This window comes from Lycium barbarum, chromosome 1 (genome assembly GCF_019175385.1).
Source record: "Lycium barbarum isolate Lr01 chromosome 1, ASM1917538v2, whole genome shotgun sequence".
Classification (NCBI taxonomy): domain Eukaryota; kingdom Viridiplantae; phylum Streptophyta; class Magnoliopsida; order Solanales; family Solanaceae; genus Lycium; species Lycium barbarum.
In genome coordinates this window covers 159,479,448-159,601,904 of record NC_083337.1, presented here as the reverse complement: position 1 = coordinate 159,601,904, position 122,457 = coordinate 159,479,448, and the positions used below count along the sequence as shown (strand labels likewise).

The 122,457-nt window shown below is 35.8% G+C and overlaps 12 protein-coding genes and 1 long non-coding RNA gene across 18 annotated transcripts; 6 read left to right on the top strand and 7 right to left on the bottom strand.

Annotated features, from left to right (window-relative positions):
- Positions 1-5,855: 5,855 nt before the first annotated feature.
- On the bottom strand, positions 5,856-10,988 carry LOC132601339 (E3 ubiquitin-protein ligase SIS3-like). Of its 2 annotated transcripts, XR_009567554.1 has the most exons (11): positions 10,738-10,988; positions 10,605-10,643; positions 10,368-10,434; positions 10,196-10,269; positions 9,561-9,699; positions 9,388-9,480; positions 9,070-9,135; positions 7,844-7,963; positions 7,601-7,714; positions 6,159-6,783; positions 5,856-6,066 (listed from the first exon to the last, which is right to left on the bottom strand). XR_009567554.1 is itself a non-coding variant. In XM_060314437.1 (10 exons), the coding sequence occupies exons 1-10, from the start codon at positions 10,758-10,760 to the stop codon at positions 6,400-6,402; spliced, it is 1,119 nt and encodes a 372-aa protein (XP_060170420.1). In that variant the 5' UTR covers positions 10,761-10,988; the 3' UTR covers positions 6,084-6,399. The 2 variants fall into 2 exon arrangements, 1 of the variants encoding a protein (XP_060170420.1); XM_060314437.1 differs by lacking the exon at positions 5,856-6,066 and having other exon boundaries at positions 6,084-6,783.
- A 5,618-nt stretch (positions 10,989-16,606) lies between these two features.
- On the top strand, positions 16,607-20,964 carry LOC132601323 (serine/threonine-protein kinase STY13-like). Its single transcript, XM_060314425.1, has 6 exons — positions 16,607-17,173; positions 17,958-18,079; positions 19,089-19,285; positions 19,384-19,558; positions 20,141-20,275; positions 20,403-20,964. The coding sequence occupies exons 1-6, from the start codon at positions 16,846-16,848 to the stop codon at positions 20,607-20,609; spliced, it is 1,164 nt and encodes a 387-aa protein (XP_060170408.1). The 5' UTR covers positions 16,607-16,845; the 3' UTR covers positions 20,610-20,964.
- A 318-nt stretch (positions 20,965-21,282) lies between these two features.
- LOC132601332 (bidirectional sugar transporter SWEET5-like) lies at positions 21,283-23,783 on the bottom strand. Its single transcript, XM_060314433.1, has 6 exons — positions 23,533-23,783; positions 23,383-23,419; positions 22,403-22,619; positions 22,132-22,293; positions 21,912-22,031; positions 21,283-21,655 (listed from the first exon to the last, which is right to left on the bottom strand). Exons 1-6 carry the CDS (start codon positions 23,573-23,575, stop codon positions 21,515-21,517), a joined length of 720 nt encoding a protein of 239 aa, XP_060170416.1. The 5' UTR covers positions 23,576-23,783; the 3' UTR covers positions 21,283-21,514.
- Positions 23,784-25,033: 1,250 nt separating this feature from the next.
- Positions 25,034-33,875, bottom strand: LOC132601315 (protein DELETION OF SUV3 SUPPRESSOR 1(I)-like). Its single transcript, XM_060314418.1, has 4 exons — positions 33,715-33,875; positions 33,418-33,520; positions 25,467-25,675; positions 25,034-25,191 (listed from the first exon to the last, which is right to left on the bottom strand). The coding sequence occupies exons 2-3, from the start codon at positions 33,509-33,511 to the stop codon at positions 25,545-25,547; spliced, it is 225 nt and encodes a 74-aa protein (XP_060170401.1). The 5' UTR covers positions 33,512-33,520; positions 33,715-33,875; the 3' UTR covers positions 25,034-25,191; positions 25,467-25,544.
- Positions 33,876-45,347: 11,472 nt separating this feature from the next.
- LOC132617044 (PKS-NRPS hybrid synthetase cheA-like) lies at positions 45,348-47,939 on the bottom strand. The gene is made up of 3 exons (XM_060331915.1): positions 46,940-47,939; positions 45,456-45,509; positions 45,348-45,367 (listed from the first exon to the last, which is right to left on the bottom strand). Exons 1-3 carry the CDS (start codon positions 47,937-47,939, stop codon positions 45,348-45,350), a joined length of 1,074 nt encoding a protein of 357 aa, XP_060187898.1.
- A 4,935-nt stretch (positions 47,940-52,874) lies between these two features.
- On the bottom strand, positions 52,875-57,546 carry LOC132601309 (uncharacterized). Its single transcript, XM_060314412.1, has 4 exons — positions 56,947-57,546; positions 55,834-55,914; positions 53,603-53,742; positions 52,875-53,505 (listed from the first exon to the last, which is right to left on the bottom strand). Exons 1-4 carry the CDS (start codon positions 57,259-57,261, stop codon positions 53,259-53,261), a joined length of 783 nt encoding a protein of 260 aa, XP_060170395.1. The 5' UTR covers positions 57,262-57,546; the 3' UTR covers positions 52,875-53,258.
- A 722-nt stretch (positions 57,547-58,268) lies between these two features.
- Positions 58,269-60,962, top strand: LOC132625845 (uncharacterized). The gene is made up of 3 exons (XR_009577007.1): positions 58,269-58,638; positions 59,330-59,380; positions 60,583-60,962. It is a non-coding gene; the product is annotated as an uncharacterized LOC132625845 (long non-coding RNA).
- A 3,386-nt stretch (positions 60,963-64,348) lies between these two features.
- Positions 64,349-65,703, top strand: LOC132601298 (uncharacterized). Its single transcript, XM_060314402.1, has 2 exons — positions 64,349-64,859; positions 65,346-65,703. Exons 1-2 carry the CDS (start codon positions 64,515-64,517, stop codon positions 65,436-65,438), a joined length of 438 nt encoding a protein of 145 aa, XP_060170385.1. The 5' UTR covers positions 64,349-64,514; the 3' UTR covers positions 65,439-65,703.
- Positions 65,704-67,244: 1,541 nt separating this feature from the next.
- On the bottom strand, positions 67,245-76,014 carry LOC132601285 (uncharacterized). 3 transcript variants are annotated; one of them, XM_060314392.1, is made up of 5 exons: positions 75,763-76,014; positions 74,748-75,233; positions 73,293-73,664; positions 68,573-73,013; positions 67,245-67,832 (listed from the first exon to the last, which is right to left on the bottom strand). In XM_060314392.1, exons 2-4 carry the CDS (start codon positions 74,901-74,903, stop codon positions 68,607-68,609), a joined length of 4,935 nt encoding a protein of 1,644 aa, XP_060170375.1. In that variant the 5' UTR covers positions 74,904-75,233; positions 75,763-76,014; the 3' UTR covers positions 67,245-67,832; positions 68,573-68,606. The 3 variants fall into 3 exon arrangements, with proteins under 3 accessions (XP_060170375.1, XP_060170370.1, XP_060170378.1); XM_060314387.1 differs by lacking the exon at positions 75,763-76,014 and adding an exon at positions 75,376-75,662; XM_060314395.1 differs by lacking the exons at positions 67,245-67,832; positions 75,763-76,014 and adding an exon at positions 75,376-75,663 and having other exon boundaries at positions 68,276-73,013.
- Positions 76,015-79,701: 3,687 nt separating this feature from the next.
- On the bottom strand, positions 79,702-84,047 carry LOC132601279 (uncharacterized). Its single transcript, XM_060314379.1, has 4 exons — positions 83,877-84,047; positions 83,280-83,443; positions 82,500-82,657; positions 79,702-80,065 (listed from the first exon to the last, which is right to left on the bottom strand). Exons 2-4 carry the CDS (start codon positions 83,425-83,427, stop codon positions 79,958-79,960), a joined length of 414 nt encoding a protein of 137 aa, XP_060170362.1. The 5' UTR covers positions 83,428-83,443; positions 83,877-84,047; the 3' UTR covers positions 79,702-79,957.
- Positions 84,048-85,975: 1,928 nt separating this feature from the next.
- LOC132601272 (uncharacterized) lies at positions 85,976-87,686 on the top strand. Its single transcript, XM_060314373.1, has 2 exons — positions 85,976-86,107; positions 86,250-87,686. Exons 1-2 carry the CDS (start codon positions 86,104-86,106, stop codon positions 87,398-87,400), a joined length of 1,155 nt encoding a protein of 384 aa, XP_060170356.1. The 5' UTR covers positions 85,976-86,103; the 3' UTR covers positions 87,401-87,686.
- Positions 87,687-102,063: 14,377 nt separating this feature from the next.
- LOC132601262 (nucleobase-ascorbate transporter 6-like) lies at positions 102,064-115,941 on the top strand. 2 transcript variants are annotated; one of them, XM_060314364.1, is made up of 15 exons: positions 102,064-102,221; positions 102,326-102,457; positions 104,134-104,231; positions 104,313-104,486; positions 105,519-105,619; positions 105,864-105,939; positions 106,021-106,080; positions 106,177-106,361; positions 113,569-113,665; positions 114,088-114,174; positions 114,657-114,715; positions 114,807-114,898; positions 114,988-115,065; positions 115,172-115,332; positions 115,432-115,941. In XM_060314364.1, the coding sequence occupies exons 2-15, from the start codon at positions 102,343-102,345 to the stop codon at positions 115,648-115,650; spliced, it is 1,602 nt and encodes a 533-aa protein (XP_060170347.1). In that variant the 5' UTR covers positions 102,064-102,221; positions 102,326-102,342; the 3' UTR covers positions 115,651-115,941. The 2 variants fall into 2 exon arrangements, with proteins under 2 accessions (XP_060170347.1, XP_060170351.1); XM_060314368.1 differs by lacking the exon at positions 114,088-114,174.
- A 4,333-nt stretch (positions 115,942-120,274) lies between these two features.
- LOC132625834 (uncharacterized) lies at positions 120,275-121,775 on the top strand. 2 transcript variants are annotated; one of them, XM_060340429.1, is made up of 3 exons: positions 120,275-120,653; positions 121,173-121,297; positions 121,437-121,775. In XM_060340429.1, the coding sequence occupies exons 1-3, from the start codon at positions 120,389-120,391 to the stop codon at positions 121,515-121,517; spliced, it is 471 nt and encodes a 156-aa protein (XP_060196412.1). In that variant the 5' UTR covers positions 120,275-120,388; the 3' UTR covers positions 121,518-121,775. The 2 variants fall into 2 exon arrangements, with proteins under 2 accessions (XP_060196412.1, XP_060196402.1); XM_060340419.1 differs by having other exon boundaries at positions 121,428-121,775.
- The last annotated feature ends 682 nt before the right edge of the window (positions 121,776-122,457 follow it).

Sequence of the window (122,457 nt, the reverse complement as noted above, 5' to 3'; positions counted from 1 at the left end):
GTAAGTATTTACTAACTAGTCAGGATTAAGTAATAATAATTTTTTGACAAAAGAATGTTTTTTAGTATTTATTAGTATGGTGTAAATATCAGATACTACGTATAAAATTTTGCCTAATTATCTTAAATTAACTATGTTGATGTTAAAGTCCATCAATTAGATTAATAGACCATGACAATGTAGGAAGAACTAAGCATAGCTTAAATTATGTGTTTAATGAAATGAAGAAGATGGTTAATGAGACCTTTTTGGGTGATTCCAAGGAAGAAAGTTCTAGTTCAACTTAGATTGCCTCTTGAATGTAATTTTAAGTGCCTAACTAAACGGATGGAGTGTTTCAGAAAAGGTGAATCGGAAAAAATGTCAATATAGGTCAACAAATTACAAAAGTGAAAGACTTCTGGAGGGAATTTAGCTAAAGTTACTACGAGGAAAGTGTAACTATAATTTGCAACTTCGTAGAATGTTGAAACTTGAAAGTAATACGTGCGTTTTTGTTAAAGAGAAGCACAGATACGTTAATATAATCCTTTGAAGGTATATTTAAAATGTTACTCTTGTGCAAAGTAGATATGACTTAAAAGTGAATCTATGACTGGATCCAAAAAGAAGACTGTCAAAATGAAAAGAAAAAAAAAAGTGTGGCGGGTAAATCCATACATCCCCAAACCTGCCCTCACCGACCCATGTTATTTTTGAGTGAAAAAAAAAAAAAAAACGTATTTCTCTCGCTTTTTGCTTTCTATGAATGTAAATAAAACAATACACTTATTCTTTGAGCCTAACATTTCATTTCATAAATGAAAAGACACAAATATTAAGGTGAGTAGGCAGGGTCCAAAGTTTGCCTCTAAAAGGACAGATGCGTCGTCTATTCACAAGTGGTTCTTGAGATTTGACTTGCAATTGCAAATTTAAGTAGACTATTGAAGTCACTTCATCACACATCATACTGAGTGGCTCATAATTATACTACTAGACGACCTATGCCGTGTTACGCACGGACGTATGTAGTTATATTTAAATAGTTATTATATATATATATATATATATATATATATATATATAGTATATATGATATTTAAAACACGATTAATATAATATTGTATTTTGCTTCGTATCTAAAATTTTATTATATTAATGTTTGCTACGAATACAAAATCGGCAAATTTATTAATATTTTTAAAGAAGAAATTAAATTCTATCTTATTTTAAAATATAAATATTTTAAGTATATTTATTTTAGTGAATATAACAAATAAATCACATGGCGGAATAGCAAATACAACAGTTTAATATCTAGATTAGATCTCAGGCTAATATAAAAAAGAAAGAAAACTGTATGGTTTGACTACTTAACTTTTTGAAGAAAAGCGATTTCATTTGCTCCGACTAATGGATTGATACGCACGTGACAATGAATCCATCTTTATTGACTTAATGAGATATTTTAGAAATTACATGAATATTGTTTGATTTTTTAATATAGAGCGCACTTTTTTTTGGACATTTTAATTTGTACTATTTTTATGCATATATATTAGTCGGAGCAAATGGGGCCCACAATTTTTTTTTTTGCACTTTTTTTTTTGACATTGTTTGTTTTTTTTATATGGGATTCACTTTTATATATATATATATATATATATATATTGCTTGATTTTGTCAATATGGGATACTATGTTCAAAACACGATTAATATAACATTGTAGTTTGTGCTCCGTATTTAAAAATTTATTATATTAGTGTTTGTTATTAATACGCCCGTGCCAATGAATCCATCATTATTGACTTAATGAGATACTTTGAAAATTACATGAATATTGTTTGATTTTTTAATATGGGGTGCACTTTTTTTTTACATTATTAATTTGCACTATTTTTTTAATATTAGTTGTTGTTTAATATATATGGGGCCCACAATTTTTTTTAATTAAATTAGAACGGATATATATATATATATATATATATTAGAATTATGGGGCCCACATTTTTTTTTTGGACATTATTAGTTTGTATTATTTTTATTCATATAATATATATACATATACTATGTTCAAAACACGATTAATATAACATTGTAATTTGTGCTCCGTATCTAAAACTTTATTATATTAGTGTTTTCTACAAATACAAAGCCAGCACTTTTTTTTAACATTATATTTTTTTTAATATGGGGTTCACTTTTTTTTTTTTTATATTGCTTGATACATTATTAGTTTGCACTATTTTTATGCATAATATATATATATATATATACTATGTTCAAAACACGATTGATATAACATTGTAATTTGTGCTCCGTATCTAAAACTTTATTATATTAGTGTTTGCTACGAATACAAAGTCTGCATTTTTATTTTTATTTTACATTGTTTGTTTTTTTAATATGAGATTCACTTCTTTTTTATATATATATATATATATTGCTTGATTTTGTCAATATGGGATACTATGTTCAAAACACGATTAATATAACATTGTAGTTTGTGCTCCGTATTTAAAACTTTATTATATTAGTGTTTGTTACGAATACACACGTGACAATGAATCCATCATTATTGACTTAATGAGATACTTTAGAAATTACATGAATATTGTTTGATTTTTTAATATGGGGTGCACTTTTTTTTTTGACATTATTAATTTGGACTATTTTTATGCATATATATATATATATATATATATATATATATATTAGAATTATGGGGCCCACAATTTTTTTTTGCACTTTTTTTTTTGACATTGCTTGGTTTTTTTATATGGGATTCACTTTTTTTATATATATATATATATATTGCTTGATTTTGTCAATATGGGATACTATGTTCAAAACACGATTAATATAACATTGTAGTTTGTGTTCCATATTTAAAACTTTATTATATTAGTGTTTACTGAATTCATCATTATTAACTTAATAAGATACTTTGAAAATTACATGAATATTGTTTGATTTTTTAATATGGGGTGCACGTTTTTTTTTTGACATTATTAATTTGCACTATTTTTTTTAATATTAATTGTTGTTTAATATATATGGAGCCCATATTTTTTTTAATTAAATTGGAACACATATATTATTACTATATAGAAGGGCCCACAATTTTATATATATATATATATATATATATATTTAATATGGGGTGCACTTTTTTTAATATGGGATTCACTTTTTTTTTTTAATACATATTGCTTGATTTTGTTAATATGAGATACTATGTTCAAAACACGATTAATATAACATTGTAGTTTGTGCTCCGTATTTAAAACTTTATTATATTAATTTTTGCTACGAATACGCACGTGGCAATGAATCCATCATTATTAACTTAATGAGATACTTTAGAAATTACATGAATATTGTTTGATTTTTTATTATGGGGTGCACTTTTTTTTTTGGGACATTATTAATTTACATTATTTTTTTTAATATTAGTTGTTGTTTAATATATATGGGGCCCATAATTTTTTTTAATTAAATTGGAACGGATATATTACTACTATATAGAAGGGCCCATAATTTTTTTTTATATTAGTTGTTGTTTAATATATATGGGGCCCATTTTTTTTTTACAATTTTTTTAAATTTTTTATGGGCCTGTTTAATATGGGGCCCAATTTTTTATTTTTTTTTAATGCCCACAACGGACGACGAATTTAATGCCCACAACGGACGACGAAAAAGCACCTCAACTGGTGCTTCTATATAGTAGTAAAATGGAAACCAAGGCTTTACTGGGACCATATTAAACCCGTCAACCGGTTCGGTTAAACTGGTTAAAACCGATAACCGGAACGGTAAAATCGGAATCGGTTAACCGGTTTCGGGTAACCGTTTAATTATTACCGGTTCGGTTTCGATTTTTTTGAAATCGGAACCGGTTAAACCAGTAAAACCGGAACCGGACCGGTTAAACCGGTGAAATAAAAAAAAAATTATAGCCGTTGGCGTTGGGCCTTTGTCCGTTAATGGACCGTTGGCAACGATCCATTTGCAAAAATGGTCGTTGCCAAACGGTCATAAAATTAATTTTTGGCCCCCCAACCCCCAATTTTTTTTTTAACACTTTAACTCATCCCCCACCCCTATATAAACCCTTCTTTATTTTCATTTTAATTCACACCAATTCACTCTTCTTCTCTTTCTCTCAGATCTCAATCTCTCAATTATAGTTACTTTGCAATAATTAGCCACGAAGTCTTATTATAGTTTCAACTTTCAATTATTAATTTTGCAATTATAATATTGTTGGTGGAGTTTGTGATTTTGCAACAATCCGAAGTAGCTTTGATGGATTTACAATTCTAGCCGTCTTCACTTTGTTGGAAATTAATCCAGCAATGCGTTAGTTTTGTCGCGTTGTATGCGAGAGAGATAGGGGGCTAGCCTTTCCGTCTTCTCTTCTCCTTTTCTGTAGTAGTATTATTTTGGTATCGCGTAGATCATTATTCTTATGTGTGTGTTACTATGTGTTGCGCCATTTATTTTCTCTTGCATTTCTACATGGAGGGTCTATCGGTAACAGCCTCTCTAACCCGTAAAGATAAAAGTAAGGTTTAAGTACATACTACAGTCCCTAGATCGTACTTGTGGGATCACACTGATAATGTTGTTGTTATGTAAAACATATTATGACGTAATATAATGCAGTTGTGGAAAAAAAAAAGATTTTTAAATACTATTCCCTAGTTAGAGCCTGTTTGGATAGGCTTATGCCTATAAGCTGCAAACAATTTATAAGCTAAAATAAATAAATTGGGGTAGTCTAACTTATTTTTTTTGGCTTATAAGCTGCTTTAGATAAGCTAAGTCAAATGAGCCTAATTATTTTTTTGAGCTTATTTTAAGCACAAAATAATTTTAAGCTGGCCAGCCAAACACTCAAAAAAGCTGAAAACAGCTTATAAGCAACTTATAAGTCAATCCAAACGGGGTGTCCAAAAGAAAATTAAAAATACTGATTTTCCACCCACAAAGCTCAATTTTTTGAATAAATATTATCTAAACGCCAACTTAAGGAAACCCTAGATTTTGATTGACCTTCATAGTACAGCAGCAAAATTTGACATAGAGCCACACGAGGGAAACCCTAAGTATATTGATACATATATTGATATATGTATAAGTATATTCTTACTATATTTTAGGTATATATATATATATATATATATGTATACGTATATACGAATTTATAAACTTAGAAAAAAATTAAGCTATAAATAACATAAGTTATAATATATAAGTTATAAGAATATATAGTCTACTTAAACATATATATATATATATATATATATATATATATATATATATATATATATATATATATATATATATATATAAGTTATATAACCTAAGTATATTGATAGATATACGTATATTCTTACTATATTTTAGGTATATATAGTATAACACTATAACTTAAGCATATATGATATAACTTAATATATATATGTATACACGTATATTCTGTATTGCTAACTTGCTATTAGCCTGTTAGTCAGTATATATTTAAACTTTACTTATAAACTTGTATCACATATGTAAATATACCTACAATATACTAATAAATACTATAATATATATATATATATATATATATAATACAAAAAACAAAAAAAAAGGTTTTGGAGACTTTGAACCGGACCGGTTCCGGTTTGAGGTTTCAAACCGATAAACCGGAACCGGTTAAACGGTTCCGGTTTTTTAACCGGAAACTGGCCGGTTCCCTAACCGGTTACCGGTCCGGTTCCGGTTAAACCGGTTGACAGGTTTAGACCATACGCCCAAAAGCATGTGGCAATTCACTTGTAGTCCATGGCCTTATCGATAGCAAGAGAAATAACTCTACTCGTTTTAAAAATAGACAACAAATATTCTTATAGCATAGCTGTTACACTTGATTATCAACACGCAGAGAGCTGTTTTTCGTATGACACATAAAGTAGTACTTAGTAACAACTAACAAGTAGCAACCAGACTTCGACGTATTGGATTCTGAACGGCAGATTGTGTTACTTTTTACTGATGGAAACTCAGTTTTGAAGGTTCATTTCACAGCGTTCCTGAAAGACACAGAATAAGCAGCATGCACGATTATCTAAATGAATTGATCGATAAAATTCGTGGTAAACAAACATATATGACATTTACTCACTTAAGAGAGTTCCAAAGATTAATGCCAAAGTTAAACTAACCCACACCAGAACAAGCTGGCCATGAAGATAAATCATTGACACCACATTTCCTTCCATCAGATGCATATTAGCTTTTTAATCTATGAATTTCGATTGCAATGAAAAACCACTATACGAACACTAATCAACAATGGCCAGAAAGTTCTCAGGAATCACCAAGTTAGACATCTCAACCGGTAAGGAACCTCGGCCGATATATTGTTATTGCTCCCTTGGGGGCTGTTCCACCACAACTTGCACAGGCTCCACATTTCCATGACTATGAGGTGCCAATACTTGGTTGCTGCTATTAGCTGTTCCTGAAGCTAGATCTATCTCACTGCCCAGGCCAGCATCCTGTGTGCGCACTGGGCGGAGCAAACCTTGCAATCTCAGCAGGTAGCTCTGACTGGAGGGTTGGGATCTCACATACCGAGCTGCTGTCAGGACATTGGCTGTTGAACCCTCTGCTCGGATATTGGATAAAGCACTGAGATCAAGATTTGGAAAAACAGAAGAACGGCATCTAGGGCATTTCACATTTAACCGAAGCCACTCATCAATGCATTCAACGTGGAAGTTGTGAGCACAAGGCAGACCACGAACCTGCATATGATCTTGTAGTAAGAAAAAGCAATACTTGTGCCTTAAATTGAGCACGGATGTAAGATGCGTATGCATCTGATACCATGATGTTCTAGTGTTGACTTTTTTAGGGAAACTACCATCTCTCTGACACAAGAAGAAGGGGAAAAGAGGAACTAGGGATTGCATGTTGAAAGGTGAAAGAAGTGTGTCTTCGCGTCTGCTTAATTTAAATCAGCATGCATTCAACATCTGCAATATCTCCAGATCCCTTACTCAAGTATAATCAACTGCAGGCCGAGTTATATGATAATCAATTCTGTTTTCGATAAAGACCCCACTTGTGGGACTACACGGGGTATGTTGTTGTTGTTTTCGATAAAGAACTATCAATTTTGCTAAGCTACAGAAATCTAAAAACCAGTGAATAGACAAGGCACAACCTTCATCAGTTGAGCTTTTGCTTTTTCTCAGAGTGAGATGGGGATGGGGATGTGGACAATACCTAAAAATAAATACTTCCCCAGTCCACACTAATTGAGCAGGCACTAGGTTATTTTCAAATAGTCCCACACAATGCAATCTAATTTACTCCGTAAGGCTATTACAACAACATACCCAGCGTAAAATTAGTGGGCTAGATCATTGGTTAGGTGTTCAAATTTGATTTTGCTGGAAATGTTACATCATACTATGGATTTGAACACCCTTGAGAATGTGATAAAAATTTCGGTAAAAGTGATATGCTATAGGGCATGATGAAAGAAAAAGGTGAACCATAAATTATATTTTTTAAAGGGAAGTAATGAAGTAGTATTTACGCAAAAAAGGCAATTACCTCGTTTCCCATGCGAAACTCTTCCAAACAGATAGGGCACTCACTACAGTCAGTAGGAACAGCCTTCAGCCTGAACTTTGGTAGTTCCTGAATGAGAGCTTCCACTGCTTCTGTCTGTGTGCCAAATAGAGAAATACCACCAGTTTAAGATGATACAAAAGGTTTTCAGCTGACCAAGTTTAGCACGGAGATTTATGATGATAGCTGACCCCAGCTATTGACAGTAAACTGTTTACTTGTTACCTGAGCTTGGGTTAAGTAAAGTCCTGGGTGATATGAAGTAGCATCAGGTCCCATCGCTCTCATCTCCTGTCCTGCTGCTGCAAAAGTCCAATCTGGTACTCTGATCATGTCAACCAACACCTGTATTGAGGCAAAGGTTAAGCATGTCACTGGAAAAAAGTATCTAATTACTATATAATTCTATGAGAAGCAAAATCAGACATCTATTACCGATGTCAAACTATGCGTTAAGAAAAATTAACCTTGCACCCAACTCAACTCCAAAAGCTAGTTCATGAGGTGAAGATTGTCCAAAACGAATAAAGTGACTACAGTCCATATCCTCGACCAATGTGGGACTCTAACACCCCCTATGCATCTATGACTGGACGTCTAGAGCGTGGATACATAACATAGACACCCAACATTAAGGATGGGTCAGGGAGTGATACCATATTAAGAAAAATGGGCCTTGAACTTAACTCAACTCTAAAAACTAGCTCATAAGGTGAAGATTGTCTAAGACCATATAAGACGTTACAGCCTATACCCTCAACTAGTGTGGGACTCTAAACACAACAAAAGCTCAAACTCTAGTATGTATCTTTCTGAGATACATACTAGTATCAATAGACCAACAATTCTTCAATCCCAAACTAGTTGAGTCAGCTATATGAATCCATCGACTAAGCAGCTCTTTTTGAGATAATAACTAGTTTAAAGCTTCAATTTGAGCTCCAGGAAGCACCAAGCAAGATCCAAATTAACATCCAGGTCACCATCCAAAATCAATTCATAGACACGTCGCCAGAGCCTAAAGAAATTTGATATCGTTGGACATTGAAGCGCATTAATCCCCATGAGATATTAGAAAAATGTATACCACTTTAATTTCCTTTTTCATTTCAATTATAGTACTTCTATGCAAGTGGGCTGGTGGAAGGGGGTTTAGGAAACTTCGACGCCCAAAATTCCGAATCAAAAGGGAGCACCTTCACACAAGTCCAAAAGCAAGGCTATCAACGTAGGTTACAATCATTATTTTTTCACATTTACGCCTATAGTGGAATTTGAGACCTTCAAACTTCAAAGGCAAAATTAATTTAACATGGAGAGATAGCACGGGTTAAGCAAATAATAATAATAGTAGTAGTAGTAGCAGTACTAATAATAATAATGTTATAAACAACTATTGGTACATGCACGTCAAATACTAGCTTTAATACAATATAGATTCTAAAGCATACCCCAAATTCTGAAGTAGGAATTCCCTGTTGAGCACGTAATGAATGGGCTTGTCTTCTAGTTAACCACTGCAAAGAGAAATTTGAAACTTAATAGATGTAGTATTGATATTACTTCAAATGCATGTGTCATTTGTTAGACTATGTACTTCTATTTGTACGGACGACAAGATTACCCCAAGAAATAATAAGAAGTTTGTGTTTAAGGTTACTATCCTTCTTATAGTTCGTCTCAATCATTTCTTGGAAGAGAGGTGGCCAACACTGCTGTCGAAATAGAACCAGGCAATCAGTTACTAGTTTTTTGTTTGGGAAACTAACCTTCCCAATTGATATGCAAGCTATGCCAACGAGTCCACAGTAGCTGAAGAGCAACCAAATAAGGAAACCCCACTTTTGACCTTCTTCTGGCAACTGAAAGAATTCAACATCATATCAAATCTAAGGTTTCAGACTGGAACATCTAAAGTCAATGAGATCTAACGTGAACTTACACAGTTTCTCGCACTAGTGAACCATAAAGTCCCAATAATCGTCCAAGCCCAAAGAAAGGGATACAGAAACAGGGCAAGAATTGAAAGAACAACTATTCTTCCACGAAAGCGAGTATATCTCTGCTGCCAACCTAAATCCCTAAAATTTAATAACACCTAAACTTCAGTCCTTGTCATCTGAAACAACGATTCATATCAGGCGACGAAATGACCATAAGATCCAAATGTTGATCAAAATAATTTAACGGAATCCCACTAACTAATTGACTCCGTGCATCACTCTTAGCTTTTGATTAAAAGGTGACAGAGTTGAACATCAAACGTGATTCTAAAGGGTATTCACAATCAAAGTAACAACTCTGGATATACTCATACTACATGCACATAAGAGGAGATTGCCAACCACCTAGGTAAGACTGATATCAGAATTAAAGGCCTTTAGGTTAGGGAAAAGCTCCTAACATTAGCTAGGAACAAATGATAACTTGTATTTGAGTCCTGGTTCGAGTCTCCGGCGACGCCAATCAACATTTCTTTTATCAGTTTGAAAAAAAAAAAAAAAAAAAAAAAGGAGAAGACAAGTATTGACTTTTTCTAAGAAAATTTATACTATAGTCCCTGAAGGAAGGCCTTACAATCCCATTCCAGCAGCAAGTCCATTGTCAACAAACATTAGTAACCGAAAAAGAAACACCGTTGTATAGTCAACCTGGATCAAGAAAAGGGAAAGCAATTAATTCTTCCCAAAAATACTACACCAAAGTATCAGTAAACAAAGCTTCAGATTGTTATTAAATAAATACCTACCACAATCCAAATGTGCAAGGGGTATATACAAAGATGGTACCGCTTCCAATTTATCGCCACAATGATTCTAATAAACAAACAGTTAAAGAAAAAGAAAAAAAGACTCCAGAATAAAACAATTCAAGACAAGTAACACCAAAGATACAAGCCAATTAAACTACAGATAAGAACCCAATTCAGCATCCACGGTAATTCCAACTTCAAGAATCGAACTCAGTATGAATATTGAAAGGATACATACTAGTTGCTAACATTGACAGGAAGAACCCGTCATACCTGCAATACACGAAATTCAACACTCAATAAAGTTTCATATATCTTGAAAAAATATGAATCTAGAGTGAAAGGGTGAAAGATTTTAAGAACTGACCATTTAAAATCTGCGCCTTTCATTTCACAACGCAAATATTTGAAATCGGAGCAACCAAATTGAGAAAATTTGCGAATATTTTACACGCCGATTCTGTTACACTCCCAACATCGATGAGTACGTGTCGTGTACGCAGCTATTGAAAGGAGAATTCTGTACAGATTTGAAGGCTGTCTGTCGGGGAAAAGGGAAAGTAAGAAGAGAATTGTGAATAGACTGGAGAAGACTGTCTGATGTCAACCAAATTATGCACTTGTTGACACTTTAAGAAAAAGATATTATTATCTACTTTAAAGTTTAAAATGTTTTATTTTAATAAGATTTATTGTTTCAAAAATCTAAATTCATGTTAGGTTGGAAATATGTTAATTAGTTGCAACTAAGAGATAAAATTATACTATGTATTATTCTAATTAATTAATTATACCGACATATCTCGTTTGTGTACTATGTATTATTCTAATTAATTAATTATACCGACATGTCTCGTTTGTGTTTGTTTAGACGTAAACTGCAATTTTTTATTTATTTTATGGTATGCAGTGAGGAAATCCTTCTTTGGAGTTTCTTTTGTCCAAAAGAAATTACTTTTATTATTAAGAAAGTTTAGTACATGACTTGACTCGCCTATGATATTATATAATGCCATCTAAATAATCATTTTCATAGAATAAGTAAGGTAAAAATGGATACATACTAGATCCTTAAGCTTTCAAAAAATTCTAAATTGCTTTCATTATTCATGAATTTCTTATCAAGCCTTCAATTCTAGACTTTCTCCTTGAGAACTGACTATCTGCAATCATCAATAATGTTATTTGGAATAATGATACGTTAGTAATCTCTATACAATTTTTAGGGGAAAAAATTATAATGAAGACACTTTGTCTCTCTTAGTGGGCCTTTTATTCGACCTAATTAATTCATAACTATCATATTTCTCTGGCTAATTTTCTCCTGAACTTCTTCTCCAAGGGAGTAAGGGACTTTCATGAATCACTTCTTCCATCCCAGTCACCAAACTTGAGAACTGAGCCAGTTTGTTGTTATCACCTTGTTGGGCTAATACGTGGGCTGGGCTGTCCGTTAAAAATAATTTCTTAGATATATTCGGCCCAAAAACACTTTCTTCTATTTTTTGCAAGTAAAAGATATGTCTGATGTCTTCTCAAAACTAATCCAAACACCCACTTAACCTTCTTGCCACCATCATCAAATCTGATTTAATTGGATAATTCTACCTCTCTTTGCCACCATGAAAAGAAGAATATTTATATGTTATCTTATTTTTTGTTGTTCTATTGTGAAAATTATGATAAGCAAATGTGTTTATGTCACGACCAAGCCCATGACACACATTGTATGTTTTGGCACAACAATTCTCAATGGATTCGCCCTTTGGGTTATGCCATCATCGAGCCTCAAATCATGCATACCATATAAATTTGTGTTATGTCGTATAAATCTATTCATTTTTTCTTTCTCATTCTGATGTGAGATTCGCCTAAGGTATGTTGGAAATCCTATGAAAAATACTTGATTTCGAACCTTGTCGGATTGTACTTGATCACGCACTTTGCAGGAAATTCTTGAAAGCTTGAGGCATGTCATTTAAGACACTGTCCTTAAGAATATTTCACCCGGTATAGGTGTATCCCCAGGATTCAACAAATTCTTCTAGTACAAAACTAAGAGCTAGAATTTAATAAAGATTTCACAAAAAAGAAAACTCAACACAACATAATATAGAAGAAAAAAATATTTCTTTATATATGAAACCATAAGTAAAAGAGTACTTGTATATATATAGTACAAGAACTCAAAAAAGGCTACAGCCAAATAATGCCCCAAACTGATTAAAAAAATTACTAGCCATAAAGAGTCATCAAGTGACCAAATTAAATATAATAATACCGTTACGTCTAATTCATATAACATGAATTATGCCATTAAGGCTAATAATATAGACCAAAATAGAATTAAGTCTTTTGTATTAAAGTCCATAGGAACGTTACAAATAGTCCTTTTATTTTTGAGATATTAAATAGTAAATATTATTTTTCTAACAAGGTATGTGCCTTTTTATTAGACGCTTGCTTGTGCTTCTCTTCAACCTCTCTTCGTCGGCCTCCGGGGCGGAGCCAAGTGTAACCGAGGGGGTTCGTCCCTCGGCAGAAAATTACAGCGCAGAAAATTACAGTGTCTATTGAAGGTTAACATTATTTTTTTTTTATATATATGGTAGATATTGAACCCCCTTGGCTTCTTCGTATGTTTACTTCTTCATATTTTTGAACCACCTTCCTGAAAATCCTGGCTCTGCCACTGATCGGTCCACCCTCCGTCATGATCATCACAATTTAGAATCTCTTCTCGTTGTTTTTAATCTATTTGCAAATCTTTTTTCAAGCTAGACCCGACTTTTAAAATGATATGATCACATCCGCACTTGTGTGAAACACATCTAAGACCCGTTTGGCCATGAGAATTATTCATTTTTTTCTAAAATATTTTTTCATTTTTTTCACTTTATATTGTTTGGCCATAAAAATTTCAAATGCAACAGAACTTGTTTTTCACTTTTTCCATTTTCTATTTTAGACCTTTACTTTTGTTTTTCTGTTTTCAATTCTTACCTTAAAAGTTTTTATGTTGCTCAATTTTTACCCTAAAAGTTTATATAACTTTTTTCACTGGTCAGAGGCAACTTATGTTGCTCAGTTGCTGTCCACTCCAACAAACATTGAACATCATGTGCTAAAAAACCTTTAAAAGAAAAGAAGTAGGTGAGAATTTTGCAACAAAAACCATATTTAGAGATGCTATATTTTTGTGTACATCGATAGGCTCCGCAGTTGCAGTCTTTTGATGGAAAGAAACTATCAGTCTTGAGCACTCCATTAGCTGATCTCGAGTATAATTGCTATGTTTCCCGCACTAGTTATGTTTATTAATTACATCGAATGGTTTTTGCTAATTTTTCTTGAGCACTCCATTAGCTGATCTCGAGTATAATTGCTATGTTTACCGCACTAGTTATGTTTATTAATTACATCGAATTGTTTTTGCTAATTTTTAGAAATTTGGGGTACAAATCATATTTCATGTTTTTTAGAAAAAGTACTGTTTAACAACCAAATAGTATTATTTGGAAAATTATGGCCAAATACAACTCGAACTTCAAAAATTCTTGTTTTTGGTTTCTACGGCCAAACGCCTACTGAAATTTGGCAGCACATTAATTGATTAAAGAGTTATGAACTATACTACTTACCAGATATGGATAGAACAAAGAGGAACAAGAAAGTCAGTCACGTTAGATGACCAATAACAGATCTTGTGCTTGTGAATTGTAAAAGTCAAAAGAAGCAGGCTTCACATGCAGATCTAATTTCCAACCCTTTTGTACATCTTATTTTAGTAGTTTATATAAATTGTTGACATCAATTGTCCTGTAGACGCACAGTGAAAAGCAGGGACTGAAAAGGATGTTAATCGGCTAGCAAAAGCTATATTCCAAAAAAAAAATAAAAAAAAATAGTGTGATTTTGAACGTTTTGAATGTCGGTGCTACCTCTAGATCTAATCATGGAAGGCGTAATTGAAATACTCACTTGAAATTAAATCACATTAGTTAAAGAACCAAAAAAAAAAAAAAAAAAAAAAAGGAAAGAACAAGATAATGTGCGGATGCACTTTTGATTGGTACCTGCCCTCCCAACGTTAATGAATGAATCGTGAAAGTGTTAGTCAAATGGTTTACTATGTTATCTTATACAGTAGTACAACAAAACTTTTTCTATAACATCGTTGTTTGTTCTGATATTTTTTCTGCTCCTATAGTGAAATATTGTTATGGAAAGTATATCATATGACATAACATGAAAGATCAATTCCACTGGAAAAATAGTTGATATAGTGAAGTGTTCTCATATAGTGACGATGTTATCGAGATGTCTGACTGTAGCTCGTATTCATTTGTCTAAAAAAATTGAACCCATCTCCTTATAGAAATAGCAAACTACAGGCGAAAAATGGAAAGAACACTTACCTTTCTTAATTAAGAATTCTGACATGAACAGCTAGTTTACTGGTAATGAATATTGCAAAAAACAACGTTACAAATTCTCTTGATTGGAAACAATAAGTTCAATTAATGCCAAAGAATAGAGGTTGTTGAAGAAGAGAAATCCAAAAATGAACAGTTGAAAGGAAATACTCATCGATGTTATCTCTGTATCTGTTGGCTACATCACATGATGGCTCAATTATTTGAAAGCTTTGCTATCTCGTGCTTATTACACTTTTTAGCTCTCTCACCGGGGGCGGAGGTAGCCCTTCGGAGCGTGGGTTCGGCCGAATCTAATAATTTTTATCCGAATCATATATTTGTATTAAAACTTTTGTCAAATGTGTACAAATTATTAATGTAGAATTCAGTAACTTTAAAGAATTAGAACCCGAACCCACAAACTTCGAATCCTGACTCCGCCTCTGCCTCTGCCTCTCACCGTCAACACAAATATTGAAAAAAGGGGCAAAGAAAAATATCAATTTATTATCCATCACAACAACTGTATGTAATGTATACACCTTCTAGGGTGCAGTCTGTAGTGAGATGGTTGGAATCTCTTCATTCTTAATTAGAGTTCTCGAGCTCAATTTTTTAGAACATGGAACCTTTTATGAGCGAGCGTGTTTCTCCATTAAATTGGTTTATCTCTCGCAAATTCAACTTAATCAAAAAATTGAATTTCGAATACATACTAATAATAATAATAAAAAAATTACATCACACAATACAAAAATATAATGATAGAAAGCATCAATTTTCTTCACGATGAAAATTGGATTCGGGTCACCCATATTGCATCAACCCGGATCAATGTCCAAATAATTAAGTGTATATATATGTATAAGGTTTCTGTTAGAAGAAAGGCTCCAACGTTCTCCTCCCAAAAAGAACTCAACAAAAAACAACTTTCTTCTTCTCTGATTGATGTTTAAACAGCTGTTGAAACAGTGTTTTTTTCACATGCAAAAAACAAATCACTTGTTTGTTACTCGTAAGTCATGATTAAGGCATAGTCAAAGACAAATTTATCAATAATATAATATGTCCCATAAAACTTGCCCACTTAACACCTAACATATGTGAATAAACTTTAATGTAAACAATGGTTAGTCAAATGTTAAGAAACCTCCTCTTGAAGTTAAAAAGGACAACAAAGGTCAACCCTGAATTTTCATTGTAACATTTTAAATAAAAACACTCTCTTTGTTTCATTTTATGTGTCTTAATTTGTCTTAATACAATATTTTAAGAAAGTTATGAATCTTGCAATTTTAAACTTACCATATCCGATACTCATTAGATTTAAAAAGTTACCTAATATAAAGAGTAACATTCTTTGTAAAATACACTAAAGAAAAATAAGATACATAAATTGAAATTGAAAAATAAATTCTTATTTTGTAAATAAATATATGTGCTATTATCATTAGGATTTATTCGCAAGGTTTGAATTATCAAATTTGTCAATTATTTAATCTAAAACATGAAAGGCTTGTGATTTTGTTAAAATCAAAAAGGAGTAAAACAAAAAAAAACTTTTCTACAACATCAATAAATTTTGGACTTGTTGTATTATGTTAATTTGCCTTATTTTCTAGGTTTGTTATCTTACTTATTATAAAGGATTACATACAATTACTTTTTAAGTAATCCGATAACATAATTTTTTTTTAAAATTTTATAATATCAGTAAAAATTAAAGTTAAAATTATGCATCTGCCTATATGAGTTGGATTTTTTCCAAGAATAAATAAATTTGGAGAAATAAAAGAAGAGGAAGAGTGGTGGCCTGGTGGGTCAAAGAGCACACATTGTCTTGAGGCAATTCCATGTGCCCACATGCCATTGCTCTTCTCATGATACTCTTCCTCTTCTCTTCCATACACACATATTACACCACAAACACTAAATTCCCACCACTTTCCTTCCACCATATACCCACAAATCCCTTTTTTCAGTTCTTTCAGTTCTTCTTCTGTAAAACAGATAAAAATCCAATCTTTACAACTTTAGAACACAGATTTTGAGACAAAATGGAGAAGGGCAGTGATGGGTTTGTGAGAGCAGATCAAATAGATTTGAAGAGCTTAGATGAACAACTGGAAAGGCACCTTATAAGAGCAAGAACTATGGACAAGAACAAGAAGAAACCAATGGATGATTCTTGCATTAACTACAACACTTCTAGTATTACAGTAGCCAACCACCCCACAAACAACCTATCTCTATTTAGCTCTTCTATTCCAAGACAAAGATATGAATGGGAAATTGACCCTTCAAAGCTCATCATCAAAACTGTTCTTGCTCGCGGCACTTTTGGTACTGTCCATCGTGGCATTTATGATGGCCAAGATATTGCTGGTCAGTTCTTGATTTACAAAAAAAAAATTCTAAGTTACATGTTAATCTTTTAAACTACATAATTTCATGTATTTAACCTTAACATAACAGAATGGTAAAAAATGGTTCTTGCAAAAAGCAAAAGATTTTAAATTTAGGCAAAAAGATATGATTTTTTGGCTAGTTTTTTTGCTTGTGTGGTGGAATTTTGTGATGGGCTTCAATTTTAATCTTGTGGGGTTCAATTTTAATCCTATGGGGTTCATCTGGACTGCTGGCATAATGATTTTTCTTTTTTCTTCTTTTACTTTTTCTTTTCCAGGGGTTATTCTTGTTGTTATATATATATATTTTTTTTAACTTTTTCTTTATTGGTGTTTGGGGGAGGAGGGGTTTAGCAGAAAACTGGTTAGTCATTTGGAGCTTTTTGTTATGCAATCCGTGAATAGTGGCACGGGTTTGGGTTGAATTTAGTTTAGCAAGTTGCAGATGACGGCATTAACTTGGCTGTATCTTGCATTTTTGTTGCTGTATTTCTGAACTTTCATGTGATCCATTCTGTTATTTAAGTATTAAAGTAATCCAAATATTAATGCATGACATCTACAATTCTGGATCTCATTGTAGTGTTAATGTTAATTATTTTTCTCTTTCTTTTTTAATTTTGTGGTGCTAGTTTTGTTGTCATTGGCACTGCTACATGGAATTAACATTGTCCAGACTAAATTTAGAAAGTTTGGCACCATTTATTTTGAGAAAAAAAAAAGCTTTCAGTTAACATGTGAATTATTTTGTGATTACTCAGTTAAACTGCTGGACTGGGGGGAAGAGGGCCACAGGACAGAAGCTGAAATAGCATCATTAAGGGCAGCTTTTACTCAAGAAGTTTCAGTGTGGCATAAGCTTGACCATCCTAATGTTACAAAGGTGACGTTAAACCTCTTCAACTAGTAATCTGTAGAATGGGTTTAGAGCTTGTTGGATATTACTGCTTGAAACTTTATAGATATATGCCTGGAGTATATGTATAATTTTGTGTATCGTCTCATCTTAACGCTTAAAACTGTTAAATAGGAGACATATTTATTTATGTACTTGACTCTTCAATGCCCTTCATGTGTGCATTTTGATTTCTTTTTTTTTTTCATGTGTGCATTTTGATTTCTTTTTTGGTCTAAGCACTTGTCCAATTGTATAAAACATCTTCGCGTTGATAAAGTAACAGTTGAATGAAAAGATGCAATTGCCACCCCAAAGGAGTGAATGTTCGACCAAATAACTTTAGGAAACGATAACACACTATTACGATAACAACATTGTAAGTTTGAATGGAAGATTATATTTTATCCTTAACAGTCACCTTACAATGTTGTCCCTATGTTTCAATTCTGTCATTCCTTCTTAAATCCGTTATAAATTTTGAGTTCTTATTCAAGTTGAGACCTCCGAAATTTGCTGCATTTGAGCTGTCACATTACACTGGAAGTGTAGAGTTCATAATTCTTATAACATCATTGCTTACGCTAAACGGCTCTTATGCTAGTCCTGGTATACCTGACATAATTCATTCATTAATGTAGCAGAAACGTTTATAGTAAAGGAAAAGCTTGCTCCTTCAGGGACACTAAGAGTGAACCTTTCTCATGCCTTTATTGGTACATAAATAACTCCAACTTGAAGTTAACGTTTGTTCTATTTTAATGGATACTATATATCTTCATTCAATATGTTCTGATGATTGGATGCATACTTTTATTTCCAGCATGATTAAACCATGAGAAATATAGAACTTTATTTGTCCAGGTTCTCATCTCATTTTGCAAGAGCAGAATATCTACAAGAGACCACATATTTACTTTTTGTTGCTTAGATGTAATCACAGCTTATTAATAACTGTTTATCTTACATAATAAATAATCTCTCTCATGTAATACAGTTCATCGGGGCGACCATGGGGGCTTCTGGGCTAAATATACAAACAGAAAATGGTCATATTGGCATGCCTAGTAATATATGTTGTGTTGTTGTGGAATATCTTCCGGGTGGTGCCTTAAAATCTTATCTTATCAAGAACAGAAGAAAGAAGCTAGCATTCAAAGTTGTCGTGCAGATGGCACTTGATTTGGCCAGAGGGTAAGTTGTCCCATGTTTCTTTTCTACCTTTCTGACGTGCAGGTCTCTATTGAGGATCTGTCATATATCTGACCAGGTCAATTAATTCAACTTTGTAGATTAAGTTACCTTCATACTCAGAAGATTGTGCATAGAGATGTCAAGACGGAGAATATGCTATTGGACCGGACACGTACTGTCAAAATTGCGGACTTTGGGGTTGCACGAGTTGAGGCCTCTAATCCTAATGATATGACGGGGGAGACAGGAACCCTTGGCTATATGGCTCCTGAGGTACATATTTGAACTGGAGTAGGATTACTTTTCACAGATAGCTTTCACTTACATCTGCCTGTTTGCTTTCTGTTCATTAGATGTTACTCTAATCACTTCTAGCACATACCGATCTACTTGCTTCAGCATTTCTTTTTGTTTTTGCATAATCTTCCTTTGCCACTTCCTGAAGAGGAATGGTAAAGTTTAGGGGGTATAGCCCCCAAAATCAAGTAAATTAATGGAAATATGCTACTACCTTTGTTTATTTATGTGACACTTTTTCCTTTTTAGTCAGTCCCAGAAAGAATGAAACACTTTTCTATATTCATTAACAATTTGAATTTAATCTTCCTATTTTACCCTTAATGAGATGAATTATAGCCACACAAGTATGTATGACCTATTTTAGACCACAAGTTTCAAAATTCCTCCTTTGATTCTTGAACTTCGTGCCCAGTCAAACACCTCCACATAAATTGGGACAGAGGGAGTCTAAAATTTAAGTAGGCTGGGAAGGCAAGATGCAAGAATGAGGATGTATTGCTGTATAAATCAAGTTTTGTTAATATGTATGCTTAAACGAGTATGCTTAAACGACAGGTTCTCAATGGCAACCCATACAACAGAAAATGCGACGTGTACAGTTTTGGCATATGTTTGTGGGAGATATACTGCTGTGACATGCCGTACCCTGATCTCAGTTTTTCAGAAGTGACTTCAGCCGTGGTGCGCCAGGTAAAGAGTCTTAGTATAGCACTTCATGGATTTCCAAAAGAAACACGAGTAGTGATGAAAACGTTTCATGTTTCTTTTTTTGTTTCGAGTTTCCTTTGTTTATTATGGTTTGTGCTCTGTCACACAGAATCTGAGGCCAGAAATACCAAGATGTTGCCCAAGTTCCCTTGCTAATGTGATGAAAAGATGTTGGGACGCTAATCCTGATAAGCGGCCTGAAATGGATGAGGTCGTATCCATGATAGAGGCTATTGACACATCCAAAGGCGGGGGAATGATCCCCGTTGATCAACAACAGAGTTGTTTCTGTTTCCGGAAGAAACGTGGACCTTGAACGCTCAGAATCCCTGCAGATATACATATAAAGAAGTAGGTTAATTCTATCTCAACTACCAAATATTTCAGAGTATTCCGAACTTATACAGTGCCAAATGCTCCTGGCGGTCGTGGATATTGGCTGGCAAATTGTGCTGCATTTCTCAATTAGATGGTGTAAAGCTTATACCTTTCTTTTTATTTTCTTCATTTCCCTTGTAGTTTGTTTGGTTTTACTTCTTTTACATATAATCTTCCCCGATATTTGACATCGGTGGTGTTGGATATCAAATGAACTTCCACCTTCTTCTATGTAAGATTTACATTACATAAGGATAATGGTCGAAACAAATGAGGGAATTAATTTTCTTATTTATTTGTCCAAAGGACAGGCGTGAAGCCGCATTGATGTGTGCCCCTTATTGAGTTACTTTTTTCTTGGATAATGGTGGTATTCGAACTAACTCATGCTGAATATTTCATCTGGTATTTTTTTACCTTCCACCACTACGGCACAAGTATCGAATAACCGTGTCTACAGAAAGATTAACGGATGGGTATAGATCACCTAGCATTTATTGTTCATATGGAATTTGAACCCTGATCTTTCACGCTTTTCGACTTCTTTGGAGTGATTGAATAAAATTACTTGCACAAAATAAAATACTATGGGAAAGTTAAAACCGAAGGAATAATGATAATCAAGTATCTCATACATATATTTTTTGTATATGAGCAAAATGATTGTTTATTTTGATAAATCATTTCCTGTACAATGGAATGAAGTGAAAAGGGTAGACTTTTGTTTTCTGTACTATTGAAATGGTAAACTTTTTTTTTTTTCCTTTCTATTTCTCTCTTTATCACACCGTATATATACACTTAGAAAATTAGTGTGGGAGTTTTTCCTCTGCCCTTCGTTTATCAGACATCTGACTTGGAGGATTTGGAATTGCTGAGTTCAACTTCTTTTTGATCATCTTCGTTCCAATTGGTAGTTTTGTAAAATGTTCCATAGAGGACCAGCTGCACTAATCCAGATAATGATCCCAGTCCATTGGGTATCTATTTTTCAAATCACATAGAAAAAAAAAAAGACATGTTAGCATCGTGATTTTAGTACCTAAAAATGCAGAAACGGAGCCAAAATTTGAAGTTTATGGTTTCTGAACTGTACCGAACCTGTAGTTCGTCTAAGTTACTGGCTTCAAAATTAAATATTTATATATATATATATATTTTTTGAAGAATTTTTCGTAAGTAATACTCTACCTTCGCCCCGTAAATATGTTAGTATTATTAAGTATAATTAATTACATACCAGGATGTAGGGATCAAATTTGAGGAGTGCATAGGCTGACCAAACAATGCCATTAGCAAAGTTTGCTAGTGACAAGTAAAATGGCATGTATTTCACACTCTTGGTGGTGATCACTTTCTTCTGCTCAACACATACATACATATGGTAATTATATTAGTATGGTTACTTAAATTTCTGTATATATTTATTCAATTTGTTGAAATTAAGTGATGCCACTTACCATGACTGTTAGTGGTGAGGTGTACATGATGACATTGAAGACTATAGCAACAATTCCTATAAGCATGGATCTATCCTTGGTGCCATGGAGGAACGTTAGTGTAACAAAGATGAGGAGCGCCATGAAGATTGCTTCAATTATCAAAGCAATTATGATCTTTCGCTGGCAAAAATCAATAACACAAGTATACGTGTTAATTCAATACAAATAAGAGTTTAACTTATATATACTGACAATCATAAATGAATTTTAGAAAGAGTATGATACGTACGCGCTTAGCCCAATCGGAGTAGATGAAGAAGATGGCGACGTAGAACAACTCAATACAGAGACCAAATCCATTAATGGTGATGACAAGAAGGCTGTCAGGGTGAACAAAGGGCATACCATAAAATACCCACACTGCACAATTGAGTATAGTTGCTACATACGGGTCGGAATTGAATTCCATCACAGACTTTGCTTTCACAATTTTCACAAATGTTGGCCTGCAAAACAATACCAATATTATTATTGCAAATCTAGGAGGGTTGGATGATGATCACGTATTTCAGAATGCTACACTTGTCCCTTAATAATCGATTGTGTAAGGATTTTCAAAGCGATTTATACTTGGTCATGACTTAGATACTCCCATTAATTCATTTAAGTTTTGAGTTGAATGCTCAAATTCTGTCATGTAATATGAGAGACAAATTTTGGTGAGCTTAATGTTCACAACCGCTTTCTTTCTTCTTGTTTTATCACTCTTGGTTTCTCTTTCAACTTAGCCTATGGAGCTGTTCTGTTTCCCTCCCCGCATCATTTCAAGCTGGAGGGAGGCAAAATCAGCCCATAAATACATGACCCGCTTGTTTGATCCATTGAGAAATCTTGTCAAAATATTTTTAAAAAGATAATTTTTTAATTTGATATGCTATATATAGTCAAATAATAAAAGAAAGAAATAGTTTTGTTAGGTACTTAAAATATTATAAAAGAACAAGCGAAGAAATCAAAACTTTGTAAGAATTTGGCGGGTTGGATTATGACCCGCTTTTTAGGCCATTTTAGCTCAACCCAAAAACTTTTGACGGGTTATTGACCATCCATTTATTAACTCAGCGCATTTTGACCCGCTCAAATTTCGTCCAAACAGCCCATTTGACACTTCTATTTCAAGCTATCGAGCAGACTAATATTGCTCGAAGCTCATTCATTAGCATGTTGAATATAATTAATGATGAAGCAAATAGAGATTAGAGGACTTACGCTGGGGACAGGAAGAGGAAGAAAGAAATGACATTACCTGCATCGTTTAGTAATACGCATAATTGTCAAATTAAAGGAAAAATGAATATGCCTGTTGAACACATATATATAAGTGAATGAAATTAATAAGGTAATAAATTAGGGATGTACCAATAATTCCTACAACTGTCCTAATTGTGTTTGGATCCGCCATCTTTCTGTTTTTTATATATATGCTAGAAAACGAAATTAATTAAATGCTAGAGATGGCGAATTTTGGGATGGAAAAGCAAAGCACTGATGATCATATACGTGTATTATATATGATGTATACTATTATTGAAAATTGAAAATTGCAATTTGCATTGATGGAGGCTGTCTTTTGTTATTGTTTAGACAGCCATCCACTAAACAGCAACAATATTTCAATATGTTTGAGTTAATTGTCCTTTTATAGGCCTTTCTTGAGAGGTAAAATGGGTAATTATCCTTAAAGGCTGATCCTTACTTGCCGGTTTCCCTCCCAATTAAGTGATATGCCTCTTTTTGCGGGTATCTTCATCCAAACTTAATTTACAGCTATGATGACAATTTCTTTGTTCCTATTTTTTGTTTATCGGGGCCTTGGAGTGCGGTTATACTATGGATATCACATGCAACACATTTACGTGGATGACAATTTGTTTGTTGAATTTTTTGTGTCGTTGTTATGGTTAATATTTATTTTTCACGGGTTCCATCCTACCAGATTTTTGCTTCAACTCATATCTTTCCGTTTGGAAATTAAAAGATTGGCAAATGTTAATTTCTAGAGTTAGATTGATAAATATCCGATTAATTTTGGATATATTAATATATTCATAGATTCTTTTTAGTAAATATAAGAATTTTAAAGGGGAGACCATGAGTAGGATACCGCAGAAAGTAGTATTTTTTGTACCCCAAGGACAAAGATAACTGATTTAACATGCCAGAATTAGCTCCTTAAATTTTTCATGTGAAAGTAACATCATGTTATTCATATCGCTTAAAGGTGATGAAAGAACCTCTCAATTCATGCAAACCCTACTACTAAGGGAACTTGTAGGATGCAGAGATCTTTTTACACTTAATTAGATGTTACGGTTCGAGCTTTGAAGTGTGTGGTGTTGCAACTGGTTTTTTTTTAATGTATAATTCCTTTGATCATCATCCCCAGCTATTACTGGATGAAGTGTACAAATAATCACTTTTTGGACCCTTATGTAAGTTATCGCCGAAAATTATGTAAAATCTAGTCATTTTAGAATCAACATACATAACTGAAGTTGGAAAAATTCTACGTTTGAAATTACAAATTTTATCTATATTTTGGTGTATTACTTGTACAAACAAACTTCAAATATTTATGTATAAATTTCAAACATGTGTGCTGAACATTTATGCCTTAACTTCAGAAATTGTCTGAATTTTAGCATATTACTTGTGCAACAAACTTCAGACATAGGCAACTAAAGTTGGAAAAAATCGTTTTTGTAAGTAATTTTATCTAAGTTTTCGTATATTACTAGTACAAGCAAACTTCAAATCTATGTGTCTAAATTTCAATCACATACGACTGAACATTTATGCCCTAACTTCAAAAAGTTTATCTGAATTTCAAAACATATGACTGAACATTTATGCCTGGACATTTACGTCTAAACATTTCGCATATCTCAGCTTCTTTGTGCTCAAACAATATTAATAGAGATCTGCATTACAGACCAGTTAAGCATCCAAATTTATCAATAAATACGCTTAAGGGTGAATACTAAGGTTCATTGCATTTGGTGAAACAAAGAGTACTAGGAGCCTGTTTGGATGGGCTTATGCCTATAAGCTGAAAACAGCTTATAAGTCAAAAAAAATAAGTTGGGGTAGCCCAACTTATTTTTTTTGGCTTATAAGTTGTTTTCAGCTTATAAGCTGCTTTAGATAAGCTAAATTAAATGGACCCAATTATTTTTTTAGCTTATTTTAAGCACAAAATGACTTTAAGCTGGCCAGTCAAACACTCAAAAAAGCTAAAAACAGCTTATAAACAACTTATAGGCAACTTATAAGCCAATCCAAACGGGCTCTAGATAATGGGAAACATCTGAACCGAACAGAAAATCTGTGGTCCAATCTTCAGTAAGAGAAACAACCCTGTGCAGATTTGATTATTTCTTCTCCGTGTTGCTTTCCAATTCCCTTTTGAGTTGTAAAGAGAAGTCATCATTGACATCATCATCATCCCAATCATCTTCCCATTGCTGAGTAACTTCTTTCCCTTCCTCTTTCGCCTCCCACTCTGATATAGACGTCAACACCAGATGTTAACGAAGAGGCAAAGTGGCAAACTAACAGAAAATCAAAGGCAAAGTGGTCACATAGTCTCAACTAAATAAGCAGATTTAGTTGGAAAAAAAAGCAGATTTTTTTTGTTTTTTAGGGGAACAAAACTAAGATGATTTATCGCTGCTCCCAAATTGAGAGGAATGATGCAAAAACTCAAACCAATGTCGCAGACGGTTGGACCTAAGTGCGAGAATCAGACACAATCAGACATAATTGGTAGTTTCTATGAAGTCCTTGGGAGTTGTAACTTGGTAAGTTACAGGAATACCTATCTAGTGCTTGCATGAGTGAATTTTTTTTTTTTTACTTTAATAACCGAGAAATCCCCCGAGGACTTTTGTGCACGGTCAAAACTCGATGGATAATGGGACCAATCTTCTACCCTTTTTTCACTTAGTTGCAGGTGCTGGATTCGAACCCATGATGTTCGCCTAACTCACATATCCCACACTGCGCTCTTACCACTAGACCGAAGCCCTGAGGACTAGTGCTTGATGGGGAGATAAATCAGTTAAGCCATGCATAAGGATGAGTGAAGTGTTAATTGGCGAAATGGCCAATCTCAAGAGTTTGGCCTTCCTTTGCATCTTGAACTGAGAGGTTTAGAAATAAACTTGCTATCTCCGAAAGACATTTGAAAAGTAAACAAGAATAGACCGCTGTTAATTGTGCACCACTCATCTCCTTACTAAATAAACTAGGTCAATACACACAATTACTCATCATCCCCCCACCCCCATGCCCCTTCATGTTGACGTAAGACCTCAGGGTTTAAATGGAACACTTCAATCTTTTAACCTATAAGGGTATATTAGACATATGCAATATCCTAAATAGATAACAATGTCAAGAGAAATAAGAAAAACAAATTAAGTTTCCTATTAATTTCCTATTAAGCTGTGAGGCAGCTTGAATCAACTAAACCATGAAACTCAACCAGCAGCAAATATAACTTTGGAAGCAAACAACAAGGAATAAACTACCTATTCACCATTATATCTTCCTTCATTATCAGAACTTCAGCTGAGCTAGGACATCAAAAGACTACTAGTATCATACAAAACAAATTTAAAAATCGTCTTCAAAACCATCACAGCCCTCACTCCAGCATGACTCCAGCTCTCTCTCTCTCCTCCATAGCCTCCATCTACAGCTTTTTCTCTCTCCTCCATAGCCTCCATCTACAGCTTTTTCTAGTTCTTTTGCTTTCTCTCTCCTCCAAATCTTTTCAGATCTACCCTCTGTCGACATCGGCGACCTCTGACAGTGCCGGATAAATTTTCCGGCGACCAGTCAGTGCCGAAAAAAAAATAAAAAAAATCCGGCGACCTGAGTTGCTGCCGGCAGAATCACTAGTGACATCTGACAGTGCCGGCGACCACATCAATCAACATAAAACTCCTTCAGTGGTCATTTCAGTCTCTTCAGTGACTTTCATTAGAAACATGCAGGGCTCACACCTTTTTTTCATCAGTGGGGATAAATCCTTTGAACTCAGGAATACGGGGGATAAATATTATAACTGGTTTTCATTAATAGAAAGGGGCAAGAGATATACAAGCAAGATCAATATGGATATTCAGAACCTGAGATGGGTGTGCGAAGCGCTTATTCAAGCATCAAAAGGCACTGGTCGACTATATAGAAGGGGTAGAAAACAACAACACAATCTTTTCAGAGTTTACCAAAACTTCAATGTTTATGGTAGATTTGTTCGCATAGAGGTTTGGCATGGTTCATCTAAAGCAGCAGTGATAATCCCTGAGATCAGCCTCAACAGTGGATGGTCAGATATTGCGAAGAAAATCCTTCGATTTCTGAAAGAATTCAGCGAAGCAGAGCCACTGCTTCCTCCTCCCCCATTGACAAAATCTTATCGTGCAGCTGCTAGCATTGACAGATGGCCATAAGTCAAGGAACCAACAAAGGAGAATTGAATGGAAAACATCCTCTGCACAGAAGCTTGGTTGGCACCTTCAATGATCCATTTCATCACAGTCCCAATCCCGAAACTATTCAGAAATGGTTCATTAGTAGATGGAGAGTTACTGCTGGCATCAAAGTCATACCTTTAGACCACAATCAGTTCCTCTTTGAGCTTCCTTCCAGGCAAGAGGCAATAAGGGTAAAGGCAGGGAATTGGTTCTGGAACGGAAGACATCTTTCTTTATCTTGGTGGTCGCATGACATTTTCTCATTGCAATCTGGTAACTGCTCGGAAACATATGGTTGAAAGTTTTTGGAATCCCCCTAAATGCTTGGTCAATGGATACTTTTGAACATATAGGGGCTCGTTGCGGGGGTTATATCGGTGTTGATGAAGATACGAAGAACAGAACCCACCTGATCTGGGCTCGCATTTGCGTCAAAAAATCAGCTATGAAGTTTCCGGCAAGTTTGAATTTTGAATTTGATGATAGGATCTTCGAATTGCCAATAATTAAGGAAATCCGGTCTTTTTCTTTACATGCTGGTCCTTCAACTGGTTTTCCCGAGGTTGGTAATAAGATGGGATCAAATTCTCTCTCAGCTCCATGTTAATACCATTAATGATTCACGTGACACACGTGTGGAAGAACCTGTGGAGAAAAGAAGGAATTTGAAGGATTTAAACACAAATGGGCCGGCCTTATTCCCTTATAATAGTCAGGGTAGTAAGAAACACTACAAAGGGAGAACTTCATTAGCTTTGAACAACGGTTACTACACTAAAGGCCCACTTACAAGCAAACACTTCAAGCAACACAAAAAGAAGCAAGTGTGGAGATCATCTGTACCAAAGCTGGACCCATGCTGCTTCAGAGCTTCATCTTCCTTGAATGCTTCATTCTCTTTTGATCCTTTTGAACTAGAAATTCAAGCTTCTAGTCTCAGGGATTTAGAACTCATGGAGGGGACACTATCCGAGCCTGAAGCAGATGATGAAGCGGTTCACGCAGGACACTCGATGGACCCACATATACCCAAACCGATATTCTCAGCACTGTCAGTTTCAAATGAATCTGACTCTGGTATCTCATCTCAGTCCTACAACAGTTTTCTTCCTTTGCCTTGGCATGATCCACAAATTCAAACTGTTGATATCCCTGATGTGGTGGAAACCTCAAAATGGACGAAGTTGACAATGATGAAGGCTTGCAAAGTGTTGGGGGTAAATGTTGCTGGGTTTGAACACGAACTTCTGGGAATTATTCTGAGAATGGAGGAAAAAAGGAAAGTGCAGATTCTTGAGCAAAAAAATAAAACAGGAGAATTAAAGAAAGGGAAAAGCAAAGCAGTTACTGAACTTAAAAGATTGGATTGGGGTCTCCAGGACGGGAGTGGGAAGAAAGAGAGGGGCAGGTCTCACAAGGCTCATTCCAGATGAGAGTTAAAACACTCAGCTGGAATGTGCAGGGTCTCAACAATAAAGACAAGAGAAGCACTTTGAAATCTCTTATTCACAAGTGGGGAGTTGATATTATTTGCCTGCAGGAAACCAAAATAGAGACATGGAATCCATCTCTAATCAGGCAAATTTGGGGAAACAGATGGATCTCTTGGGCAGAAGTCAAAGCAATTGGTACCAAAGGAGGGATATTAATAATGTGGGACAAAAGAGCTTGGAAATGTGTTGATTTTGAAGCAGGAGCCTTTTCTTTATCATGTAGATTCGAAAGTCTTACTGAGGATTTCAAATGGGTTTTTACTAGTGTTTATGGCCCTCGTACCAATCCAGAAAGGGAGGATCTTTGGCTCGAGTTAGCATCTATCAGGGGATTGTGGTCTGACCTATGGGTCATAGGAGGGGATTTCAATGTGTGCAGATTTGTGGGGGAAAGATTGAACTGCGTTAGAAGATCAAGGGCGATGCTGGGCTTCTCCAACACTATTCTAGACCTGGATTTGATTGACCCTCCACTTCAGGGAGCACAATTTACCTGGTCAACAGGGGAGGAGTCTCTCCAAGCCTCTAGAATTGACAGGTTCCTTATCTCAATAGAATGGAGTGAGATGTTCAATACTATCAAACAGTACCCCTTGCCTAGAGTTTTTTCTGATCATAAACCAATTATCCTGGAAAGTGGAGATTGGGAGACCACACCTTCTTATTTCAAATTTGAAAACATGTGGCTTCAAGCTGAGGGTTTCATGGACATGATAGAAGGATGGTGGATTTCTTACACTGTATTAGGCACCCCAGACTTTGTGCTAATGCAGAAACTAAGAAATCTCAAGAAAGACATTACTAAATGGAATAGGGAGGTCTATGGAACAATCGAGACTCAAAGGAACAAGGCACTCAAAGAACTTTGGAAGCTGGACCAGTTAGCTGAGCTCATAGCTCTCTCTACAGAAGAGAAAGGTCAGACATTGAATCTCAAACTTGAACTTCAGCAAATAGCAACCGCTGAAGAGATCTCATGGAGACAAAAAATCAAGATGTTTATGGTTGAAAGAGAGGGATAAGAATACAAATTTTTTCCAAAGAATGGCCAACTCTCATAGAAAGGGCAATACCATTGACAGACTCAAAATAGGGAATGAAGTAATTGAAGACAAAGGAAGGATCAAGGATGGTATTCTGGAGTACTATCAACAAATTTACAAAGAAACTGAATCTTGGAGACCCTCATCTGTCTTTGAAGGTCCGTCAAGTCTCAACACAGTGGATAAAGAGGACCTTGAACTTCCTTTCACCGAAATGGAGATTTTAGAAGCTCTCATGACTTGTGCCCCTGACAAAGCTCCAGGCCCTGATGGTTTCACTATGGCTTTCTTTCAAAAATCATGGAACTTCATCAAAGCAGACCTGCTAGCAGCTTTTAATTTCTTTCATCAGAACTGCCAAATGGTGAGATCATGCAATGCCTCTTTCATTGCTCTTATCCCAAAGAAGAAAGGGGCCGCAGAGCTTAGAGATTATAGGCCTATAAGTCTTATAGGCAGTGTCTACAAATTGCTGGCCAAAATTTTAGCTAAGAGGCTCGGAAAAGTGGTGGATTCCTTAGTTTCTGGACAGCAGAGTGCTTTTCTGAAGAATAGACAGATCACTGATGCATCTATGATTGCCAATGAAGTGCTAGACTGGAAAATTAAAAGTGGTGAGACTGGGATCCTATGCAAATTAGATATTGAGAAAGCTTTTGATCAGCTTAACTGGGCTTATTTAGTCAACATTTTGAAGCAAATGGGTTTCGGGGAAAGGTGGATAAGGTGGATTTATTTCTGTATTTCGACAGTGAAGTTTTCAATTCTGGTGAACAGAAGTCCAGTTGGGTTTTTCTCTTCTCAAAAGGGACTCGGGCAGGGGGATCCATTGTCCCCTTTCCTCTTTATCATTGTGATGGAAGGATTATCTCAGCTGTTAGCAAAGGCCAAAGAACTTCAGTGGATTCAAGGGTTCTAAGTGGGCAGAAATCCTTCCACCTCAGTCTCAGTCTCAGTCTCTCATCTACTCTATGCAGATGACACCCTTATATTTTGTGGAGTTGATTGTCAGCAGGTCTCTAATCTCAACACCACCCTCATGATCTTTGAGGCCATCTCTGGACTTCATATCAACATGCTTAAGAGCACTATATATCCAGTGAATGAAGTGACCAACCTAGAAGCTCTTGCTGATATTCTTAGCTGCAAAACAGGCTCCTTTCCCACCACCTATTTGGGACTTCCTTTGGGTGCTAAATTCAAATCATCTGGGATATGGAGTGGGGTCATTGAAAGAATGGAGAAAAGACTAGCCACTTGGAAGATGCAATATCTCTCATTGGGTGGCAGGCTCACCCTCATCAAAAGTGTCCTAGACAGCATTCCCACTTACTTTATGTCACTCTTCCCTATGCCAAGCTCAGTTCTAAAGCAAATTGACAGGCTTAGAAGGAAATTCCTATGGGAAGGTAACAGTGTTACTCATAAATTCTCTTTGGTCAAATGGCAATCAGTTATTCAACCCAAAGGCCAAGGGGGGCTGGGGATTAGAAATCTTAAGTTTCATAACAACAGCCTACTCATGAAGTGGCTTTGGAGATATGGTCAAAATGAGGCAGGGTACTGGAAGGAAATCATCAAAGCTAAATATGGTATTCAAGACCACTGGACTGCAAAGAAAAGCAATGAACCACATGGTGTTGGAGTATGGAAACACATCAGTAGTCTCCAAGAGGAATTCTTCCAGGCTGTCTCATTCAAGGCTAGAAATGGGCTCAAGATCAGATTTTGGCAGGACAAATGGCTTGGGGACACTTTAGTAAAAGATTTATTTCCCTCACTATTTCTGATAGCTTCTAACAAAGAAGCAACATTAGCTCAATATAGAGTTAACAACTGTTGGACACCAATTTTAAGGAGAAACTTACAGGATTGGAAAGTTGATGATTTTCTTTCTCTATTAGAAAGTTTGGGACAAAGTACTTTGGTGGCAGATTTTCAGGACAGAATACTTTGGGGCAATTCTAAGGAAAAGATTTTCACTGTGAAGGAATGTTACAACAACTGGTGCTCTCAAAATAGCCTTTTAGAGGTTTGGCCTTGGAAGCTTGTATGGAGAACCAGACAGCCTCTCAGAGTTACTTGCTTCACTTGGACTGCACTGAAGGAAGCATGCCTAACACAAGACAATCTTAGAAGGAGAGGTGTAATAGTTGTTAACATGTGTACCATGTGCAAGCAGACCAATGAAAGTGTCAACCATCTATTTTTGCACTGCCCTGCAGCAGCTAGCCTCTGGTTTTTCTTCTACTCTATGCTTGGTCTACAATGGGTAATGCCCTTCAACATCAAAGATGCATATGCTAGCTGGATACTCTGGAGAGTTGACAAATCCATTAAAAGAATTTGGAGAATGATCCCAGCAGTAATTTTTTGGACCCTATGGAAGGAGAGAAACAACAGATGCTTTGAAGGAATCTCAACTCCTATTTGCTCTCTAAAGTCTAGGTGTTTAGTTAGTCTTTTTAGTTGGCATTTTTTTGCCCCTGTAAACAATGTGGGTAACTTTCTAGATTTTATCAGCTCCTTTTCTCTAGTTCAGTAGAGATAGGATATCTTTAGATTGTTCTATAGGTTTTGCCAAGCTTGCCAGCTTTTCCCATATGTAACCTTGCATCTTCTTGATGTTTTACTAATGAATTTTATTACTTTACCAAAAAAAAAAAAAAATCGTCTTCAAAAGTGGCACAGTACAACAGGTACATTGTTTATTTATTTCTTCAAGCAAAAATCTCCTTTTTTCTTTTATAAAATAACGTTCTTCTAGCTAGAATCTCTTACATGTCATAAAATCAACGCATTGCAACCAGAGGCACAACTCAACATTCATTCAAAAAACACCTTATTTGAACAGGACTTCATTACAGAAAAACAGAGATTCCACAGTTATCAACCGAATATCAGCGATCCCAGAACTAGTTGGAGTCAACCATATGAATCCTCTTTATCCAGTCAGCTCTACTCAAAATTCAAAGAATTGATCATAATTTGACTGTATTAAAATTGGATGTCAACTCACTAAAACCCATCCTTCATTATATGCGCTTGGCAACAACTATACTTTGCATAACTCACACAGACAGAGTTTTCCATTATGTGATTCTCAAATAAGATGCGAAATTAGATAAAAATAATGATGCTAAACCTCAAATTCAGAAACACATATAATCAGCAAGAAAAAAAAATGAAAACCCTAATAATAACGAGTGTTAAGTGATAAATGACCTTGATCAATTCCAAACTCTTCAAATTCGTCATCATCCTCAAACAGATCCATTTTCACGTCTTCAGTTGCAGGCTTTGGTTGTTCCGTTGCCATTATGATTTACTACCAAAAACGACAAAATTTACACTAGAAACATCAACCAATAACTTTGAGAAAGAAAAAAAAATAAAAGATTAACAAAAGTATAGGACAGTACAGATGCTAAACCCTAGCTGCTGTTAATGGAAAATAGGAATTCATATACTTAACGTGGAAATTGTAAATTGAAAAGACCAAAAAGAAAAAATCAAACTTACAGTATGCTGTGAAAATGGACGATTAATAATTTTGTTACTGTCGCTAATTTTCTGATGAGTTGTTGATACTTGTTTCTTTTTTTTTTTTTTTTTGGGCCGTGGAAGGAGACTATATAAATCCGCGAGGTTTTCTTGGGAATGTGGCAATCTCGTAACTTTTTTTTGCGCGGAGTGCCCTTGTTTTGGGCTGATCTTTATATTTTGTCCCTCATTTATGTCTTCTTTAATTTTTACTCCTGCCGCTTGTTTAATGAAAAATTTGTGACGAAATTACCCTTACCCCATTACAACCCTTTCTATTTCGTCATTTTCCTTTTCTTTTCTTTTTTTGCTTCTTCGTTCATCCTCTATTTTGTGTCTGTCTTATTTGTTCTAAAATTTAGGTATTAATTTGGATCTTTTGCTCGTTTCAATATTTGTTTTTATGCTAAATTGTTGTTTGTTGAATTGATATCTTTGTCTTCGTCGTTTTTTATATTTAATTGATCCTTTTTTATTTAAAATTATAGTGTTTTGTTACAGTGTCTGTATGATTTTTTGAACTTTAGTTTCGTTCCCCATGTATATATTCTGGTTTTTTGAATGTCGTATTATGAATGTCGTAATATGTTTTAGTTGATTTTGATATGCGTTTTGGTTTTCTCTTTGTTGAATCTTTGAAGTTTTGCCTGTGAACAGCTGTTTTATGTTGTTGCTATTATTTTTGTTTAATAATCTAGTTTTTGTGAAGAATGTGTTTGTCTGAGGCAACATATGTCGGGTCCAGCAGAGTTCTTGGTTTTTGAAACTGAAGTTATGCCGGTTCCGGCATAAAGTTATGCCTGTTCCGGCATAACTTCATGAATTAAGTTAATTTATGTGTGTCTTGGTTTTTTGGTGTTGTCTTGTTAATAATTTTGGTTTTTATGCAATCTTTATGTGTTTTGGTGTTGTTTTGTTAATAATGTTGGCTTTTTATCCAATCTTATGTGTTTTGGTTCTTTCTTCTATTATGCAGGTATTTGTGTACCAGTCTAGGGGTTGATTTTTTATTATGGTATATGTTAATTATTTTCATTCTCATTTTTGGTTTACTCTTATGTAAACTCTTGGTTTCTGTTGACATTAATTTTTCTTTTATAGGAGGAACATCCCTTGGTTAAGTTTGAACACTGGGTTGAAGGAGGTGGCATGTGGAGTGGTGATTTTCATTTTCGGAGTTTGATTTTGTCCTTTTTGAGTGTCTCTCAATTGGACTTGTTGAAAAAGGGTGTGTTTGGACAATTTATGGATTTGGTTGATGTCCGCCTGAGTGATAGTATTTTTCATTGCTTGATCTTATCGCAACTTTCATCTAGTAATGATAGTGCGTTAAAGTTTAAGATATTTGATCGCGTGTGTGTATTTGATTCCGAGTCTTTCCGTCCTATTACTGAGTTGGATTCTTGTGTTGGCGATTTTAGTGTTATGTCTAGCAGACCTGATAGATTGTTGAGACTTTATTTTCCAAATCAGGATAGAATAAGGTTGTGTGATCTCAAGAGTTTCTTACAGATCAAGTCAAGTAATCGTACTAGTGGTTTTTGGGAAAGATCTAGTGATCCTGTTAGACTTGCTGAGGTCTATATAATAGAGAGGGTTTTGTTGGGTCGTAACGCTAAATGTATTGGTAAAGGTCATCTAATGAAGATAATTGATGATGACAGTCTTCGAGTGTCTTATCCTTGGGGTTCTCTTAGTTTTAATTGGTTGGTACGGTCGGTTCGTGGTTGTGTGAAGACTTTCAAGAGCATGCCATCTACACATTATATGATTAGTGGTTTCCCATACGCTTTAAATGTGTGGCTGTTGGAGGTTTTCCCTATCTTTCGAGGGTTTTCAAGTTTTCATGGTCTGAAGTCTCCTCGTATGTTGTCTTGGGGTCCTTCAAAGCAAGTTGATTATAAAGTTATTACTGATAATTTCTTCCATGCTGAAAAAGTATGTGTTTCCCTTTTGTTGATGCTTCTTTTTCTTGGTTCTTTTTCCCTCTTGTTATTTTTTATGTTTTTGTCTAATTGATGTGTTTATATTGTGTTATAGAGATTCAAGAAATTTATTGTCCATGCTGTTGTTGTTGGTACGGAACAAGAGATGCTGGATTATCCAGTTGCACTTAAATTTCCTGATGATTCAGGCCCTTGTTCTTCCCGTGCGGTTTTGCCATCTGAAATTACTTCTCAGATAGTTGATGTAAGTTGTACTTTGCTTTTTGTGTTTTTGGTTGTTTAACTGAATTCTGAGTTAGAGGCCTTGTGGTATAGTATTTTAGTAGGAGACATTTTTGTAGTCTTTTCTGTTTTGGTTATGGAAATTAAAGTTTATGCCCCTTGAGGCATACTTTTTGGTTTTGCAAACGTAGAATCTGCCCCTTCCAGCATACATTTCTCCTTTCATATTTTAGTTCTGCCCCTACCGGCATACTGTTCTCATTTTGAGACTAATTTTAGTAGGTAACACATTTTGCAGTCTTCTCTGTTTTGGTTTTGGAAATGAAAGTTTATGCCCCTTGAGGCATATTTTTTTGTTTTGCAAACTTAAAATCTGCCCCTTCCGGCATACATTTCTCCTTTCATATTTAAATTCGGCCCCTACCGCAAACTGTTTGCATTTTCAGACTTTAGTTCTGCCGGTTCCGGCATACTTGTTCAATATTAATTTAGTGACATCAAAAGTAATGTGTTGTTTTATTGATCTGTTATACAAGGTGTTTTGTCTAGTGTGAAGAAGCAACTTGATGATGAACGATCTACAATTGTCAATCAAGTAAAGGTATGACTTTTTATTTTTTTATTTTTGAGTTTGTTAATATGATATGTATACTTTGCATGTTGCATTCGTTGTTTTTGTTTATTCTCATTTTCTTTTCTTCTTTGTTTAATTTTTTTTTTCGTTATTTTGTAGTCTTTGGATAGCCGTTTCGAAGAATTGGATAAAAATTTTGTTGGCGCGATTAATGTTGTGGATAGCTTAGTTCGTGTACATGATGAAACAAAGTCATGTGTAGCAGCTTCTGAAAGTGCTAAAAGAACTTGTTTAGAAAGTAGACTTGACAGTTTGGAAAGTAAATTTGATTATGTGATGCATTGTGTTGAAAGTTTAGTTCGACTGCATAGCGAAAACAACTCTTGTAAAGCTTGTGCATCTAGTAAAAGACAACCTGATTTGGGTTATTCAGTGAATGATGTGGTGAAGTTAGATGCACATCTTGGAAAAGAGGAGAATATTTTTTGTAAAGCAAGGTCTATAAAAAATGAGACGTCTCTCATGCTCGATATGCTCTGTGATGCTGCTGTTTCTTCATCAAGTCAACTGTCTGATAAAACTCAAACTCTTTCTCAGTTTGACAAGGAATTTGTGAAAGAAAATGAAGACCGCGTTAAAGAAATTGCTGCAATTAATAATGCTTTTCAATGCGGAGATTATGTGTTTTTTCTAATGAAGCATCACAAAATGTAAATGAAGTAGCAGCTGCTGTTAAAGATAGTAGAAAACGTCTGAGATGCGAAGATGGAAACAAAGAAGATGATGGTTATCCTAATTGGTATTTGCTTACACCAAGCAGTACTCCAGTTGAGAAACAGTTGAGTTCTGCTATTGAAGATATATATTGTACTGTAGAAGAGTTAGGAAAGTGAATTGATTTTTTTGTTGTTATTTACAGCAAGTGTTATGTTATTGTGTTTCTCCCTTTTTCGAATGATGTATATGTAAATTGGTCTTTCATTTCTGTACATATAATGAAGTTTCACTTTTTCAAACTGTGCTTTATTGTAGTCTGCTTTAACCGACATACTTTTGCCATTTTTGTGAACAGATGTTCTGCCCCTTCCGGCATACTTCTAAGATGGAAGTAACTGTTTTTCCTAAAAATAAAAAAGATAATTAAAAAGTGAATCTTGTTCCAAAACATCTCGAATAAGTGCGACAGTTACTTCCAATTAATGTATTAATCGTTTTGTTTTAAAAAAAAATGGAAAGAAAAACTGAAAAATTCTTTGTATTTTTGTCAATAGTTGCAACAGTTACTCCAATTTAAATTTGAGTAACTGTTTTTGGTTTTAAAAAAAAAAAAAAAAAAAACTGCAAAACTTGTCGTATCCTCATCCAATTGAAATCCAAAGAGCTTAATTTGCAAAAGTCAAGCCAAATAATCTTCCGCCTCCGGCATAAGTTTGCCCGTTGGGAATAGAAGTTATGCCCTTGCCCGTTGGGAATAGAAGTTATGCCCCTTCCAGCATACTTCTAAATTCGTAGTAACAGTTTTTTTTTTCCGCTAGAAATAAAAAAAGATAATGAAAAAGTGACTCTTATTCCCAATATCTCTAATAGGTATTGCTACATTTACTTCCAATTGAAAATGTATTAATTCTTTTTTTTTTTAAAGAAAAAAGAAAAAACTGAAAAACTCTTTGTATTTTTGTCAATAATTGCAACAGTTACTTCAATTCAAATTTCACTAACTGTTTTGTTTTTTTAGAAAAAACTGCAAAACTCCCTGTATCCTCATTCAATTGAAATCCAATCGTTTCAACAGTTATTCCAATTTAAAATGGACTAATTTGAACTTCTATATAAAGTCACACAGTTATGCCTACAACGACAAACTTTTATTCCTAACATACTTACATTATGCCGCTTTCGGCATAAGTTTTGTCACGTGGTTAGCACGTGTGCAGTTTTTAATTGTTTTTTTGTTCAATATATATTTGCCCGCTCTTCCTGTAATTTACTTTTTATTTTCGTTTGTTCACTTTAAAGCTGAAGAAGACAGTTGCTTTGTCACGTTTCCTATATCATCTTTATCAGTTTTTTCATTGATTTCTCTTAGTGGGGTTTCAATTTCATCTGTAAGTTATTAGTTACTATTTTATTACTTGTTGATAAGTTATTTCCTTCAATTGTTTGTGTCTGTATTTTATTTGAATAGGGTTTTCTGTTTTTTTTTCCCTTTTACGTTTTTGGTAATGCATTGTGGTAATGTATTTTTGTTAGTAATGTTTTTTATGAGTTTTTTTTCCTGATTGAATTTTATGTTTTGCTCATGTCAGTGTGCTAAATCATGAGACGACAATTTGGACAAGTTGCTGACTATTATATTCCTTCGGAAGAGTAGACAGACACACACATCAGTGCTGTATGGCGAGGGGATGAAAAGTTTGTTAAATTTGTTGAGAAATTTCTTACAAAAGAACAGTTGGTAATTTTGAAGAATCGTCCTTTTGGGAAATTTATGGAATTACATAATATAAAAATGTCGGGTATCTTGGTGAATTTTATGTTGTTGTCGGAAGTTCAGTGTTCTGAAACAAATGAAATGCGTTTTAATATACAAGATAAACTTGTGGCATTTACAGACCAATCATTTAAGAGAGTCACTGGGTTATCAATTACTGAACCTCCTAGATCTTTCTATGCTAAATATAACAAAACCAATGGCAATCGTCTTTTGAGAAGATATTTTGGTGTTGAAGATGGTAAAAGGAATTTGGAAATGAGGAATTTGAAGAATGTGATGAGTGCTGAAAATGTAGATTTTGAAGATGACCTTGATGCGGTGATGCTAGCAGAGATATACATTCTTGGTCGTGTTTTATTGGGCGGTAGAATTGATAAAAAGGTATTGTGGCAGCATATTGTATACATAGAGGACAGTGAATTGTTTGAGCAGTTTAATTGGGGGTCTTTGCGTTTTGTTGAACTCCCGAGGTGTTTCAAATCAATATATAAGCAAGGGATAAACAGACATAACATTGATTATGGTGTTGTTGGTTTTGTTTTTGGCTTTAGCGTTTAGGTTTGGTCTAGGTTCAATGACTATCGCAAACAATATGTTGATATTATTGGAGATTGTCGTGAACCTCTGATGTTGTCGTATGTCAGCAATAAATCTCCATATTTCAATGATGTCAAGAAATTGCTTGTATCCGAAGAGTACACGGGTGGAAAGATAATGGTGTTTATTGCCCTTTACTTTTCGTGTCAACTTTTAATGTGGTTTTTCTTTTTCTGTTTTGATGTCATTATTTATTTTATTGTTGTATGGATTTTATTTCAATAGCGAGGTAAAGGGGTGCTTGATGAATCTCCGGACAATTCAAGTGGTGATGGAAGTGAATCTGAAGATACCAATATTGCTGGCAAATCCACTGAGAGCTCTTCTCTAGAGCGTCGCATTGAGGTATTTCTCATGGGTCCTCTCTGTTTTTCCTCTAAAAGTTTTGTTCCTTTTTTTTTTTCTTGATTTTAACACTTTGCTGTATGTGTTTATTTTCACAGTTCCTAGAAAATGTTTGTGATGTTAAATTAGATAGGATTTTGAATAATCAACAGAAGGAGAAGGCCCAGATGGATCAGCTGATTTCCGCTTTGCAAAAAGCAGGGTTAAATTTTGAATCCCAAACTGCTTCTGATGCTGAAAATGTTCGTCGACATGTTGATTCTCCTCGTCATGTTGAAAAGGGTAGGCGCAAGAGCACAAGATCTGTTCGTAAAAGTGTTGCTGCTAAAAGGAAAACTAAACAAGCCATGTCTCGTAAAAATGTTGAGCAATCTTCTGTTGGGCAACGAAGAAGATCGGTGCAGTCTTATGTTGGGGAAGATATTGCTGATATTGAACAGGCATTTTGGGAATCTGAAACTGCCACCGGAGACGAGGGGGGAAACAGTGTTGATTTGTCTAATGTTGAGGCTGAAAGTAATCAAGAAATTCAGATGGAAGATGTGCAAGCCGTTTCTAGTGAAAGAACCGTTGATGAGACAGAGTTGGGAGGCAAAATCCAGTTTTACAAGAGAAGAAAATTACCCAAAACATTACAAGATGCAAATGCTTCTCTAAATGTGGCATTTGAAGATGTTTTTGGAGAAGGCCAAGCAAATGTGACATGTCTCATGGAGACAGATGTTGAACAAGTTGAATCTCTAAATGCAACCGAAAATGTTAAGGCTGAATTGGCTTCGGTAAATTTACATTTATACTTTGTTGTTTTCTAAACCTAAGTTGTCTGGCACACTTTTCTGGTAGTTGACACTTTGTGTGCTCTTTTCTGTTTTCCTATATGCAAATGATAGTTTTGCCCCTCCTGGCATAATCCCCTTTTTTATTGCAAACTCATATTCTGCCCACTCCGGCATACTACCGTTTTCGCAAAGTTATATTTCTGCCTACACTGGCATACTTTTACTTTTTGAAACTTAGCTCTTGCCCCTTCCGGCATACTTTCACATTTTATATGCAAACTCATGTTCTGCCTCCTCCGGCATACTCATCTCTTTTGGAAAGTTATTTTCTGCCCGCTCTGGCATACTTTTACTTTTTGAAACTTAAATCTTGCCCCTTCCGGCATACTTTTCCCTTTTTCAAGCATAAGGTTTGCCCCTTCCGGCATATTATTCAAAACTTGTTCATAAATTTTCCTTTTTGTAAACCTAACTTCTGCTTATTTCGACATAATTTTCAATCTTTTACCACTTTCAGAATTTCTTAATTTTTTATTTTAATATTTTTTCTTCGATGATGGATGTTGTGTTTCTTAATTTGTTACTTTATGTAGGTTGTTGTGGAGGAATAATTTGCCGGTGAACAGTTTGGTGATGCCAATCGTGAAGAATCCAACGTATCTCCACCGAAAAGACATATAACTGAAAATCTTGAGCAAATTCAAGATGGCGCGGTGGTGGTTTCTGATCATCTCGAATGAGATTTATCTCCTGCCAGAGATGATAGGATAGAAGAGGGTGATACGTTGGTGTCGCCTCATCATGATGAATCCATTGTATCTCAAGCTGAAGGAAATGCAACTGGAAATGTTGAGGCTGAATTGCCTTTGGTAAATTTACATTTACACTTTGTTGTTTTTAACACTTTGTTTGCTCTTTTCTGTTTTGCTTATACAAATGATAGTTTTGCCCCTCCTGGAATAATCAACCCTTTTATTGCAAACTCATTTTCTGTCTACTCCGGCATACTACCTTTTTTCGCAAAGTTATATTTCTGCCTACACTGGCATACTTTTAGTTTTTGAACTTAGCTTTTGCCCCTTCCGGCATACTTTCACATTTTATATGCAAACTCATGTTCTGCCTTCTCCGGCATACTCATCTCTCTTGGAAAGTTATTTTCTGCCCACTCCGGCATACTTTTACTTTTTGAAACTTAAATCTTGCCCATTCCGGCATACTTTTCCCTTTTTCAAGCATAAGGTTTGCCCCTTCCGGCATATTTTTTGAAACTTGTTCATAAATTTTCCTTTTTGTGAACCTAATTTCTGCTTGTTTCGACATAATTTTCAATCTTTTACCACTTGCAGAATTTGTTAATTTTTTATTTTAATATTTTTCTTTGATGACAGATGTTGTGTTTCTTAATTTGTTACTTTATGTAGGTTGTTGTGGAGGAACAATTGGGCGGTGAACAGTTTGGTGACGCCAATTGCGAAGAATCCATCGTATCTCCACCAAAAGGAGATATGGCTCAAAATCTTGAGCAAACAACACTTGAAAATCTTGAGCATATAAGATGTGAAACGCCTGAAGCTCAAGTTTCTAACGAGGGTGATGAACACGCTGTTGTTCCTCATATTGGTGTTATGCCAGAGCCTATTAAAGCGGTTGAGCCATTGAGGAGCGAAGCAGCCAATGCAGACCCGGTTCAAGTCAGTACTCCAAGGGAGTCCGCTGTTGTTGATGGAAAGGGTGAGAACTCTCAAGAAATGGAGGACAATTTTTGATATGTGTCCTTTGAAGATATTGTAAATGTCGCTTCTTCCGCTGTCAAAGAGAGTACTGTTAGTCAAACCCCTCCTATTGCTGAAGAAGAACCTGTTGTTGAAGTGGCGGAAGTGTTATCTTCGTTGAAGACAAGGCGCCAGAGGAAAAGGGAAGTAGTGGGTGATACCCCGGCACCCGGATGGATGCTATATTCTGGACGAAACGATCTTCCTTTTGGGTCATGGAAGGACGAAAGTGATTGGGATGAACAGTACAGAAGGATGTGCCCATTCCATTACTTCAAAAGCAAACTTGTCGTGACCTTTTGGAAAAAATTTATCAATCCTCGAAATCTTCCACCAAGTAGCTTTCGACCTACTGGGTAAGTTTTTAGTTATTGTGTGCTTTCTTGCATTTTTCTTCCTTATTTTGGGTTTATGTTTTTTTCTTTTCAGTCCTTTAAGTACAATCTCTGTATTTTTGCCCCTCCTGGCATAATCCCCCCTTTTATTCCAAACTCTTGTTCTGCCTACTTCGGCATACTACATTTTTTCGCAAAGTTATATTTCTGCCTAAACCGGTATACTTTTACTTTTTGAAACTTGGATGTTGCTCCTTCCGGCATACTTTCACATTTTATTGCAAACTCATGTTCTGCCTCCTCCGGCATACTCATCTCTTTTGGAAAGTTATTTTCTGCCCACTCCGGCATACTTTTACTTTTTGAAACCTAAATCTTGCCCCTTCGGGCATACTTTTCCCTTTTTCAAGCATAACGTTTGCCTCTTCCGGCAAACCTTATTCATAAAATTTCCTTTCTGTGAACCAAACTTCTGGTTGTATTTTTGTAATTTTTGTTCCCTTTTCTTTAATCAGGGCAGAAGACGAGGTAATGTATCCTGGAAAGTTGAACCAACTCATTGAAGTTTATAAGTTGGGTGATGTTGAGCCAAAATATAGGATGTTTTTTTTGGAGCTGTACCATGATGTCTATGCGCTTAATGATGAGGTTTGTGATTGTCTTTTACTTTTTTTTTCTTATTTTTCTATTAGTTATTGCTTCTTGCTTTTTTTTTTCTTTATTGCTGAATCGCTATTTTTTTTTCCCTTAACACAACATATTGATGTGATGCTATATTATTTGAGGAAGAAAATGATGTATCATCCTCCAGCTGCCAATGCTATTAAGTACACAACCGTAGATATGATGTTTGATCAGTTTGTGCAATTTGACATCAATAGATACTACGAATACCCGGTTAATTACCACTGGTTTGCTGGCGGCAGTGATGATGCATTTTTGCTGAGTAATATTGTGTATGGGCAAAGAGGAAAATGTGGTATATCATGGGAGAATGTCGACAGGGTATTAATTCCTATTCGCCCAGGATCTGATGATCCTAAAGCAATTTCTCACTATATACTTGATGTTTTCATGATTGATGAGTGTAAATTGGTAGTTTATAACTGACTCAATCATAATGATGATCGTTTGGTTCGCATTGTCAAGGCCTACTGTGGTATGATCCCTAAGTTGTTGATGGTCAATGATTTTCAATTATTCAGGCCATCATACAATAACGTCAGTAATCTGACATATACCTGGGCTGCCTGTCCAAAGCAAGGATCGTACGTTTCATTCTTATCTTTTTTAGCTTTTTCCATTGTTTTTTGTTGATTTTTATTTTTTTTAATTTGTTTTTGCTTTTCTGTTGTTCTAAAACATCTCTCTTCTATGACTTTCAGAGATTATAATTGTGGTCATTTTTTTATCAAGTTTGCTGATATGCTGATTAGTGGTGAAAATCCTGCTGATTGGGATGTTTCTGTTTTGATGGACTAAATGAAAGAGTGGTCAATCAATTTGGTTTGTCATGGGAAAGATAAGCTGAAAAAGGGTTATGACACGCCACCAGATACAGCTGGAAGTGATTATCATGAGCATAACGATATGCAGTGTGAGTATGAGATGAAAAAGAGAGCAAGATCTGTGAAGAAAGCAAAAAAATAGTTTATTTTAGTTGAGCTAGATCTGTGAAGAAAGGAAAAAAATAGTTTGTTTTAGTTATTTTTGCACTATGTAATTTTTTTTTCGTGCGTCCTTGTGTTTTTTGTAAATGTTATAAGATTGTATAGTTTGTTTGTGTTATAAATTTCAACTTTAAGCCCCTTTGTAATTTGATGGTGTTCATATTTAATCTCAACTTCTCTGTTCATAAAAGTTGTTATTTTGTTGAAAATTCAAGTTATGCCCTTTCCATCACAACTTCATGGTTGTTGTGTAATAGAATTTTGCCGGGGTCGGCATAGTTTCTCATTATGTAAATAGAAGTTCTGCCCATTCCGGCATAATTTAAGTTCAGAAAACTTGCCAAAACCAGCAACAAAGACAAACCCTTTGAAGTTATTGACCAGCCAAAATGCATTTATTGGGGATTATTTGTGACGGAAAGCTGTTATTTTGTTGAAAACCAAAGTTATGTCCTTTGCATCACAACTTTATGGTGGTTATGTAATAGGAGTTTGCTGGGGTCGGCATAGTTTGTCATTTTATGAACAGAAGTTCCACCCTTTCCGGTAGTAATTAAGTTCATAGAACTTGCCACAACCAGCAACAAAGACAAAACCTTTTAACTTTTTTCACCAGTCAGAACGCATTTTATTGGGATTAGTTGAGACCCCATAATTGTTATTTTAGTATGAATGAATTTTTATTTTTAGTCTATGCTGTTGTTTTTTTTCTTTTCAATCCAAAATTTGTATGAATGAAATTTTAGTATTAATGAATGAAATATTTTACTTAGTGTTAATTGTATTGTGCTGAATGTTTTATCCAATTTTTCAGCATTTTTAAAATATTGTATAAATAACAAAGCACATAAGTATACCCCTAATGGCATACTTATTTATTTTGTAAGCGGAAGACCTGCCGATTCCGGCATAAATGTAAAACTTGAAAACATCAGACAGAAACAATATTGTTATGTCCCAAGGCATACATCTATTAAACTTACCATGATGTAGTCTTTGAGATACCAATTTTGTTTTCCCGGCAAAAACTGTTATACCTGCCACAGGAGGCATAAATTATAAAACTGGATAATTAAAGTTGATGATTTTTTTTCCTCAATGTTTTATGGTAGAGAATTGTAGATTTCATGTAGGGACATTTATCTGTTGCTATTATATAGTCTTTTATTATCAGCAACAAAAAGATAACAACTTAATAAAAGAAAATAATAAAAGAAAGAATGGACAGAAGAATAAATGTGTGATAAGATGCTTGAAGTCTCAGTCTTAGTAATACCAAAGTTTTGTCATTTCTTTCACGCAGAGTGTGCATTATGCGTCAAGAATCATAAGATAAATTCATATAAACCATGTATAAGAGTGTGATGTTAGGATCACAATTGCCCTAGTGTGTCCAAAGAACTTGCATCTACCATATCTGTATGTGTACTTTGTCGATTCTCTTCTTGGGCGATATCTTTTTGTTTGTTTTCTTCCAGGTCTTATTTTAACATCAGGTGGCGTTATTTTAATATCCATAATGTTTTGTGGAATAATCCATGAGTCTTGATTTCCAACTGATAGTATTTCACCTTTGTATGTCTCTTGGCAGGCTTGCTTCTTCAACCAGTCCGCACAGTATGTAGATTTTGGCAAACTTCTTTTGTCTATAACTGCCATGGCATGTGTGCATGGTAACTCGTCAGTTTGGAACTCTAAGCACTCACAAGTCATATTCTTCAGGTCTACATTGTATTGATATCCTTCATCTTTCACAACAAATTTGACAGGAGTTATGTTTTCTACCTGTGAAATTGACAATATAAATGAGTGATATTTTTTGTGGCAATTTTCAGATTATATGAGAGTTATGCCCTTTCCGGCATACTTCCTGTACAGTGAAAATAAGAGTCTGCCCCTTCCGGTAGAACTAAGTATAAAATAGGGTCATAGTTATTGCTTTGTCCAGCATAACTTTTGTGTTTGGTTAATTTTAAACTATACATTGCTCATAAAACTAAGATTGAAGTGTGTGTTGGTAAAATTTACTTACTTTCATTGTGAGCATAAAAACAGTGTCATAGTTATGCCCTAACCGGCATAATTCCATGCTAGTTAAAATAAGAGTCTGCCCCTTCCGGCAGAACGAAGTATAAAAATAGGGTCATAGTTCTTCCTTTATCCAGCATAACTTTTGTGTTTGGTTAAAATTAAACTATGCATTGCTCACCAAACTAATATTGAAGTGTGTGTTGGTAAAATGTACTTACTTTCATTGTGAAGCCTCTACTTATCTTTTCAAGCAGAATCTTTTCAGCCCAACATGTTAGGTCATGGGACGGTCCTGTTGCGTCCAATTTTCTCTGGTAAAACCAATTTTGCAGCTTGTTCTAGATGTAATCAATACATGCCATTATTGGCAACTCCCTTGCTTTCCTCAATACAGAATTCATTGTCTCGATATTGTTTGTTGTGAGCATGTTGTAACGCCTGTTGGTGTGGAATGAAGGTGCCCATATTTCCGGTGGTTCTTCTTCTATGTATTCTGCAGCTTTTGGGTCGATTTGTTGTATCTGTGACATATAGGTACGAAACTCTGCCTGTTTGTAGGTAGTTGTTGCATTGTAGAACAGTGATAGGATCGCTTCGGATGGGAAATATTTCTGCAAGTTCTTCTCCATGTGGTAGATGCATATTCCATGCTGGGTATCTGGATACAGTTCTTTGATTACAGTTGCATTTGATGAGTGACGATCAGAAAGAATTGATAGGTCTTTGCGCGTGCCAAACACCTTTTTCACATGTCTGAAGAACCACCTGTAGGATTCATTATTCTCAGAGTCTGCAATACCAAATGCGAGAGGAAATATATTGTTGTTTCCATCTTTTACTACTGCTATCATGAGCACACCGCGGTATTTTGATTTCAAGAAGGTTGCATCCACCATCATTACTGGTCTGCAGTGTTTCCAACCCTCAATTGATGCTCCATAGGCGAAAAAAGCATACTTAAACTTATTGTCAGCGGTCCATTTGATGTTAGCAACTGTTCTAGGATTTCTTAATTTCATCATGTGAAGATATTGCGGTAGAAGTGTGTAGTTATTTTCTGGGCTTCCTCTTATGACATTATAAGCGTGTTGGAGGGAACGCCATGCTTTGTGGTAACCAATGTGCAATCCATATCTGCTTCTCTTTTCTTCAATGACAAATTTGGGTGTTATCTCTTGTAGTGTATGGCGTACTAGGTCTGTAATGTATTCCGCTATGACTTTTGAAGTTGCATTCCTCATGTCAGAGGTGATAAAATTTATTGAACAACTATGTCTCTTTTCAAAGTTAACTACTTTGAAAAGTTTTGATCCTCTGAACCTTGAACTGTGGAAACGCCAAATGCAGGTTGGGTCAACACATCTGATGTAATTCCGTTGCGTGCATGACTTTTCTACCTTGTACTGTTGATGACGAGTAATTGCAATGTTATTCATGCACTTTTTCACGGTATCTTTGTCTTTGAATAAAATGCTAACTTCTATTTGATCAATCGATGCACTAGGTGTCAAAATTTGTATATCATTTTGTATCTCTTCCTCTTGAGTGTCTTTGTTTTGTTGCATGGTTGTGTTTGTGTCTCTTCAACTGCCATGCTCGGAGTAAGTGATACAACATTCATTGAAGTTGGATGCTGAGAAAGGTCATTGTTTACAACTTGCTCAATGTTTGGTGGTTGCCATTGTAGCTGCTGAGGTGTCTGGTTAGGAGTTACTATCTCGCTCTGCTCATGTGGAATCCCAAGGTTATGTCCAATAGGGTTGTGTTGTTCGTCATCCAATCCAACTTCAGACATGTCTTCTTCATAAGCAATGCAGAGTTGTCTGTCAATTTCCTCTATGGTTTGTCCTTCTATCATTAGGATAGATTCATTATGATGTTCTTGTAATGGGTTGTTCTCCGCATCAGCTGAATTGAACTCTAATATGAAATGGGAATTTCTGAAGTTGTCATTGTTGTTGAGCAGGTACAAGCAAGTATGAAGATCAATGTCGTTTGTTACACGCATCCCTTTGGATGTTTTCTCACTGGTGTCAAACCATATGTTGGCCTCTTTTTGTTGAGTATCTTGTGTATGCCCCGCAAATATTGTTGAGTGAATTGTTGAAAATTTACACCATCATTGACAAGTATTAGCTTGGTTTCATGATTAACATAATTGTAGGCGGCGTCCCATTTGCCGTTGAAGGTTACGTAGATGCATCTTGGTGTCATTTTTTTGTTAAACTTCCTGCATAAAGAGAGATTCACTTGAGAAAAAACCAAAATGAAATGTATTTATATTGTTAGTTTTGAAAATTTAAGTTCTGCCCTTCCCAGCAGGCTTTGTATGTAAAGTCATGAAGTATGCCTGAAACGGCATACTCTACCATTTTGTAAACAGAAGTTCTGCCGCTACCAGCATTCTTCAAAAACGGAGTAACTGTTTCTGCAACAGTTATTCCAATGAAATTGCAACAGTTATTTTCATGAAACTGAAAAACCTCCTCTGTCTTTATCCAATTTAAATCAAATCCATGCAACAATTATTCCAATTTAAAATGGACTAATTCATACTTCTATATAAACCAACACAACTTTTGGAAGAAGGAAAAAAAAACACTTTACTTCTGAAAACTAGATATAATCACATATAAAATGAACCAAAATCAACATATTGTACATGTTAATGGTGGCCATGGGCAAGCACATGAACATGCCCATCTTCATAACCAAATCCATCCTAATATTGCAAATTTGCAAATTACTCATGAAATTGTTGATATCAAAAGAGACATAGATTTTCTGAGGGCTCTTTACGGTGCTCTAAGTAGAGAAAATGATGATCTGCGAAGAGAATTACGATTTGTAAGGCAGAGGTTATTCCAGCACACTGGCCAAGTTGACGATGGGGCAATTTGGAATGGGTACACATGAAATTAGAACTGATGATGGTAGTTTGGTACTTATGAAGTTAGGATTTTATGTTTTGTGGACACACATATATATATATATATATATATATATATATTTAAATGTATGTTAATGAAGTGTAAGTTTCTTTAGGTTTGTAGAATTTTACTTTAATGGCTTCTAAACAGAAGTATTGCCTTCTACGGCATACTTGTTCAGAAGTTTGTTCAGAACTTTGCCTGTAACGGCATACTCTACTCCTTTGTAAATTGTACTTTTGCCTCCTCCGGCATAAGTACTTTTTGTTTTGCTTAACTTAATGCAGTAACTGTTTTTGGTTAAAAAAAAATGAAAACCTTCTCTACCTTCATTCAATTTAAATCAAATGCCTGCAACAGTTATTCCAATTAGATGATTGATGCAACTGGACTCATTTATACTTCTATATAAACCAGAACCTTTGCCTTCTCCGGCATACTTGTTATGAAATTGGTTCAGAACATTGCCGTTAACGGCATACTCTACTCTTTTTGTAAATTGAACTTTTGCCTCCTCCGGCATAAGCACTTTTTGTTTTGCTGATGATAATGCAGTAACTGTTTTTTGTTAAAAAAAAATAAAAAAAAATGAAAACCTCCTCTACCTTCATCCAATTTAAATCAAATGCCTGCAACAATTATTCCAATTAGAGCATTGACGCAACTGAACTAATTTATACTTCTATATAAACCAGAACTTTTGTCTTCTCCGGCATACTTGTTATGAAATTGGTTCAGAACATTGCCGTTAACGGCATACTTTACTCTTTTGTAAATTGAACTTTTGCCTCCTCCGGCATAAGCACTTTTTGTTTTGCTGATGATAATGCAGTAACTGTTTTTTGTTAAAAAAAAATGAAAACCTCCTCTACCTTCATCCAATTTAAATCAAATGCCTGCAACAATTATTCCAATTAGAGCATTGACGCAACTGGACTAATTTATGCTTCTATATAAACCAGAACTTTTGTCTTCTCCGGCATACTTGTTATGAAATTGGTTCAGAACATTGCCGTTAACGGCATACTCTACTCTTTTGTAAATTGAACTTTTGCCTCCTCCGGCATAAGCACTTTTTGTTTTGTTGATGATAATGCAGTAACTGTTTTTGGTTTAAAAAAATGAAAACCTCCTCTACCTTCATCCAATTTAAATCAAATTCCTACAACAGTTATTCCAATTAGAGGATTGACGCAACTGGACTAATTTATACTTCTAAATAAACCAGAACTTTTGTCTTCTCCGGCATACTTGTTATGAAATTGGTTCATAACATTGCCGTTAACGGCATACTCTACTCTTTTGTAAATTGAACTTTTGCCTCCTCCGGCATACTTGTTCTAAATTTACACACAGTTTGCCTTAATTCAAGTTTAAATCGATAAGCATTGTCTGATTTAAATTGAATTTACTATAATTACAATTTCAAGTAAATAAGCATTGTATACTAATTTAATTAAGGTATAAAGTAATTAAAATCAGAACAAAGCATTAAATCCAATCAATTCTATTTTGATGATTAATTTTATCATGCGCAATGTTCAATCTGAGCTGTATGTCATCTGTTTCTTAATAATCAGGTCGTAGAAGATGATCTTTTTCAAATATTAACAATCTAAACTCAATAAAATCGTTAAATTGAGTTGAATTAAGATTTGTACCTTTTACTGATGTTGTAGCAGCAAAATCAATTGAGAAATCTGGCTTGAAACAACGATTTGAATAATGTGAAAAATTGGGAACGAAGTTGGGCTGGGTTAACGATATGAAAGAAGGGAAGGATTTGAGAATAACGTGTTTTATATGTAACGGTTAGGGGTAGTAATGTCTTTTTACTATGTTGCTTTTGCTCGGAAGGGCAATAATTAAAGACCACCATTTTGAGGGGCAAAATCTAAAGACCAGCCCAAAAGAGGGGCATTCGAGCCAATTGCCCATCTCGGAACGGCGTCGTTGAGCTGTGCGAACTTTGGAAACAGCTCCCGCCAATAAAAGTGTAGGATTTGGCCTTTTTTTTTTTTTTTGGTGAGAAATAACAACAAACAAACTAGCTCGAAACTACGCGAGGGAGTGGGATCCCAACTACATCTCCTGCAGCACGCGAACAAATGCTAGAAGGCATGTAGGTTGATTTGTACTAAGAAATGAGACCCCAATTTGGTCTTTTTTTATTGCTAAAAATACTTAACCGCGTAGGTTGATTTGTACTTTTAAAATTATAATTATAAAATCTATTTATTTCTAAAATATTAGTGTTTATATACACCTATATTAAGTGTCGAAACATTTGATTCAATTGAATACGCTATTCAAAAGTAGCATACGCCCTAAATGGATGATATGTGAATTTAACATGAGGTTTAACATTGGATTATCTTTAATTGAGATGTATACAATAACAACATAGCCAATGTAATCTCACAGGTAGGGGTGGGCATGGTATGGTAGATACCGATTACCATACCGAAATCGAATTTTTTTATACCGCGGTTTCAGTAGTATGATATTTGATATGGTATTTGGCATGCATTTTTAAAAAGTTTGGTATTCGGTATTCATAAAGAAAATACTGAAATACCGAATACCATACTGAAGTATATAATTACATATACAATTCATATATCTTAGTATTATAATACTAACAAATATATAAACTAATATTATTAGAAAACTAATTGTTTAAACATTGGAACTTTGACTACTCTATTTTGATTTAAATGTCTTTGTTGTGTAATTGATTTACGAAGGGGATTGCTTATACTTTCTTTTGAATATTTTTATGTGTCAGGTGTTTAGTACATAATAATTGAGACGTCTCTTAAGTAGTGGAAGTCATAATTTTTCACGATATGAGTATATGTAAGCCGAATTCGGACAAACTATGGTACCGATTTTACCGTACCGTAAAATACCGAAATTGAACTTTAAAATACCAAACCATACCGAACTAATTTGGTACGGTAATGGTATAATATTTTTAGATACCGAAAACCGAAATTACCGTACCCAAGTTTCAAATACCGTACCATACTGTACCATGCCCACCCCTACACAGGTGAATACCTAGTAGAGATAGAGAGGTCATGTCCAATAGACTTTCAGCTCAAGTAAAGCATTTCACAATAGTTTGATAAAAGGGATACGAAAATAATGAAAACAGTAACAACAACGAAATAATGCGATAGGAAAATCAATAGTAATTGAGATGTATATTTAAATAAATTTATCACTTAAGCCATAGTAAATTAGCACAACTTAGTTACATATAACTGTTAAGATTTTCTGTACCTTGCCTCCTCTAACTATTGCAATTTCATTGGGGAAAAGAAAAAAACTTCCATTTTCTTCAAGTCTCATTTTCTTCGCAGGCATGATGCCTAAAGAAGGGCTAATGTGCAGAGTTGAAATTAAACAATCACTTCAAGAGGAGCTGATTCATGATTCATCTAACATCTCCAAGTTATTTATTTCAATGCACAATGAGGTGTAAATATGAACCATAAATTATTTGATCAACAAAACTTGCAACACCTTTGTTTTTCGAATACTTTACTAGGACCTATCATACAGTTTAACCTACAACACCGATAAAAAAGAATGCAGCTCCAAAATCACAATCTCTACACTTTGACTTTGTGGAGCCAGGAAAGCAAGGTAAATTTATGCCTAGCTGCTGCCAGGAACCTTAATGAGTAACAGATGCTGCAACAAAGCGGCGAACATTGACTAGTTCAGCTCCTCTACAAAATGTTGCTAACAAGGGCTTCAATCAATTTTAGCCTTTGAGATTTTCTGTGTCACTAAGTCACTATGATTTTCGTTTAGTCAAAGGGGCATAAGTTCTTGGGGATCTCTTGAGTTCATGGACAGAATGCATAGCCAATGAGGGAGGAAAAAATATATTCCCATAAATACAAGAACTCCAAGATCAGCCTCTTCACCAACTGCTGGTCTACGAGGACGTACCAAGTACACTTGGCTCGCACACCATAAGCAGTATAAGGTAGCAATTACCAACATCAGCTTGACAGAGTTAATAACTCTTAATTTGAGCAGTTTCAGTGGCTTCACTCTGCAAGATAATTATGACCCAAACATGTCATGTTAACAACAGAGCAAGCAACTGAAACGAAAACAAAATTTCATTTGGATAATCCATCAGCAAACACCTGTTGATGTAAATAAAGTCAGCAATCAAGCAGCAACATAAAATGCAAACCACAACAACAGCATCTGGATTGATTGGTGCTCGGCCTTCCCACCAACCTGTGCTCAATATCCAAGTGTACATAGTAGACTTCCCATTTTCCTGTTACAAGAGGAATAAGGAATTAAACAAAAAGGGCTATTGCTGATTTCACGTAGAGAGAGAGAGAGAGAGTTTGCACTAAAAACAAATAAGAGATGAACTTTGTCGTTCGGAAAATTTTAACTGCACTTATGACTTATAGAGATGAAAGCATTTGATGGTACCCATCAGAACAGGTGATTTTGAGATCAATGTGACGTATCTTAGAGAGTTTTAATGATTAACTATAACTTGGAAGGAGGTGAATTCACTACTAAAAATAACAACCATGCTTCCAAATGGTACTAAAGTTTCCTCCTTTGTCTATGATAGTACAAACAAACAACTTCTAATTGCCACTTAGGCCTTTGGAGGTTTTTCAATAGCCTTCCTCGAGGATTGTAATCTATTATTGCCTTGAGAATACACACTATTATGGTTTTTCCCTTTCATTTCACAAGGCACATATAAATAAATGATGATTAGAGGCAGAAACTAGCGTTATTTTGATAGATATATATATGCCTTCACAATACACACTATTATAATTTTTCTCTATCATCTCACAAGGCCCATATAAATAAATGATGTGTGTGTGTGTGTATGTCTGTGTATATAAGGCAGAAACTAGCGTTATTTTGATATATATATATATATATATATATATATATATATATATGCCTCGACAATACACACTTTATAATTTTTCTCTTTCATCTCACAAGGCCCATATAAATAAATGATGATTAGAGGCAGAAACTCTCTCTCTCTCTCTCTCTATATATATATATATATATCAAAATAACTCTTTTCTCTTCTAAGACAAGGACACGTCTTCGAAAATAATTGAAACTTTTAAAAAATTTACTATGTAACTGTGTTAGTGTCTTTCTGGGGGTGGAAGGGAGGAGAGGGGAGCAAACACCTCCCCAACTATGGTCCCTTATTTACCTCATCCTCTCCCATTCTATGTCTTGAAGGTTTACAGACATGAGGATAGTCATTTATATGCCTCTTCCCGTAATACATAACCGAAGTTATTAACTTGTAAAAGCTAGTTTTAAAAGCTGGCTAATCTTAGAACTATATTTTTTATAAGGAAAAAGTTTTTGATAAGAAAATGTACTCTTCTAACTATATACCAAACTATCTTTGCTACAGCAAAATTCTCTTCAGAGACTCGATTTATTTAGAGTAGAGACTGATAGGTCTACTCTTATTTCTTAATTACACAACAGTATTTATACAACGTGAACTTACAAAGCCTCTCCTCGAGCAACAATTATCAACCAGTTCGAGAACCATATTGAAGCCAGTACAAACAATAAAGACATACTATCAGCATTTGCAAACATATCATACAAATTCTAGTATGTGGCAAGCTATTCAATGATCAACAAATATACAATTTTCAGACCTCTTTGTTATCTCCTTGTGCCATCTAATTCAGTAAATCAGACTGATCAATATAAAAAAAACAGAAGAAATGAAATTTCTCTTTTATGGAGTTTAGTAGGACCTTGAAGACTCCACATTAAATGAGGACCAGCGGAAAAAATTTTGCAGGGACATTTAGAACGCTATTTTTCCTAAACTTTATGTGCAATTGTATACTACACTGACATTCAATAACACAAATAGCTACCATTTCTGTCAGAAACTTTTTACTATAGATTGCACCAAGATTTCATAAAAGGGCAAGAGTAAAATATAGCTCACAAGAAACACGACCATATATAATCAAATTTACCTCAAATAAATTGTCCAAGAAAAATGTGATCTACAAGGGCCAGAGTAAATATAGCTCACGAGAAACACGACCGTATATAATCAAATTTACCTCAAATAAATGATCCAATAAAAAATGTGATCTAAAAGGGCCAGAGTAAAATATAGCTCACAAGAAACACGACCATAATCAAATTTACCTCAAGTAAATAGTCCAAGAAAAAAAGTGATCTAAAAGGGCCAGTGTCAAATATAGCTCATGAGAAACACGACCGTATACAATCAAATTTAATTCAAATAAATGGTCCAAGAAAAAATGTGATCTAAAGGGGCCAGAGTGAAATATAGCTCACGAGAAACACAACCACATAAAATCAAATTTACCTCAAACAAATGGTCCAAGAAAAAATGTGATAAAGATCCAGCAGCCGCCAGAAAAAGACACTGTTTCCTCGTAAGCGCCACCTGTTTGCATAGAAAACACAATCAGCTATAAAAAGAGAACAAAAAAATGAACTAAACAGAGTTATCCATGTCCTAAAAAAAGTAGCTTTCTAGGGGATACACCAACACAATCAAAATTCACAATTCAATCAATTTCCATTTTCCACAAACAAAATTGTTCGCCAAAGAAACAGCTAGAGAAGCTGAGAGAGATAGGGCATGGTGGCTTTGGCAATGCCTATAAGGTCAAACATTGCCCCAAAGCATTAACCTTATAAACATTGCCAAAGCCACCATGCCCTATCATCTTATTAGCAAGCAAAATTGTATGTAAAATCTCAGATAGGGGATACACCAACACAATTCAATCAATTTCCATTTCCCACAAATAAAATTGTTCTTTAAAGAAACAGATAGAGAAGCAGAGAGAGAGAGATAGGGCATGGTAGCTTTGGCAATGTTTATAAGGTTAAACATTGCCAATGCATTAACCTTATAAAAATTGCCAAAGCCACCATGCCCTATCTCACAATTCAATCAATTCACGCAGACAAAATCAGGGGCGGATCTAGGGGCATGAACACCCTCGGCAAAAGATTACACTATATATGTGAGGTGATTTTTTGTATTTTTTATGTATATATATAGATTTTGAATCCCCTGGACATAAGACCATAGGCTCAGTGGTTTAGAGGTTCAAAATCCCAGGCACTGCATTTTTTTTTTCGAACCCGTTTGGTGAAAATCCTGGATCCACCACTGGACAAAATTATTTGTAAACTAAGCAAACAGAGTTATCCATGTCCTAATAACATTAGCTTTTCTCAAATGGTAAACACAAACACAATCAAGATTCACAATTCAATCAATTCCCACACTCAATCTCTTTAATTTATTTCCACACACAAAATTGTATCAAGATAGAGAACCCGAGAGATAAGGAGCATTTAACAGTAGCTTCCCTCAAATGGTGTACACAAACACAATCAAGATTCACAATTCAATCAATTCCCACATATAAAATTGTATCAAGATAAAGATAAGGGGCATTACCCCAGAAACAGAATCAAGCAATCCCTTTTTAAGGAGGAATTTGGAAGCTTCGCTATAAAGCATAGACATGGGTATACCAAGAATAAGGATGTAATAAAAAGGGTCATGGATCCATGGTTCAATTGCATAACCCAAAGCACTGCCTAATCCAAGGGTGGATGTAAGCCACTCAGAGAAAGATCCAATGTCCGGTCCAAAAAAAGCATTGATTGAATATGTAAGGCAATGATGAGGACTGAACCGGCCATTAGATACACTCATCAGGCCTAAACCGGATCCTAATGTGTACATCATATGTGGTCCTGGTCCTGGCATCTTTGTTTTTTGTGAATTTCGACGTTGTGTCTGTGCATATACAGTGAGACGATTTATGCAAAGTGAAAAAATTTAAGGTTTGATGTTGAATTTTGATTGTTTATTTGAAAGGGGAAGAGAAAAGGCCAGGTGGTGGTAGCTGCAGAGTTTACAACGAGGTTCATTTTCCAACATACCCCTTGGGAAGAAGTCATTTAGATTACCTACAGTATCGGAGTATTACATGTATTCCAGATGGAATGTTGGGCGTGTTTTTCGGCCTTTGCTCGTGTTCTTTACTAGTACTCCCGCACACTGCACAAAAGGTGTCCACTTACTTATTTTTATGTTTAAAAAAAGTGTTCACTTACCAAATTAAGAATTAATTAAGGCTTAATACCTAGATGGACCCTTAAACTTGGCATGTTTTGTAATATAGGCATATAAACTTACAAGGTGTCCAGATAGACACTTAAACTTACTCAAAGTGTATTTTTCAAATTTTCCAGTTGTTTTGAAAACAAAAACTATATTTTTCAAACACTCACAATTTTCATGGCCAAACAAGCCCTAAATATATCACAAAATATTTTTTTTAAAATGCAAAAATAAGGCAAACGCATATACATGAGACTATAAATGTTACACCCCGTACTTCGAAGAAACACTGTTAAATTTGAATGTAAGAATGTCGAGTTACGACTAGTTAAAACAACTTTGGAGTATGAGGAATGAGGCATTATTAAGTATATTGTTTAAATAATGGATGATTATGATCTTGTAAGTCGTCATCGGGAAAGAGTATTTTAAAACACAAGAATATGGTCATTATCATGTATAATAAGTGATAAATATCATGTATGGAGGGTTTCGGAATATTTCGAGATCGAGCAAGTTGAAGAAAATAAGTTCGACGAAAATTTGAGAAATGCTGGACAAATTTTTAGTCAACTTTGGAGGGGTATATCTCTATGCATATTTGGATTTTTAAGGCGTTTCAAAAGCCTAAAATGAAGTTCGTCAAGTCTAGTTTATGATTCAACAAACCACTCATCGATAGGACGTCGGAGTAGAGAATTATAGACGCTACAAACTGAACTGTCGCGCAGAAACAGCACTGCTACAGTACTGTAGCTACAGTGACGCCGTTTCAGCCCTTATAAAAAGGGGCAAAACCCCATTTTTATCATCTAAAAACTTCTCAAATTTTCCAGAAAATTCAGCAACAAAAAGGGGCCTAAATCTCACATAAAAGTGAGGATTGTGAGTGAAATTTCAAGCTACGAAGTACTAATCGAAGTCCGGGCAACGCATAATCACGAATATAATTTTGTTTGGAGTTAGAGGAGCATGGGAACAATAAGATGTTGAAGGATTTGCTACTTTCATAAAAACAAGGTAAGAATCAATTCCTTTTTCTTATGTTATGAAGGTTTGTTTGTGTTGTAGTATGTAGAAATGAGTAGAATTTATGGAAATATGAAAGTTTGCAAAGTGGGTATGTATATATATTATATATGTAGCCATGGGTGTATATATGTTGTATACATATATGAGTTGAATTTTAAGTTGTATACTAGTTGTGGTTATTGTGGAATTTGTATTGGAAATGGAAGTTGAATGAAAATTGGATGAAATTGGAAAGAAGCCATGTTGGCCGTGTGGTAGATTGTTGTTGGAGATGAATTAGTAAGTAGAAAATGTGTTGGAATGGTTTTGTTGCATATATAAGAATTTTGGATTGAATATTGAATATATAGCTTGGAATACTTTTGGTTTATGTTTGAATGGTCTTATATTAGTATGTGAATATGAAAATATTGATATCGGGTTGTAAGTGCAAAGTTGGATTTGGAATTGTCGCATTATTTGGAAAATAAGACTATTTACGCTAGAATGCGTTCCTAGTCGATTATTGATGTTGTATATATTGTTGTTGGTATGGTTGTTGTTGTTTTAGCCGAGTTTTAACCTCGGGGATGATATATATATAGGGGAGATGCTGCTCAAATTTTTATAGACAAGAATTGGTTAAGGTTGAAATTTTAAGTCTTATGAATAGTAAATTGGTAAATGTGACCATTTGTAGGTTTTGGACGAAACGGGATTTGAGTTTTGGCAAGCGTAAAGGGCAAGAAAGGTATGTAAAGCTATCCCGATTCTTCTCTTGGCATGTCCTAGATGTACTAGGCTTGGATTTACGTCTCGGGGAATATTCTGTCCATCGGAATCCGCATTTGAAATCGTCGCTTTTTCATTCAATAGAATTGAATTCCTTAAGTATGCTTTGATGAAAAATTATGAAATTTTTTCCCAAATTGCTTACGAAGTTATGGAATGTCCTAGAACCTTTGTAGGTGACCCCATAAGCTTAAAAATACGTAATTTGAGCCCACCGCTTCATTGGTTCCGAGATGGGCCCACTATTTCCAATTTTACCCTTTATGTGTCTATGACTTGTCTTCGAGCGTTTTCGTTAGAGATACTCTAACTACTCCTTTATCTACTAAATAAAAACTATTTTAAATATTTCATTAAGTCTTATAAATTGTTTTGAATCTTGAAAACGATCTCGGATAGATTATGCCTCCGTAACCCGTTATGACATCTAAATTTACTTACTATGTTTCCGTCCGATTTCATTGATTTGATTTGACATTCGATATGCCTCATTGAGTCTCTGGAAATATATATATGGTATTTTTAGTGCATTTAGTTTCTCACTACTCCGTTCGTGGATGCCTCAATGTTTCCCCCACTGAGCCCGGGCCAGGATATGTTGTCAAGCGTGATCCTTTGCATTGTTCGCCGTGCCTCGATGTGAGGGGGCAGGTATACGCGTACATGGGTTTGTGGAGTATGCTGTGCCATGTACGCTTGTTCTGATATGATCTGATATGGCCATCTGATATGATATGCTATGTTACGGGGTTATTCCCCTTTTCTGATCCTTATGTGTTGTGGCACCAGTGTCGGGGGGTGACCACGTTCTGTCTGCCGAGTCCCTTGGCAGGGGCCGGATATGATATGGCATATGTTTTTGTACATACTCTTCATGTTTTGAAAATATGCATTTGATACTCTGGACATCTCACTCACATTTCTGTACGTTCTGTTCCGGTTATGATTTTGTTCCGTAATGGGACCAGGTATGACATACGTTTCCTGTAAGTACTATTTATGCTTTATGATCAGCATTTTGCTAATCTGGATATTCCGTTCATTTTTCTGTACCTCCTGTTCCGATTATGACTTTGTTTACTACGTTCCATGTTTTACATACTCAGTACATATTTCGTACTGACCCCCTTTCTTCGGGGGCTGCGTTTTCATGCCGCGCAGGTACAGACTACAGATTTGCTGACCCACCTGCCTAGGACACCTATTCTGCTATTCTGGAGCGCTCTTTTGTCCAGAGCCTATACTCTGGTACAGTCTGCTGCTGTTGGATATATGTACGCTATTCATGGGTACGACGGGGCCCTGTCCTGTCTTATGTTTCTGTTATGTTCTGTAGAGGTCTGTAGACATACATGTGGGTTCTGTATATGTTTTGGGTTGCTATAATTTGTGATAGCCTTATCGGCTTCCATGTGTTATATATGTTCCTCTATGACACTAGTAATGTCGACTGACTTTTATATTTATATAATCTGCTAGTCTGCTGGTTTGGATTATTGGGTACGTTTGGGTGTCCAGCACGGACACTAGTCACGGCCTACGGGGTTGGGTCGTGACAATAAATGTGCACTTAAACCAATAAATACTCGCTAATCGCAATTTTGCAGCTTTCAATTAACTCGGTTTTTTTTTTACACTTGAATAATTAAAAAACAATAACTTTAACCAATAAAAATCTTTAAAAAAAAGAAATTTCAAATTAAGAAAACTGTAAAGCCGAGAAGAAAATCCTTAAAAAAAAAAAGAAATTTCTTAATTTCAAATTAAGAAAACTGTAAAGCCGAGAAGAAAATCCTTAAAAAAAAAAAAATTCTTAATTTGAAATTTCTTTTTTTAAGGATTTTTATTGGTTAAAGTTATTGTTTTTTAATTATTCAAGTGTAAAAAAAAATCCGAGTTAATTGAAAGCTGCAAAATTGCGATTAGCGAGTATTTATTGGTTTAAGTGCACATTTATAGTCTCATGTATATGCGTTTGCCTTATTTTTGCATTTTAAAAAAAATATTTTGTGATATATTTAGGGCTTGTTTGGCCATGAAAATTGTGAGTGTTTGAAAAATATAGTTTTTATTTTCAAAACAACTGGAAAACTTGAAAAATACACTTTGAGTAAGTTTAAGTGTCTATCTGGTCAACTTGTAAGTTTATATGCCTATCTTACAAAACATGTCAAGTTTAAGGGTCCATCTAGGTATTAAGCCATTAATTAATTTTATTTTTTTAAAATTATTTTTATTAAGTGTTAAGTGACCAAATCTCAATACCCATTTAATTAGAAGTAGTTTAGTCAAATTATTTATTTTTGTGTAGAAATTGATACTTTTTTAAGCGGTATGTAAATGACTAAGTGGATACTCTTTTTAATCGGGAGGGAATATAGCTTTTAGTAATTGAAGTTTAATTCAATGGGTGTGGACCTTTTCTGAGTTTTTGACCCAAATGGTCCTTTGTGTTTGTGATTAAGTCTATGTTGGTCCTTATTATATCATCTCGATTCACGAATATATAATTAAGTAAATAAAGATACTTTTTCTAACGATTTAAAATTATTAGATGAGATAGTAGCATTCGTTAACATTATAGACACACACACATACAGAGGTCTTGAATACGTAAGTAAACTTTAGACGGTTAGATCAAGACTATATTAGTGAAATATGGGCATGACATGTGGACAATTCAGAGGTTGACACGTGGCAGTGCGTGCAAGCCTAGTTAACTCAAAATTATAAAAGGTAAATCCGACAAGAGGTTAGGGAATGACCCGGGAAGTCCACTCCGAATCTATCACTAGCTTGTCGATCGATAATATTCGGATAGGATAAACTCCCTACACCAATTGACTCCGAAATATCCAAGATCCTCTACGACAGTCACAAATCAGCATGTGTTACGTATGGGACATGCATATGATGACATAATGAGGAGCGTTATATTAAAGGAAACGTTACCCGAGGGTTAATTATAAATATACCCCTTTTTCCCGGCTTGTATCCATTTGATTTTCACTATTATAACTGCTTAAGCTCTCAAGTTGTATGAAGCTATTGCGCTCTTATTTGGCTATGTTGTTCATTGGCTAAATCAGGAGTTCCTAATAAAATTTATCTTTTTTTCTGCTTATTTAGTGATTTACGTGTCTTTCAATATTTATCTTATATCGTCCTATTCAAGTTTACATTATCGAGAAGTTAATTATGGATAAGATAATTCATTTACCTGTGACCTTATTTTACAAATTTAATTATTAATCTTTAATCAGGATTTCAGGTTAGGCAACGACATATTTCTTAGCTTAATCCGTTTTGAACTCTCAAGTTTAGCCCAATATGCATATTTGAAACGTCAAAGACAAAATATACAGTTAAAGTCTTGATATTTAATCAACCTGTCCAGATGTTGTCCAGTGATTCTTTCTTTCTAGTTATAAGTGACTTTTCTTGATATTTAATCAACCTGTCCAGATGTTGTCCAGTGATTCTTTCTTTCTAGTTATAAGTGACTTTTCTTGATATTTAATCAAACCTGTTTCAGTGTTGTCAGTGATTCTCTCTTTCTTAGATTATTCTTGCGTGTATTCAATTCGTTGTGCTACTTGATTTCATCTTGCTAATTGTTCTGACTAATGATCTATGGACCAATTAATGATCAGACTTCAATTTCTTGCTTACTGACGAGTAACGTCTTGGACATCATTCCATTCATTTAAAATCTTGTCAGTTGTCTAGATAGTTGTGCGAGCAATTGTTTTTTTCGGGTTTTAATTATGAGGAGGAGGAACAAAAAAAGAGCTCCAAATGTGTGTTATAGGCGAATTTCAGCATTTAAATATTATGACTGCAAGTTTGAATTTTGAAATTCTATCATAATTCATTTGATTAATTGAATTCAAGTTTTTTTTGTTATTTCATAAATTTTTTAATACATATATATGATTTAAGTTAAAATTATTGTGTTTCGATGAACTCATAAGTTGTGTCCTAGATCTCATCCGTGTGCACCTAGAGCCCGTTTGGATTGGCTTATAAGTTGGCTTATAAGTTGTTTTCAGCTTTTTTGAGTGTTTGGCTGGCCAACTTAAAGTCATTTTATGCTTAAAATAAGCTCAAAAAAATAATTGAACCCATTTGACTTAGTTTATCTAAAGCAGTTTATAAGCTGAAAACAGCTTATAAGCCAAAAAAAATAAGTTGGACTACCCCAACTTATTTTTTTCAGCTTATAAGCTGCAAACAACTTTAAGCTGTAAGCCAATCCAAACGGGCTCCTAATTGGTTAGGAATTGAAGCGAAGGCTTTCAAGTTACACTTAGACAATTTTTAAGGCGTGACTTTGAAGTTACAGTTTCATGATTGGCATATTAGGTGTTTATTTCATGATTAGTTAAGTCCATACAAGATCAGAGATTTTAAAAATGGAACCATATTCTATCACAAGAAATATAAAAGAAGAAACAGAGCAGAGGACAGCGTGAAAAGAACAGTTTTACCAAACCAAAAAAATGATTATTAAGATAATCCTATAACTGGACCACACAGTCATTATGAGTCATATATAGCCAATGCGATTAGTGGGGTTTTCATCGTTTGGTTTAATTTCTTATTTAAATGCTAGTTTCAATAAACTAAATAAATTATATTGACGTTTTTCCATCTTTGCTGGTTTTGTTAATACTCCTCTCAAGGTCAAATATATTCACCAAATGAGACACGACTAAGTCCTGGGAGTAAAGGTTAAAGTTATTCAAAAATTGTAACCTTGAAATTATTATTCCACACCCTACGCAAATAAATAATACCAAAGGTATAATTCAAACTTTATAAAGATAAAGAGGTTGTTTTCGAATAATTAAATATGGAATAAATATTTATATTAAAATTAATGTTCTTACCCAAACGACCCCTCAGTTGTCATACAGCTACTTAAAGGCCCTTAAAAAAACTTTCCATTACATCATTTCCTACCAATACCCAAAAATTCTACCAGTAAAGCACTAAGATATTTTTTCTTTTTCTCGCTGAACTTGAAATTTGTATCTTCAAATTCATAAATACACACACTCACCACCAGTAAATGCATTGATCGATTTCCAATGGCCAGTTCTGAATTTTCTCCAAGCATCGAGAATTCTGAAACGCTATTTCAGGAACGGCGTCGTTGTTTCTGCTTCCCAAATCAATTAACAAGATGCGTTAATTTAGACTGGTTACGTCGTAGCGGTGCGGTCAGAGAAGGATCAGTATGGGCAAAAGGAATCAACGCATTGAAGAAGCTTCGAGAATGGTCGGAGATCGTTGCCGGACCGAGATGGAAGACTTTTATACGGCGGTTTAATCGGAATAAAAGCGGGAGGAATGGGAAATTCCAATATGATCCTTTGAGTTATTCACTCAACTTCGATCAAGGCCCAGGCAATAATGAAGAAGAGGAGGAACTGGTATTTATTCACTATTTACTAGAGAGAACATGTCTCATCTATCACTTTTTCCTGAGTGTTTTACCTGTACTATCAGACATTATTACCAACTGCTTGTCCAAACACACCTTTTAACTGTTAGTTGTTTGCTCCCTGTATGTTCATGTTGGAAAAGTGTACAACTAATTGTTGAGATGTGTTTTGATAGATAATTGGTGATAAATCTGATAAAAAACTTACACACTTGATAATTCAGTTAGAAAACTCACAAAAAGAAATGATAGTTTTTTACCATTATCTCAATTATAAATTTTTGAATGCTCTCTATAATCTCTCAATTATAATAAAAATAGCTAGCAATACATGTATATATATATATATATAAGAGTACGAAATCTACTTTAACCCAAAACAAGAATAACTTATTCTTATACTATAAAAAAATTCTGACTATCAATCCTACTTAGATTTTAATTTTTTATAATTTTGAATTATCTTTTCCAACAGGTATTGAGGAATTTCTCGACGAGATATGCATCAATTCCGGCGTCTAGTAAGGTGTCGATGGACCTTGGCAAAGATGGACCCAGTTTCGTTTGAGTGCGAGAGTCGCAAAATGGTATAGTACAATATTTGATAGTGATTGGTGCTAATTAGAATACTTCAATTATGAGTTCAGTGGTTGATGGGGACTAGAGAAACACAGCTCATCATTAAAGATAAGTAGGTGCGTGCAAGTTTTCTACTTTTGGCGTATAAAATATTATTGGGATTGGGGCAGTCTTTTTCTTCTGTATATTGCTTTTGTCTTTACTGTACATAGGATTTCCATTTTTTGTGATTAATATAGTTCACTTCAGTGGCATTTGAATTTGGTATGGTATTTGGAAAACAGTATTGAGGATAAATTGGGTGTTTAAATTAATTCTGAGAAAATTGTTTTAGGGGAGATGTGCGAAGTTCAGCACAGACCTACCTGTTTTAGCTACACAGAGAAGTAAAGGGTATACTGTAGTTATTTTGGTTTAATTTTAATTTCTGTAGGATGACATGTTCTTAAATCCAAAGGCTGACGTTTTGTTTTTCTTTAAACTTTTGAATAGTTTTTGCAACATTTTTCTAAACGAAACAGGCACAAAAGTATTTTCTTTTAAATAGTGTCAGGGACCACCATAGAAGAATTCAGTGGAAGTTTGACTCATGAGGCAGATAATGAACTATTTTGATAATCCGTCCTTTCAATCCAAAACCAATCCAATCACAATACGCTACTCAGCCGAGAGGCTAACGTTCAATACTTGCTTTTTTGTGTTATAAATCAGACACAGGCTTCCCAGCAAAAATGGAAAAATGTAAATTTTTTGTTCATCGTTCAATTTGTCTAAAAAAAGTGGGTAAAGACTACTTTACTACGCTAGGCCTATAACATGATGATCCATTGATGCATTACGCTTGCTGCTTACGGATCAAACCAAACACTTTTAACACTTATAAGAGAACTGACGTGACAAGTTCAGCGTATTTGTATTCCAAGGCAATTCAGCATTGCAAGACGGATCACCACACTTTGCGTTGAAGCTGCACTGCGTTTTTAGTCATGTAACTATCGTTATTATTATCTTGTCATATTACAAAGTAGTCCTAGTATTTTTGGCCACCTAACACATATAATAGCTGCAAGGAGACCAGAAAATTAAAGAGGAATTTCAGCCACGAAGCTGATTTTCCCTCAAATATCTTATAGAGTTAATACGAGAAGAGGGAAATTCGATTAAATTAGCAGAAGGCAGAAAACCATCATCCATAAATAAGCAAGCATCCGAAAGAGAGTGCGAGAATTTGGTCATTTCTAATTTTTGGGGACCTCGTGAAAATGACCATCATGCGAACAGCCAATTACACGTCCACACAGATGCCAAAATTTGGAGCAGAAGAAAAATAAGCCAAATCGGGTGAATCAGCTGGAGCAGGGAAAAGAAAATATAAACAAAGAGATTAGTATGAGCATTATCTGAGACTTGATTCTGGAGAACTAGAGTAACATATACCAAATACAAGTATTCACATGGCTGTTTATGTATACCTTAGATTACTCAACCTCCCCCGAGGCTTTGGTTCAATAATATTTTGAGTTGGAGGAAGATAGAGACAGTGAGTCTGAGGTCAGGTTAGCTGACTCACATGGAATTTCTCGGTTGCCAAAGACAATGTTATAGATTACTCAATCATTCACATCTCCCACTAAGGTAAGCTGCGGCCACATGGGGGCAGAAATCACAACAGTATGTAGACCACAGTATCTAACCTATTACCTAAATTCTACACCCTTTGGATCCTCAACATAAACCAAAGTACTCTCTTTCTAGCTCTCAAGAATCATTTTGTACACAAATAATGGCTAAAAGGTAAAGCGCACTTCTCACCAAACCATTGATAATATAACCTTGAAGTAGTCTTTTATCTGTGAATCAGACTAAAGCTGAAGTTAGGAATCGAACGAATTTAAGGTACATTGCAGCTTGTATCAACTAAAAGCATGGCAGGAGGACGCTTTAGAACCAAAATTTGGTGTCAACCTCTTTATATTTATGTAATTGCCAAAAAAGAGGAGAGAACAGCCAAGAAAGCAGGGAGCAATAAAAATGATTAGCAACAAAGAACATACAAGATTTTCCATTTTACTCGGTCCAGAAATCCAACCTCCACTGGCAATATCTTGATCAAGGATAAGACAATTTATCCATAGTTGCCGGGCGATGCAGATTTCAAGCCTTCCAACAGTTAAAATATTTACAGAGGGAAAACTCATCTGCGGCCACCCGGACAATATGGCTGACCAAAGTGCTCACAAACCCATTGAAATTCTCCTTCCTCTCATACATTGAAAGAAATGGTGGTTGGAAACTGAACTCATCATTGGTCACATCACACACCCTCGGGAGCCAGTAGAAGATGATACTTTTGAGGAGCCCACCATAGTCCATCCTTTGATAACTGCAAGCAAAGAAAAAGGAAAGTGTCATACCAAATACGCAGCAAATACAATTCATCATGCTTAAACCACCCTAACCAACATACTTCAAAATACGGTACTAAGTATACACGTTCTTGGCAGAGGAACAGCTCTTAACGCTTGAAAGCATTACTTTCCACTTGTAAAATTACTCCTTCCACTGTTTAAGGATCAGTCGTGTCTTAACAGAATATTAACTTAACATTTTCAGGAGGGACAAACACCCGAAGTGTGACTTGATAATAGGACCAAAATCCCAAATATTTCCAAAATTTTGAAAATCTTCATTTTTCTTGCGACCAATGCAAATTAGAATGAAAATAATGTGTTGTCAAACACCTTCATAGATCTCGAATTGTACGTGACACGAGCCGAAGAGGAGCAAAAACCACAAGGCAAAAGGAATGTACACAAACAAACAAGCAGCACAATCACAGCTTTTCACATGCAATTTTGACGATGTATTTCCAAGCACATGCCAAGAATCTAATCACCAGTGCTTATACAACATAATAGACAGAAGATGTTTTTTTTTAAAAAAAAAAAAAACTGGTACTGCTGTATTCCTCAGCATTAAGGGTATGCTGGCCACCTCCAAAACAAGACAGAAAAGAAAGTAAGGAAAAACAGATTTACAAAGTTCCTACGAAATCTACTAGGTGGTTACAGTCTAAATCATAAGAAGACAATCATAATCACAAGCAAATGAATCTCATATCACCTTGAAGATTGCCAAGTTGCAGTTTTGTGCATTCCTACTGCCACGATGATTGCTTGAACCTGAAGCTCTCACTGTCCCATCCTCCCTCAGGTTCCTTCCTCTTCAGTAGACTCCCAGATACAGGATACATCCTCCCATGCTCGTCCGCAAGGGGCTGTGAGCCAGCAACAGAAAGTCGCCTTGATACCAACGAAACCGACTCTTCTTTCGCTTCCAAGTCTACAGCTCCAGGACCTGCATTCAGATCCAGATCTTGCCAGCTCCGTTTTCTGTTGTGGTCTGTGGCTCCATTGCTGTTAGCATCGGGAAGGGAAATCACATAAGGCCTTGGGTATTGAGATGACACAGCACCTACAGGTCCCAGAAACTGTGAATTCATAGGTGAAGTAAAAAGCCTTCCACCATAGGATGAATCAATATAAGAGGTTGATCCAACTGCATATGTTCCAGAGGGAAGTGGGAAAGTGGTTGGAAAAGGGAACACAGGATACTGGAAAGGGGTAGCGGGGAAAGGCATAGCAGGTGATGACGACAATACCGAACCCCTGAAAACATCTGCAGTGAAGGGGGAACCAGCAGCAGATGGACCTAACATTCGTGGGGCACCAGCTGAGATTATTGGAAATGGTGGCTGCTCCACACGATCAGGCAAAATAGATGGAATTGTCATAGTTGAGTAACTATTCCCCGGAGCAAACCATGACGATAGGTTTCCCATTTCTGGGTTGTTCATTCTGAGATTAGAAGCATTTAGTTGGGAACGCATGTTTCCCTGATGATTCTGGTGGAATAGAGGCTGTTCTGCAGTTGAATCATCAACACCAGGCCCATTATTCAAATCAAAGTCCCTCCTCACTTCTACAGTTGGTAAGCCACCGGACGAAGATGCTTTTGAGGGAAAAACTCCACCTTCTAATCTGTGACTGCTACTCAAGGAGCATTGGCCTACATCATTAGGTTCATCAACTCTATTCAGATCAAGATCAAGTCCTCCAGAACTACGAAGGGCAGGAGAACCTGAGCTTTTATTTGTTGATGATATAAGATTAGTTATATGGTCCACAGCAGATCCTATTGCTAGAGCACAATCCTGAGAATTTATGTCCTCAAAAATTCTTTCATCTGCTACATTTAGATCAATATCTAATGGAGGACGACCATGCTTGCTGGTAGAAGCTTCAGAAACAGAGATTGTTGTGGAACTTGAATGCATGTCAAGGGCTTTTCTAGGCTCAGCCGGACGAAATGCACTTGTGGCTGCTGATCCTTTCCATCCAAACTCCCCTTTGACTCTCAATAGATCTTCTGGCGGGACAAAAGGTCCCTTGGCAGCGGCAGCCACCGTAATAGAAGCAGGAAGACTACTGGAAACAGAAGAGACAGCAAATGTTGACGGGCTCATTATGTGGACATTTGACAAACACCCCGGACCTGTCGAGTTGATTGGCTCCCCGTATTTCCCCTCATCAGAAATGAAACCTTCATTTAAGTCAAACTTCATCTTTGAAGCTGAATCTGGAGCAGCAACAGCAGAACTGGAAGAAGTGTCCCCTTTAATGGATGCGCGGTCCTTCGTTGTATCTGCCTCTACCCATTCTCTTGATTCTACATATTTCTCCACTTCCGCATTAGAAAATACAGGTGCCTCTTTCTTAATAAATAATCCAACTTCAGAATCATGCGCAGAAATATCATTATTTTCAGCACTAACTTCATCCTTTAACAAATTCCTTCTAGCTAAATTGGATTCAGATATGGCTTTATCCTCAATAGCTGAAGTATCAACCTCTTTTTTATCAGAATTTGGCTTTTCTGACTGATTATCTGCATCTATTTCATCAGACTGTCCACATTTCCCTGCAGTAGAATCTCGACTAGGACCAGTTTGTAGCAGCTCTTCCTTGTCACTTCTCTCTGTAGATTCAGATTTTGCCACAACTGAAGGTAGTTTCACCTCCGTACTAGCAACACCTAACATCCTACTCACGTCATTCTTGTTGTCACCCTCAAATTTAGAAACAGAAACTTCAACCGGTCGTTTCAGGTCTTCTATGCTTACAAGGGCATTACTGACTTTGTCCTCTGCTATTGAACTACCATGTCCACCTAATTCACCATCTAGAAGACTATCAAGCCTCTTAGTGGAAACTACTTTTTCCTCATGTAATTGTTTGCTCTGTTCACCATCACTCGCTTTTTCTGATATACCACAAGGAGCAGCAGCAGACTTTGCCATCTCACCCAATTTCTCATTAACATCTGATTTCAAATCTCCAGCTGTCTGTGAATCAGTGCAGGAAGAGTTGAAGCACTCTCCCGTGGTTGTTTCTTCAGAAGGAGATGAAGAGGGCCTTCTATCTCTGGTAAACTCTGTCACTGCACTTCTATAAGCATGTAGTTTACCCTCAGACCACGAGGTACTAGCAGAAATGGGCTGTTTCTCTTTATCACCATTAGCATCACCGTCATTTCGCCCACCAAGGTCACCTGAAGAACTATCTACAGGAGATGACTTTGACTTAAGCTCATCACCTGTGCAGGTCTCTCTACCTGAAGGGCTATCTCCTTGTGGAGAAGCAGAAGGTGAAACCCTCTCTGACTTGGACATTTCTTCTGTAGCCACACTGGCAAGCAGATTCATTCCAACAGCATCATTTAGTGACATGGACGTGTTTGCTTCAGAACATTTTACACAGCTCTCAATCAATGCATTCATGGAGCTGAAAGAAGCTTCGTGCAGTTTTCCTGACTTCAATTCAGTTCCTGATGATGAAGAAGCAGGTTTTGCAACTTCAGCTGACTTCCTGCCCTCACCAGCAGTTTTGCTCCGCTCTTCCTCCAGAACAGCAACAGGTGATCCATCACCCTCATCAGATCCAGTGAGAACATCTTTCAAAACATTGCTCTGCCATGATTCTGCATTCACGTCAAAAGTAACATTTGATCGATATGCATCATTCTTCTCCTTAGAATTACCATCAAGCTGATCATTCTTTTCAGAAAGCACAGGAGAAGAAGCTCGGCTGCTCAAGATGGTGGTAGGTTCTTCATATGATCCTCCACTGACACTCCTTGCAGGACTGCGACCTTTGTTTGGAATCTTAACTATCAATTTGTGACAACTCCCCTCAACGGCCGGCACATCAACCGTTTTTTCACCACTCAATGCAGACTGCAGCAACTTCTCAGTGCTAGGATTCCTGTGCAATGAAGAACTTCTGTTTGCAGAATTTTCTTTTAGACCTCCAGAAACTGATGTTCCAGGACCACCGTTTATCGATTTGCGGTGCCGAGAACCACCACTAGAGATCTTGATGCTGCTCATTGACACTGCAGTTGAACTCCTCGCATCCTCTTTCCCTGAGAAGGATTGACTGTGATTGTGAGACTGGCTAGAACTGCTGCTCTTATCTTCCCTTGCTAGTGGAACATCACTGGAACCAAATGCTGAAACTCTTGGCTGACCCACTTTTCCGGATGAAGGAGATGATGCTTGTTTTACTGGGCCTGGGGACGAGGATGCAGACTTTAAACTAGTTTCCACTGGTGTAGGCTTAACTGAGGTTGTCTTAGATGCAGAAAACTGTGTAACTGAGCTCCTTGTTGCATCACTGGAACCACCAGGATTTTTGTTGCCGCTATGAGAAGCCTCAGGCAACCGCGATTTAGAGGGCCATGTGACAGCTTGATTTGAGCCAGACTTAGCATCAATGACGTTCATTTCAGCTTCGACACGTTTCTTCCATGTGTCAACTAAGCTTCTTGCCTTCCTCTGGATTTCCATGTTTTTATGTTGGCGCAAGTGATTAACAGATTTACCAATATTGCACATCTGTAGTGCTTGAAGATTCACAGGAAGCTTATCAAGTGCACGAAGCAAAACCAAGAGAAATTCCTCAATTGATATATCACCATCCTTACTACTACTAAATTGAACAATCCTCCCTTTGTGAACATCTTGAAGCCATCCATCTAACACAGGCAAACCCTTTAGCTGTACAAACCTAGCAAGGCAGTCAAACTTTTCGGTTGCAGCGACAACACTTGCAAGCATCGAACGACTAGTCAAATCCATTTTCCTGTCCGCTCTATCTGGGTGCATGAGCTGAACAAGTTTCGCAGCCCCTTCACAGTCCACAAGCCCTCCTTCCTCGGTTATTTTAGAAATTTCAGATCTTAAGACGCTTTCACTATCATCAGATTTAACTGAACGTTCACGTTTGATGGATTCCGACCCCTGTTCTCCCCGCTCCCTTTTCTTTCCCTTGACTTGTGAAGGAAAAGAAGCTACACTACTTTGTACATTATCAGTACCAGATTTCAATTGTGACGATGCCATATTGCCATTCATCGGTTTAGGAGAACGACCACCAGGATGCACTGTTGCATGCATCTCTAATCGTGTCTTGTATAACAGCTGATCTACCTCTTTTTGTAGCTCCTACAGAAGAAAAATAATATTTGATAAGTGACACATTATCCGTAGATTAAAAAATAATGCCAGAAAGATTTGCAGTTCTTCTTTTTCTCACATCATTCAAACAACCACCCAGCCCAAGACCCTTTTTTTCTTTGATGAAAAACATATCCAAGAACAAGATCTATCCCTTTTTCGTTCAATATTTCAACCCCATTTATCTATTTTATCTGTAAAACATACTACCTTTCCATAGTTTAGCAGAGGAATACTGAGATGTCAAGCAGTGAAATGATAACTTACTTTATGATAATCTTGATCAGTTAACCAACATAAACACTTGTTTGAAATGTCATAAACCCGCCTGCAGACAAATGAGGATATCCCTGTTGGAAGTTCAGCCCCTTTAGGAAGGAATGCAACTTTACATGGATGGAGTAATGATGCAGCTGGAGCCTCATCCCCATGGAAGGAATAAAAGATTTCGTTGGGCGTGGTGTCCAGCAAGATGCCTTTGCTAAGCTTCACCTCAGCAGGACGATAGAGCCAATTAAGACCTAATTGCAAGTTGTTATCTTTACTAAATCTAAGTCTACGTATTATTCCAATGAAAGGTGGTGAATCATGTGGTGGTTTGAACAAAGCGCAATCTCCCACACGAATTTTGCGACCATCCTGCAGAGAAAGGATAACATTAACTTCACCAAGAAAACCAGATAAAAACATACCAAAAATAAACCAACAGAATATAAGAAAACAACAAACTGCATAACAACATAAGCAAACTACACGGAAGATACGTACATAAATGAACTAGAAAGCAATAGGGAAAGATATTGATAGAGTTGGAGGCATGGGAAAGTGGAAAGCCCTTATCCTCTTCATTGGTCACACACACTTCCATATTTTTCTAGGTACTTTTTTGTATTGACTGTACATCGTCAACCAACACTTATCAACACATTTAACCAGAATTTGGAGTACACTAGTTTGACGCACATTTGCAATTTAACTGCTTGCCTTATCTTACACAATCATCTTCACCTAACAAGACGCAATAACCCAGCAGTCAACAACCATACATGACCATGACCAAGCTTCCAAGTTGAATAAGTGTGGATGGTGAGCCAAGTGATGGGACACTATTTAGCTTGGTTCAAAGAGCAGTTAATTAGTAATGTTGCCTACCAAAAACGACCTACTAGTGAATTTGCAATGCAAATAAATGAGCATATTTATTACTCCCTCCGTTTCAATTTGTTTGTCTTACTTTCCTTTTTAGTCGGTTTAAAAAAGAATGTCTCTTCCCTTCTTTGCCAACTCATTAATTCCAACTTTCCACATGGCATGCTTAAGACTGCAAGATTAAAGGGCAATTTCGTACATTCTACATATCATTAGTTTAAGACCACAAGATCCAAAAGTCCCTTTTCGTGCCAAGTCAAAACCAGAAAACAAATTGAAACGGAGGGAGTATATAACACCGCAAGAAGCCTCTAACCTAAAATGATACAACCTCCAAACAAAACTCCAACCACGACAAAAATTCACCTACAAACAAAAAAAAAAAAAGTACCCTTTTTGTGCACCTATAATTAGTATAGGAATACGTAAGTGATACGCAAATCACTTGATTAAAACTACTGGACATTTAAATCACCTATCACTATTACGGAATCTCCACAACACTAGAGTTGGCGCGCATAAAAGAAAACAAGATACAAAAATTAAAGCCCAAAACACCAATAAAGGCAATACCTTACAGAAGGAATCAGCAGTAACAGTAGAAACAATAGAATCACCGACGGCTACAGTCCTCCTTGTAGTCGTCGCCGGCATGTGCTGACTACCAACACCACCACCACTCTTCCCTTTACAAGCCTGACCTTCTTCCCTTTGTACCCTCCCATGCATAATAAAACTCCCCTTGCATTTTCCCCAATTATTTCACCCTCAATCATCAATTATACCATCCAATTCATACCAATTCCTCAAAAAATCCCCAATTTTCTCAACCCTAGAACCCCAAAAAAAAAAAAAAAAAAAACCTTCGATCAACCTCAAAACATATCAAAACCCTAGCTCCCTTTACTCAATTATACCATTCAATTCACACCAATAGGATAAAAATCCCCAATTTTTCTCAACCCTAGAACCTCAAAAAAAACCTCGATCGCCCAATAAACATATCAAAACCCTAACTCCTTTTACTGAATTTCAACGCCAAAACATCAATTCACCGATCTGCAACCATCAAATTATAGATCCAATTAATTCAATTCATACACAAAAACAAGCACACACAGGTACTGATGTATACACACCTATCACACATACGTTCTATATACACAAGAGATACATACAAAAAAAAAAAAAAAATACAAACCTTAATTTACAACTGCACAGATAACTGAAAATATGAAGTATTTTACAAATAGAGAGAGAAAGAGAGAAAAATGAAGTTGGCGAAGTGTTTTTGAAGGGTTAGAAAGGAAAGGTATAGTTGCGAATTTTCGGGTTGTAGAGAGATAGAGGACTTTCGGGGCGGGCAGGGGGGATGGGCAGATTGGGCAGACTGGGCAGAGTGCAATTGATAAAGAACGTTACCCCACGGACACGGATGATGCGTTAAAAAAGACACTGAAATGTTTTTGTTTATTGTGACTGACTGCTACTACTACTGAATAACATATGAAAGATGTGGAATGTGACTGCACTGACTAGATTAGATTAAATTACAACTAAAAAGGCAAATATGTAGCCTTGAACTTACCTGGCAGTGGCACCTTTTTTTTTTCTTTTTTCTTTTTTTTTCCCTTCTCCGAGTTCCCGCACGAATGACGAATGCAGGGTTCTAATATTATGAGTCTTCTTGTGTAACTTGACCCATTGATGTATGTGACTTTGTTTCCAATTAAATAAAGTTGAAGATCTTGGATAGTAGTTTATGAATTCTCTTTCCATTTTTAGTATTATCATATTTTTATCCCAAGTCTTGGAAAAATTTAAGGCGAATGAAATTTGAATAAAGGATCCGAGAATCAAAAGGAAATTTTCTTTTTAAGATCTATTTGGGCGGAGCTGACTTATGAATATAAAGAAAGATGCAGGACAGAAAAATTAAATTTGAATAAATGATTTGAAAATTAAAAGGGGTTTTTCTTTTTCTGCAGATCTAGTTGTGTGAAGCCGACCTATGAATGAAAAGAAATATGCAGGAAAATGAAATTTGAATAAAAGATCCTAGAATCAAAATCGGCTTTCCTTTTTCCGCACATCTAGTTGTGTGAAGCCAACCTATGAATAAAGGATCCGAGAATCAAAAGCGGTTTTCCTTTTTTCGCATATCTAGTTGTATGAAGCCGACCTATGAATAGAAAGAAAGGTGCAGGACAGGAAAATGACATTTGAAAAAAGGATCCGAGAATCAAAAGCGGTTTTCCCTTTTTTGCAGATCTAATTGTGTGAAGTCGATCTATGGATAGAAAGAAAGATGCATGACAGTAAAATTAGATTTGAATAGATGTGCTGAGAATTGAGAGGGGTTTCCCTTTTTTTCCCAAATCTAGTTGTGTGAAGCCGACCTATGAATAGAATTAAAGATGCAGGACAGAAAAATGAAATTCGAATAAAGGATCCGAGAATCAAAAGGGATTCCCTTTTTCCGCAGATCTATCGTTGTGAAGGTGGCGTATGAATAGAAAGAAAGATATAGAATAGGAAAATGCAATTTGAATAAAGGATCCGAGAATCAAAAGGGGTTTCCCTTTTTCCACAGATCTATCGGTGCTAAGCCGGCCTATGAATAGACAGAAAGATGTAGGATAGGGAAATGCAATTTGAATAAAGGATCCGAGAATAAAAAGGGGGTTTTCTTTTTTAGCAGATCTATCGGTGTGATGCCGACCTATGAATAGAAAGAAAGATTTAGGACAGGAAAATGTAATTTGAATAAAGGATTCGAGAATCAAAAGGGGTTTCCCTTTTTCCGCAGATCTATCGGTGTAAACCCGGCCTTTGAATAGAAAGAGAGATGTAGGATAGGAAAATGCAATTTGAATAAAGGACTCGAGAATCGAAAGGGGTTTCCCTTTTTTAGTAAATCTATCTGTGTGAAGCTGAACCTATGGATAAAAAGAAAGATGCAGGTAAGGTTAATGAAAAAATATATCCAAATTTGCTTTGGGAGTATGAGACAGGCATACGAGAGTACAGAGCCAAACAACTACTACGATTTCCAGCAGTGATAGCTGAACAAACCAGATGGTCAACATGGAGCTGAAATTTGAATAAAAAATTAATGTCAAGTCCCGACTATTCAAAAATTGCAGATTGAAGTGAAAAACCACAAAATGCAACACTACAAGGGAGTCGTTACACCGTAACTTGCGTGAAGGAAGAAACTAATCAATTAGAATTGAAGCAGATAGGGTGTCTATAAGAGGCGAAGCCAAGTGGGAGCAAAGGCTTCATCTGAACCCCTTTCGGCGAAAATTACACCGTATATACAAGGTTAAAATTATTATTTTTATGCATTAGTAGATGTTGAATCCCGTTACTTATGCGTATATTTACTTTTTCATATTTTGAACCCCTTAGGGGTCGTTTGGTAGCTGGTTAGAGGAGTAAGTTATTCATATATTAAAATCCTGCATAAGTACTACTGTATTTGATAGCTAGTTCTGAGGTGAATTATTCATGTATAAAATTTGTGCGGTGTTTAGTTTGCAATTTAGAAACCCGCATAACTCATACATATACAAGTTATGAGGAAATCTATGTATTACTTTATGTAGGACAACAAGTGGAATAACTAATACTTTACATGAATAACTAAATCCTGCATAAAATAATAAATAGATTCCCTTGTAACTAATTTATATATTAATAATACATGCATAACTCTAATCTTGCATAAAATAATAAATAGATTCCCTCATAACTAATTCATGTATTAATAATACATGCATAACTCTAACCAGCTAACCAACGACCTCAGTGAAAATGCTACCTGTGTCACGGTCAACTAATGCATATTGATCCAGAATGGTCCGGTGGGTTGGGGGTTGAGTTGACAGACGTGGGTGAGATGTTGCGTGAGGGATTTGACTTTTATTTTCCAAAGAAAGCAACTACTATATTTCTTTCCCTTTTTTCTTTATTTGATTGATGATTGGCATCAGATTCATCACTGACCCAATTGTCTTTTCTGCTTCCGTACTCATGTGGGTGGGTGATTGATTGGGCCGCTCCTTTAGAAGGGCAAAAGGAATAATTACCCATCTTGATGAGGGGCATATATGTAATTTGGCGATGAGGATCATGACATAAGTGAAGTGGAAGGGTAAAATGGCACATGGTTGGAAGTTAAGGTTGTCTTGTGGTTAACCAACACCAGAATATGTTTGTAGTAGGAGCACATTCAATAAATTGTTGTCTTTTCTTGCCCTTCCCGGGAATTTCCAAATCTTGTTGAATTGCTTGTTGGATGTAGCGCGTACTTAAAAGAATAGAATGAGTAAATGTTCAAGTTGATTTGATATCAAGAAGCTGAAAATAATCATTTTTCTTCTTTCACCAAATTAAATCTATCTTTCGCTATTTAACGTTTTCTTTGTTTATGGGTGATGGAACATGCAATGTCACGTTGCATTCCTTCATATTACTTAAATGATGTATGAAATTAATTGTGTCAAGAGATTTAATTCATTTTGGTAACGTAAGAATGAAAGCGATAATCCTTTCTCTATTACACACCATTTCGAGGTGGCATCTCTAAGCTTACCTATCTCAGGTATCACACAAAAGCTTAAGTTATATATATATGTGCACTAACAGTAAACATCATACTATTATTTATGAGGTAATTGTAAGTAAATTTATATAAAGATTAATTAATAATGTAATAAAATGGTGATTAACCATTTAGCCTGTTATAGTAAGTTAAACTATACCAATCGTTTAAATACTTGTAGTGTATACCACTTAAATTTATCACACAATTAGCTCCTTTCTTGTTGTAATTCTTGGGGGCGAGGTCCCCAACAAACCTCCCCCCACCCCACACCGAACTCCAACCCAAAAAAAGAAAGAGAAAAAGAGAGGGTAATGTCAGCAGCTAACCCTCAACCTACGCAAGAAAAAACTATAACAAAGGGATAGTCTGCTGCCAAAGAAGTTGCTTTAATCTTGGCAGTACCGACCAAATCTCCCTTTAGTCAGAAAGATTGTACAAAAGCACTACGTACCTTATAAAAGCTGACTCATACACATGGACTTGCCCTTATCTTTTTATAATACACAGGTCGACAGCAGATTATGTGTCCAAGAATAGCCACGAATTTAATGAGCTCACGTTTATACAACATGAAGGCAACTTCTCATCAAACTATTCTTGTTGGTTTTCACATCTCTGATAGAAAGAATACATAAGCATCCATAAAGCTGTTTGAATCTTGGTCCTTTTAGATTTACAATCTCCGAGAAGGACTACAGACTTATTACTGGTAAATTGTTCCAAGTACAATGAAGGTGAACCCAGTGAATGCATATAACACTGATGTTTGGACAAATGTTAATATTAGCAGAAAAACGACATGTGCACAGCCTGGATGGAGGAGTAATATCAGCCATAAAAGCTCTCCAAAATGTGCGTGCACCCTTTAACTACACGTCTACACCAATAACTTTTTCAAGGTATCCCTAAATGAGATTGTCTCTAACAACTGTAAAGTGTAGTAGTATTTCAATAGCATGCACAGAGATACATAGAGAGAGGGCTCCCGAGTAGCCAAAGTTTAAGAGGACAATTCTGCAAACTGATTGAACTTTATTTATTCATGGGGGAAAATGGCAAACTAGTGACCTTCCTGCATGTAGTTGCTAACAAAAAAGAAAGGTCAAGTACCATATTAAGGACAAACGTTTGAAAAAGTTAACGACCACTAACATCAAGAGAGTTAAGAAGATCATAAAGCATTTATCATCCTCTTCATCTCAGTAGACCTCCTTGGATCTGGTTCTTCGATTGCTCTCTCAGTCAGCACGTGCTTGATTCGGCACATTGACTTCCTAACCTGATTACCACATACATCACAAAGATGATAATGAGAAAGAATCAAGGGTGAAACTGGTAGCTGAGAGTGCGAAGGCAAAAATAGCAGCTAATTAATTCCTCTGGGCCAAGATGGGTTGCTCGTGGTTCAGATTTTGACAAAAGTACTATAGCCAATTTTCAGTCAACAACGGAAAAGAAAATGTTCATTCATCTACATATTACGCATTAGAATTGGTTAATATGGTTACAAGAAATTCCAGAGTTTCCCCTAGTTGCTACGTGCTATGTAGCCTTACTGTAGCAGGGTGGTGGTGGAGAAGATCACCGAGCTTTGTTTTTTTCGATTATCCTTGAAAAGCAGTTTGTTAACTTTATTCGGCACTTAAAATAGATACTTCTCTGTTAGGTCGTAGATGTGTTTGACAACATAAAAGAAGATACTTAATTACCCAAAAATAAACAAAATGAAGGAGATTATACAGGAAGCACGTAAATGCTACATGAGTTGTAGTCAAATAACCCAATAAAGTATGATAGCTTGTGAGCAAAACATAACTGATCCCAGGCATAAAGGATGAAAGTAGTGGTAACTTGACAGCAAAGGTAAAATTAAGTCTAGATGCGTATTTGACTGATTGAAAATCAACTAATATGAAGTTGAGGATATTTAGTAATGTTGCCTTACAGCAGGAGGGAATGTATACAAAGGGATTAAAAATATAGGGGGAAAAGTTCCAACCAAACTCTTAATAGTATTAGGTCCACCTACAACCAATCTGTAATATTACAGAGCCTGATCGGCTGATCAAACATCAGATTTCAATACAGTAAGATACGCAGAGCCTAATAAAACTTCTGGAACACAACCAAGTTGCTCCTTCAGCAAAGAACCCTAATCGCTCAATGATTATAACTTCCATTAAAGCATGAAACCTTTATTCAGAGCTTAAAATGCTTAGTTTGCTTACTAATAGATTGAAAAACGATATAATGCCTTAGATGTAGTTGCATAAAACAGGAAATTAGTAATCAAAGACTGACATTTAAGTGAGTGCATACGAAATACATACTGTGGATAATTACTAAAGAGGATAACGCCATTTTGATTGAGTGACACGTTTGTGATTACAACTTTCTATTTTAATACTTAATATTGAGTGGATGAAAGCATTAGTGAAATATGTCATTTGGTTTAGTTCTATAACCTAGCATTTTCCTTTAGTCATGCAAAGTAGTTCTGTATTTATGAACTTCTCCACTTCTGTAGTAGCACCAATTGTCTTCCAAATTGTTTTATTATTTTTTTCCAGCAAGAAATAGGCCTCAATTCATCCCAACTCCAAAGATGCAATTTCTTTTTTGACCCATGGGCAATATTGGTCAACCATCCTTAATGCAGAAAATGTATACTTCTGTATCTTCACCCAAATTATCTACGCTTTTTATAGGTAACAATGAATTAGTTCCTCCTCCATGTAGGAACAAATGGGACAGAGAGAGAGAGAGGCTTCTTAATCCCTTATACCTTGTACTTGTTACAAGGACATCCTTTAATGTCTATGCCTGACAGCCTGAAGATTCAAGCCACCAATGTATTTAATAGACCTGATTGAAAAAGGTCTATTTCCAGAAATAGCAAGAGAGTGCAGCAGAGGGTATCTGCATAAGGAGTTCCTAAGAACACCATATTGTCACTAAAGATTTTGGCATTTTTAAATTTCTAAAAGCACTTCTCCTAAATGCTTACAGTGGACATATTCTGCAGCCAGAAGACTTCTCATGACGTGCAGACACCGGAGCTAAGAGAACTGCCAAGTAGCTTTGCCCAGAGTGCGGAAATATACCATCTCTAGCACAGAATATATTGTGGAAATCAAGAAAGACACCCATACTGCATACTAAGTTCTATCTGACTGTTGAAGCATGTCAACCCAATGTGAAGTCGAGTCAAAAAAACAAGTCATGCCTTCAGAACTAAACCCAACTTAAGGGACTTACAAGTTACAACAGTATGTTAGCTTGGAGGCCAACTATTTTTCAACTTGTGGCCAGTACAACAAAAGACACCTTTTTTTTTATAAGTAAACGGAAATTATATTAATTCCAAGCTAGTACTAAATGGGAACAGCCAGTACGACAAAATATTTACTTATGTACGTGGACCCTTCATTTGCCTAGATGCACACCCATAGAACGAGTGTGACATGGGTATATGCACCTTGTGCAGATTGTTCTACGTAAAGAATAACAACAACTACATGTACTTACACTAACCTGTATAAAATACATAACCATATAGGAGTCTATGTTACACAACTTCAAACCGGGGAAAGATAGAAACATGATTCATCCAACTTCAGAGAAACCATCCAAACAAACAAAAACACTTCAAAGTAGAGAAGAAAATTGTCAAAATATTGTGGAAAGGACTAACTAAAGAAACTAACTTTTACCTTGGAAATACGCTCAGGATTAGGAAACCTCAAGTTCTGAGCATTAAGCATCTGTCTTTGAGTCATTAACATGTTCTTCTCCTTTAGAAGAACGTACCATAACTTTTGAAGATCATCCCAAGACTTCAGACGTAGTTCAGAAGCTTTCCAACCTCGACCTGATTACATTTTAAACTTAAGCATGTTAGATATAGAACTCACATGAAAAACCTCTAATCCTAAGGCGAAGAAACTATATCATTGGCAGCAGTGCACACCCCCTTCAGTTGAAAATAGTTTTCGTTTCTCCAAAAAAAAAAAAAAACATTGATCATAGGCATCAACACTTCCGTTTGGTTCAATCCATTACGCACTAAATATGTCAAAATAAACCATAGTTTCGTTTTAACTTATTCTTTATTTCTCGTTCCTAATTCACATCTCTGTTGAAAGAATTTCTTTTGTACTTCCTTACAAAAAGATTCAGAAAACACCAGATTACTATCTACACAAGTAAGTTATTGATAAAACTCCATTTTAGAGTTGAAATGAAAGCATATTTTACAGTTGCAATGCTATGATCTTAAAGTTCACAATCCAATTAAGCCATATTGATACTTTTCTCATTGCTCTTGTTTCCAGTCCAGCACCACAATTAACCCTTTTTATCATAGCAAGAAAGATACTTTAACCTTATGCATTTTCAGCAATACAAGCAATAAAAACCAGTAAGAAGGATAAAACATATCCAATAGGCAAACAGATAAACAGTTCCACAGTGAAAGGGAGAAAGGCTTTTACCATAAACAACAGGCTTATCGTCATCTGCTGTTCTATCAAGTTCAAAGAACTGCTCAAGTGGATTAGTAACCTTAGTTGTAGCAGCAGTTGAACTCTCCGATTTCGCCGCAGCCAATAACGTTCTCCCAAAAAGTCTAGCACCAAGCATGACTGAGACTATATTGCTAAAAAAATGTAATGTAAACAACCTATAATTAGACCCCAAAAGAAAAGGACAAGAAAAAAACGAAAAAGGAGACAGAGGAATTTGGTCGAACAAAGAGTTTGCACTTCGGTGATCTTAAATTAAATTGAATTGCCACCTTACTACTTAAAAAAATGACACTCTTTTTGGACAGATAAAAAAGGAGAGTAAAACATTAAAATGAGACAGAGGGAGCATATATATAATATAAATAATGTATAATTAGACCCCACAAAAAGAAGGACAAGAAAAAGACGAAAAAGGAGATAGTGATTTTCTTAGAGGAATTTCGTCGAACGCAAAGTATGCAACTTGTGTTTTTCCAGGAAAATTGTTAGAGAAATGATCCATATGTAATGCAAAGCATATACTGTCACTGTAAATCAAAGATGGGAAGAACAGGAGAGACTTACATGGAGAAATGAGAATAACGCGGGATAGGCAAAATGTAGGCGATCTGTATTCAGCGTTAAAATGGTTTTCGTTTTGTCTTAATATTTTGAGTTGGGCTGAATAGCATAAAGTAGAGTCCAAATGAGCTCATTAGATTTGGCTACTAAGGATGTTTCCCAACTATCATGTGGTATATGTATACGGTAGAAATCGGATATGAGCCGAACCGGTGGAATAAGAAACCGGAGGAAGGAATGAGAATGTGAGGGATATTATTCGCCCTTGACGGGGCAATGCTTGGGCCGGTGCTGGGCAAGGGCACCGACAGGTCTGCCTTCGACGTTGTCGTAGTGGCCAAGCCCGGTGACCCGAGCATCCAAGCCCGATGACCCGAGCATTCATGGTCGTTTGTCCGAGTAGCCGTTGGTCTGTGTGGCCGTTGCATGCGGGCCACGCGCCAGTAGCGTCCTGCCGCAGTCAACTACCTACCATGCGTGTGTCAGACGGTGCCGTCAGTCTAATCCCACCAAATCCGTGCAGAGCTGTCCTTGCTATTATTATTTTATTGTTTCCCATTGTATGAGACCCATGGAGGTGACACTATAAATAGGGCATATCTTCCTCCTTTGTGGGGGTTGATTCCTTTTACTTTCCAAGAACACTTATAATAGAAGAATTCACATATCTAATCTCTCTCTCAATATTTGATTCGGCCAAAGCCGTTTGTTTCTATTATTATTGTGTTTCTTACATCAAGTGTTTCCCATTGCTATCATAACAAATCGTCATCAGTAGCCGTTTCGTTAAAGAGCTTTCACATACACATTTTCTCTATCTAACATACATCAAGATCCAAACACATATCTTATACCCGCATACAAATTTAATTGATTATCCGATTCCGGGTAAACAGTATACATGATATATGTGTGTGTGGCGCGCGTGTGTATTCATGAAAATTTGTATGTGATATATATTTTCGCAATGACGTTTTCAGGACTGGATTTTGACTCCAAATCACCTTCACTCTTTCTCAAATTTGTGTATAGTCTCATTCAAGTGCTTCTAACAAATTCCAACCACACCCACTAAAAAAAACGTCTTTTCATATGAGAAAGAATATTCAATTTTTAACCGGAAATGCATTGAAAATGGAGTTTTCCAATGACTTGTCAATTTTTCCGGCTATATAGAAATACCATAATATTTTGTTAGGTTCTTAAGTGAAATCGGAACAGAAAAATTCAGATCTCCATATATCTCCATCTTGGTTAACTTAAAATTCGTTTAATAGATAAATCAATTGAATTTGTTTGAAAGGGGTCTTTAAAAACGAAATTAATTCAATTACTTTGTGACTTTTTTATTTAAGGTTCGAAGTAACAAATAATATAAAAAACTAGGCAAAATTTACTCAAAGAGATTTCATTTGTGTGCTTTTCTCCCCTTTCCTTATTACTTTTGCAGTAGATGTTGATGCATTTTCCTTTTCGAAGATGTTTAAAAAGGAGAAAAAAAACTAAAATGTAACACTTGAAAGGTAGAGAAGAAGTTAGATAGATACTTAAATACTAGATTAACAAATGGAAACTATGTTTAAAATTTATACGCATATTGACATAAAGATATTAAAATCCCTAAAATAAAATGAACACAGAAAAACTATGTTTAAACAATGTTCCATTTATATAGATTATATTATTAAATAAAATTCAAGCATTTCTGGAAGATTAAAACCAGTAATTGTTTTAAAAAATTAAAGTAAAAAAGAATAAGACTATACGACAATAATAAAATGCTTTAAAGCATAAAATTTAATTCATTTGAATATGAGGACTAAAACAGATTTAATGTTTTTATTATTCAAATATTAAAAAAATATTTCACAAATTCAATAAGAGTTTAATTTACTAGTACTAGTGGAAGAAGAAGAAGAACAAAATGAGTTTAACTGTTATTGAATTTCAGAATTCTGTAATATATACATCAATGTCCTATTTATATTGAGTGCTAAGTCCTTACCTGCAACTTTGTAACTAACTGCTGACATGGCAAAGCTAACTAACATATCAACTAACTTGATAATTTGATCCCATTTTCCTGTAACATAGTAATACCTTTTCTTTTGTGTTGGATGATGAATTCTGAGCCTATAGCTGTACCCACAAAGGAGGACGAAGACACTTCCTTGCTTTCTTTTGACACAGATTCTTCCCAATCTACTCCTCCAAAACCCCATCCACAAATATGGGTAATTTTCACAGTTCTAATTCTTGTAACTTGTGTAGTTATTGCCTTTGGTTTCCTCTTCTTGTCCGCCTCTTCTTCACATCATGATGTATCACGACCATTCAAGAAACTCAAACATCCAGTTGTTCTCTTGATTTCCTCAGATGGGTTTCGCTTCGGATATCAATACAAGACAGATACTCCAAATATGAATAGATTGATCAAGAATGGGACGGAAGCCGAACTAGGTTTAATTCCTGTGTTCCCAACTTTGACTTTTCCTAATCATTATGCCATTGTTACTGGTTTGTACCCTGAATATCATGGTATTGTAAACAATTATTTTCTTGATCCCAACAGTCCTGGCGAGGCTTTCAATATGAAGAGTTATGATCCTAAGTGGTGGCTAGGTGAGCCACTTTGGGAGACTTTGGTTAATCATGGTCTTAAGGCTGCTACTTATTTCTGGCCTGGATCTGAAGTGAATAAAGGAGGTTGGACTTGTCCACAAACTTTTTGTAAGAGGTATAATGGTTCCGTCTCGTTTGAAGAAAGAGTTGATACTGTCTTGAACTACTTTGATTTGCCAAGTGATGAAATTCCTTCGTTTATGACACTCTATTTTGGAGACCCTGATCATCAGGGTCATAAGGTTGGGCCAGATGATCCTCAAATCACTGAAGCCATTGAAAGAGTTGATGGGATGATTGGTAAATTGATCCAAGGTTTAGAAGAAAGAGGCGTTTTCGAGGATGTCAACATTATAATGGTTGGGGATCATGGTATGGTTGGCACTTGCGATAAAAAGTTGATCTTTCTGGAGGATTTGGCTCCGTGGATTGAAATTTCAAAGGATTGGATACAGTCATATAGTCCATTGCTTTCCATTCGTCCACCACCAAGTTACTCCGCCAAGGATGTCGTTACCAAGATGAATGAGGGCTTAAAGTCAGGGAAGGTTCAGAATGGGAAATATTTGAAAGTCTATCTAAAGGAGGAGCTGCCTGATCGGCTTCATTATTCTGCGAGTGATCGAATCCCACCCATCATTGGATTGATTGATGAAGCATTTAAGGTCGAACAGAAGAGCTCAAAAAGTAAAGAATGTGGTGGATCTCATGGTTATGACAATGCCTTCTTCTCAATGAGGTCCATTTTCATTGCCCATGGTCCTAAGTTTGCTAGGGGCCGCAAAGTCCCATCTTTTGAGAATGTTCAGATTTACAACCTGGTTACCACAATCCTTAATATACAAGGAGCATCCAATAATGGGACAACATCATTTCCAAAGACGATTCTTTTACCAAGCCACTGAGATCTAGCTAATTAGGAATGGATTCTTTATGCTAACAGGGGTGAGGGAATATCATGTGATTTTTGTATGCTCCGCTTAACAATTAGAAAATGTTAGTTAAGTTGATTTAAGGTGATGAACTAGTGCTGCAGGTTATGCACCTTGTTACCTCGCGGCATCACTTCACTTTTGTCGCTTCCGAAATTATAGTATTAGGTGTTGCAACTTTTATTTTGTAGCTGGCTTATTTTAAGATTAGTAACATTGTTGCTATTATGTAGATAGAGAATGAATTGATAAATGAATATATTTCAATATATTTGCTAAACGTATCCATATTCTTCCTTTTACTCCATTTTCTTGGCATGTATTATGTTATCTATCATCTCCTTACTTTTGATAAAGTTGAAGATGTAAATGATGGAAGCTGTGAAGTTCATAAGCAAACTGAAATTAAGCATTTGCTTCAGGACTCAGGGAGAAATGGCCTTACATAAATTTCTCTTAGTGAAAAAACAAAAGTCAAATATCTGTTTGCCATAGGTGATTGGTAGTAACAACGTTAAGGTCATTGACTACATAGCCCGTGCTCTCGATCAAGGGTTCAGTTTATAATTAGTTTCTCCTTCCGTTTTTGTTGTTCCCTTTGTTGCATTATCAAGTCAGTAGCCTCAGATGGTAATTGTTGTAATTGGTGCATTCCTTTTTCATGATAAAAAGATACTCCTATCTTTATTTGCTTGGACTTCCGGTTGAAAATCCACCTTTGGTTGCTGTTCCTCCTTGAGGGCACTTTTGGAGAAACTTGTTATGTCATACCTGATCTCAAAGCTGTTGCTACATTGCCAAACCAAAATAGCCTGTTGTTAGTGTATCAACATTCTCACTCGACTATCCAGAGAGGCTGTTTCTTTGGAAAGACGGACCTTTCGATGTTTGTGAACTCGTAGAATTTTGATACTTATTTCACATTTTTTCCTTCTTTGACAGTAGTTCATAGTGTCCTTCATTTGATTGGGATATGAAAATGCTCTTGTTTTTTTCTTCTGTGTCTGTTAATTGCTCCACTTCCTTGGCTAAACAGAAGTTCATTACAGACTATATGGAGGCGAGGAATGATAATGTTGGATCACCAAGTGCCTGGATTCTAGTAATTGATACAGGTCCAAGTCCAACCACACGTACACACTACCCTTTTAATCCTAAATTGAACACAAACCCAGTCTAGGGTGAAGAAACATTTGATTTCTTTTTATTTCTGCAGATGTGTGAAGCTACTGAGGTTTGCTTTTCTTTGAGCCGAGGGTCTATTGGAAGCAGTCTCTCTACCTTCAGGGTAGGGGTAACTCTCTGGGCACTCTAGCTCTACCCTCCCTAGACATCACTTTGCGGGATTGCACTGGTTATGTTGTTGTTGTTGCGGATATTGTGCGAAGATTAGTTCGTCTTCCATTTGTTCTTTTTAATTACCTGCTTACTTTTTAATTTACCATACTATTTTAGCTTATGGAGATAAAGATGATTTTCATCACTGTCATATCTTCTTTCTTTTAATTGGCATTAAACTAGCAAAAAACCTGTGAATTGCAATGGGCTGCCATTTAAAAAAAGTGGACTAAATAAAAGATGAGACTTTCATGGCCAATAGAATCTGTATCTTTTTGAGCTTGTCTAATGAAACCTTTTCACGTCCTTTTCTTCTTCTTGATAAGTTTTGTAGAATGAAAGATGATCATGACATATCATTAAAAGCTGTAAAAGTTTCAAAAAGGAAGTCTTGAAGAGGACAAACACAAGTAGCCCCACTTCCACCAAAGCCCTTCCTATAATTTTGGCTTGTAATATTCACAAAGGTGCTTATCACCATCAAGAAACAACAATTTTATAACTATAAGATATACTATGTTATTACGGTCGTGCACCTAAATTAATTTGGCACAATTCAACGATCTCTTTGAGCTAAAAAAGACGTGCATTAAATCATAGGACATCTTTGAAGAGATGGCATTATAAGTGAAAAATCGATGGTAATATTTTTGCTATGTTATTGTGACTACTAATAATTAAGTTCATTGATGTGGACAATAAAAAATGGAAGTATAGATGGAATACTTGAAGGCAATCATTATCAGAGGCGGATCCAGTAATTAAACTTTATGCGTTCAACCTTTTAAGATTCTTAGTTGAACCCATTATATTTTATAAGTTATAAGTTCATGTCTACTACTTATTGTACTTTTAATAAAATTTTAAACATAAATTTATGCTTCGCGTCGAAAGTTTGGGGTTCAATTTGAACCCCTGCCTTTAAGACTACATACGATCATTATAAATGAATATCGAGTACTTAAAATCTTGAATCCATCTTTAGATGATGTACTTAACCTTATTTACTTGAAATTACTTGTCTAACTAGTTTTTTGTTAGTTCTGCAAATTAGATACACAACAGCAAAATTAAAGCCATGGCACTTTAGAAACACATTTTCTTCACATAAACTGCAAGGCTGATTTACCCATTGAGACGAAGCTCCAAGGGCCACGGGGAAAGAGGTGTAATTTGGTTTGTTCGAAGGGACAAAATAGATTGTTACATTGCGATTAGTTAATAAGAAATATCATATTTGTTCATTGATTACAGTTGAGATTGGCTAATTGTTTGCTTTTTGGACCTTATTTTTGGTAAAGTTAAAAAATTATTTGTAAAAATTTAGTGAAGACCCCACATTTAGAGAAAATTAAGAGCCACTCTATATGGAGGAGACACTAGTACACTCATTCATAACTTTTACATTTAAGGGTCTTGGAATTCACATATACTAAGATGAAAAAAAACATTTTATTTTTCTAGTAATTTATTAATCTCCATTCCCCCAAAGATTCACTACCATCTTCTGCCGTTTACCTTTCCATAGCTACACTTACTTCCCGTCAAAGGGAAGAAGAAGACGACGATGATGACGACAATAACAATTAGTTTAAAAAAAATTAAGTTGAAATACTAGTTTGAATGTATATTTTAGTCACAGTTTAATTTGTCGTGTTCGACTAAGCGTATATTTAAATGATAATTGAAAAAAGCTTAATTTAACTAAATTTGAAGAAAAGTTTATAAGTAGTTGCAAATTATTTTCGCTTCGAACACCCTTTTAAACACTGACTCCAAGATAAGAAAAGCAAGAAAAGGTAGTTAAAGAAAAGTTGGTGAAAGTATCTTTATTTCTAAACTGTCTAACGTGGTCACGTGGATAATATTAGCTTATGATTCTTTTTTACCTGTATTTGAAATTTACCCCCAAATAAAAAAAAAAGTGCAAGCGATAAAATGGCGCCCCCACCATTTCATCATTTAACTATAATCTAATAACATGTATTTTAACTTTAATTTATGATTCTTATGATTAAAGTGTTTGATCCGTTCTAAAATTGTATAAATATAAAAATATGTCGATAGTAACAACAAGATTCCTGATTAAGATGTTATACCCCATTTTAAACGGGTTAAATCAGAGTACAACATATTGGAGATTCCTATTTTTTCTTTATTTTAAGGAGTCGCCACCTAATTGATTTTAAGGCGAATCAGGGCACCTAATTATTAATTAAGGTAAAACTAACTAAACCCGTTAATGGTCTGCTTAACTTAATTCTAGGTAAGGGTTCTAATTATCCTAAAGCGTAACTACGGTTATCCGGCCAAACTTAGGTTAATTAATTAAGGTTAAATAAGGTGTTTAAATTTTAGAAAATGGCTTACAACCATTGCTAAAGTTTTAAAGGAAAATAATGTTAGTTAAAATAGGATTTACAAGAAATATAATAATTTGTATAAAGAAGAACTTTAAAGGCCATTTTAAAATAAGACTTGTAGAGTTTGTTAAGGTTTTAAAGAAAAAATATTAATAATGCTATTTAAATAGGACTTGTAGAACGATTTGCACAAAAGAGACTTCAAATGCTATAAACTATAAATATTGCTATGCTTTAATAATGTTATTTTAAAAATGAGACTTGCAAAGTATAACGGTTTGCATGTAAATAAAAAGCTCTTAAGAGAAGACCTAGCCAATTTAAACTTGAAATAAAATTATATTATATGTAGAAAACCTAGACTTGTTATAAATAGAATGCAAAAGGGTTTAAAATAATGTAAATGAAGCTTTAAAATTCTATTGATTAGATATGCTTGTTTAATCTAAACTTATTTTTTAAATAGAATGCAAAGGGTGATGAATTTTCTTTCTCTTTTCCTAACTTTATTTAACTAGGCTCGGCTAAAAATATGTATAGTTGGATGAATCTTGGAAACAATGGCCGGAAAACGGAGAGGAAGACCAAGGACAATACCTCTAGCAACGTTTGTAGATCCTGCGGGTACTGGAGAACAACCAGGGAAGGGGACGGCAACTACTCCTACAGGTACGCCTGCTCCCTCAAATGGTGGTGTGAACCATAAGGCGCTTGAATCTATGCCGACCACCCGTGATGTGTCTAAGCAACTTCAATTAAACGATCCCCCTAATTCAGAACCAGCTAAGAAACCCGAAATAACCCCAATGCCAACACCAATTGTGACTGAGCAGCAGAACCCTAATGGACCGACACCAGCGACGAAGGACCAGAGTAAAATTACAGACAAGGAGAGATTACTGGAGGAATCGTGGGTGAACTTGTTTGTTAAAAACAGATCAGTAGGGAACGGTATGTCTCTCTCTTACATTCCTCCACAAATTGTTAATGGCGAAGCAGTGATTCAACTGGATAAACATGAGGTAGACCGAGAAACAGGAAAATGGAAATGCGCCCTAATAGTGTACGTTATCGGAGATACTCCTGGGTACAACACTATGAGCAGATTTATTAAGCACAATTGGTCACATGTTGCTGCCCCTGACCTGTTTATGCACGAAGAGGGATATTTCATAGTGAAGTTTCAGTCCATGCCTGATATGCAAGAGGTGTTATACGCAGGGCCATATACCATCAATAATCGACCTCTTATACTGAAGAAATGGACTGCCGATTTTGATTTTGATGCAGATTTTCCCACCTGCTTTCCTATTTGGATTAAGCTGCCTAAACTTCCCATGAACTGCTGGGGAAGTGACTCACTTAGTAGGATTGCAAGTGCTGTAGGCATCCCAATGTTTGCTGATGAGTGCACAGCCAAACAAATGAGGGTGTCGTTTGCTAGAATGTTGGTGGAAATTGATGCTACTAAGCCTCTACCCGAAGAGGTGAATGTGATGGATCCCAATGGTAGAAGGTTTTTGCAACAAATTCACTATGACTGGCGACCCATGTTCTGTAAGAAATGCCAAGTGGTTGGCCACTCATGTCCTGATGAGCAGCCTAAATTTGGCCATGTTTATGCACAGTCAAAGAGGAGGAGAGAAACTAAGAAAATAGTCCAACAATGGCAGAACAAAGATATGGTTGCTCAAACAATTATAGAACCGGTGGTGAACAGGGATAAGGGCAAGCGGCCTCAATCCATACAAAACCCACTAGAACCCATGAAAGAGCAGAACCATGCACAAGAAACATGTCCAAGTATACACATAGCTACAAATTATGCAGAAGGGTCATCTCAAACACAAAATCCTGTAGAGGAGCACTTGCCTGGACCAGGCCTATTCTGGAGCTCCTTTCCTAAACTGACCCCTACCCATGTGAAAAATAGCTTCGGGTTGTTGACAAGAGTTGAAGGTGGAACAACTATCGAACCTCCTGACCAAGGAGGACAATCACCTAACTCTCTATGACGTGGTTATTTTGGAATGTTCGAGGTGTAAATAAACGATACAAGCAAAAAGAGATAAAGAATATTTTAAGGAATAAAAGCATCAAGTTGGCTGGTCTGATTGAAACAAGAGTGAAATCAAACAAAGCTCAGAAGATATGTCACAACTTAGCTCCTAATTGGGGACACTTGCACAACTATCAAACAGCTAGAAATGGAAGAATATGGCTTATCTGGGATCCCAACAAATACAACGCAGTCAAGATTACTGAAGAAGCCCAACTGCTTCATTGTATGATCCAGAAAGTAGGGGACAATTTCACCTGCTTATTAACGGTAGTCTATGGTTTTAATACCGAGGAGTTACGAAAGCACTTATGGACCAGACTAAGGGAACTAGCTACAGGAAATACAACGACATGGTTGATATGTGGTGATTTTAATGCCCTCCTTTATTCACAAGATCGACTCTATGGGAATCCAGTTCAGGTTACCGAGGTTAAGGAGTTCAATGACTGTATGCAAGACCTATCACTCACAGAACTGAACTGGAGAGGTGATTACTACACTTGGTCCAACAAGCAACATGGAGATAAGAGGATATGTAGCAGACTTGACAGAGCCATAGGGAATTTTGAATGGATGCTTAACTGGGGTCACCTTACACTAGAATATGGTGTCCCGAATGTCTCTGACCATGCGCAGATGGTACTGCCACTTGACACTGATCAGTTAAATCCTAAATTCCCTTTTAGGTTCTTTAATGTATGGGCAGAACATCAGTCCTTTATACCAACTGTTCAAGCTGCATGGGCACAACAAAGTAGCACAGGACCAATGAGGAAAATATGGCACAAACTAAAGATCCTCAAACCAGCCCTCAAGAAATTAAATGCTGAGGAGTTCAAGACAGTTACACAGAAAATCTCGCAAGCAAGGACTGATTTGGCTGCAACGCAGGAAATGCTGATCACTCACTGGTCCGATGATTTACAACAAAAAGAGAAACTTATCTTGCAGAACCTAGAAAGATGGTCCAAGACTGAAGAAAACATCCAACAACAAAAATCTAGGGTCAGCTGGTTGAAGGTTGGGGATTCTAACACTAAGTATTTTTCAGCAGTAGTCAAGGAAAGGGCACACATAAAGCAGATCAAAGAACTTACCTCCCTTGCTGGGATTACATTGACTGATCTTCAAGCCATAAGAGATGAGATCATAAATTTTTACAAGGGGCTAATGGGCACGGCTGCTACTCAACTTCCAGCAGTTAACAAAATGGTTATGAGGCGAGGACCTGTCTTAGCTCACCAACAAAGACTTGATTTATGCTCCGCCATCACTGATGCTGAAATTCTAGACAGTTTGAATTCTATTGGTGACGATAAGGCCCCTGGTATTGATGGGTACAACGCTAAGTTCTTCAAGAAATCCTGGCATGTAATCAAGGATGAAGTTATTGCTGCAGTCTGGGAGTTCTTTGTCACAAGCAAGCTATACAAAGCCATAAATTGTACTGCTATCACACTCGTCCCGAAAACTGAAAATCCAACTAGTGTTAAGGATTACAGGCCAATCGCATGCTGCTCAATCTTATACAAACGTATTGGCAAAATATTGGCTACAAGACTCCAAAAGGTGGTTTCTAGTATTGTGTGTGAGGCGCAGGCAGGTTTTATTCCGGGAAGGAAAATTGGAGATAATATCATTTTAGCTCATGAGCTTGTTAAATCCTATACTAGGAAACATATATCTCCTAGATGCATGATTAAAATTGACCTCCAAAAAGCTTATGACTCCGTGGAATGGATTTATCTAAAGCAAGTTATGGAATGTTTATCCTTCCCTGATCAGTTGATTACTTGGGTGATGGAGTGTATCCAGTCAGTGAACTATACCATCCTGATCAATGGAGAGGGTACCGAGCCTTTTGACGCGGCCAAAGGTCTTAGGCAAGGAGACCCCATGTCTCCATTCCTATTTGCAATTGCTATGGAATATCTTAGCAGAGGACTAAATGGTTTGTCAGATGTTAAGGCATTCCATTTTCACCCTAGATGTGCTAAATTGAAAATCACACACCTATGTTTTGCGGATGACTTGCTTCTATTTGCAAGGGGGGATAGTTCTTCTGTTAATGCTCTACTTCAATGCTTTACCCAGTTCTCCAATGCTTCAGGCCTCCAAGCAAACTTAGGAAAGAGCTCAGTGTATTTTGGAGGTGTATCCTCAACTCAGAGGCTGGAAATTCTACAACTATCGGGCTTTTCATATGGTGAACTACCTTTCAAATACTTAGGGGTTCCTCTATCCACAAAGAAATTGAACATCATGCAATGGCAACCACTTATCCTCAAAATTGTGGCCAAAATCTCTTCATGGACAGCCAAAAGGCTTTCATATGCAGGCAGGGCCCAGTTAGTACAAACTGTCTTGTTCGGTGTCCAAGCTTACTGGGCACAACTATTTGTATTGCCTTCTAAAGTGGTCCAACTCATTGATAGCTACTGTAGAAGCTACTTGTGGTCGGGAAGTAACAACATCACTAAGAAGGCTCTAGTTGCTTGGTCTAGAGTATGCTCTCCCAAATGTGTAGGTGGTCTTAACTTGACAAATATAAGTTTGTGGAATAAGGCAGCTATAGCAAAGACTCACTGGGATCTTGCAAACAAAGCTGATAAACTTTGGATCAGGTGGGTGCACCTATATTATATAAAAGGCCACGACATAAACACTATGCAGATCCCCAAGCAAGCTTGCTAGATGATCAGGAAAGTGATAGAAGCAAGAAGTACCATGAACCATGTGCAAGTGAATATAAGAGCTGGGAAAAGCTTCATCAGACAAGTGTACTTTCAACTGTTAGGAAATGAACCTAGAGTCCTATGGAGGAACTTGATTTATCACAATGCAGCAAGACCAAAAGCCAAATTCACGCTATGGGTTTTGATGCACGGTAGATTATTAACTACTGATAAGCTGCATAAATGGGGAGTACCAGTTGATCTATCCTGTGTTTTCTGCCACAACCATGATGAATCAAGAGAACATTTATTTGTTGAATGCATATATGGACAGTCCCTGTGGAGTAGACTATTAACCTGGATAAAGAGACAGCCAACAACTGCTACTGGATGGGATCAACATTTGCAGATAATCTTGAAGGCAACCAAAGGCAAGACACAGAGGGCTTCACTGTTTAAAATGATCTACACTGAGTATGTTCACTGCCTATGGATCGAAAGAAATGCACGAATTTTCGAGAAGAGAAGCAAGGAGTATGAAGTCATTGCTAAGGAGATTGCATATACATGTTGTGTTAGAGCTCCACCTAGGCTAAGTCTTATGCTACAAAATCTTATGTTTTAGCTAAGCTTCAGAGCTTTGTAGTCTGTTTTGTGATTTCATAGATAGATTGGCTGAGTCAGTCAACTATGATGCTTGTAATGACTTATACTGGTGATTAATGGAAAGGTTAGTTACCAAAAAAAATGTTTTATAAAATATACTTAAGTTATTATTTACATATTAGTGACGTTTCGAAAATTTTAAGATAGTAAGTATAAATCATGATTCCCTTTAGCTTAAATATATAATTATGCTATTTTGTAAATCAATTATTCTAAGAAAGATAAATATTATAGGTATTATAAATAATTTTAACATAGAATAAAAGAGAATGAAACTCGGAGAATTAATTGTTAGTCTTCCTAACTACCCATCACTAAAACTAAACCTACTAATTTTGCTAAGGTTCATTTTATCTAAGGAAACAAATAAACAAAGTGAAGTATTAATTGTGCAATACAAAATTAAGGCATAAACAAAATAAAACAGAGGGCGGATGCTGTTAAATGGGCTCAGCCCATTTTCGGACTGATAGCCATACTGCTGCTGGAATGGTTCAGCCCATTTTTTTTAAAAGGGTTGTTGCAATCTGTTGCTGTTTGCATGGGCCACAACCCAATATTTTTGTTTTCTTTGCTGCAGACACAACTGGATAGAAGGGGGGGAAATGATGTTTCGTTGGGCCTTGGCCCAACATCGAATGCGGAAGACGAGTCCCTCGGACTCGTATGCGAAGGTCATGCATAAAATAAAAGAAAAGAATTAGTATACGACCAATGAATAATATTAAACAAGTAAAATATAAACTCAAACAAATCAGCAGATTGTGTATATTCTATGTATACCTCATGTATACACACTCATAAGGATGTATAGAAGGTCAATATCGGAAAGGTTTTGCCCCCGCCTTCCCAATGTTGCACAAGTTCCAAGGGATTTCATGAATCCCAGGCATGACTAACACCGGGGAGGGTTCAAGCTTGATCCATAATGACCAATCTAACCTCCCTATTAATGTATTTTCATGAACATACTTCAAAATACATAGTTATACAACCCACTGCCTTAATAAAATTAAAACACTTATAAGCATATTGAGGACATTCCAATCAATCAACCACACAGCAGTCACACGACAGATCATGCACAACAGCAGCAGCGAACAGAGGTTTACAGAATGTGGATAAATTCATGAATCATATAATTTCACATAGGGGTACATAACAGCAGTCCGGTATACATTAAGCATATCAACCCTTAAGTTCCCATATGAGCTTAAACCAGTTTAAGTGAAATGAAGAGTAGCATAATCACCTTAAAATTCTTAAACATATTACTATTTTTTCACGGCTGACTCATGCAAAGATACGTTTATTCATTAGAGACCCAAGCTCATAAGATACTGAACTAATCGACAGAAAGAAGGTTGAGATATTACAATGTATAGACCTGTCAAGATTCATCCAGCTTATGCACATTTAAACCAACACCGAAACTCATATTCATTCTCAATCCCCAATATTAACAGATTAACCACACATATACATAGTTATAGTTGCAGATTACCCAGCTTCCAGGATGTTTAAGAATTATTAAAGCCTAAGACAACACATAATCATCTTGACACCACTTAGTCAGATTCTAGTTCAGGCTAACAAAGTGATTCTGGAAACATACAGGTTGTGTACAAACACAAGCCTACACCAATAATAGTCTATTCCCTTTTACTCGAACTATCATGGAGCTGTCTCCATTTTCCTTTGGCAACATAAATCCAACCTATGTGAGTTGTCAATCATGTGCATACTTAGTATTAAACCTCCAACATGCAGCAACAGTCATTACTAGTGGCTTAAAACACACTTGGAGTCTAACAGGGGAGGTATTGCTACTAACACCATATTCTCAATATAATAGGGATTGAATCATTAAGCACCTAATAGAGAGGTATGGCTAAACATGATTTAAACTAAGAACATGTTGAACAGAAGCTGAAGTAGGCATAACATCGATCGGACGGATTACTCAACATACTGAATCTCGGCCAAACAGGACCCAGCTAAACAAATAAGCAGGAAATAAATGCTCTTAAACATGATTAAACTTTGCAAATGATAAAAATACGACTAACCCAACTAATTTTAACGTATATAATTCTGGTTTAAACTAACAAACAACATAACTATCCTAATCAAGCCTACTACTAACACACAAGTTTGTTAATAACAACAACTAATGTCTATTATTCATGCTTAAGTCATTATTAACAAAGATACTAGAAATAACCACTAATGCACATTAATTATGCTTAAGCTACTATTAACTGAAAATTAAACCAAACAGCAACCAAGCATACAACAACTAAGGCACAACACTGGACTGTCTTAACACATACACATGTACTGAATACACAAATCCATAGAGGCAGAAAAATGAATCAATACAGAACAAACGAGCCTAAAATAAAACAAAAAAAATGCGAAAGGGAAAGGAGAATCACCTGCTTCGGGTGCAGCGAACAGGGTGCGGGGTCTCCGATTCACTCGAACACTTCAGATTCTCCGAGTTTGCACGTACTCGGATTTGAAACAGCGAGAATAAAATACTTAGTGTTTTTGAATCAATATCAAGGAAAATTATGACAAGACTAATATTTTGGAATTTTGGGCGGCTGAAAACAGAATCTTTTCAAAGGGGGTTCGAGGAGGCAAAAAAAAAACTCCCCTTTTGAGTATCAGAAGGCTCGTATTTATAGGATGAAATTAGGGTTTTAGACTAACATTTTGGGCGGGATTTCCCCATCTCTGATTTGCGTTTCAAAATCCCCCTTTTTTTCAAAGACAAAACGTTAGAAAAACTGCCATCGATCAGAAGCCAAAACCGAATAAAGAGACAAAGTTCCTTAAACTTGTCCTATGAAAATGAAAGAGAACTGGTAAGAAGTGATTTGAAATCAACAACCAGCCAAAACTCATTAAGGATGATTCAGATGCAAGCAGAAAAAAGAAAGCAAGAGTTGACCTCTTTTCAACGGTTGAATCCGAAATGGGGGTACAAAACATTAATTTCTTTTTCCTGTAATGGCCATACATGGCCTGATGAAGGTGAAAGACCACTGCGACTTTGCTATCTTGGTCGAGGAACGTGGAGGAGCATGAGAGAAGAGAGTGAAGGGGAAGGGGGTGTATGCGGCGGATGAGGGGAATGAACCCTAGTGTTCATCTGTTAAGTGAAAGGGGCGGGTCGGGTCGAACCTGTAGTGGGCCGGGTATTGGGTTAAATAATGGGCTGGAGAATTTAGAGCAGGGGCTGGGTCGGTTTGGCTAATTTTAAAAACATGGGCTGGTCCGAAAAATACTTATAAGTTGATTGGGCTTGGATTCGGGATTGATGAATTAAAAATACGAACTGAATTTAGGCTTCTAAATTTAAATAAAAGACCTACTTTAAATGATTATATATTAACGGGTGCCAAATATCACCTAGTATAAAATTAAAATTATATGACGTCGTAAATAGCCGTGCGATAATATTTTAAAAGTTCAACGATAAATAAACGCTATTATTAAATTTCGCAAAAATAAATGCGATGCGTGTGCATAAGCTAGTAAAAATGCTGAAATGATAAAAATGCGAATTATAATAATACTGATAACAAAATAGTAATAATAATGATAATGATGGTAGTAGTACGGTAATAAAAGAAAAGATAATAACAGTAGTGAATATAACAGGATAATGAAACGCCGGTATTAATAGAAGTTAATAATTATGGTAAAATATAAATAATTATTTTTAAAGTTTCCGAAATATTAGAAGTGCAAATAGATATTTTGGGGAAGACGGGACAAAATCGGGTGTCAACATAACAAACGTTACTAAATTTCTCCCCATTGCACCCTGGCAAAGGCAAATACACTTTAATATGTCTCTTTACGGTCTTCGTGCACCTCTTTTTGATTTCGACATAAAATTAACTTTATCTCATGTTTAGAGATAAAATTAACTTTATCTTATGTTTGGTTTGAGGTATTAAATAATTTCGGAATTATTTTATCACACCATGTATTAAATGGCGAAATTTACTATCCGATGTAGAAGGTGAGATAAAATAATCTCATGAAATATCCCAACCGATGAAATATTCTTGTCTCATCTTGCATGCCAAACGACCGAGACACAATCTTTTTACTTGTCTTTTTTTTTTTTTTTTTCCTCACAAGAATAACGAGAAATAATTACTGCAGGGAGAATTCACCGAAAGATAAACGGCAGGTAGTGGTATTTTAATTTATTAAACCAGCAATGAGGGACAGACATTTTTGACTTTCAAAATCAATTGTATGTTTGGGAATCTTTCATTAACTTTCTTTGTTCCTGCATTGATGTTTGTGTTTAATAAAAACTGAGTTTGTTGTACGAACAAATCCGTCATTCGAATAAATGTTAATGGTCTTTTTCTTTTAAGTATAAAAAACATAAGGCTAATATTTAAAAAAGATTTTTTCAGAAGAAAGTCAGATTGCTGACAAAAGATAAATTAGTTTAATCGGAGTACAAACTATAGCAAGTAAACTAATCCGGAGGGGAAGGGTGTCCAGATTCTTTGATGAATTTCTAATTTCTTACATATCTTTTTCGAGAGAGAAAAAGGGGGTAAAAAATAGGGGGTAAAGGTTCAAGTTTGCCCTTGGTATCCCGTATATAATATAGCCTCAGTTAATAATTTCGAGGAAATGTGATTTCTTAGCCTCTTATAATTAAAATAAAAGAAAATATTTTTTTTCAAATCTCTGTGTAAAAAATAAAAATATCTTATAAAAAGATCATAAAACTAAATTTTTTTTATAAAGGGCCAAAAATCCATTTCTCCTTGATTCTCTTTCTCATTCAATATACTACTGAAGAAATATTATTTTTTTACTTGCCAATTCTAGCTAATAAGAGATTTATTAAAATATCCCTAATTTATGAGAAATGGCTTACAACCCCTTCATCCATCTATTGAATTAAAAATACCCACAACCTGTTTCTTAACTCAAGAATACCTCTCAAACTAACACTTTAAATTTAATATTTTTTCCTATTTAAAAAAGCCACGTATCTTACTATGATTGATCACATTTATTATCTAATTTTAAAAAATAAACTCACCCGCCTTTGAATCTCAGTTTACTGACCAGCCAGCTGAGTACTCATCATCATTAAGTGCTCACACTCACACTCACAATTTCAAATTATCATTAATTAAATAAATAAGTAAAACAAATTTTTAATAAAAAATTCTTGAACATGCACTTAAATGGTCAAAACTGCTCATATAGTTACCAAATTGGCCTATATTTTTTTCAATAAAAGCAAATGATTAGCACCACAGATCGTCTGATTTTAATCGGAAAGGCATAAATAATTAAGTATTTTGCATAATTCACAGGTATATTTAAACTTTTTGCCAAGAAAAAGAGAAGGAAAAAGCACATTAATTTGAAACTTATCTTTCCCATTCATCAATAACAATAATTTACCATACTAAAAGTATCACCATTTTCTTTAATTAACAGTTATGATTTTCTTTAAAGGTCCTTTATTTTCCTTATTACAGTTATACAAAAGTAAATGGGGTGTAGTACTACTACCATGTGGGCTTGTTGCTCCATTCTTGTCACTCTTCCCTACTGACTGAGCTTTCTCTTCTCTGTGACTGTACTATCAAACTTTTTGAGCCTTCTTTTCTTCACTCTTTGCTTTCTTGGTACTTTTACTCTTTTCTTTGACCTCTCTTTTTTGGTTACTTTTCATACATTTTCTTTTCTCTCCATAGTTTTCTGATAGATTTCAAGATTTGGGGTTTTGCAGTGTAAAAGTAGAAAGAAATGGCAGGTGGAGGAGGAGCAGCACCAGCAGCAAAGGCAAGTGAACCAGTTCCACATCCACCAAAAGATCAGCTTCCTAATGTTTCTTACTGCATTACTAGTCCTCCCCCTTGGCGTAAGTTTAGTTTACATCTCTTCTATTTTGTGCTGCCCAAACTACATTCATTTTTCTTGTTTTGGGTTTGATAATGGGTACCTGTTAGTTTCTTTAAGCGAGTCCATTTCTGCATTATTCCTGTTTTTAAGCATTATGCTAATGACTAACAATTTGGTTGAGGTTTGAATCTGAGCTGCAAGACTTAATGTGAGCTCATATAGGCTTAGGGTTGGGCAATGTGGGATAGTAGGCTAGTAAGTGGATTAGTCGAGATGCGCGAAAGCTAGTCTATTTATTTCTCTTCATGCTATGTGGATATGGATTATGGGTCTTGATTCTTGTGAACCCATTTTCTTTCTTGTACTAGCCACTAAATGTTTTGAGTTGTTGTTGTTGTTGTTATTTTGGGATTGTTGTTGTTTTTAAGCATTTTAAGGATAGTTGAGTGGTTAAGGTGAATGAGTAACAATTTGGTTGAGGTTTGAATCTCAGCTACAACACTTAATGTGAGCTGCTCATACTGGGCTTAGGGTTGGACAATGTGGATAGCAGGCTTTCCTGTGGATTAATTGAGGTGCACGCAAGCTAGTCTGGACTTCATTGTTGTACATGCTAGGTGCATATGGATTGTGGCTCCTGATTCTTATGAACCCATTTTCTTTCTTGTACTAGCCACTTGATGTTTTGAGTTTGCTGGAAAACTTTTATTGTTTGAGCAAGACCATTTCGGCATTGTTGCTGTTTTTAAGTATTTTTAGGATGGCTGACTGGTTGAGGCGTATTGAGTAACAATTTGGTTGAGGTTCGAATCTCAGCTGCAACACTTAATGTGAGCTCATATGGCCTTAGAGTTGGAAAATCGAGGTGCAACACCTAATGTGAGCTCATATGGGCTTAGAGTTGGACAATCGAGGTGCACACAGGCTAGTTTTAATTATTTCTCTTCATATGGATCATGGGTCCTGATTCTTGTGAACCCATATCTTTCTTTCCAGCAGACTTCACTGTTTCTCAGTGAATTACTTGATAACAAAATGGGTATTGCCTTACCAAATATAGCGAACATCACTTGCTTTAGTTTCACATTTTCTATTTTCTTTTCAGAAGCAGTGTCTGCGTACACTTTACCTCCTTAGACCCCACATTATGGGATTTAACTGGGTATGTTGTTGTTGTTTTCAGAAGCACTTCTCCACGATAAATATTATTGGCTTATTGTGTGTGTTATATGATGTGTTGGGTTTGTGTGGTTTATGTTTTAGCCAGCAAATTGGAATCTAGGAACTGGTCTGATATGGGAAGCAGCTCCCAAAATGTGCAGCTTAATTCTTTGGTACTGGTTGGTGAAGTAGGCTAATTTGGGTGCAATAATGATGGGGTCTATTTTGTGTATACATCTCAAGGCTTCTGTATTTTGTAGTTGAGTAAGATGCCTTTACCATTGGTATAGACTCAAGCGAACAATTTTCATACTTAGAGAGCTTATGGAAAGCTGCCTGTATAAATTATTATTTTAGTGGCCGTCCTAATATTTACTCTGCGAAGAACTACTTATTTTCCGTTAGTGCTATTGAGCAAAGCGTTCTGGAACACTTCTATGTATGGGATGAAGTTAACTGTTTTAAAATTATTTAAAATTGGTTTCACCATGTGTATTGTGGAGTAGCTGATTTTGTCTAATTGTTGGAATGCAGCTGAAGCTATTCTTCTTGGATTTCAACATTATCTTGTTATGCTTGGTACCATAGTTATCGTTTCTACGGCTCTAGTTCCTCAAATGGGAGGTGGAAATGTGAGGCCTCCAGACACATTGAACTGCTTAATTACTTAAGATATGAATTTCCCTTGACCTCAAGTTCCTGCCCGTTTGCAGGAGGAAAAAGCCCAAGTTATTCAGACATCACTATTTGTTGCTGGGCTGAACACCTTGTTGCAGTCTATTTTTGGGACCAGATTGCCTGCTGTGATGGGAGGGTCTTATACCTTTGTTGCACCTACAATCTCGATTATCCTTTCGGGACAATGGAATGACGAAGACCCTGTGTCGGTTGGTGTCCTCAAACACTCAGTCATCTTCTCTTGTGTTCTTCGGATCATCTAGTGAACTTATTGGTCGGTTGTCAAAGACAAATGTTGAGATATTGTATATAGCTTTTTAATGGAGTTAGATGGTGAATCCATGGGATTAGCAGTTTAAGTTTGTTATTCTCATTTAGTTAGGATGTGGAAACACCAATTGGAGTTGGCTTAAGATTTGATTTCAAGCTAAAAGCAACGACTCTGGTGTTGACCCGTGACCGTAGTTTGGTTTAAAATTATACTAGCTAATTGGGTGCTTGATTTTGAAACTGAACTCAAAACTAACTCCCATTAGTTCTGGAAACCAGAAAAAGGGGGGGTATTGGTTTTAAAACCAAAACTAAACCTAATTGCTTTTGGAATAGTACCTTCCAATGGAAGACCAGCTCCCAAAGTCCATTTTAAAATTTTAGAAATTAGATTACGGCCTTCCTTGTTTTCCCCCTCTTGGGTCATTTAGGTCCTCCAATTCTAGACCATTTTTTAATACTCCCTGGCTGTTCAGATATCGTGGCACGACCACTCCATCACTTTTCTTCTTTCTCCTTTATTTGGTCCTTATGGCCTAACAACCTTTTTTTTCTTACCTTCTGACTGTTAGTAAATATATTTAGTCAATTTTTTCTCATAATCTCAACAATATGAAAGCATCTACAGTGTTTTATGGTTTTAATGATATTTCTTCAAACATGTGAATGAAAATGCTAACTTCTAAATTTTATAAAACAAATCCAAGTACCAATGTTTTCCAGTAACCAAATCCAAACACTAACAACAATTTTTCGTTAATGTCATTTTGAGAAAAAAAATTTAGATACCATGTAACTGTAAAAAAATACTGATGCACAAATAATTTACTTTCCACTTGATGATTCACGCTATTGCATGTTCCTTTAACTTCTTTAATGGTTAGGAAGATGTTTAGAGACAGAGGGTTATCCATTGCATCTTGATGATATTGGGTCTTAATTTATTGTTCATGTTTTCTATGATTCATCAGAGATTCAAGAAGATAATGCGGGCCACCCAAGGTGCTCTTATTGTTGCTTCAACCCTTCAGATTGTCCTAGGCTTCAGTGGTCTCTGGCGCAATGTTACAAGGTTTATTATATCTAAAGATTTCTCCCAACATTTGAGCTGGACTTCTCATATAGGACCTAGCTTTGTATAATCAATTAAGGACGTACTTCCCTGCTCTTGGTTACTGTTGTACTATAACAATGATCAAGTAATTTCTTTAAGGGTCGCTTTCTTGTGGTTCAAGATCTGCTCAGTTATGTTGAGTGCTTCGTGTTCGTACAGTACAGTAGCTCTAATCGGCATTTTACTTTATGTGGATTCTTAGGTTTCTGAGCCCACTTTCGGCTGTTCCTTTGGTTTCTCTTGTTGGCTTTGGGCTTTATGAGTTTGGTTTTCCTGGGGTAAGCAGAAACTCACTACACTTATCTTGCATTACGATATTCACTCTATGATGATTGTTGAACTATTTCTTCTTTGTTTAGGTCGCCAAATGTGTTGAAGTTGGGTTGCCAGAGCTAGTCCTTCTAGTCATTTTCTCTCAGGTGGGATGCTTTATCTAGAAATCATATGTTTTTCTTTTTTAAACACAACATAGTAGGATATAAGTTACACATTCTTGACAATGCTGGCTATTGCAGTATTTGGCCCATCTGATACGTCCAGGGAAGAATATATTTGATCGTTTTGCTGTTCTTTTCACGGTGATCATTGTATGGATTTATGCACACCTACTCACTGTTGGGGGAGCTTACAATGGAAAGCCACCAAAGACACAAGCAAGCTGCAGAACTGATCGTGCTGGACTCATTGATGGTGCTTCATGGCAAGTGTTTTTTCTCTTCTTCCTTTTTCACTTTTATAATGTTAAGAACTGATCGTGCTGGACTCATTGATGGTGCTTCATGGCAAGTCTTTTTTCTCTCCTTCCCTTTTTCACTTTTATATTGTTATTGGCATTGGTCCAAATATGTATATGTGGTTCCATATGGATATTTTATCGTATTTTATATAAACGTCGGTCCAAAGATATGGACAAAGTAAAACTCCTTGATAAAAACTCCGATTTTGTAAGTTTAACATATGATGATGGTGCTACAGATTAGGACAAGTAAGCACAAGCTTATAGAGACTGATGGGTGTCCTAAATTAACCTATCTGATTCTCATATTGTCGACTGTGTTGTCAAAATAATCTGTATAGGTTTAAATGAAGTTTCAACACAATCTGTAAAAACACTTGGTAAAACAGATTACACAGTATAACAATAAAATACTTAAAAACCAGTAAACGACAGAAACTGGAAAATGAACAGAAGCAGTGTTGGAAAAATAAAAATATTTTCCAGAATGTAATCGAGCCCACTTAGTTCAAAGTGTGTCCTTAAGGAAATTATTCCCCTCACAGTACTCGAGGTTGATGAAATATTCCCTCTCAGGACAGAACGATTATTTACCAGAATAGTAGTACTCCAAATTCCGGCTGTGGCGAACCACTCAACGGCAGTTTATCACACAGGATAAAAGAAGAGAGTTGTGGAGAGAGAGATTAATTGTTTTGTTGCAGAAAATTTTTCGTTGCTGAATTCTGGAACAAAACAGGAATTTATAGCTGTTGGAGGTATTGATTCTGAATGTTTGCAACCATTCAGATCAGTCACCAGGTTTCTGGAGGGAAATTCGAAATTATCCGGGAAGGGGAAAAACGGACTCAGGGTCCGCATTGGATTAATTAAATAATTAATTAATTAAATTCCAAAAAAGATAATCAATCAATCTTTGCCAAATCCGAAGCCGAGCGACGACGACGGCGCGAGGGGTCCTTGCCCCCTCAACCCTTTTAGCGACTAGAGAAAGTGTAATGTAATATATACACTTCTCTTTTCCTCTTTTTTTCCGATGTGGGACAGATGCTTTAACCAAAGCACAAGGGACCTTTTACATTCCCCAAAGCAAAAGGAACCTTTTATATTCCCTTCACTTTTCATCCCATCATTTCCCATTCACCAATATCAAAACCCAATAATCCCCCACATGAATGGGGAATGGCCATAATATAAAAGAATGCGCGGACAAGTGTGATATACAAGCGAAGATTGACTGCATCTGGATAAGTAGGTTTCCCTTTGAACTTTCCGTAGTGAACTTATATCGGACATACTCGATCAATCGGTAGATTTGATATCTTTGAACCGTCGAACTTTGTTGTATACCTAGACAACATAAGTCACACAATCAGCCCTCAACCGTTTATGGTTCTCACAGTTGTGTTCGTTTCAGCCATGAACACCGCCTGGTTTCATGAGTGCATAGAGAATGGGCCTTCACTGTCATTCCCTTTTAAAGCGGCTTACACTTAACACTCACATAGGTGATTTCTCAACATGTGGTCCTACAGCCACATTATCTGGTCGTACACTGCCAGGTTTAGATAATCATTAAAAAACCTTAATGCTTTATTAAGCCATAAAGTTTTATCCTTATTTCTGAACATTGTCTTCATCCGAGAATGGGTTGAGTTGTTTGACAATGTTGAACCGTCAGTCATAACTTTGTTTGATCTCCTTGAACCTAGCTCTTGGGATCTCCAGTCTGCTAGGTAGAGTTTCCGCCATGATGACTTGTCCTCGGCCTTAACCCCATTCCCATTGATGATCTACTAACTCCCTCTCTAGATAAGCCTTTTGTAAGCGGATCCGCTACGTTATCTCTTGACTTTACATAGTCAATCGTGATAACGCCACTAGAGAGGAGTTGTCTAACGGTATTGTGTCTCCGTCGTATGTGACGAAATTTTCCGTTATACATTACGCTCCCTGCCCTACCTATTGCTGCTTGACTGTCACAATGTATACATATAGGAGCCAAAAGTTTGGGCCAGAATGGAATATCTTCTAAGAAATTCCGGATCCATTCAGCTTCTTCACCGACCTTGTCTAAAGCTATGAATTCAGATTCCATAGTGGAACGGGCGATGCAAGTCTGTTTGGATGATTTCGAAGACACTGCTCCACTCCCAATTGTGAAAACATATCCACTCGTGGATTTAACTTCAGACGATCCAGTGATCCAATTTGCATCACTATATCCTTCAATCACTTCGGGATATTTATTATAATGCAAAGCATAGTCTTGAGTATGTTTCAGATACCCCAAAACTCGTTTCATTGCCATCCAATGTGTGTAATTGGGATTACTTGTAAACCGACTCAGTTTGCTAATAGCACATGCTATATCCGGTCGTGTACAATTCATGATATACATCAGACTTCCCAACACTCTCGCATAGTCCCCTTGTGATTTACTTTCACCTTCATTCTTTTGAAGTGCGTAACTCACATCAATTGGAGTTTTGACAATCTTGAAATCCAAGTACTTGAATTTGTCAAGTCCTTTCTCTATGTAGTGAGACTGTGATAATGCTATACCTTGTGGAGTTCTATGAATTCTGATTCCTAGGATTACATCAGCAACTCCTAAGTCTTTCATGTCAAATTTGCTAGCCAGCATGCGCTTTGTAGCATTTATATCTGCCATATCTTTGCTCATTATCAGCATGTCATCAACATACAAACAAACAATGACTTCGTGGCCTGGAGTGTTTTTAATGTAAACACATTTATCACACTCATTGATTTTAAAGCCATTTGCGAACATGGTTTGGTCAAATTTAGCATGCCATTGTTTGGGTGCTTGTTTAAATCCATAAAACGACTTTACAAGTTTGCACACTTTCTTTTCTTTACCAGGAACCACAAAACCCTCGGGTTGTTCCATGTAAATTTCTTCCTCCAAATCACCATTTAAGAAAGCTGTTTTAACGTCCATTTGGTGAATTTCAAGACCATACACCGTGGCCAGAGCCACTAACACCAGAATGGATGTTATTCTTGGTACAGCCGAGTATGTGTCAAAATAATCAAGACCTTCTCTTTGTCTATAACCTTTGACTACAAGTCTTGCCTTATATTTGTCAATGGTGCCATCAGCTTTCATTTTCCTTTTAAAAATCCATTTAGAACCTAAAGGCTTGTTTCCAGGAGGAAGATCAACCACTTCCCATGTGTTTGCCTTATATTGAATCTCACTATTGACTGCCTCTTTCCAAAATGCCGAATCAGAAGAAGACATCGCTGCTTTAAATGTTTAAGGCTCATTTTCAAGCAAGAATGTCACAAAATCTGGTCCAAAGGAAGTAGATGTTCTTTGACGTTTGCTACGCCTTGGATCCTCTTCACTTGGTGTACTTTCCTTTGGTTCTTCTCGCGGTCGTTTGGATCTTTCACTTGACGACTCACATTCAATTTTATACGGATAAATATTTTCAAAGAATTCAGCATTATCTGATTCAATTACCGTATTAACATGAATTTCGGGATTGTCGGATTTGTGAACCAAAAACCGACAAGCTTTGCTGTTTGTAGCATATCCAATAAAAACATAATCCACAGTTTTTGGTCCGATTTTTACTCTTTTAGGTAAAGGAACTTGTACCTTTGCTAAACACCCCCACACTTTGAAATATTTCAAGTTGGGTTTTCTTCCTTTCCATAGTTCATATGGAATAAATTGTGTTTTGCTGTGGGGCACTCTGTTGAGTATTCGGTTAGCTGTAAGGATAGCTTCCCCCCACAAGCTCTGCGGTAAACCGGAACTTATTAGTAAAGCATTCATCATTTCTTTCAATGTCCGATTTTTCCTTTCCGCAGCTCCATTGGATTGTGGTGTGTAGGGGGCAGTGGTTTGATGAATAATTCCATATTCTAAACATATCTCTGCAAAAGGAGATTCGTATTCTCCACCCCTATCACTTCTAATCGTTTTTATCTTTTTATTCAATTGATTTTCGACTTCATTCTTATATTGCTTAAATGCTTCTATTGCTTCATCCTTACCGTTTAGCAAATAAACATAACAATATCGAGTGCAATCGTCAATAAAAGTTATGAAATACTTTTTCCCACCGCGAGATGGTATTGACTTCATATCACAGATGTCAGTGTGGATTAAGTTTAAAGGATTTGAATTCTTTTGAACAGACTTATACGAATGCTTAACAAACTTTGATTCAACACATATTTGACATTTAGATATATTACACTCAAATTTAGGCAATATTTCAAGATTAATCATTTTCCGCAAGGTTTTATAATTGACATGTCCTAAACGAACATGCCATAAATTATTTGACTCCAATAAGTAAGAAGAAGCAGATTTTCCATTAATACTGGCAACAACCATTACATTAAGTTTGAAAAGGCCCTCGGTGAGGTAGCCCTTTCCTACAAACATATCATTCTTACTAAGTACAAATTTATCACTAACTAGCATGAACTTAAACCCATTTTTCACGAGTAGTGCGGCTGAAACTAGGTTCTTCCTAATTGATGGAACATGCATGACGTTGTTGAGAGTCAGCACCTTGCCGGATGTCATCTTTAACAGAACCTTTCCATATCCTTCAACTTTGGCTGTTGCAGTATTTCCCATGTATAGCTCCTTTTCGGGTCCAGCGGGAGTGTAGGTTGTAAATGCTTCCTTAACGGCACACACATGTCGAGTGGCACCAGAATCAAGCCACCACTTCTTTGGGTTACCAACCAGGTTGCACTCAAACAACATTGCACACAGGTCATCAACATCTTCCACCATGTTTGCCTGACCCTTGTTTTTCCCTTTGTCCTTCTTGGGGGCACGACAGTCGGAAGCTTTATGGCCTGCTTTACCACAATTATAACAATTGCCCTTGAACTTTTTCTTGTTAGGATACTTCTCCTTTCCAGAATGCCTCTTCCTTTTATTGTTCTTTTTCGGAGCAGCATCTTCAACGACGTTTGCCCCTTCAATCGGTGAACTCTTACGGTACCTCTTCTCAGTGGTTTTGCTGCCATCCTTTAAAGTTGACACCGGTGAACTTCGCAGGTTTCTCCGCCGGCGGCACAACGGTACGGGTTGTAGGAGTAACCACTGGTGCAATACTCGCAGAGGGAGTTCCAACTGCAGAGGGAGTTCCAGTCGCAGATGGAGTTCCAGTCTCAATTGCCATTATTTCTTTGTCACTGTCAAATCGACAAACTGTTTTAGTTAATAAAACCAGAATGGCAATTAAATCACAAACTTAGACGCTATGTTGCTCGGACTCTGGTGCGGGTGTCGGATACGGGTATGGATCTAGAGGTCGGACTCGGCATGATCTAAATTTTAAGATTCGTGGGTACGGATCCGGGTACGGATACGGGTGCGGGGATTCGGCAAAAATAATTCAAAATTCTAATAATATATCTACAAGAATATGCCTAGATTATGAGAGCTTTTTGTGGAAGCACCTACATGTAGTTTGTACCAGACATGTGATTCAATCTTCCATTCTACTAGGTGCTAGACTGCGTGCTCCGAGAAACTAGTTAAATTTTCTACATAATATTGAAGGTATGCCATCTCATGTCTTCAAATCTCTACTTTTTGTTATCTTGAGAAATCATAATCTCAAAATTTTTCTTTAATTTGGTCATGAATTTCGGTCAAAGTATCCGATCTCTATTGACCGGATCCGACACGAATTCCGTACCCAAACCCGTGTCGTGTCGTGTCGGACACGGGTACGGCGGCAAAAGTGAAGGGTCCGAGCAACATAGCTTAGACGATGAAGATTTTATTTCTTCAAATCGCAGTATAATCATGAACTTTGGTATTCTAACGAAGTTTTTATATCTTCGAGTCAGAATACTAATATTCATATGGAGTAGAAAACTACACAAGTTTTAATCTCCTTAAACAGAATACAGATTATATATCTAATTTCCTTAAGAGTGTTGTCAAAATAATCTGTATAGGTTTAAATGAAGTTTCAACAAAATCTGTAAAAACACTTGGTAAAACAGATTACACAGTATAACAATAAAATACTTAAAAACCAGTAAACGACAGAAACTGGAAAATGAACAGAAGCAGTGTTGGAAAAATAAAAATATTTTCCAGAATGTAATTGAGCCCACTTAGTTCAAAGTGTGTCCTTAAGGAAATTATTCCCCTCACAGTACTCGAGGTTGATGGAATATTCCCTCCCAGGATAGAACGATTATTTACCAGAATAGTAGTACTCCAAATTCCGGCAGCGGCGAACCACTCAACAGCAGTTTATCACACAGGATAAAAGAAGAGTTGTGGAGAGAAAGATTAATTGTTTTGTTGCAGAAAATTTTTCGTTACTGAATTCTGGAACAAAACAAGAATTTATAGCTGTTGGAGGTACTGATTCTGAATGTTTGCAATCATTCAGATCAGTCACCAGGTTTCTGGAGGGAAATTCGTAATTATCCGGGAAGGGAAAAAACGGACCGGGTCGGTCTCAAGTCGCGGGTCAGGGTCCGCATTGGATTAATTAAATAATTAATTAATTAAATAAATAAATAATTAATTAAATAAGTAAAGAAAAGTTTGTCCAAAAAAGATAATCAATCAATCGATCTTTGACAAATCCAAATCCAAAGCCAAAGTCGAAGCCGAAGCCGAGCTGAGCGAGCGATGACGACGCGAGGTGTCCTTGCCCCCTCAACCCTTTTAGCGACTAGAGAAGGTGTAATGTAATATATACACCTCTCTTTTTCCTATGTGGTACAGATGCTTTAACCAAAGCACAAGGGACCTTTTACATTCCCCAAAGCAAAAGTGACCTTTTATATTCCCTTCACTTTTCATCCCATCATTTCTCATTCACCAATATCAAAACCTGGTCAATATTGAACAATAGAGAAGCTATAAGTATATTCCTTTCTATTCTCTAGGAGTATAACAAATTTATATTATATTCTCCATTTCCGTCTTCTTATACTAATGGACTTGTGATTGGAACATGGGATGCATATTGTTTGAAAAACATTCCATTATGATCGTCACTCACATAAAGTTGTTTTGGTTAGTTCAGTGGTGTTCTTAATTAGTTACATTAGGAAAATATTTCTCTAAATTACAAGGTAACTTATAATTTGTAACATTAATAAATTTATATTTTTCTTTGCTGGCGTGAATCTGCAGGATTAGTATTCCATACCCCTTCCAATGGGGACCTCCTTCATTCAATGCTGGTGAAGCATTTGCTATGATGATGGCTAGTTTCGTTGCTCTTGTAGAGGTTTGTTCACCTGTCAGAGCCTGGTCAAAGATATTGAAAAATTGTGAATGCTTTATTATCTTATTCTGTCAGGTTTTGTATATATTTTAGTTTCATGTTTCCTTTGTTGTTTTCTTTTGCTAATGCCACTATGATCTGGATTGTCTTATATTTGGCTATGTTGGATGTTGTTATTATGAAACATCTGGTTGTTGTTACAGATGTTCTGGGTTGATTCTCAACCTTCATCTACTTTCTCTTTCTTTGTGCTGTCCGTTTTTTTTTGGTTGGCTCCTTTTGTTCACCTCCTTTTCAATTGTTGTGTGCTTCCACACTATTTTTTTCAGCCTTTTTTCTGAATAAAAAAAACAGGTACTTATTTCTCTGAAAGAGATAGGCTTTGAACTAACTTCCTTTCACCATTATGCTTTTGGTGTTTTCAGTCCACTGGTGCTTTTATTGCAGTTGCAAGATATGCAAGTGCCACTCCTTTGCCACCATCTATACTTAGTCGTGGTGTTGGTTGGCAGGTAAACAGGTTTTGTTTCCTAGAATTTCTCCTCTCCCTCTCCTGTGACCCTCTTGTAAGGTAAGTGGAAAAAAGTAAGAAAGTACTATTGAATTTCATTGAAGTGGAGCATTACTAAGAATCAAATGGATAGACTCTTAAGGGAGGTTTATGTGCAGCCGTAAGTAGATTAGGAGAATTACATAAAGTTAAAACAGCATCGGACTCTTCCAGTATCTTTCTTCCAATAACTGATAACACTAGTCTAAATCTTTGTGCAATCAATTGCAATTCTGCAACCCAGCATCTCTATCTGGTCCATGTCCTTGGACCTATTTTTTTTTTAATCAAATGCCAATTTGAGTAAATTTTGTTACTGAGATTTGCAGTGATTCACATAGAAGTGTGATTGTTTTCTCTTCCCCTACCCCTCGCTACATTTGCTCCCTAAATTTCTTCATACCTTGCGTTCTTTAATTTTGAAACATTTTGCTTTTACCTCAGGGAGTTGGAATTCTACTATCAGGATTGTTTGGCACTGGGAACGGATCTTCTGTGTCTGTGTAAGTCCAGACAAAAACCTTTTACAGCTTGATAGCATGTTATTACAATAGTTGACCAATTAGAACTCACTTTTCCTTTGTGTGCATGCAGTGAGAATGCTGGTCTTTTAGCACTGACACGCGTTGGCAGTAGAAGAGTTGTTCAGATATCAGCTGCGTTCATGATTTTCTTTTCAATTCTCGGTAAATCACCTAACACTTTTGCCAAGCAATTCTTGTGAGTTATCTGGATACTCTGAGTTAATTCGTCTTGACAAACCTACTATCATCAGGGAAATTTGGAGCAGTCTTTGCTTCAATTCCAGCACCCATTGTAGGTGCTTTGTATTGCCTTTTCTTCGCTTATGTAGGTATGTATATCTGTAAGGCAAGCACATGCCCTGGATCACTGCCAAAACATTTCATGTTACTAAAAGCTTGGGATTTGTGGTTTCTTATGTTGTTCATTCTTTGCAGGCGCTGGAGGCTTAGGCTTCCTTCAGTTCTGCAATCTTAATAGTTTCCGCACCAAGTTTATATTAGGTTTCTCCATCTTTCTGGGCTTGTCCATACCACAATACTTCAATGAGTATACTGCCGTTGCTGGTTATGGACCTGTTCACACACGTGCAAGATGGGTATAGCAAATTGGCATCAATTTCTAATCTCTTTAACATTCGACTTATGTTGCATTCCAGTCATGTATTAAGAGCTTTTGTGATTTGTTATTCTTTCAGTTCAACGACATGGTCAATGTACCCTTTCAATCGAAAGCTTTTGTGGCGGGTATCGTGGCCCTTTTCCTAGACAACACGATGCACAAAAAGGATGGCCAGACAAGAAAGGACAGAGGCAAGCACTGGTGGGACAAATTCAAGTCCTTTAAGACTGACACAAGAAGTGAGGAGTTCTACTCTCTCCCTTTCAATCTGAACAAGTATTTCCCATCTGTGTGATTGGTGACACCATGGAGACAAAGGTTCATACTTCTACTAGAGTCTTCCTTTCCCCCTTTCCACTTAAAGCTGTGCTTGTGGTCGGGGGAGGGGGGAGGGAGGTTGCTGCCACAACATCAATTTTCTTTCTTATGTACCCCTTTACGTGCGAAAAGAAGTATAAATAGTCTTGACCATTTTGAGGGAGCTCAGGACAACAGTTATTAGTTTAAGTATTTCTTAAGATTGTAAATTCATGGTTATAACTTATATGGATTTAACTAGCAATAGAGCATGCAATCATTATATGGATTTAATTAGCAATAAAACAGGCTGCTTTCAAACTCCTCTCCTGATGTGGGCAGCAGTTAAAACCCCGGTATAAAAGAAGGAACTGGCTAAAAATTCCTTTTGATACATGTCTATTATACAACATTAAAGTGAAAAGTATGAACCACAAAACACTAGGACAATTGTCTGAGTAACATGGAAAAAACGAAGATTATATAGGATATCCGATCATAAAATTGTAGTTACTCCTAGAAAGAGATTATGTAACCAAATGATGGTGGTGGTACGCTGGTACAGAAGGGGAGAACAAGGAAGGAGGTCCCATATGATTGTCATTTGTTGGATTTGAAGACCGAAAAACCATACAGAGAATTTGGACCCAGCAAGAAGATTATATATGGTCAATGGATTCATAATTCATTCATTTGTCTATATTAGTTCTAGGATGCATTAATGTGCAAAGTTTACGTAATTAGTAAATCTTTATACTGTAAAATCACTACTCCTTCGGTCCAAAATAATTGACGATTTAACTTCTAAAAAGTTGGTGCAAAATAATTGAGGTTTTAGACTTTAGTCTATCAAAAAGGTGTTTAATTCTTTTTTCAAATTTACCCTTGACACATTCTTAATTCAATAAACAAATTTAATGTTTGTCATAGTTTCAAAGTCTTTCTTACATAGAGGTATTTTAGTCAATACACCTCTTAATTTTAGGAGTAAGTGAATTTCTTAATCCATATGCCAAGTGTAAAATGTAAATTATTTTAGACCGGAGGGAGTACTTATTTTCTTAAATTATCGTGTACATATCAAATCATAATTGATAATTATATCAATGAGAGCACTATATTGCAATATACTCCTTCCGGATAAAAAAGAGTGTCCACTTAGCCATTTGCACACCCCTTAAGAAAGTACTAACTTCTAGACAAAAATATGTAACTTGACTAAACTGTCGCTAATTAAATATGTATTGGAATTTGATCAACAACACGTACTAGAGGCAAATCTGAAAAAAAAAATATGATTAATTATTTTTTAATTTGATAAGTGGACACTCTTTTTGATAAAAAAAAAAAAAAAGACTAAGTGAACATTTTTTTTAGGCAAAAGTCATAGATAGCCCCCTAAACTTTGCCACATTTTCCTCTGGGCTACCTAAACCGAGAGTTGTATCTATTGGATACCTAAACCAGTGTAAATTTGATCCTATTGGGTACCTTTTTCACAATAATCAGCAAAATTAAGAGAGTGTATTACACTCTCCATGACGTGGCAACTTTGTCCAATGAAAATGTGACAAGTGGCGGTGGAGTCCATCATAATAATTAAAAAATAAATTATACACCCCCTCCCCCAATTTTCATCTCCTTCGCCCTCCCCCAACTGGCCGCCGCACCACCACCACTGGCCGCCGCACCACCGCCCCCAACCGTCGTCTTCCCACCCCACCAATAATTTTTTTTTTCTTCTCTTATTTATGTCTATCAATGTCTTTACAAGACCCACCAACCTTTAATGAAAGGTAAGATAAAAAAAGAGTCATAGTAATGGTGAATCCCATTTTTTTCCGGTGAACGAGTCATAATAATGGTCAATCTCCATTTTTTCCGGTGAACAAGATGGTAATGCTACTTTTCAGATCTAAAAAGGACAAAAAAAATGATGATAAAAATTAGCATCCAATTCAAAAATTAATTTTATATAAATAATTAAAAGAAATGAAGTGTTATAATGAAGAAGAAGAAGAGAAAAAAAAAAGGGAAGAAGAAGAAGAAAGGAAGAGAAACGTACAGTGGATTAGAAAAAAGGAAGAAGAAGGAGAAGAGAAGAGAAGAGAACAAAACAGGAACGTACAGTGGATTTAAAAAAAAGTAAGAAGAAGGAGAAGAGAAGAGAAACGTAAAGTGAAAGAAGAAGAGAAAAAAAAGGAACGTACAGGCGGCTGGGGGGGGGGGGGGCAGTGGGTTAGTTTTTATTAATTTATCTATTAAATTTTATTTAAAAGAGATAAAGTTTTAATCAAAAAAAAAAATTAAGGATGAAAGAGCTGTTCACGCGTTCAATAAAAGGTGGAATCAATTGTTGCGTCACGTAGGCGCTACATAGGCAAAAGATACCTAATAGGATCAATTTAGACTGGTTTAGGTATCCAATAGGTACAACCCTCAGTTTAGATAGCCCAGAGAAAAATGTGATAAAGTTTAGGGGACTATCGACTTTTGCCTTTTTTTTTTTTTTTTTTTTTTTATATAATGGTTTCACGCATGAGGTAGCATTTTGAAGCTGCCACATTGAATTACTTGATCAAGTTGAGCATTATTGGACTCATTATGAAGCCCTCTGAGGCTATTCAAAGCAGAATTGAACGTCAATGAAGACCATATATTAATGTTTCAAGTACGTAGATTCTCGTTTTTTTTTTCTCCATTCGTTATCCGATATCTGCATTGGGGCCCGACTAATCCGGATCGTGCCGGGTAGTCCCACTTTGGGGGCCAAAACACTCCCTAACAATGGTGACTCCGTACCCAAGGAATTCGAACTCGAGACCTTGATTAAAGATAAAGTAATACCAGTCACTACACCACAACCATTGTTGGTTGGATTCTCGTTTGTTGAAAGGGAACTAGATAATATTATTGCACTCAAGAATATAGTAAGTGAAAATCATGGGATCAAGATTGAAATTTAGAGACAAGACGTAAGACGTACGCTAGATGATCTCTTCCAATTTGTCCATGTCCTGGTGGTAGAATCACATGATATATATCCTGGTGAAAATTAACATTAACAGGTACTCAGTGAAATAGTCGAGATGTACCTAAACTGACTCAGGCACCAGCGTAATTGAAAAAATAATATCATTGGAAGATCATCATTGCACTCTCAAACATTTCAATCAGGAGGCTACAATCCAATCTTTTTCTTCAACTTCTTGAAAGTTCTAATTGATTGAGAGAAATGCAAAAGGAAGAAGCTATCTAAGAATTATTTACCACTTTTGTCACGTTTGTAACCATTTGGTCAAAACGTGATCTTTAAGTTCAAAGCATTTGACAAGTTGTCTTTGATTAATTATTCCTTTCGAATCTGAAAGGATCATCTATATGACAATTAACTCTCTCAACGCAAAAGGCTAGCAATTGAATTATCTAACTTGATAGTGTTTTTTGTGGTTTGATCTATAAACAAAATATGAACTGATAAGGACGAAGAATGTATGAATGAACTCACTTTAATTGGCATGTGATGGATTTTAAACTAATCTTAGAATTACGAAAGCTTCCTCGAAGAATACGTATTACTTTCCAAATAAAGAAGAAAACGCGCATGCACAGACACAAAGAGGACAAGTTGTTATTGGATCCCCTTTTTGTAACTTTCAAGGGAAACATAAATGGGATTAGGCCAGTGGAATTAGCAGAGAATGTTGAGTAAGAAAAAAGACGTATGATCAGGATGTTGGATAAAGCTAGCTACAGCAAAAACAGAATTGTCGCACTTTGCATTATTGCCAAGATCTAGGGAAGCAAAGAAGCAAAAGGGACTTTTCTCTTGTTAATTTGACAAGAACTTGTGTTGTGTTAATGATGGGTTGTTTGGGAGTGAGATCTGTGACATGCTGGTGCAAATGATGTTATGTTTCCACGGAGTTTCACGCCTTTGGTTTCGGATTTGTTTTGTGAACCATGCGACACCATCCCTATCAACTTGTGTTATGGGATTTGTTTAGGATTACTTCACCATTTATATGTTATTTTCTATCAGGATAGATATCGGGTAACTTCTTTATTTCGTTTTCACTCAGTATTCGGTATCCACATTAGATAATTTTACTTATTTGTTAAGGCTTAGGTAGACGAAAAAGAATTATCTAATGTATTTTGTCCCCAGTCTTCAAGATCTGTATTCACTTCATCTATCATCAGGCCACACAATGACATAACTATATATATTGAAGGATAATCAAAATTAAGCTTTCTTAGTCGATGCATTATACTGTGTACATAAACATTTCTTTTAATCTTGTAGTGTTAAACATGTCGTAGAATTGTCAAATTAGAAAAGATTCATTCTTTTTTAAATAGACTAAAAAAGAAAGTAAAACAAACAAATTAAAATAGGAGGAGTAATAATTACTTACAAATATCGGGGACATAAGTTAAACCAAATAAGTGTTAAAATATATTAGAAGTATTTATTTTTCTTTTACTTTAGAATTTACATTAACAGAAATATTTCTTTAATTTAAAAAATATAATAGAATATTTTAGTATTTACTTTTAATTGTAAAATGTTTAGATAACAATTACTCGTTGACACCTATATAAAGGTAGTAGCCTGGTGTAAGTATAGTGAGACTGCTCTGTGCTTTGTCTTCTCCATTCTCTGCTCATTTTCCACAGCAATTAGTTTCTCTTTTCAATTTACAAAGAAAGAAAAGATACAATAATTTAGCGAGATGGGGAATTGCCAAGCAATTGACAATGCAGCTTTGCTGATACAACACCCCAATGGTAAAGTAGAGAAGTTGTATTCATCTGTGACTGCTCACCAAATCATGAAGATCAATTCTGGTCATTATGTTGCACTTCTTCTCACTACCACCATCACCACAACCAGTAATAACAATAATAAAACCCCAGTTAGGATTAGGCGAATAAAGCTTCTCAAGCCAACTGATTCACTTGTTCTTGGTCAGATTTACAGACTTGTTACTGCTCAAGGTTTGTTGGTTCTTTTAAATTCCCTACTTTTCTATTCATTTCTCGATTAAGCACAGAAGAATTTTAGTTCACTTAATTTGTTATGAGTTTAAGTGAATTCAATAACTTTTATCTAAATCTTGCTCTCCCTCTCCCTCCCTCTTAATTATGACAATTTCGCTTATCAAGATTCAAACTATATGAACATTAATCAACATTTTAGAATGTTATACCATTTTGGCATGAAAAAAATTACAACTTATACTACTTATCAATTGTATTTGAGTTTTCAAATTTTAATTTTAAAATATTAAATTAATTTAATCCAATTTAGCTTCAAAGATCAGTTAAATTGACTATCACAAAGAGAAAGTCTCAGACAAATTGGGATAGAAGGAGTATATATATTAAGGAAGTCTAAATATTTGACAGTGAAATAAGTTACCATTATTGTATTAACTTGAGGTCACTATATTTCAAATCTTGAATCCGCTTGTCTTTGCTGAATTTTGCACTAACTCTATTGTTTTGCTTATACAGAGGTAATGAAAGGATTGTGCGCAAAGAAGTATGCAAAGCTGAAGCAGTTAGAATATTCATCTGAGAAATTCACGGAGAAACCAACTTTAGGTGATAGAAACTCTGTTCAGGAGAACTCTAAACAGGTGAATTTAATTTTCTAAACTTCACACATTTTCTTTTTTAAATTCCAAGAACATGCTTGTTTCTTTAATTGACAAAAATCTTGATTAGAAAATTTTGGTCTTTAATTAATGAGCTAATTTTTTTCCCCAGTTTAAACAGGAAAAGCATAGAAACTCAACAGGCGCAAAATGCAGAGCATGGCATCCTTCATTACAGAGCATATCAGAGGCTGCCTGCTGAGTTGTGATGCTTCTATTATTTGATTAATAAAAAATTTCTTTTATATTAGATTCCGGAGAAAGAGTGTCCTGTTACGCATAATTTTGTCACATGTATAATAAGAGAAAAGTAAAAGGATTTCTCACATCTTAATTTTCGAATCATTTGGAGGCAATCGTTCGATTGGAATTACTGTAGGCTTTGTTGTAAGCACTATTTTTTTCAACTTTGAAGTACTAAGTTGATAAATCCAATGGACTTGGAACATTTAATGAGTAATGATTCTCCTACCATGTAGTGGATCTAAAATTATAAATTTACGGAGTTTGAATTTTAAATAACATAGCTTACTATTCTGACTAAATTGTTTATGATTAAATACAAAATTATTATGTTCAGCCAAACTACATTTCACTTGCACAAACTTTACTTAATGCTATACTGATCGAAGATTCATAATTTCTCCTTTTTTTTTTCTTCTTCCTTTTTTTTTCTTTTTTCATTCGGAGAGTTTACAACTTCGAGGGACAAACAACTTAACAAAACAATTCCTATGGTAGAGGGGGACCTAAAGAAAGATAAATATGGAATATATTCCAACTATGCTTTAAGTCACAAGATGCAGAATGTGGTTTACAGTACATCATTGCACTTATCACTCTTTGGTAGCAATTGGATAATACATATGTTTTAAATTTTTAGCTATATATAAGTCTGAGTTGAAAAACAATTATTATACCACCAAAGGATATGGTGTTGGATGGGGCGGCTTCTCCTTTAATGATTCTCCCATCATGTACTCCCTTAGTTTATTTTTATTTATTTACTATTCTCTTTATAGATTTTCATTTTTACTTATCAATTACTCTCTCCATTCACTTTTACTTGTCTACATTCCTAAAATAGATTTTCAGTTTTATTTGTCATTTTTCACATATCAAGATAAGATAAAAAAAAAAAT

What these genes read in the sequence shown, in the direction of transcription:
- LOC132601339 (XM_060314437.1), bottom strand. Translation starts at nt 10,760, where the DNA reads ATGAAAGGCGCAGATTTTAAATG. An exon ending in CTTGCTGCTGGAATGGGATT is followed by an intron (nt 9,700 to 10,195) that starts GTAAGGCCTTCC and finishes ATTAAATTTTAG; the next exon opens with GGATTTAGGTTGGCAGCAGA. An exon ending in AGTTTCGCATGGGAAACGAG is followed by an intron (nt 6,784 to 7,600) that starts GTAATTGCCTTT and finishes GATCATATGCAG; the next exon opens with GTTCGTGGTCTGCCTTGTGC.
- LOC132601323 (XM_060314425.1), top strand. Translation starts at nt 16,846, where the DNA reads ATGGAGAAGGGCAGTGATGGGTTTGTGAGAGCAGATCAAATAGATTTG. An exon ending in ACCATCCTAATGTTACAAAG is followed by an intron (nt 18,080 to 19,088) that starts GTGACGTTAAAC and finishes CATGTAATACAG; the next exon opens with TTCATCGGGGCGACCATGGG. An exon ending in GCACTTGATTTGGCCAGAGG is followed by an intron (nt 19,286 to 19,383) that starts GTAAGTTGTCCC and finishes TCAACTTTGTAG; the next exon opens with ATTAAGTTACCTTCATACTC.
- LOC132601332 (XM_060314433.1), bottom strand. Translation starts at nt 23,575, where the DNA reads ATGGCGGATCCAAACACAATTAGGACAGTTGTAGGAATTATTG. An exon ending in ACTCCGATTGGGCTAAGCGC is followed by an intron (nt 22,294 to 22,402) that starts GTACGTATCATA and finishes GATTTTTGCCAG; the next exon opens with CGAAAGATCATAATTGCTTT. An exon ending in AATTTGATCCCTACATCCTG is followed by an intron (nt 21,656 to 21,911) that starts GTATGTAATTAA and finishes TTTGAAAAATAG; the next exon opens with ATACCCAATGGACTGGGATC.
- LOC132601315 (XM_060314418.1), bottom strand. Translation starts at nt 33,511, where the DNA reads ATGGCAACGGAACAACCAAAGCCTGCAACTGAAGACGTGAAAATGGAT. An exon ending in AGAGTTTGGAATTGATCAAG is followed by an intron (nt 25,676 to 33,417) that starts GTCATTTATCAC and finishes CGTCTATATCAG; the next exon opens with AGTGGGAGGCGAAAGAGGAA.
- LOC132617044 (XM_060331915.1), bottom strand. Translation starts at nt 47,939, where the DNA reads ATGAATAACATTGCAATTACTCGTCATCAACAGTACAAGGTAGAAAAG. An exon ending in TTCATTCCACACCAACAGGC is followed by an intron (nt 45,510 to 46,939) that starts GTTACAACATGC and finishes CTCCTGTGGCAG; the next exon opens with GTATAACAGTTTTTGCCGGG. An exon ending in ATCTCAAAGACTACATCATG is followed by an intron (nt 45,368 to 45,455) that starts GTAAGTTTAATA and finishes CGGAATCGGCAG; the next exon opens with GTCTTCCGCTTACAAAATAA.
- LOC132601309 (XM_060314412.1), bottom strand. Translation starts at nt 57,261, where the DNA reads ATGCCAGGACCAGGACCACATATGATGTACACATTAGGATCCGGTTTA. An exon ending in TGCTTGATTCTGTTTCTGGG is followed by an intron (nt 55,915 to 56,946) that starts GTAATGCCCCTT and finishes CTATGCAAACAG; the next exon opens with GTGGCGCTTACGAGGAAACA. An exon ending in GACTTTATTTACATCAACAG is followed by an intron (nt 53,506 to 53,602) that starts GTGTTTGCTGAT and finishes ATTATCTTGCAG; the next exon opens with AGTGAAGCCACTGAAACTGC.
- LOC132601298 (XM_060314402.1), top strand. Translation starts at nt 64,515, where the DNA reads ATGGCCAGTTCTGAATTTTCTCCAAGCATCGAGAATTCTGAAACGCTA. An exon ending in ATGAAGAAGAGGAGGAACTG is followed by an intron (nt 64,860 to 65,345) that starts GTATTTATTCAC and finishes CTTTTCCAACAG; the next exon opens with GTATTGAGGAATTTCTCGAC.
- LOC132601285 (XM_060314392.1), bottom strand. Translation starts at nt 74,903, where the DNA reads ATGCATGGGAGGGTACAAAGGGAAGAAGGTCAGGCTTGTAAAGGGAAG. An exon ending in CTGCTGATTCCTTCTGTAAG is followed by an intron (nt 73,665 to 74,747) that starts GTATTGCCTTTA and finishes CTTTCTCTGCAG; the next exon opens with GATGGTCGCAAAATTCGTGT. An exon ending in CTGATCAAGATTATCATAAA is followed by an intron (nt 73,014 to 73,292) that starts GTAAGTTATCAT and finishes TTTCTTCTGTAG; the next exon opens with GAGCTACAAAAAGAGGTAGA.
- LOC132601279 (XM_060314379.1), bottom strand. Translation starts at nt 83,427, where the DNA reads ATGCTTGGTGCTAGACTTTTTGGGAGAACGTTATTGGCTGCGGCGAAA. An exon ending in CGATAAGCCTGTTGTTTATG is followed by an intron (nt 82,658 to 83,279) that starts GTAAAAGCCTTT and finishes AAATGTAATCAG; the next exon opens with GTCGAGGTTGGAAAGCTTCT. An exon ending in ATCCTGAGCGTATTTCCAAG is followed by an intron (nt 80,066 to 82,499) that starts GTAAAAGTTAGT and finishes TGTGGTAATCAG; the next exon opens with GTTAGGAAGTCAATGTGCCG.
- LOC132601262 (XM_060314364.1), top strand. Translation starts at nt 102,343, where the DNA reads ATGGCAGGTGGAGGAGGAGCAGCACCAGCAGCAAAGGCAAGTGAACCA. An exon ending in GTTTCGTTGCTCTTGTAGAG is followed by an intron (nt 113,666 to 114,087) that starts GTTTGTTCACCT and finishes TGGTGTTTTCAG; the next exon opens with TCCACTGGTGCTTTTATTGC. An exon ending in AACGGATCTTCTGTGTCTGT is followed by an intron (nt 114,716 to 114,806) that starts GTAAGTCCAGAC and finishes GTGTGCATGCAG; the next exon opens with TGAGAATGCTGGTCTTTTAG.
- LOC132625834 (XM_060340419.1), top strand. Translation starts at nt 120,389, where the DNA reads ATGGGGAATTGCCAAGCAATTGACAATGCAGCTTTGCTGATACAACAC. An exon ending in CAGACTTGTTACTGCTCAAG is followed by an intron (nt 120,654 to 121,172) that starts GTTTGTTGGTTC and finishes TTGCTTATACAG; the next exon opens with AGGTAATGAAAGGATTGTGC. An exon ending in TTCAGGAGAACTCTAAACAG is followed by an intron (nt 121,298 to 121,427) that starts GTGAATTTAATT and finishes TTTTTTCCCCAG; the next exon opens with TTTAAACAGGAAAAGCATAG.